We start from the raw sequence: 144,179 nt of genomic DNA, 5'->3' as shown, positions 1-144,179 counted from the left end.
ATATATCACGTCTAGTATTATTATGATAAATTATATTTGTCCCTTTGTACATTTCATTAAACTTAATCTGGAGATTTCCGTCACGCCCATGTGGCGAGAAATTCTAAACAACCCGTGATACGAACAACAGTTTAGTTACGTAAAGATTAGTATTAAAATAAATCTTCCATCCCGAATATTTTAAATCTAAAAATCCCATCCAGGTCGAACAAAAAAGTAAGATAATAGGAGCTTGTGGAGAATAGTAGTCTATTTGAATAACTAAACAAATTTTTTGTAAAAATCTTAATTTATAGCCATAAATTAAGGTGGTCGATTGATTTGGCTAACAAAATATCTAGATTCCATTTAGTTTCTAAACTCGATCTGAACTAAATGCAACTGATCACTTTTACCAGTCCATTAATCTATAGTATTTATATAATATTAACCTATGGTGGTTAATGTGATAATAAGGGTAGCTGTGTCGACTTTTGGGTGCATATCGCCTTTGATCATTTGCCCGATCGAGGTAAATATGATTTGAAACGAGGCTATAGCCATGATGGAGGAAAGTATAACTAATCCTATAGGCTCAAGTCTGGTCCTTCCTATACAAAAATGTGCATTTAAAAAAATACTAATTAGTTAATTTTATCATTTAAAAAATCTTTCATATTATTTAGTTATCGACATTCCACAATGTTATCTTAGCTTTAAATAAAAATGATTTTGATTGGGCCTGATACAATCTGAGCTTAATCTTAAGATGGCTGGCTAATTTTAGCTTTTCTTATTTTTTTTCATTTACTGTGAATTGCTATTCCAATCAATCCTATTCACTTAATCTAAATTAAACTTTCGTGCTTTAAATAAATGATATAGCCAACTCAAAGTATTTCCACTTCTTTTTACAATATAAATTTACCCTGAGGGTAATGATATATGTTAGGCTTTCGACTGGCCCGGTTACTATACCATATGATAATCCCGGACACCAAATCTACGCAAGAATCTACCAGGCTGGAAATAATGGCCAGGGAACCAGATAAGGCGGCAGCTACTGATTTTATTATCATCAAGCACTATTGTGTATAAATATTTTAAAAAATTAAAACAAACTTACTAAATAATGATGAGAAATAATTGGCGAAACACGATTTTTTAATTTGTAAAATATTGATAGCTGGATTGAGGAAATCAAAAACAAATTCTAAAAATCATTTAAGACATTAGTCCCAGAGCATTCTAGCAAGAGAAATTGAAAAACCGAAACTTCTTGAAAAGATCAGTCTGGCCTATTATAAATTTTAACCAGACTGACTTATCACTTCAGCCTAAAAATATTTTTCCAATTCAAATTCAATGGCCAGATTTTCAGCCACTTCGATTTTCAGATAAATATATCCATAACTTTAAAATATAGAAATTAATTTAAATAAGCAAAAAATTAAAACAAATTTAAGCAAACTCTAGAAATATCGAATTTTTTAAGAACGATTCAATTATTGGCCTTTATATCTTTAAAGATAATGTGTTAGAATGTTCTGGTATATGTTTCAAACTATGTAAATAAAAAAATAGGATATAGAAATGTTTGAAATATGATTGAAGGAAAAATGGTGGGTATCCATGCCAATAACGTTCATCTAACCAAGTTAATGAAGAAAGTGACTTTAGCTAAACATTGATCATGAGATTCTTCATTAGGCTTTTTGACGATATCTTCCAGATTTTCGTTTTTAAATCTTATGTGATCTTCAAATTCCTTTATCAAGTGATCCTGCTTTTTGTAGAAAGATCTTTTTTGGTTAAAAAAAGAAAGAAAGATGATGAGTCTAATTTTAAACAAGATTATGAGATAATATATTTCATTTCATTTATATAAAATTTTCTAAGGAATATTAAAAAAAAATACTTATATTATTATAAAAAGTAACAAATGAAGAAATGACTAAATCAATTTGTTTCCAACCACCATTTAAAAATTAGAATTAAAAGTAATGATAAATTCATTGTAAATATCTACATATTATATGTATCTAAAAATTTGATTACATAGAATTGGAATTGATTCTATTTGCTCTTCTCTTAATTAATACTTGAACTAAATATATTTATAATAAAAGGTGGTTCTTATTAGCCTTTTCTTCTAATACCTAATTAATTAAAATGCCATATTTCTATTCTATTCAAATTTTAAATCCTTTCCAGAGAATTATTAAAAAACAGGATAACTTATGACTTAGCTCAGTTTCAAAATGCCCCTCTCTTAAAAAACTAACAAAACATATTTAATTGACAGAAATTATGTGTTTCATATTGTGTGAGAAAATAAATAAATAAAAATTGAAAGGTGGTTGATTTAATTTTAACCCTAATATCAGGAACTAATAAAAATCAAGGAAAAAAATTTATTTTACTATTCCTCACAAAATACTAGCGTTGTAAAATGGTTTATTTTGAGCCAATTTTTTAAAACGGCTAACTCAATATTTTAGGGTTAATGATGCTCACTACCATGTGAATGTATGGAAATATTCTAAATACCAACCTAATTTGCTAACTGACCAAAATTTATTAAAATGTAATAAGGCCCTTATTATTTAATATATTATTATGAAATCACATGGTCGATTCCGGCCTCCTATATATCATCCCCCCAAGGATGGAACCACCAAGTTAGATCAAGAAAAAAAACATGACCATTCCCAGGATTCGAACCCGTGACCATGGGATCAGTAAGCGAAGCTCTAGCCTACTAGGCCATAAAGGCTCTCCGAAAATCACAATTTTTCAAATATATATTATAAATATATTTGGTAGTGCCTATCCAAATGAAAAATAAACAAAATTCAAATTTGATAGGTAGTACCTTACGGTAGTAAGCATCATTAACCATATTTTAGCCAGAAAAATATTGCCTAAGCCTCAAGATTTCGTTAATATATGTCTAGACCTTTGTTCCTTCTATGAGCAAAATCTTCAGGCTTGCGTAGTATTTTTCTGGATAAAATATTGAGTAAGCCATTTTTAAAAATCAGCTCAAAACGAGCCGTTTAACAATACTACAAAATACTAAACAAATTCTAAAAAAATTTATCAAGAAAATATTAATTAACTGCTTTTTCTGCTAATCATTTTATTTGAAGAACAGTTTATAATAGCCCTGGTAAATTATTTAATATATACCTGACATTTTTTGGTAAACTTTTGTCCTTTTGCACTTGAGGTCCACTTTTTTTTGATAAAAAGTTGCTTAGATCAAAGGTATTTCCTAAATATTAGATATTACTTTAATAATATTAATCAATATGGATAAATGTACTCTTAATGCTTAAACAGTTAAATATAAAAGTTTTTTATTATTAAGATAATTATAAAATTTAAATATAATAAATTTACTAATTTTAGAATTATTAGCTTTAAATATATCTATAGATTAAATTTAACCTTTGGGTTTTTTAACTAGGACATTTTGAGTAGACAAATCTAGGGATGTACTTGATGAGACATGATTTAGAAAACCATTACGATTCTCCTTATTATATGCCCATTCAGCTGATAAAAAATTCATTACATATTCCCATAATAAATTAAACTTTTATCAATGTCTAAAAAATGATCAGTTGGACGAATTTCTTCAATACATATTTCTGAATTAGTTGGGGAGAATTCTTTAGATTTGGTATATTTTGAATTCATTCCTATAGAGCAAAAAGGATAACATAAATAAATTGAGTTGATAAATTAAATACTTATGCTTTATTTAATGGTTATAACAATCATTCTGAACGTGAACAACCCCTGCGTGCACACTTCAAAGATCATATAAAATGAATGAATTAATATTATTTACTCGTTTTAAATTTTGCAATGTAATAATTTTTAAAAATTTTCTGAATATGAATAATATTTTTTAAAAAAGGAGTTATAAATATATTTTTATTTATGTAATATTACATTTCGTTTATAATAAAATATGAATTTTAATTCATTAAAAAATTTTAATAAGGATGAATGGGGTGTGTATATTAGAGATCTATAAAGCTCGGCCCATCCGAACTCGGTCCAAGGGGCGGGACGGCAAGTTCTCTAAATATATTAAAACTGGCTGATCATACATAATAATAACGGGTTGGGCCGAGCAAATCATACATAAAAAAAATTTCGGGCTGGGGAAGGCAATTAGATAAAAAAAAATTTGAACAGGAACATCAGGGCTTTCGTAATATTTTTATACGCATTTTCTAGTTACAAAGAATATCTTTATAATGATAAAAATGCCAAATAAATAAATATTCAATTTAAATAGATTAGGTCAAATGATCTTTCGAAATAAATTGTAAATTGTATAATGTCAACAATTAGAATTAGTGCAATGTCATTAACAAAAAAATAAAAACAATTTAAAATTTGAATGTCATTACCAAAATAACATAAAAAAATATATTTTATTCCATATTTATGTACTAAAAATAATTTGTATAATTTTTCCTTATTTTATATAAAATCAGGCCGGGATGACCATTATGGCAAGCCCAACATTTTTTGATATATTTATTTGAATTTCAAGCAAATGCTATAATATTTAAAAAGAATATTACAACATGCTTATTTATGTGTATTCTAAGAGCTGTTTAATTAAAATATGTATAACATTTCGAGTTAGTGAAAGGGCTTGAAATACTGGGAACAGTCTCTGAAGGATCCTCTAAACTTAAGATTGAGGGTGTTGAATAACTCGATATTAATTTTATTAAACCACAAAAATAATTTAAAATAGATTTGCGTAAAACACAATTAATTACACCTTAAATATTTAAAATGAATATTAATTTAATTAAATCGTAAAAATAATAGACTTTTATAAAGCGAGATTAATTAATTATAAAAAATTTTTACAAATTAAAAGTTTTGGACTCGATAAACATAAAAATTATTATAACTTCTGAAATCACTTTTTCTTACATTCATTCCTAAATTTTAAATAGTCCAATATACTAATAAATATATCAAATTCATCTTAATGCTAAGGTTATCTTTAATCTAATTCTGCCTAACATAATCTATTAAATTGCTTAACTTCTCTCTTTATTTTTAAAATATTTAATCATAAATGAATAATACATAGTCCAAATATACTAAATAATTTATATAATTATGTCAAATTCTATCACCCCTTTTCCCTCAATTAGCCTAGACCCATATTTTCATTTAAACAATTACCTGTAGTCTTTAGTTATTTTGATCCACATCTTTTGTCAACTATGTCTAAAACTGATTTAAAGAAAGAAAATTATACATATAAAAGATTTTTAATTTAAAATAAGGCCAAAAAATTAGTGGGTGCAAATTATTTAAAAATTGGATGCTTTATAAAGAGGTACTAAACCATTTTAAAATTTTGTGCTAAATTTGAAAAAGTGGATGTTTTAACACCCAAAGTGTTATGAATTATTATTTATGGAATTGATGTCATTTATCGATTTTTAGACTTGTTATTATTTTTATTTCTTTTATCGATTTTTTTGAATTGTTACAATTTTTGAGCGATTCTTGGAGTTGTATTTATTTTTATCTTTCCTTTAATACGTTGATAGATATTTTCGAAGAATTATTTTAATTTTTACATTTTAGAAATAAAGATGAAAAAATAATAAAAGTGATACGTTAGAGAAAATGAAAATTAGAAAAAATAAAATTGAAAAATATAATAAATTTAACATTGGCGAAATCTAACACAAAGCACCTAGCTAGTAGGCCACTGTTATTAGCATTTTTTGCCTTCATTAATTTTACACTATTCACTTTTTTAGATATAGTCTTTTTAAATCCCTTATCATTTTCCTAAATTCTATTTCTATATTTTTATAAATTTCATCTTCGAAGAAAATAATGACTAACATTAACTATTGAATTTTGGCCTGCCCGCCCAGGCCCACCCATCTAAGTAGGAGGGCAAATCATTTTTTGAGAACGTAAGTACGGGCGGGCGGGTTGAAATTTTTTTAACTATTCGGGTTAATAAATATATACAATGGACGGGTAGATTAAAAAAAATTTAAATCATAAATATTAATAAAAAAAATTGTTTTGATTTAAAATTAGGTTTCATAAAATTTTCTTAAAATAAATAAACTATTTTGTATATTAAGAACTCATTTGGTGGAAATGACAAGAAAAAGATTAGCCAAAGCTATCAAGATTAGCAGGAAAAATATTGGCAAATTTTGCAATTAGTGCTTCTTCTGAACGAGGATTTAACTAACTATCGGGTTAATAAATTTATAAAATGGACGGGCAGGTTAAAAAAATTTTCAAATCATTTAAGTAAATTTTTATAAAAAATTGTTTCTTGGATTTAAAATTAGATATCATAAAAACTATTTTCTTGAAATAATTAACCTTTTTTTGTATATTTAGAACTACTTTGGTGGATATGACAAGAAATATTTGCCAAAGCTATCAAAATTAGCAAGAAAAATAATGGCAAATCTTGCAACTAGTGCTTGCTTCCTGAAAGAGGATTTAGCAAACTATGGGCCGGTAAGTAAGCGGGTTATTAAATTTATACGATGAACGGGCAGGTTTCAAATCATTTAGGTAATTATTAATAAAAAATTGTTTTTTGGATTTAAAATAATATATCATAAAACCTTTTTTTAAGATAAATAAACATTTTTGTATATTTAAAACTATGGTGGAAATTGCAAGAAAGAGTTTTGCCAAAGCTATCAAGATTAGCAAAAATAAATATTTGCAAATCCTGCAACTAATGCTTCTTCTGAACGAGGATTTAGCATTGCTGAAAGGTTTTTACAAAGAAGAACGTGTTTGAATCTAGAGATCTCGATTCATGATATTTTTACATTATAATTACATATAATATCAATTTAATATTTATATTTATTTCATAAATATTTTATCTGATCAAATAAATTATAGATAATTTAAGTTAAATATTTTTATGCTTAATATATTAATTTCCTAAATTATAAATTTTTTTAGAGATGTAATGATAAAGTATTTTTTATTAGATGCTTAAAAAATTAAAAGAATGGCCTATATTAAATTAATAATAATGGGCTTGGATTAAAAATTCTTTATGTGGGAGGGTAAAAATTTTTAGTAGACTAATGGGCTAGCTTGTTATTTTTTTTTAAACATTGGGTGGGCAGTTTTTGGTCCCAAAACACGCCAAATGCAAACCTCTATTAAATTATATCAGCTATCATTCAAATAAAGAAACCAATGAACAGTTTTTGAAAATACATGATGGTTAAAAGATTAAGAAAACTAATTTATTAAAATTAAAATGAAGATTACATTGTGTTACTATATTATACAGAATTTCCACTTTAATATTATTTTAGTATATTAATTTGAATGTTATTATATAAAATAAAATAAGTTAATTATACAGAATTTCCACTTTAATATTTTTTTTTAGAATATAAATTTGAATGTTATTATATAAAATAAAATAAGTTAAGTATAAAATTTTATGTCATTCGAATATTATAAATTATTTTAATCAAAGACCTGCAGAGGGGCACGGGATTTTTTTTCAAAAAATTATTTTCGGCCTGGCCCGGGCTATTTTTAAAAAAATAATTTCAGGGCCGGCCCGGATTTCTATATATTTTATTTATTATTAATTTTTATAGCTAATAATGGCGATTTCAAATATTTGTTTTAAAATATAAGGCCCTACCCGACCCGGATATTTTTTTTAAAAAAAAATTGGGCTCTGCCCGGGTATATTTAAAAAAAATTAAAATACGGCCCAGCCTCTGTACCCGGGCCAGGCTGGGCTTAGGGCCGGGCCTGCAGGTCTCTGATTTTAATTAATATTATAATTTATTGTAATTAATTTTATATTATATTTTTATAACTATAATAATTTTTTATAATTGTTATTTAAATTTTTAATTAATATTAAATATTAATCTTTAACATATATAACAACAGTAAAAAAAAACAATAAATAAAATTAAACAAAATTAAATTTTTTAAAATAAAAATACCATCACCATACAGATACAATTTTTCCCACATCTAACAACTAATTTTCTTTCCATTCACTATTTTATTTATTTAGATAAGTTTTTGTTACATATATTTATAACTTTGACAACTAAAGTAATTTGGTTTTATTTCTTTATTATTATTTTGGCTATTTATGTTAACCTAAAAAATTTGGTTTTCTTTGTCTCTTTATTATTTTGGTTAACGGACATTTATTTGGAGAGACTTACGATTATTTCTCTCAAACAATTTTATCCGACTCAGTAAAAATTAAAACATTGATGAGCAATTTATCTGATGACCTTTACGATAAAATTAAGTCATTATTTACTAAGGAAGATATCAAAGATGATAAAATTATTATTAAAAAATTAAAATTTTTATTACCCAGTCAAGATGTTTGGATGACTGGGAAGTTTAACCTTGCTTCATAAGGTGTTAAGGAATCTTTTTGGGATTGGTTTTTTAGACTGTCTAAGTAAGTAGACAATGTAATTTTATTAATGATGATCGCATAAAAGAAAAAATGATTGAAATAGGAAGAAAATTAGATAGTATTAACATTAAATCAGAAAGTGACAATGTTAAATCTGTTTTTAGTAGGGATAAAAAGTTTAATAAAAATAATGACAATAATAGAAATAATGATAAGAATTTAGATATCCAAAGTACTTCTAATAGGAATGAGATTAATAGTAACTTTAATAGACCTAATTATTATTCAAGGCAAAATTTTGACAGTAGGAATAGAAATTATGGTGATAACAATTTTAGTAATGTTAACGACAACAGGAATAGGAATTTTATTAATGTTAGAAACAATAACAAATATAATAATAATAACTATAGAAATAATCAGTATAATGATAGTAACTATCAAAATTACAATTATCGGTATAACAATGGCAACAGAAACTTCCATAATAATAATTATCAATCTTATAACAACAACTATGGTAGGAACAACGCCTGGTTTAATTATAATCAGAGGAGACAGATTCAATGTGACGATCAAAATCCTAATAATTACTGATCTCATAACAACAATTCAAATAATTATAAAGTAACAACAGTCTACGATAGCAATAATTGTAATATGAACATTAAAGAAGTTGGGGAAAATAAGGTTGGCACTGACAAAGACAATAATGAGAATGATTTCAATGTCAACAACCTGACTGAAAATACAGACAAAGGTGATGACAGTGCTTTTATGACTACTTTTAAATTAAATATTGTTACTACAACTATGCAGGTTGACACTGGATCAAAGTATACCATCATACCTCATGATATGGCTAAAAAAATTGGCATAAGAGAAATGTAGAAATACAGTTCGCGGCTTACAGCCTACGACGGAAACTTGATTAAAATCAAGGGACAACTCAAGTTAAAGTAAGTTATGAAGGTATCACTAAATATTTACTAGCAGTAGTCGTAGAGTCGAGAAAGAACACGTTATTAGGAAGAATCTGAATCAATGCCTTTAAAAATATTTTAAATAAAGTCAGGAAATGTCACACCAATTATGAAGACGAAATCAATAAAGTTATTAAAGATTGTGAATCCAAATTGACTAGGGAACCAATTATCAAAGTAAATGTAAAATTACATTTAAGATGTGACGCCAAACCTAAATTAATACCACCAAGACGTATACCGTATTCAAAGATTGATCTTGTGGGCGAAGAACTGAAGGGATGGATACACGAAAAAATTATTGAGCCTGTAAATGATGTGCGATAAGCGAGTCCTATAACCGCCGTATCCAAAGATGATGGGAGCTTCAAGCTTTGCGCAGATTTTAAAGACACTATAAACCCAGTTCTCGAAGACTTTAGATACCCACTTCCACGTATAAATAATCTTATAGCTAAACTTTCAGAAGAAAAATAATTTACCAAAATCGATTTCAAAAATGCTTTTCTAGAAGTTCCAATCGATAAAAATTTTTTTGACTATATCCACACATAAGGGATACTACCAATTTACCAGACTTCCTTTTGGGTTGAAAACTTCATCTGCTATATTCCAACGAATCATGGATCAGATTTCCGGTGATATGAAAGATATTATATTTTATATTGATAACTTATTAATAACTGGAAATAACGATGAAGCACATTTAAACAACATCAAAAAGGTGTTTGAGAGAATATTATTGTACGGGTTAGTACCTAACTTGGCTAAAAGTTTATTTTTTAAAAACAAAGTGAGGTTCCTGGGTCATGATATTGACGCCAAGGGGATTCATGCTAACCATGATAAAATTGAAGCAATAATTAACATGCCAGAGTCAAAATCTGCTGCTGAGTTGTCAACATTTCTGGGAATGGCTGGTTATTATAGAAAATTTTTAAATAACCGCTTATATTGCTGATCCGTTGTACAAAATGGTCAACAAGGAAAGATGGGAATGGAACTTATAACATTCCAGAAGTTTTAGTGATATAAAGAAGTTGATTAGTCTCCAGCCAGCACTGACGTATTTTAATCTGGAATTACCTATTGGGATTGAGACTGATGCATCCAAATCTGGATTAGGGCTGTATTATTTCACACAGAGAAAGAGGGCAAAGAAAAACCCGAAGTTTTTGCGTCTAGAAACTTAGCAAAATCCGAAATAAATTACACCAATATTGAGCGTGAGGCTCTTGCCATAATGTTCGCAATTAAAAGATTTCAAGAATATTTGGTTGGGATCAGAGTTGTTAAACGCTACTTTTAAAAGTAACGCGCTACCGCTATTTGTTAAAAATGTAGCGTGCTACAGCTATCGCTATTTGTCAAAAAAAGTAGCTCGCTATTAGCTACTATTTTTTAAAAATCAACGTTTATAAATATTAAAATATAGTTAGTTTTGATTATAAAAAAATTTATGTAATAAAAATAAATATTTATGGTAATTTGTTGCATTTTAATAATAAAATTATTTCAATATTATCATCCCCAAGTCTAGAGCGACAATCAGAAAGTATAAGTTTTGCCTTATTAAATAATCTCTCGACATTAGCATTTGAGGGTAAGGGCGTATTTAATCTTATATACATATTTTTAATATAAGATAGATTATTAATAATTTAATTTGCAAGTACATCGTATGTCTGGCATCCTATTATCATTTTGAGGGCTAATACCACAGATCTTGTTTTTAAAGTTCAAGGGTCTAGCCAATGGCCTGTGATTCCCAAATAAGCTCAAAAATATTTAATCAGATCAATTTATAAATATAAATAAGTTTTTACCTTCTGTTATGTGTTCAACTATCTCCCGTGGTACATATATCTGATATCTCTGATAACTCTACTATTAGAGCATCTTTCATCATTTTAAAGTTATCTGCAATTTTATTAATTAATGTCTGGCGGCATAAAATTGTTGTACCAGGGGATAGAGTTTTAATCATCATGGTAAATAATGGATTATCAACTAAGGACATTGGCTGAACTCTATAAATGATAAAATCAACAATAACTTTATCAGCCAATTTCTGAGAAATATTGTAATTTGCATTATTAATTAATTTGGTTTGGATTGAATTAGTCTTTTTTGATGTAGAGTCGCCTATACCAAAATTATTAAATGTTTCTCCATTTCCTTAAAACTCATGAACAGTCTTATAAAATAAATATTATTAGAATGTAAAAATGACAATTTACCTTTAAGTGTTTCTTGAGGTTATAGCTACTGGATTGATTTGAGAAAATATTTTTTTTTACATTTTAAACAAATAAATTTGAAACCAGTTTTGGTTATATATTTATTTAAAAAAATTTTCAAATCTAGGGGATGGGAAATTTGTATTATAGCTATTAAAAACATTTTCTTGCCTGGTATCTTCCATTTCATTAATATCATTGTCTGAATCAATTTCAACGATTTGAATATCCATAGGCGATGACATTTTAAATTATTAACACGTGATTTAGGTTTATAATACAAATGAAAATATAAATTACAAATTGAAATTATATTTTAATTTCAAAATTAAATAATAAATCATAAAAATTATAATTAATTATGATATTATATTTAAATTTTCATGTTTACACTTACCTTCATTATATTTTTTATAGCGAAGTAGCGGCTACTTAGCTACCCTCAAAAAAGGTAGTGCTAAAAAATTAAATTATTACAAAAAAGGTAGCCGCTATTATCTATAGCTACCAAAAAGGTTAGCGCGCTACTTTAACAACTCTGGTTGGGACTAAATTTATTATCATCACTGACCATAAACCACTAATCAACATTTTCACCAAGGGACTCAAGGACAATAATACCATGTCCTTAAGGAAGTGGAATATCATTTTGGGGGGTTACGACTTCAACATAAAGTATAAAGCAGGTAAATACAATGTTATTCCTAACTGCCTTTCAAGATTACCACAAGAAATTAGTGATAATGTTATTGAAAATATTGATTTTGTTGCATACCACGACTCTCCTAAGAAGGACTTACGGAAGTGTGGACAAAAATATTAAAACTAATGATAAAAATATTGTAACAGCGATTCCTAGACCGATACGAAGTAGACAAAACCTGTTTATCTAAAAGATTATATAACTTAAAATATTAAAATATGTAAAAATAAATTAAATAATAAAACACGAAAAATTAAATTAAATACTAAAACACGAAAAAAAAAACAAAAAATGGGTAAACGCAAAATAAAAATAAAAACGCTAAGAATATCATATAAAAAAAATAAAAACGCTAAAAATATTATCTAACAATCTTGTTGATTTATCATCCTTTTATTATTCTACATCCAAATTTGATCAATTCTCTGATTGTTCATATATTCCAACATCCTATTTGATAATAATAAAGATAATAACAATTTTGAAAAATTGATAAAAATCACGATTTATAACTTACGATAAAAATATCAAGCTTACGATTTAAACAAGCCAACGTTTAAGACGACTTATGCAACAACTTGACAATCAAAATGATAAATCATTTGGATGACAAGCTTTCTATGACAGCTCAGATGGATTATGGGTAGGTTTTTCAGAAGAAGGGGAATGTTAATCGTGATTGACTTTTTAAATTTGTTTAACTTAAACTGCTTTTATTTTAAACATGTAAGCCTTTAACCATGTATTTCGTTTAAATTGTTTTATTATAATACATATATATATATACCTTATTTTATATTTATTTTTAGTATCATTTTTAGTTTTAGATATATTTATAATAAATAAAATATTTTTTCTTGTCCATACAACACCACAGTTATTGATATATAACACCTATATAGCATGTTACAACAATAAATCAATTTACATATTAATTTAATAATTTATATAAAAAAATCAATTTAACAATTTATATTAAAAAAAATCAATATAATAATTTATATAAACACAATTTAAAGGTTAGTATTAATCAGGTCATATCAACAATGACTTAATAATGTCTCTATAAGAAAACGTTTAATGGAAGAAGAGAATAAAATTTTCGAAAATGAGTTAATTTGATATTACTATATTTGATACAATTGATTTTAATATTTTGGCCTTACAGGCCACCATATTTAACAGTTTTAATTAGAATATAGTAAATAAAAAAACGAATTTTATTCAATCCTTTAAATATAATAGATAGTCTATAAATTCAAAATGAATGTTACTTGTCCATTTTAAATTTACCTGTCAATTCTTACTCTTGTAATTATAAGTTACACCGGTTTTTCATGAAAAATTTGCAATGTTTTTGGTTTATGTGTTTAATTTTAAGAGGTATTGCTGTATTTAGCCAAAATTTTTATAAATCTTTTTTAAATCAGGTTTAAATCAAAGCTTAAATCCAAAAATTACAAAAGTAAGTAGCAAGACTTTATTGCACAAGGGAAATGTAGCTCGGCTTGATTGTTTTGTACAATATTTAGGCGATTATACGGTATTTTTTATTAAATAGCTAAATTATTGATACCTTATTAGGTATCATGGATAAAAATAGCTGATTCTAATGGCCAAAAAGATTTTCCAAATGTACTAACATCTGGTGGTACAAGAGTAACCCAGGATACACGAATTACTATTAGAAGTGAAACTAATCAGCAATATACATTAGAAGTACGAGATATAAATGATGAGGATTCAGGGGTTTATCAATGCCAGATATCTACAGATCCATTAATATATAAAGATGTAGAACTTACTGTTTTATGTAATTATATTTGACTTAAAAACTTAATATTGCCTTTAGAAAATTGATGTTTAAAACTTATTTTAATTTTTGATTTTTTTAGACCCACCAAAAATAGTATATACCCCTTCTGACATATATTCACAAGAAGGAAGCACTGTAAAATTAAGCTGCAATGCAACTGGTTCACCAAAACCAAAGATATATTGGATGCGTCTTGACAATGACATCTTACCTATGGGGGGTCTAAAGTAAATATTTAAATTTCATTAATTTATAATTATTATATGATTTTTGTTTGAATAAAAATTTATGCATAAACATTATACAATTCATACATCTTCAAATTGAATATGATAATATAATAGTCATAAAAAAATAATATTTAAATTATTTATATATTTTTTCTGCATTATTGTTAATGGCTTGATTACTTTAATTTATTTTATTTCCACTAATTAAATTTATTTAAATCACAATTTAAATATTAAAGATTTTTCACTTGACATTTTTGAGTTAGGAGTGGATTTTAATTGATTTATTTCCACTAAATATACAAATTAAAACTAATAAAAATTTTAATTATTGGCCATGTTACTGTCAATTTTGTGCTATTTTAATTTTTGTTAAATTAGCACAAGCTATGGTATTATATTTTATAATCACCCATTGTTCACCTTTTTTAAATTTTATGAAAAAATATTAGTGTTGTTAAACGGCTCGTTTTGAGCCGATTTTTAAAAATATCTAACTCAATACTTCATCCAAAAAAATATTACACAAGCCTGAACATTTTGCTCATAGAAGGAACAAAGGTCTATACATATATTATCGAAATCTTGAGGCTTAGGCAATATTTTTCTGCCTAAAATATTGAGTTAGCCGTTTTTAAAAATCGGCTCAAAACGAGCCGTTTAATAACACTAAAAAATATGTATAAAAAAAAATTATTTAAATATTGGCATAATTTTTTTTTCAGCTAAATTATTATTTAAAAGAATAAATTAGAATTAAATAAAGATTTTATGTCTATATTAGATAATTTGATGATTTATAGTAGTTACCCATGTTTTAAGAAATTCTTCTAAATAATTAAAAAAAATGGAGCATTTTGAACAAAGGAATAATTCTTAAAGTATTTATTCTGCAACCTTAATTTTATCAAATAAATTTTAGAAAAAAATTTTTAAGTCCCTTTTTTAGGCTATCATTTGGAAATAGTATTATAAATTGCCTCTCAATTTTTACTTACAATTTCGTATATTGAATCTAAAATATAAAATCTTTTTTCCCAGAAACAAATTTGCAAGTGGAACACTCTAATTCTAGATATACACTAATTTATATTCTCAATTTTGTAATTTATTTTATAAAGAATATTCGTCAGATGAAAATGATCAGTATTAATTTTTTTAAAATAAATAAAGAAAATTAAGGGTAAGTTTACACTTTTACCCTAATTCGAATATTTTAATCTCGATATCCACCACCTCAAAATAAATCGTATGAAGGTAAAAATATAAATTCAGATTAAATTTTGATAAAGTTTATTTGAAGTGAAGATGATTTAATAAGTTTTTTTTTCAAAAATCAATTCTTCCGATTAATTGTTATTTATTAAATATAATACAACCCTCCCATCCTCTGTGCCAGTTGAACGTGTGTTTAGCGTAGCGAAAGCTATGTTGAGGTTAATCTGATCAAAATTTTGAAAATCAATTGTCAAAAATAAATTAAAAAAATTATTACAAAAGAAACCTATAATATATTATTTTTATATATTTCGTATTTTTTAAGTGACGAGTCCTTTTTTTTACAAGGTAATGAGTAATGACAATTGTTATTTTTTTTTTCTAAAACGAGTAACACGTTTCTTTTTTGAAGTAATGTTTACAGCACTAGTAAAATCTAATATAATAAATGCATGTTCTAATAAAACTTTGCTTCAAGATTCTGGAGTTATTTTTTTTCAAAAAATTTGAATAATGTAAGAAAATAGTAATTTAATCTTTTTATTATTAAAAAATAATTATGATTTTTGACAACCTTATTTCCTGATTACTAAATCAGCAAGGTTATTATTAGAATAGCATTGTCAAAATTTTCAATTTGAACCTCTGTTGGGTCATTTCATTTAGATAAAATTTGATTTTGATAGGACCCCTTAGGATTTGGGCGAGATCTTATACAAACTAAGGTACACATAGCCAGGATTATTTACATATTTTTGGAGACTACCAAGGGTCAAAATTTTAATGATCTATTTTTACACTATTCAATTGTTCCTCAATTAAAGATTTAACTCAAAAACTACAGAATAATGTTTCAAATATATTATTTTTAAATGTGGAGGTCCTTAAGCCCCTTTAAACTCTTAAAAGACTTATAAAAAATAACTAAGGTCAACTAAGACTAATCCACATTTGTATAACAAAAATTTGAATACCAAGTTTTCGCTTTCAGAGTAATTTATCTAATATATTTAAAATATTAATCGAGAATCTACAACCTGTATTTAGAAATTTTTTTTAATTTTACAAAAAAATTGAGATTGTTTGAATTTTTTGGGAAATATTTGTACCAAAAATTAAACTGCCGAAATATGTGTTGTATTTGTATTTTAGTGTTTTTTTTATCGATTTTATTATAAAAAGTGAAAACTTAGTATTCCAATTTTCTTGTAAGTTTTTAGATCTCGATGACACTCATTTTTTTTCTAAGTAAACTTTAAAATGGGGTTAAATAGACCGCCACATTAAAAAAAAAGGTAAATAAAAATATATGGATTTTGTTTTGATTTTAGAATTGTTATTATCTATAATTCGTAGTTTTTTTTAGTAAATCTTTAATTGAAGGAAAATCCATGAGCTTAAAAATAGGCCATTTTTCATATTTTGACCCCTGGTAACATCAAAAATATAACAGCTAGGGTGTTAAATAAAATTTAAACACTCCTTAAGTCACGTGTACCTTAATTTGTTATATAAAAGTTCACCAAATTCCAAGGGGTCATGCAAATACCATATTTTTATTTTACTTTATTATTGATATTTGGAAGCTACTTTAAAGAATCTTCCTTTTAATAGTTAAATGACATGTAGGGGATCTGGAAGCTCTTCCAGTTACTCTGCTCAAAAATATCATAAGAAACATAATATCTTAACCCTGCATTCACAGTTAACACGAATTTGCGGCGATAGGCATATTTGCCTATTTTGCCCACATAACCACAAATTCGCGTTAAACTGGGAATGCAAGATAACTCAATGGAGCTGGAATCTATATCTTACTTTTTCAAAATAAAAAAAATATTTCATGAATTCATTTTCGGCATGAACGTTGCCCACTATAATAAAAAATAGGATGAAACAGTTAAAATCTCGATTTCTTTTCTCTAACTCCGGATCACAAAATTAATATTTAAAGAAATAAATTATCGGATTTTACATCTATAATTATATATATTTTTTTAAGAGTATAAAAGTATATTATATTTATTTTCAAATTGTAATAAATACAAGATTTTTCTGTGGCTGAAAGAAGGTTTCCTGGTCCAAACTTTTTCTTTTTAAAGTATTTCGGGGTATTGTAAATGGAAATTTATATGATATAACAAATTATTACTTAATGGATTTTTGTAATTAAGGGATATTTGGTTGTTTTGTTGATATCCTTTGATCTGATTCTTTGACATTATTTTTAGAGAGGCATGTTTTATCGTGTATTGATCATTTTCTGCTAATTGAATGAATTATATCTTAATGCGATCTCACCTTGCCACTTGACAGTAGATAGTGGGCGACTTATGATAGCCTTAGAGACTTTTCTACAAACTAGAAACATAAAGAAATGCTTAATATCGGTACTTTATAATTTATAGAATTTATCAGATACATGCAGAGGTACAAATTAAAAAAAATTATTTTCAAGCTCCCCGAATTTTTTGTTTTTGATGATTTTTAATGTTCAACCCAAGTTATTTTCAATATAATTTTGGATATAATTTTGCAAATTATATCATAGGGAAATTCAAAATAGTAGCAGTAAATGAATATTAAACAGAACGTTATAAGATATTCCAACCTTTTTTTCGCTGATTTTAATATAATTTTTAAAGAAAATTGGTCTGGGCCTGATTAATTTTTACTTGTTCATAATTTCTTTGAAAAAAATTGAGGCAAATTTATGTCCTTTTCCTTCATTTTAAAAAATAATACGGTTCGGGCCAGACAACTTTCTAACAAAATATTTTACGAACTGGGGCAATGAATATTTTCAAAAATCTTAGCTAACTCGAGCCGCATCAACTTCTAAGTTGATTACTCCCTTTATTTCTTATATTTACATATTAGTTTATCGCAAGTAAATTAAAAAACCAATTTTATCAGATATTTAGGTTATGAAATGATTCTAAATAACATGCAAAGGAGTGACAGAGGTGCTTATATATGCGTCGCCGAGAGTCCTATTGGCACTCATCGAAGGGTCGTGTCTGTGTTCATGGAATGTAAGTGTTTTCACTTTTGTAATCATAAAATTTGAAGTGTTTTTTTTGTAAATAAAAAAATAACTTATAATCCTTTTATAACATTTCGCAAGTGAGGAGAACGTAAAAAGGTGAAAACCATCTTTAACGCTTTTATTTTGTAATATCTAAATTACAGATATACACAGACCTCAGATTGTCCCGTAGGCGGGCTGTGTTGATCTTTACACTAAATACATTTAGTTTTAGATATGAGTAAATCCAATTCTAGAGTCAAATTGTTCATAAATTAAGTTTTACACTTTGAATTCTCGTGCTCTGCTTATATATTTAAGTCATAATTGCCGTTTTTCCTTGCAAGACTGAGGTCGTGGGGGAGGGGCATCGTATTACAAATTTTTGAAAATAGCTTATTTAAATATTATCACTTTTTTGCCACTTATTTCTTATTTGTTTTAAAAAGTTGCTCCCAAAATAATAACCGAAAAACGCAATCTTTTGGTAGCGCAAGATTTGAATTCAAAGGCGGAACTAGAATGCGTTGTGGAAGGCACTCCTAAAGCCAACGTTCACTGGACTTACCAAGGAATGGAAGTATAAATTCATAATAATCCCATTTTTAGCTAATAAATTTGGTGAGTATTATTTCAAATTTATAAATAAAGTACCACGAGGTCACATCTAGTTTGAGACATATTTTAATCAATTTGAATTTCAACCTCTTCACTAAATTTTATTTTTTCCTTCTTTATTTTTGGAATCCTCTATTAGATCCATGGAGACTATTATAAAACAGCTTTGCTGGAAGAAGGTTATGATACAGTTATCAGCGATTTAACTATAAAAAACGTTAAAAAAGGCGATTTAGGTGATTACACCTGTGTGGCCGTCAATAATTTTGGCAGGGATGAAAAAACCTTTCGTCTTTTTGGTATAAATCTTTTTGATTTTTTTAAAGTGAGGTTAAGTTAAATTTAATCAATCGTATAAACCAATAATTTTCATGGGGGAGGGGGTGATTATATATTATAATTTTTTTTTATTTAGAACTATAAATAAATTGTATACCTTTTAATATCTTATTTCAATTTTCAAATATGAAAGTAATGTTTATTTCTAAGGTAATGTAATATTCGTTGATTTTTAATAACCTTTCCTAGTCAACAATTGATATAAAATATCGTTCTCACTGCAAGACCTCGTACACAGCTTTTTTTAAAAAAATGTTCAGGATAAACAAATAACATTTCTAATAAATTATTATAACGTTTTACTTAATCTTATGAGTTATAATATTTTTTCCATAAAATATTTTATTATTAAAATGTGGACATTTTTGGATATCCTACTAAGTACCCTTTTTAATCTTTTATGTGATTATTTTCTGCAAAATTATTACTTACAAAGGACGTGCAGTGAGAACTACGGTATATTATATAATAAATTAAATGATATATTATTTGATAATATATATATTATATTTATTTTGTAAAAATAATTAGATGCCGTTAAAGGGAATTCCGGTATCACCAACCACGAATCTCTAAATTATCAATATGTCTTTATTTTATCAATTTTCATTATCTACCAAACGTTATTATACTCAAATTTTTGACAATCTTAATCTTAACCTATATTTATTTATCGCATTTACCATTAAATTATTTATTATTTTTTAAATGACATCATGTGATATTTTTTGCATATTTTTTTTTAATTAAGAGAAAATGTATTTCTATATACTTTTTTAAAAATTTTTTTTTTATAAACCAAAACATTTCCGTCCATTTTTGGGTAAAATTATTTATATATAAATAATATTTTAAAATATTTTTTGATGGAATCTGACTAATTTTATATAATGATGTAATTATGAAGATGAAACAAATATTCGTAAATTGTAAAATTAAATACACGAATCATTGTATACATATTTATTATAATAAAATATTTTTGGTCTGAATTTATAGGAAATTATTAGTGTTGTTTTATTGAAGGGAATGTAAAGGGCTAAATGTAACTAGTTACTTTTAAAAATATTCATATATATTATAAATATATTCAAATAATAAATTTATTTTTAATATGTTATTTTATAATAAATTAATAATAGATTAAACTTATTAATTTAAAATTTTGTTTAAAATATCTGATTCTGTATGCTGGCCTTTTATTTATATAGTAGCCAATCTAATTGTCAAAGAAGGAACTCCGAGGATTGGCAATGTAGTATAATTATTCCAGTATACAAGGGAAAAGGGATCCTTTAGATTGCGGGTCTTATAAACTCTTGGAACTTGCAAAGAAAGTATTGGGTGTTATAGAAGCAAATAAGGGAACAAAATTAATGAAATAATGCAGTTTGGTTTTAAACATGGGAAAAGCACAATAAATGCAAATTTTATGGTAAGACAAATTCAGAAGTATTTTGCAAATGAAAGAAACTATATTATGTGTTTAAACTATTCGTAAATTAAGAAAATCCCTCCAAAAAAAGATACAAAAAAAATAAATAAAAATAACCAAAAGTAATTATGGCTCACAAATAATAACCTTACCGAGTCTCCTAAGTACCACAATGACTATATAATAAATTAATGAATGTAAAGAAATATCATTGTAAAATCCGCGTCAACAAAACTTCAGATTATAATACCTCCGCTTTTACAAGCGACCAAACAGACTGATTGTTTCGTTGATTGCAACATTTATTAACTCCCGGTATCTAATGCGTTTCTCGCATAGAAGTTGTTTCCAGTAGACACTACCGTTGTTTATTCCAAAATTTCCATAATCCTATTTCTTATTTCGTCTTCTTCTAAGACTTAATTTGGCTGCCTGTATTTTACTTTACCATGGGATTCGCGGCCAGATAAAATTCCCAAAACTAATTAACTCTCAAGTATTCAATCCGTTACATTTCAGGATAATATTTATTAAATATAACATTTTTTTTAAGAAACTAGAACCCTATCTTTAAAAACTCGATCAATTTATATAACTCATAAAGATTTAAATATTACATCACCCGAAAAGCACGAAGAAATTAATATAAATATTCTTATATTTTTTTTATTCCCTTTTTTTATATTAAATTTAAATAAGACACCTAAAATTTTTTTTTACATAAGATATCTTTGGAACTTAATATTGCTTTCCCCACTCATTTAATTAAACGAAAAACTAAAATCATTAACAATTATGGTATGAATTTAAATACTTTTCTTTTATTTGATTTTAGGAAAAAACACCTTTTTATTTTCTGTATAAAAAATGCACACTTTCGCTTATTTTTTTGTAACTCTTAATTTTTTTAATTTATCCAATATATAAGGCTTATTTTTTTTAATTTATCCAATATATTCCCTGACCAGAATTCGCAGCACATTCACCCATACCTCACCGATATGTCCTTTATTTACTATTTATTTTACTACACTTACCAAAAAAAAATCCCGATTATTAATTAAAAAAATTTGACAAACAAAAAAATATCACTTCCTTCAAAATTAACCTCCCTCCAACATTATACCAATTCCATAAAATTATTTAATACATTTTCCAATAACCCATACTCTCACAATCACTAGCTATCAAAAATATCTACAAAACACATTACCACTACCAAAATACAACACCCCCCCCCCCCTCTTCCCCCCTACTAAGAATTACTCTATACACCATTTTATTTTAACCACAATTTCGCAAAAACCTCTCTTTTATTACCAATAATAACCAAACCTTTGTAGCTATAAGCTCAACAACTCGAGGTTGTCCTCAAGGCCAAGAAGCATATTGTTAACCCCGTTAAATCTTAAACACCAAAAGTGAAGGGTTTCTCAGCCACTTAAGACCATGTACCAGAGCCTACATAAATAGACAAGTAACTCAAAGCGATGAGGATTGAAGTAAGCAACTCAAATGCTATATATTGTCACCTTATTACTCTTTAAAAGCTAAGAGGATAATAGCGATGAAGCATACTGTTCATATTGAAATATTAACATATTTATAGAAATAACTAAAATTTTTAAATTAACACTCATCATAATAAGGGTATATCTCTGATTCACACCTCATAAGATAGGTTGATTTCTGATTTATTTATTATCAAATAGGGGGATTTTTCAGACTAATCCATTATTAAATTAAGCAAAAAACTGTGATTCGCCCTCATTTTGACGGGCTATCAACTAGTAAAAAATATATTTTTAAATTAAATATTTTATGGGTGTTAAAAATTTAAAAACGCAACCTTTTATGCAGCATATGACCTAAGAAAATTTAATATCTAAAATTATTTATAGGAAGCAATTTGGTTGACGAATATCGTGAATTATGACACTCTTTGGTAAATAATTAATTAAAAGATTACCTTGCTATTTATTTGTATTAAAATGTTGTTACATTCTTTATATAATAAAATTATAATTTCCAATATGCTTTAATTTTAATATTAGTTTCTAAAATATTAAGCGACATCTACATATAAAATATTTTATTATTTTTATTAAAACGTCTTTTATTTTGGACATATAGTGAATATTATGAAATATATTTGATAATAATAGCAATTATTATTTGAATATTTCGCTCAGAATAAAAACTGAAAAATTCAGAACAGTATTCCTTAATGGCTCAGAATTAAATACTTGAATCTAAACTAATTTTTTTCTTTTGGAGATGATTTTGCTAAGTAAAAATTTTGACATTCTAAGAATTTTTTATATGCTGGATTTCTTAGAAAATGTACTAATTTAGAAATTTTTTTTATTTTGATTTTTTTTTATATTTAAGTTAAATGGTTTTTTATGTAAAGTTAAATGGCTTTTGAAAATACGTGATAAAACCGTTTTCGCCCTCTGGTTGTGGATACAACAGGGCTACGCTAGGCATTCCTCAAAAATCCATCAAACTGGATAGTTAATTGGGGGGGGGGATGAGGAGCTCTTCACACGTTTGTGGGCAGGCCGCACGTACTGTACGCACAACGGTCCGAGAACGGTTGTTTAAACGTCTTATATGCTAATAACAAAAAGAATTGGGCAAAACAAAAGCCTATACCCGAGAATTGTAAAAATAATTTAATGACTTTAAGGGTGGGTGGTGGCTTATTTTAAGTTTAACATCTTTGATGTAAGCCTTAATGATTACCATAAATATTGAGCATATGTTCATATCAATTGAATTTCGAATTATACTCATAAAAAAATAATACAAAATCAACTAATCGCTTATATTTGAATTTTTTTAATACTAAAATATGTCATTTCTCTAGGTCCTCAGGTCTAGATCAACACAGGAAGGGAGGAGGGTGATAATACAACTTCTAAAAAGTTGCTTGTCACAAATGAAACCTAATAAAATGTTTTTTTTTTGGGAGGGGGTGTAGATTTTAAAAAGTTATATAAACAAATGTATCTAACATATCGATTGAAAGTTTGCAAAAAGATATTACATTGTTACTCCATATTTTCTGGATAATTCTAGGTAGGGGTGAAAAATTTATCTTCACATGGTTATTAAAATAAAATAATTTTTTGACTGTTTTATTAATCATCTACATGACTATAAATTATGATAAAATAAGACTATTACAAATTATCTTGTAACGGATCTTAACTGAAATAAAATGCATATATCTTTTGATTGTATCATCATTCTTAATCTACAAATCTAAGTTAAGTGGGTCGGGTTATGAAAACCTATTCTTAAAAACGACTCAATATCTTCATTGCAGATAGATCTGGTCAATTCTAACAAACTCAAATAAATCCATAAAAAGAAATTCAATTAGCTTGACAAAACTGGACCACTCAGAGCCAATAACTACGCGATACCAACTCAAAACCAAGTACCAAAGTCAAGATAGCAACCCAAAATTCAGAAAATTTGTTTAAATAAAATATTAATCAAAGCTACTCAGTATTTAAATGTTTGGCACTATATACAAATCAGGCTCTGATGACTTATAAACATTAATTCAACATTGGCTTTCCATTAATCTGTTTTTAAAAAAAAAATTTATTTAAATATTTTATTTCCTCGAATTCCCTTAGATAAACTATTATAAATTTGAGCGGCTTAGAATTATGACCGAGTTCACTATATTTATGAAAATTTTTAAACACCTTATAATTCTTTCCTTAAATAATTCAGAGGAATCAATAATTTTTCTTTTTCCTAATTCTTGATTAATATTTCCCCAAGATTTTTATAAATATATAATTTAATTTAAAAAAAATACAATGATTACAAATAGTAATTACATTCAATCTATTTAATATAAAATTTACAGATTTAAAAAAATAAATAATATATTCAACTCCAAATTATCAGACTTTATAAATATTATTATATAAAAATTGGACACAAATTAAAAAAGATTCTAGGTTTAAAAAAAATTTTGGACATATTAGATAAATTAAGAATAATATACACATTTATAAACTGAATCTTTCAAAAAAAAATATCATACTTTATAACAAATAATTTAAAGATTATTTTCACTTTAAAAAAAAATATAATAGGAATTGGAAGATTAAATATTTTTTGTTAGAATGAACATTTTGTATTTTGATTATATAAAATAGAAACTAAAAATTTAAAGGCTAAAAAGCAGGAAATTATAAAAGGATCTAAACTGTAAAATGTTAAAAAAATTTTTTTTAATTTTTCTTATAAAATCTTTATGTGATTATTTTTTAAATAAAAATAGAATCCATATAAAAATAAATTTACAAAAGCTGACTCGAAAATAAATTATGAGGTAAATTTTAGCGAATACGCGAAATAAATATTGCCGCGTTAACTTCCCCAAAATTGATAAAACATTCTTGTAATAATAAATATGACTATGATTTCGTTTTTTTGACTTAGTAAATAAATAGGCGTCGGCTCAGAGCGGCAAGTGACCACAGAGTGATGCGGTAAATTGTGCTTTACTCTATTTAATTTGAACTGTGCGTCGTCGGGGGTTGTTGTCAAACAATATTGATAATTATTCTTATTATCAAGAATATTTTTATTTTAAAATAAAATGTTTCATTATATATATTGAAATATATTGCAATTTATATTTAATTTCAAATAAAAAGATGGAAAGAAGGCCATGCATCATTTTGTGTATTAAATAATTGGTATAAAATATTCACAAGTAGAGACAGAGTGTCGAACCAGTAGTTTTAAAGGTTCAGTTCCATAATTATAAAATTATAAGGGTTTAGTTACACTTCGGTGATGTATGAAATAAATTTGTATTAGTTAGATTCGGTCTCGAAATATATATATCGTATTTTTAGAGTTCGTTAAGGCTATTATAAGTTTTGATTATTCATAAAATAATGCATAATATACTTTATTAATTGACCCATATAAGCAACATTTTGCATAACAAAATTAGAAGCCATACCGTATAATGTTCCGGCCCATCAATACTTGTATATGAATAGGAAATAATTATGGCTTGCAAGAATTTTACCACCGTTTAGAGCCTAATCTTCATTTATAAACCTTTTCTCCCTTTCCTCCCTAGATATGAAATCAAAAACTTCCTATAAGTTATCCTAAATATGCCCATTTCTCCGAATTTAATTGGGAGATATTTTAAATAACGACCAAACAAGAGCTTGAGATTTCCCCGTTTCAGTTTGATATTTTTGACATTCTTCATTTCACCCTGTCTTTAATTCGAAAAGATTATTAGTAAGATTGTGAAGGGAAGATATAGTCAATTTGAAACTGCCTATGGAGGAAAAAAGCATGCCTTTCATTTCTTTTACAGCCTATGGCAAGAAGAGACTTTCTTAACCCTATTTCTTCACTGAAAACACATGCATTTCTTAAATATTTGTGACAAAATTACAAGCATGAATGGCTAGATGCTGTTTTGAGTTTTAATCTTGATCTTGCTATATCAAGATAAATAATTGAGGGTGACAATAAGATATAGATTATATTGCGACATATGTCTACCTCATAAATGCAAAGGGTGTGGGAAAAAGAACAACCCTAAAGATAGGGGCGGTTTATCTACCACAGATCAATTAATTTGATAATCTCGAATAAATCAGGTTTGGCTAACTATGTAAATTAACTTGAACCCATTCACTTACCCCTCTCTGATGGCAAAAGACCAGATGGCCTTACTCTTTAGTTTATAGTGAAGTATCTCATTTGGATTTCATATATGTTTCCCAGTTCCCCTTCAATCCAAACATTAACCCGATTATAAGAGTTGAAAGGTAGAAAATCATAAAGTATCATGCCCTTTCAGAGTATCATTATGCCCCAATAATATTTCTACCAATAGGTCCTTTGGTCCTCTATGCTATAATTATTTTAAAATTATAGGTGAAAAATTTCTTTAGATTCAAATGGGGATCTTTTAAAATCTTACAATCAACCAAATAGCCGTGCCCCGAATAAACTATATAAGTTTCTTAGGAACTCAATGACGGCTTTCTTATCATTTATGATATTATTTTTTTTAATATCCTTATTTTTTTTAAATATGGAAATTTTATTAAATTATTTTTAATATATATTTTTTTAAAATAAATATTTTAGAAAAACTGCTATGAACTTATTTAAATTATTTAGATAGTATTTGTAACGACTTGATTCTCTCTTTTTAAAATATCTTTATAATGGTTCGGTTACGGAAAAAAATTTATACCGGTTTATTTTGATTTCGCAGTTATATTTTACATCCTGTGTAAAAAAGGGATTTAGTGATTCCCCAGAGAATTTATTTTAAAATATAATTATTTATATAGAAAGGCTATAAATAATCTTTCTCAAGTTAAATTTAAGAATTGTTAGCATTTCATTTGCACAACATCGGTAAAGTGGTGGCTTGTCTCATTTCCAAATTTTTACCAGTGCAATTTTTTATTTTAAACGGAATATTATGTTATGTCTTTACATTGCATAAGGTCGTAGCGAAACAAGGTGGACATATCAAACCACCCCTATGGTTATAACCATCTGAATATATTGTGAAGGATATGTTTTGACCCTGATAAATGCATTCGAACGTATAATTGAGTACTTGGATGTACAAGGCTGTTGAGTTGCAGAAAATCTTTATTTTAAAAAGGTGATTTTAATTTGTAAACTATTTTATAAATACATTAATGCCTTGTAAAAAAAAGTAGGTAAATAAATAAGCATAACTTTAAATTAACTTCTGTTCTTCCTTCCTTCCTGCTTCCTTTCTATTTCTATATCAATAATGCAAATAATTTTTTTAAAAAAAATAGATTTTACTTTATAACATCCACTTCCATAATGATACCAAGATATAATTTTATTGCAATCAGATTTTAACCATCTGCGACTGTGGAATACACAGGTAGAATCTTGCCCGTAATACTCTAAGGCAAAATTTTCCTTTTTAGCTTAAACAACAAAATAAATCATGTAATAAAGACTATCTTTATTTTATTTATAGTAAATCTTAAAATTGCAAATTTTGGATTATATAACAGTTAGAAGTTTTGAGGACAACTTTTCCATAATTTAATGGGAACGTCTCGGTATTATTGAAGTAAATCATTATTTGCCCCCAATTTTGATAAAATATTTTATATAAATTGAATTAGATAATATAGAAACCATTAAAAAGGTTACAATTTTCTTCTTATCTAGGGGAAATGATCTAAGAAAACTTTTGACAATTAGGGCTCAAGCCAAAAATTTTTTATAACTAAAAATTAAAAAAAAATATATTTAATATTTAATAAAATAGAAAAAGGCGCCATTTTAAAATTTATTATCCTTCCTTCATCTTCTTATATAATTCAATAGATTGGACTTACGAGGCATATTTTCGTCGTGTTGGCATTCGAATGCCTTAGATTGTTTATCGACTTTAAAGATAAATTCTTGAATGAAAGGGCAGTAATCGGCTAATAAAACCGAACCCCCGTAATGTGCTAAAGCGTTGGAATCTCCGTTATGTTCAAGACCGGGGATGTTTATAAAATTCTAGGTGGGGGGGCAAGGATTAAATAATAATAAAAATACAAGCAGATGAAATGGGTAACTTCAGCTGATTAAGTGTAAAGTAGGCCTAATTCAAAAAAGAATACGAATCGAATTATAAATTATTCATATTTGTTTAGTTTAAATAAATCGAATAATTTGCTATTCGCATTGGTGAAAATTAATTCGTATAATTATGAAATAGTAATTCTCTCTTAAAGAAAGATTTCTTAATTCGTTTTGAAGAAAAGAATAACTAATTATTAAATTCGTAATCGTTTCTGAATAGGTCTAGTTTAAAGGCAAGAGATTATTCATCATTTTAAAAAATATGAAAAAAATTGATAATTATTAAAGATTTTATCAGTTCATTAAATTACGATGCACCGGATTTGTAAGAGCAGATACATCGGCGATACTTTAAAATAACCATTTCCTATTTTCAATAAAAAACATTGACAAATTCAAATGTCATAAAGTTAAAAAAATTCTAAAATTAAATAATGACTAAAATAATTTCAAGTCAAGAGCTAGTATGGGGTTGAATCTAAAACGAAAAGAATAAAGGTAATAAAATTTGAATATGTAGTAGAGGGTGACCGGGATTACAGGGCAGATATTTTGCTCTTTTGTGATAAAATTTTATTTTATAAGATTACACTAATTGTATCATTAGATAACCTCATTATTATATTACAAAATTTAAAAGAAAAAATAGGCTTCCTACCTTTTATACTGTGGGCGCTACTTCTACTAAGTAAAAGTCTTAATTTTTACTATTCACCAAAGACTGGGTAAGATGGCAAGCCCTTTGGGATAAGATACAATATAAATAACCCATAAAATTTTTTTTTATTGTTTATAAATAATGCGTAATTAAAACAAAAAAAAATAATTAATATTAACATTGAATATGCTTCGCACTTTTAAACTGAGAAACCATATTTTACCACCCTCTGCCTACACCTCTTCCATAAAAATAATTTGGCTAGTAAAGCAGTCCATGCCTATGATTTTAACTTAAAATAAAATAAGAACTTGATATTCTAATGAGAGAGGATTATCGTATATGACTAGGTTGCAAACGGCCATGGATTTTCTATCAGCACTGCATTCTGTTATTAAAGGATGGGATTTGATTCGGACGCAATAAGGACTGGGATCGGATTGGCTAAAAAATAAAGTAAATAATACATTTAAAAATTAACGACTTATTTATAAAAGATAAAATTTTTGCAATATTTTTATTTGCAAAAAGAGAGGTAGCGATGACCTATCAGTATAGGATTTTGGCCTTAAGCTCTTAAACATAGGCGCACATATGATGTTTTTGGGGGTGGGACGGGGGAATACTCATGGGTGGTTTTTATTTCACCTTAAATTTTATTGGATATTTTTTCGATCTTCTTTGAATTTAGCCATTGAGTTGAAAGGAGAAATTTTTTTATTAGCTATTTATAAAAAAAGCAGGGTAATTTGCTAAGGGGGAGGGAAACTATTTAGTGTAAAAGAAAAAAAAGAAAGAGAGTATAATATCAAGATAATGAATACATTTAATGAACATCAAATATAAAAAAGAGGGAAAAAATTATCATATAATTATTCATTTATTCGAGAATATAAATTAAACCAACCTCAATAAACGATGTTGAATCCAAGAAAAACAACTTTTTTCGATAAAATCGCATCCCAAATTTTTCCCCCATGCCAAATCTTCCGCCATACTGTAATTCACTAGATACCAGCTGTTAAAAAAAATAATTTTTAAAAAATATATTTATATCAAAAAATTATCAATTTCTGTTCAATCGGACTATTTAATTATTTAAATGCCAAAAATAATGCGAGACCCAGAGGAGGACGGGTTTGATTTACCAGGTTTACCAGAGGCCTATAGGCCCGGCCCTAAGCCCATACACACGGGCCGGGCTGTAATTTAATTTTTTAATATACCGGACTGGGCAAAAAAAAATTTTTTAAAAAAAATACCAAGGCCGGGCAGAATATTTTAAATCGCCATTATTATCTATAAAAATTAAAATCTTTAAAAAAAATTTTTTTAATAAAAAATCCCGGACGAGTTATGCAAATGGTACCTCAGCAGTGATCATAATATAATGAATTTAAAAGTATATGGCAAAAAAGGAATTCTTTCTTCCTTTTTCTTATTTTCATAAGATTAATCTTGAAATCATTGAAGAAGAAAGTATATATGAAAAATTGAACCCCGTATCTTCCATCAAAGCTAAAGTAATTCGTGAAAATACTGTATCTTGCGTGTGAGTACCGGTCATAGCTTCATTCTATATTAGGTTGTTTTTAAAATTGATTTTGTTAGATATGATTTAATGTAAAGTCGCAATACTGCCGTGAAGCTGTCATTATGTATGTTTAATTTTTGAAACATTTACGATTAGGATGATTATTTCCTCTCAGAAAATGGATTTTAAAGCTAAATAAGCTTAAGTTGCAAATTAGGTCGGGGTAACCCACTTTCTCCAACATAAATATGAGTTGCTGTAAAGACTTTAGGTGTAATTAATTTTAAATATTTCCCGATGCTTCCCTAATATACGTAAAAATCAAATTATTTTTTAAAAAAAAACAAGTTTTCTTAAAAATTTTTAATTAGAAAATGAGAGAATTACTAACTTCGAGTATTCGTTTTTCCCAGTGTGTCATAGCTGTGCCGTAATTACCTTGATTTTCTAATTCCACACCTTTAAGAGTAGAACAATTGAAATGAGAACGAGCTTCTCTCTACTTGATTTAACAGATGAAGGGGAGGGGGAGGGGGTGTTATTGATAAAACTTGATTATAATGAAGTTTTTTTTATTAGAATAATTTTATAATATTAGTGTTAAACACTGAATATTAATTTCAAGCTTTTTCCATTCTAATTCAGTTTTTTGCAAATTTTAGATAAAATTTTATTTTTTTTACTAATTTTGAAAAATATTTGAAAGAAATAAGCCCCCTTAGGTCGCAAAAGCCATTTACTCATAGGATAATGTCTCTAACAAAAATGGATACACTGTAAAAGGTCAGAATAGTCCCCAAACATAAAGGAAAAGCAAACTAATATTAGTGAAATAAAATAAACAGATAATGGCAATATTTCAATTTTAAGTATATTACCAAAACATTAGGCGTGATCATCATGTTAAACACACGAGATATATTACCACTAGCTACCTGCCAATCATTTCTGATGACAGGTCGAATAATCTTATCGCTCCATTTATATAGATTCATCCTTTGCGATAAATAAAAAAATTTAATTTTCCTTTTTTTTAAAAAAATAAATAATATTAATTGATGTTTTATATGAATAAATTGTATTATCAATCAAAATTCTAAAAAAAAAATGTTTAATATAATAAGACTTGTTGTCATAGACGGGGTCACCGTTGGCCAATCGAGGTGACAAAGGTCTTCCATCTTGGTCCCTATAAAACGCGTAAAGACTTACGCTGAAGCCCTTTTCCCCAAATATAAAATAATATACATAATTTTAATATCATCATATCAATATTATTTATAATAGAAATATTAAATCAACTTTTCTCAACTATTAATGAGATAAGAAATCATATTTCGCTATTAAGATTACGATAAAATTCGTAACACAATTGTCTTTTATACCCCACAGAGCTACCGATGCAAAATACCCTCCAAAGGTTGCCCTCGACGAATCATTTTAGGGATGTAAATTCTTCTACAAAAAAAAATGACCGAGTTCAGGTTCGGGAAAATTTTAAAAAGGTTCGGGTTCAGAGTACGGGTTCACATTGTTGTTTTAAACTCCCAATCTTCTCTATAAACGATTTTTTAAAAGATGGTATAAATATACTTTTTAATTTATTGCTACGATATGTAAAAAAATTATTACCGGGTTTCTATAGATTTAATGCACTTAATAAAAAAAATAAATTATAAATTGAAATATTTTTTTTTTTTATAAGATTGGGAAATACATTAACCATAAATAAAATTTTGGAAATATTAATTTTAAAAAAAATCACCACACCGAATAGCCTAATTGCGTTAAAAATTTAGATAAAAGAATCCTTAAGAAGAGGTCGAGTTTAACCTCTCTTCGTCCATTATAGAGATCACTGTTATTTCTTATAGGAAAGGGTGAAACGTTACATCCGATAAAAATAACGGGTTAGTGGTCGGGTTATAAAATATAATAAAATGGGTTTTGCCTAAACCTTCAAAAATGTTTTAACTCCTACGCATCACAAACTTAGTAGAACTAAGTGTAAATAACCACATAAAATCTAAAAATTACAACGAATGAACAGTATTTAATAGCTATGAATTGTTTTTCTAAGCAAATATTATTGATCTATCTGTGTGCGATTTTTTAAAAAAATCGGAATCCCCTTTAATCAAATCAGAACTGATGGGAGAACGCATATTTTGCAATAGAGGCTGATAGACATTTCGTTGGGTAGATGACCCCGTCAAATAGCAATCGATATGCAAAAATATTTAAAAAATGACCAGTGTTTCCATCACAACAAATTCATAATATAACCTTTTGCAATTATTCAACGACAAATTAAATTTTCTTATTTTATATGAATATGTTGGAATTCGATAAAACTAAATCTCTAGAAGGAAGAGCGTATAATATAATATAAATAAAATACCAAAGCGTGTAAAAATTCGTGTTTTATGGTTGGCAAGAATACGGATATGACGTGACTGGGCGTACCGGATCCTAAGAGATCGGGACAGAGGTTAATGTAACCGGCGATTGGCCTAAATTGTTTTTCATTCAAATAGATATTTTTATTAGTTTATTTTGTTTAATTTTGATTTTTATTTTAAAAAATAAATAAATTATCTTTCCATTTATTATAAATCAAATTAAATTAAACAGCTTAAACGGACATTTTAAAATTATTTTAGATGTAATTATTAAATGATTATTTTTTAAAAAAGCTATTCAAAAATCTAATTAAATTTTTTTATTGTTTATTTGCATAAATTTCTGGAATCGAAAATCTTTGTGTTTTTCATTTTAACTAATAACGAAATAAAAATTTATTTATTTTATCGAAAAGAAGTGGGGAGGGGGGCTACTAAGAAGCACTCTAAGATAATTTATAATTTTTGTCCTAACCCTAACCCTAAATATTTTAAATATATATATTTTTTATAACTAACCGATCCATTGAGTCTTCCAGCTGGCAATGAGCGGCATAGGCAAACGTATTCCCATCCCTACATCTATCGGTTTGCCCGGAGGAAACGTATAAAACGAAATCGGTATTAGAAAGGCCTTTGCCTTGGTTAGGGCCCGAGGGGATACAATGGTTGTTCGAGAACAGTAACGTTTGTTTACAGCGCTTGTTTTTTCAAGAAATTTTAATGCAAATTTATTCATAATATTAAACGTATTTTTGCTTTTTGTATAATAGGTTATATAAAGTAATCGACAAAAAATAAAAACATGAACGGGGAAAAATTAATTCGCTCATTAAGATGATCAAAATTTTACAATTTTTTTTTAAAAATCCTATATATTTCTGGCGCTAGTAGAATAATCGAAAAACAAAAAGTGCAGTTTAAAGAAGAATTATTTTTTGTTTCAAATTTTCGAAGGCTATTTAGATAAATTTAATAATTTTTAAAAGTTTTAACTCTCACTTGCAAATGATCTTTAGGTATATAAACTTCGCCGCACCTGGAACGCTTAAGACAACCAAACAAACAACATCTTACGCCATTTTTAGTAACGATTTCTTTAGCACGACAGGTTCTTGATTGGTAAAATAAAGAAACATGCTAAAATATATCTGTACTATTCTTTTCTTTCTTTTTAGAATTATTATAAAAATAGTATTAAATTTTTTTTTTGCTTTTTACGGGGAGAGTCTAAGAACGGGTACTGAATTTCTGACCATCAGAGTCTTTTGCCAATAATCGACGGCCAGAGGAAAAACCGCCTTCAAAATATGTAGCAATAATATAATAAATATATAATTATATACTCTACAAAATTATATTGTATTATTTTATAAAATACACAAGAATTTAAGAATTTGACAAATCCTTATTATTTAAATTTATACCTGGTGTGGTAAAATTACAACTATGTTTCGGGTTGCGAGTTGTGAAGATTTGCAAAACTACTTGGAATTTACATATATTTTTTTTTATTAGTATCGTAATTGTGTGTTTTTTTTTGAAAAGAAGAAGGAAATAATAATGCGAATTATCAATTAATGTTATTAACAAAAATATATTTAATATGTAATGAAATGTGACTTGAGTTTTCAATAAAACCCTAAAATAAAATTGTTACAAGTCTTTTCTTTCCTTTCTCTCATTCTTTCTTTTCTTGTAAAACATTAAAAATTACAAAAAAAAGAGTCATTAAAAAGCCCTTTAGAGCCATAACCAGAAATTTTTACGAGAAAAAGGGAGAGAGAGCCCTGCATTCACAGTTAGCGCGAATTCGGAGCGAAGAATACAAAATATCATACAAATAGAATAATTTTACATTTATTCTTGACACGGCGCTAATTGGCAAAGCAAGGGAAGGAGGATTACATTTTTAAAAAAAATACCCTTAATTTAATTTAAAGTACTAGTTAAATATATATAAATAACTTAAAATGTTTTTTAAAACTACAAAAATATTTTCATATTATGATAAAGGTTCATTGTACATAACCTTCTTCTCAGGGTTGACTCATTAAAATGTTAAAAATATTCTTACCTGATGGGTGATAACCACTTTGTCCCCATCATATCTACATCACCCTGCTCATTTGGGCAAGCCGCTTTGAAACTTTTCAAAACGGTTTCCAAATCAATAAGGAAAAAAAAACACATATCCCTCCATTGCTATCACAATAATTCGTTCCAATTATTTAATGTTTAAAAATTCTTACCGAATTATATACTTAGCATTTCCTTTTTAATATTTTTTTTTAATTTTATATATTTGTTCTTTTATATATAAAAATATTTTTCATGTTCTTTTACAACATAGATTTGTATGTAAATTATTAATATATATGTTAGCGTCAATATGTTTTTTTCCGAAAATTTGAAATTTTTCAACTTTAAATCATTTTGTGAGCGCGTTTTTAAATATTTTAAAATCTGACCGGAAATATATACTGTCATGTTTGGAATACCTACCCTATTAATTTCAGATAATTTTTCCATGAACTTTTAAACTTAATATAATTTATATTAAATTTTCCATATAAATTATAAATGACTCAAGGGTTAGCAGCAAAATTGTCTACAATTCATAAGATATGTATTCCAAACATGATAGAATATATTTCCGGTAAAATACGATTTTTAAATTTAATAAAACGTGCTCAAAAAAATGATTTAAAGTTGTAAAAATAACACATTGCCGGAACATTGACGATAACATATATATATAAATTATTTAATAAAAAAAGATTCAACTTATTTTGATTTTTTTAAAAAAAAATTTTAGATCTCCAAAAAAAACTTTTAATTGCTTCAATAAAAAATATTTGATAAGCTTATTTTTTTTATATTAAAATGAAAAATATTTATAAAAATATGGCCAAAACATTTAAAAAAAAATTTTTTTGAATAAATTTAAAAAGTGCTTTAATTCTTTTTTAAAGCTTTTAGGCTAAGTTCAAAATCTTTTTTAAAAAAAATTGGAATTGTTTTAAGACTTTTGAAAAAACGAAACCTGTCCAAATTCTCCATCTTTTGAAATTATTGGACTTAAAAAGTAAAAATAAAAAAAAACACTTTCTTAAAAAATTCTATAGTATTTTTATTATCAAAAAATATGGTCCATAAATGACACATTGTCATTTATCAGGGGCGAAAGGAGTCCTTTAGGAATTATTATTTTTTTATTAGCTTAAATTATATTTAGCGGACAAATTTGCCTTGGGTCACCAATGTCTCTAAAATGAATCAGGGCTATGTGAAGGTATTAATAGAAGGTTTCTAAGAAAAATAATAATTGGTGAATCAAATATTTTTCTTCAAAATTTTAATTTTAACATTTACTAGGGAATAAGGCTTCGTTTATAATAAACGCGTATTGCTTAGACGATGCGACACGCATGACTGAATATCCTTTTAAAATCAAGTAAATTATAGGTGCAATGAATTACATCGTTATAGGTTAAAAAATATACCGCTTGCTATAGAAAAATACCTTACGTAATATAATACCATAATTATTTTTATTTAAGTGTTCATTCTTTATTTGGAGATTTATTGTAGTATTTATATAAAAATTGACATTTATCTTTTACATTGACTCAAAGTCATTAATTTATGAATGGTTATCAGGTAACATTAAAATGGTAACAATAATAGTTTAATTTTAATGGGACTGAAAATCGATATGTATAAAAAAAAAAAAATTTCGCAGCCTTAATCTACTAAAATAAGCGATCGGGTCAAGAAAAGAAAAACAGGCTAATTTGGTTTTCGAAAAAAATTAAAACCCCCGTCCCAAAAACGAAATTTGGGAAAATCAATAATTAAAAGTAAATTGAATTTAAGAGAGGATCTTTCTTTAGATACGCCTAAATCAAGAAAATTATCTTTTTGACCTTATATAACGAAACGACCCAATAACATAGATGACTATCCTATACATAAAATTCAATCATTAAATATACATATAATGAAGTTCGTCATTGAAAGGCATTTGGGCAATATTTCTTTTCAATAGTGTCTACTACAATCAGACTTCAAAGATAAGAGTTAAAAGGAATAATTAACTGAATGAAATTTTTTAATTGTGTGAAATTTATTTAAAATTAATCAAGTATCTGAAGCAAGCAGTAGAATTAAATGTTAATATTGGTTAGGTCTAATTAATGGTTTGGGAATTATGGGTTACGGTAAAAATGTTCTTTAATTAAATATAGCCATTTTTTTTTTACTAATAACCTATCAATATGAATAAGCGAATAAATTTTTTTGATAAATCAGCTGTTGATATGGCAATTTACTTGAGTTGAACCATAATCGACTTCAAAGATCGGCAGTCTATAGGTTAATATTAATGTCATTGCCTAAATCTAGCCAATTTCTATTTTTTATCGGTAGGCAGAATATATTATAACCATTAAACATATTGGAATCCTGTATAACCTTGCATTCATAGTGAGCACGAATTTGCGGCTAAGTATACAAAAATGGAAAAATATTATATTTATATCGTATTTTGTATACTTGGCCGCGAATTCGCGCTAACTGTGAAAGCACGGTAAGCATAGGCATGGATTTTCATTAGAGAAGCCGCCAATAGAGTTAAACCCTTCTCGGTAGGCAGAATTACAGTGTCAATTTCTATATGTATTTTCTCATCTTTTTGTTGAGGGTGATTTTTTTTCCTTCATCCATTTTATCGGATAGTTTTGGGCGTCAAACCTTTGAAGATTGTCAGATTACTTTAATTTAAACAACGAAAAGTTTTTTTTGAGAAAAAGGCAACGTTAAACGCTTATGCTTAATCTGTAATCACTATAATTATATTCATTCTCTTTTTTTAAAAAAAATATATCGTTTATAAATCACATATTAAATTATTTTTTTCGTAAGTAGTGGGTGGTGCGGGGCTTTTAGTAACTTTAAAATGATAATTACGAAAAGTAGCAAATTTCTTGGCTAATTGAATGGAGTTCCTCTAACAAATGATTTTCATTCTGGAATGAGTATGGCGTTACCGGATTTTATTATAAATGAAATCTGGAACATCGTATATTCAGCAATCACTCGGGTAATTTATCAATAGATTAAACCAAATTTAAATAACTTAATATATATTTTTTAGACGCATTCTTCTATTTTCTTTCATTCTTTCTTTAAAAATGAGGTCTGTAGTTAAAAAAAAAATCGCTCATTGCTGGTTGAAACAACTTTTTGGACTTCTTCATTCGGCCACATCTCCTATCATTTACATATTTTCTTAATTGTGATATTCAAACCAAGGTATAATGAAAGAAGAATGAGGAAATATATAATTTACATTTTTACCAGGCCTACGGTCAGGGCCCTAATTTTATTTGATGATGTTTCGGCTCACCAGACGCTGCAGGATTTTAATAAACATTAAACAACACGCATGCGTATGTTTCAATGTCAAATTCATAAAATTTGTGGTTTTATAGGAAATAAAGACATTTTTCCATAATAATATATATTATATGCATTCAATGTCAGGGTTAAAAAAACGAAATAAAAGTAATTTGTTTTTTAAAAAATTTTTTTATTATATTTTTACCTTCACAATATTTGATTTCTCCTCGGGGAGGCTTTTATTTTATTTTTTTTTTAAATAAATTTTTTTAATAAAAAATTAAGACAAAATAATATACGATTTTGTAATTCGAATACTAATTATTCTTAGTGCTAAAACTTGCAATTCTTAACGATTCTTGATATCCTCCTAATTATTTCTAGCGAATATTTTTATTTAAAGTTTAATCTTTTTTCTCTCTTTCCTTTTTTCCTTTCTTTCTATAAAAAAAGAGGTAACTATATTTTAAAATATTTGTTGACCCCCGACCATTTTATCCAGATTTACCTAGATTACTAAACCGTAAGCAAAATATTCGACACTGATTTATTTCACAAAAAAATGAAAAAAAAAGAAAGTTTGCGTAATAGAGATAAAAACGATAAAAAAAATAATTGTCAAACAAATATAACAAACTTTAAAAAAACATTAAAAAATGATACCTGACTTAAAATAAATTGCCATAGTGCAAAAATCTTCAATTTGCCCATATGGTTGGCTGAGTATTATAGTGTTCTACATCCACTTTTTTTAAAAATTTTTCTAAGAGATCATCACGTCAAAATAATGCGAATAAAGAATTATTCTAAATTATATCTTAATATATTTTTATTTATTGTTGATATTGAAAGACTATAGTAAAGAATAAGTGATTCTATCGAAACATTTTGCAAATAGGTGGATATAGAACAATATAATACTCAGCCGATGATATGTATATATATATTTTTTAAAGAAATAGAGATAAAAAAATATCTTATTTATGGTACTTGGATACGGTTGAGTCGTAATGTATTTTTATACGTATGTTGTTGGCTTTGAGACTCCTTTTATGTTGGTTAGGATTGGGGTTACTGACTTTGTACATTACCTTGAACGAATATTATTAAAATTTTATATTACTGAGAGGGTTAAGAGTTACGCAATATACGATATATATAAAAAGAAGAGTTGATAAGATCTGGTATTTCTAACCCCGGGAACTAAGCTGAAATAAGTAGGTGATGGCTTAGAAAATTTTAGGCTATGGGTAGACTCTTGAAAACTTTTTTACGATAGGCTGGTGGGTTTAAAACATCGGGCGTCCTTTAAAAAAAGGGGCGACGTAACATATTCCTCAAATTACTACTGTGAAGAGTGATACACTTCCATATTCTCTATCATTTTGATGCACTTTCCTCCTCCTTAGTTATTTGGATTATTGGGGTTCAAAATATTACATATTTTACAAGCGTAACAAGTTATTCCTGTGGTAGAGACAGCTGTCATAGTAAATTTTGATGCACCTTTCTCATTTATCTTGATTATTGTTATAACCTATACAGGGGACATTCTATTTTTCCAATCCTGTGCAGGGCTCTAAGCCCTCCTTTCTAAAAAAAGGGTTCTGGTTTGGGTTCAGCGAAACCGGTTCGGGTTCAGGGTTGGGTCTTCAGAAATTTTTTAATTTACATATGTTTTTAATCTTTAAAATAAAATAAACTATGATTATTTAAATATTAAATATTAGTGATTAATGCTGTTCAAAATTTATATAATTTAAAAAAATAAAATGAAAATAAAGAAAAAAATAAAATAAATGAAAAATTTAATAATTCTTGAACCCTGAACCTATAAAAAAGGTTCGTGGTTCAGAGTTTTGTTTCAATAAAATATCAGGGTTCGAAGGGTGTTCAGGGTTTTCAGCCATGCTCCTGCCTTCAAAACATTAAAAATATATTTAAAATAAAATAACCAAAAATAAATACAAAACAAATCAAGCCAACATAATAAATTTCATAAACATGGGTGATGGTAAAAAAATTTTTAAATTAATAGATGGGTGGGCGAGTTAATATTTTTGAAAAACTGGGCGGATAGGATCGTGGGTTAAAACCCGTCCATTGCGGACCTCAAATAAATATATTTTTTTAGATCGCTCATATTATAATATATCTTGATCTTACAAAATTTCAGGATCAGACTCCTTTCCACAAAATCAAAATCGATTAAGTAAAACCCGAGCAGACCAAGTCCTGAAAAAAAATTGACAGTAACTTCATTATATCTTAAATTGATATGCTAGTTGTTTTACATAAACAATAATTATTGCACGAGGGCTATCAAACTTTTTTAGAGGGGAAGAAAAGAAAAAAACAACTAAACTAATAAACTTTGTCAAAAAATCGATAATAAAGAGACTACCAGCATGTTAATAATATTTTATTTTTTCTAAAATTTATGATTGACAAAATGGTCCCTAAATTATGTAAAATATAACCAAATAAGGGGATAGACATTTATGAAAAAAAAATGCTTTTTCAAAAAAAAAATAAATTTGTTTTTCGTTTTTTCCTTCCAGAAATGGCGTTTTCATTTTTTTTTTGGTTAACCAAGATTAGAAATCAGATTTTTTTTAGTCTTAAGTAGAATAGTCAATGAATTAAGTAAATAATGATAAATTATATGGTAGATAAAATGTATTCTGAGTTTTAAAATCACATTTAAGAAATATCTATATACACTAACGTTATTATTATACATAAATGTATGCTCATTAGAAAAGTTTATAATTCGAGATATAGATAAATCAAATAATAATTTTTAGAATAAATTATATAAAAATCCTTAAATTTTGGAAATCTGTTAAATTATAATTCAATTATTACTTTATACTCCAATTTTTCATCTTCAATATAATATAAAATCATTTTTAAGCTTTCATATTAACATTAATTCTTAACATTATTTCAACCACAATTTTTTTTAATTAGGGCACCAAGAGGAGGAGTGGGAATTTTTCTAATTAAATAATTGATATATATTATGCTTACTCTCAAAATTAATAATTGACAGTCCCACCATAAAATCTTGTAAGTAGTGTTGTTAAAGTAAATATTTACAGGCAACTTACATTTTTTTGCAAAAAATAGCTATAATTAGTTACATATAAAAAAAATGTAGATAGATACTTTAAAAAAAAAGTATTAGATTTTAGAATGTAAGTACAGCTTAGAAAATGTTTAGTTTAGGGAAGTTTATTTTTGGAGAAAAAAATGAGCACAACTTTTTGGGTCATTCCATGTCAAATCAATCACTTTTCGGCCGACCCCTTTCGATTTCGATAAAAATTCGTAGGCTGGTTATATATGTTCCCATTAGATTATAAACAAAATTTTAGCGCATTAGAAAATATATTAGCGGAGATATTCGGGGTTAAAGGTCCAAAAAACGTCTTTTTTTGCTGTTTACTGATGTTAAATAATTAGTTTTTAATTTAAAACTAAATATGATCAAATATTGAATCTAATATCAATAGCCAAGTTAATAATTGATGATTATGGCGAAAACATCAAAATTAATTTTAGATAAAATATGGGTCATCTTATGGTCAGTTTAAAACTTGAAATTAATATTTCGAAATGTATATGATCTCCGATTTTTAATTTTTTTAAGAATTATTATCCGTTTACTATTTTTTTAGTAATTTCTTCGACAATTAGTATGGCTGGGTATTTATTTAAAAAAATATTGCGATTATTATACTTTAAAAAAAATAGATGGCGCTATATATAATAGTTTTAATATGTTAAAATTTATTTTTTTTATTGATTAAAAATATTTTAATGTATATATATCATACTAAATCGATTACAATGTGCATTATATATATTATTTGTAATTCAGATCATAAATTTTTAAAATCTTCACAAATTATTTAATATAAATCTTTGCTGATTCTTTCTCGCCTTTAACAGATACAAAATCTTTTATTCCAGGCATGAGTCGGCTTATTTCATCAGAACTATAATTTTGTTATTTTTATTGCTTAAAAAATTTTTCAAAATCTTTGAAATTTTCTTTATCTCTGGTTATTTTAATAATGTAAGATAATGACAATTTCATAACATTCTTGGTCTTGATGGGTATGACTTAGTTGGGGGGGGGATTGGGGGTAGGCCTGGTAATTAATGTCATTTTCGATTTTTCCTTTAATAATTTCCCTGCACTCCTTTAATCCTGCTTTTTTATTCGTGTGCTAGTCCGATTTTTTAATTATTTTAATTTACATTTGAAATATTAAAAAAATTATTAAAATTTTTTATTTGCGAATATCTCAGGGGAATAAGGCTTACAAAGTTATATAATCGAATTTTATGATATATTATACATTAAAATATTTTTAATCAATAAAAAATATGAATTTTAACATATTAAAACTATTATATATAGCGCCATCTATTTTTTTAAAAGTATAAAAATCGCAATATTTTTTTAAATAAATATCCAGCCATGCTAATTGTTAAAGAAATTATTAAAAAAATAGTAAACAGATAATATTTCTTATAAAAATTAAAAATCGGAGATCATATACATTTCAAAATATTAATTTCAAGTTTTCAACTGACCATAAGATGACCCATATTTTAAAAAAAATTATTTTTGATGTTTTCGCCATAATTATCAATTATTAACTTAGCTATTGATACTAGATTCAATATTTGATCATATTTAGTTTTAAATTAAAAACTAATTATTTAACATCAGTAAAAAGGAAAAAAAGGCGTTTTTTAGACCTTTAACCCCGATTATCTCCGCTAATATAGTTGCTAATGCGCTAAAATTTTGTTAATAATCTAATGGAAACATATATAACCAGTCTACAACTTTTTATCAAAATTGAAAGGGGTCGGCCAAAAATCTTGATTTTTTTGCTCATTTGACATGGAATGACCCTTTTATAGTATTAAAAAACTTGGTTTAACAAATTTCTAAAAAGCGGGTAAATAAAGAATTTTGCCAAGCTAATATTGGAGAGTGCAAAATTTTTCTAACATTTTTTTGGCTAAATTTTGAGATTTAGATTACATTTTTATTGCTAAAATCTTAATTTAGTCATTATTAAAAATACATGGTTAAATTTAACACTATTCTAATTTTTAGACACAAATTTAAAATAGTTTATCATTAATAAAATCGAATAATAATTTATTAAGCCTAAATGTTCATGAAAAATAAATATTATATTGTGTTATTTATATATATTTTTTGATATATATAAGTATTATATTATGACATTCTTTTCAGTGGGGCTGCATATTTTATTTGAAATGTATATAAATTCCTTAAAGTAAAATTTCACAAATTTATTTTGTGCAATAAAATGTTTATATAGAAAAAATCTACAAAGTAACTAATGTAACTATTACTTTTGAAATTCCACTATAGCTGATTAATTTTTATATTTATTAATTACAATTAATTTTAATATAAAATTTTTTAAAAAATTTCCTTGGAGGGTGTGCTTTTCAAATCCCCCACCCCTTCCCCTATAGTATAGTCTAGTCTTGTTAAATAGCTTAAGTTGAAATGATTTTTTAAAACAGCTAAATCAATATTTCAGCCAGATTAATTAAAGCAAACCTGAAGATTTTGCACATAGATCTCACAAAGTTTTGAACATATCTTAGGAAAATCTCGAGACTTAGATAAAATTTTGATGGCTAAAATATTGAGTCAGTCATTTTTAAAATTCAACTCAAATTGAGAATTTTAAAAGCACTACTAGAGCCATTTTTAAAAAAATAATAGGTTAGTTATTTAAAAAAAATATATAATGATCTCAGTCATATTTATGTATTATCTAAAAATGCATAATCAAAAATAATTAATATAGAAACAATAAATCTAGCAAAATCATTTTCAATACTTCATCTTTGTTTGGAGGTTTGTAAGAACATTGTATATTTTGAGCATTATTGAGGGCCACTATTTGAAGAATCATGATAATAAATAAAATTGACATTAATGTGAAACGTAATGATAGCACATTTCCCTATTTATAAAACTACATTTGAACGTTCAAAAATTTAAATATTATCATATGGAAAAATGAATGTATAGAAATTATGTGTTTTACATATTGGTAAGTGCTAAACGTTAGTAAAAATAATTATGATAGTACAAAATGATAAACTTCCCTCTTTTTTACAAAAGCTTGATTATTTTAAAAAATTGTATAAAGAGAGATAGAAATGGCATAGCTAGAAGGGATTTAAGGAGCATATCTACACCTTACATATATAATATGATAGGTAAAAATGTTGTATTTAAAGCCAGATTTTTGAAAACGGCTCGATTAAGATACTCAAAATAATGTTATTAAAGCTTTAAGATTTGGAAAATAGAAATCTAAACCTTTGTGGTACCTCTGTGCAAAATCTCCTTAATTACCTTATAATTATTATTTTGGCTAAAATAATCGGCTTTTTTTTAAATCAACCGTCCCATATTTTACAATAAAATAGAAAGTTGATTTTAGATGCAATATGTTTTTTTATATGTTTAGTTTTTAATTATAATTGGTTAGTACTTCTCTAAATATTTTCCAATTTTAAAAATTTTACCATTTTGCTAATAATAACTTTGTTATTTTGCTAAACGTTGAAACATCCTAGTGTCACAACGACATGGTAGTCATTGTGCATCAAAACCTAAATATAAAAATAGAAAACAAATATATATATATAAAAGGAAATTAATAATAATTAGGAATTACGAAATCATAAAATCAACTTTAATTCTTTATTCAAAATTATAATAGTAAACATCATAAAAAAATAAAATAAAATAAAATTAAAAAATTAAAAGTAAATTTTAGTTAAAATAATAATCCCCATTTTCGCCTCATAATTTCTCCATTATATATCCTTTTTATTTAATCAATATTTACATAGTCTCCCTAGCGAATAATAACCAGTTCTACATCCCACTTGTTAAAACTGTTAAAGTATGAAAAAATCTACAAATCTCACGCGTTTTTTTCTCATTTACATAGACGGGGATATTTTAATAAAACATTATTTTTGTTTACAATTTGCATAATGCATTTTTTTTGTAAAGTAAAACTGCAACACCTAGTAGTTATACATTGCGTATTGTCCTGGGCCTTTGAATTAGGGTTTTCTAAATTCTACCAAATTTTATACTTGGGTCTGTGATAATATGAAATTCATATCAAATGTAAATAGAATTCGATTTAAAGTTAATAGGATTTTTCCTATTTTATTTCTATATTTCTATTTAAACCAAAAGAATAAATAATATCTATAAAGATCGTTAAAACATAATAATCCAAATTATTTTGACTCTGTGGAAATTAAAATATTTGATAAAATTGATTCATTTCGGTAAAATAAAATAACAAAAAAGATAAACATTTGTTATTCCTTCCTCGATCGTATCAAAGTTTGGTTCGTTTTATATTATATCATGGTGGCTTAGAGTTACTTATATTCAATAAATCATAATACCATTTTATCAATACATTTCAAATATATGTACTAAATTTTATTGTCTTATTCAACTTTTTATCAGTATAATAGTTTTTATCTAAATCATCTATAAATTTTTTAAGTTACGAGATAGAAAATTGAAGAAAGAAGGACGTCCTTGGAAAAAAGTAAAAATATTATTTTATCTCCTTTTATTTCTCTTTTTCATAAGGTATATAAAACATTTTTACAAATTAAAATTAGAATATAATATTAAAAAGGTTAAGTTATAAAATAAAAGTATTACTAAAATAAAAATATAATTTGAATAAACAGAATTAAATAAATGTGCGATTTGAATAAACAGAATTAAATGAATGTGCGTAACATAAATTAAAACATATTACTATTCGATAACCAAAATATATAATATTTTAATTTATTAATTCCTATAATATAACATTCTCCCTCTTCTAAAAAAGCCTTCCCATAAGTTTATCTAATCAGACATAGAAAGTTTGTTGTCCAAATGGTTTATCGTCTTGGTTGTCAATGTTGCATAAGTCACATCTTAATCGTTGGCTTGTCCAAATCTTTGGTTTGTCTAAATCGTAAGCTTGATATCCTTATTGTAAGTTGTCTCCATAAATCATGATTTTGTCATATAGCTGGCTTGGTAGTACTCAGTTGTTATTATTATCATTTTTCAAAATTGTTATTATCATCAGTAAGTTGCGAATAATGAGAAATAATAATTCATCAAGTTGGATATAAAAATAAGTGAAGAATGATAAATCAATAAGATTGTTATATAATATTTTTAGCTTTTTAATTTTTCACGTTTTAGTGTCAAATTTATTTTTTCGCGTTTTAGTGTTTAATTAATTTTTTGCGTTTTAGTATTTAAATTTATTTATATTTATAATATTTTCAATCCTGAGGTTAAAATATGCAAATAAAATATTATTCACATTTATACTCTTTAAAAAAAAATTTTAAATTTCACACCCTAGTTTTAATTCAATAAGTGTTTTTTTTTAAATAATAATTCTTCATAAGATAATTATTAGAAAATGATCTTCTCATCACATCTTTAAATATTTTTCTAAAATGATGATGTTTAGTTTTTACATAACTTCTTTTATTTGTCTTCTAGGCTTTAAATTTCAAAATCTTTTTATCACATTAAGTATTACTTATAAGAGTTATATTAATTTTATAATTTTTTAAATCAATCATGATTTTTATCTTTTAAAACCTTTAATTCATATGTTTCAATTACATTTTTAAGACTTAAAATTAAAGTTTTATCTTCTTGTTTAGGATTTTTAATGGTTTAACTTTGTAATATAATTATATCTAAGAATTCATCTTTAAGTAATTCAGTTAATTTCCACAATTGGTCATCAAAATATGAAAAATATCAATAGGCATTTCACTAAGAAGTTTAACTGATAATTCCTTATTAAGTAATTATTTTTTAATTGTATCTAAGAATTCATCTTTAGGTAATTCAGTTAATTTACACAATTGGTCATAATTCAAGAAATCAAAAATATCAATAAGCATTTCACTAAGAATTTCATTAAGTAAATAATTTTTTAAGGCTTTTTATCATCTTTAGGTAATTCAATTAATTTACACAATTGGTCATAATTCAAGAAATCAAAAATATCAATAGCCATTTCACTAAGAAATTCATTAAGCAAATATTTTTTTAGATTGATTGACATTTAAATTATTTTTTTAAGTTAATTTCTTGGCATAGAATTTTAATTTATAATAACTTTTCTTCTTACGTGGATTTAGAATTATATGTAAATCATCAATGGTTTCACTATATAGAATTCATAACCTAACGTCCAACTTCCATATTGGTTCTTTCTAGGTTGTTATATTAGATTAGGTGTTGGTCATCATATTGCAGATCACCACCCAGAGCCAGGACACCATGAAGAAGGAAGCTTTTGGCGTGAAAGAACGTGCAAGGAAATTTTCTTGGTTCTTGGTCATCTCATTAGGTTAGGTAGTAATCTTATTCAAGTCCACCACCTACCGGGGCACCATGAAGAAAGAAGAAGAACGTCGTTGGAGAAAAAGTAAATATATTATATTATCTCCTTTTATTTCTCTTTTTCATAAGTTATATATAACATTTTTACAAATTAAAATTAGAATATAATATTAAAAATGTTAAGTTATAAAATAAAAGTATAACTAAAATAAAAATATAATTTGAATAAACAGAATTAAATGAATGTGCGTTACATAAATTAAAACATATTACTATTCAATAACCAAAATATATAATATTTTAATTAATTAATTCCTATAATATAACAAAAATAAAAACTAAATTGTTTAAGTTACGTGATAAAGTGTCGAATAAAATAATATTGAATAAATAGATTTCATTTAAATTCAACGCGTCATATAAAATGATATATATTTAATAACATTTTAATATAAAATAGACTTTACTGCATTTAAATTAATTTTTGAAAAATAAAAATTCGATATTATATAACGACTACTGATATTAGATTCGAAACACAAATTAGCTAATCAAGTATTACATATTGGCATTCTCCGATATTTAAAGCCTCTCATTTTTTTTCTTATTTTGCCAACAAAGTGGTTTTCTCTAGACTATCTACTAAACGGGGTTAATCAATAAAATTTACTAAATACATCGATTATTAATTTAAATTTTAAAGTTAATGCTTCCATAAATTTTGCTCAAGTACCAAATAATGATCAAGTTTCAAAATATGATTTTATTTTCGGTTTTGGCAAAGTACCAAAACCTTTTTATTTTGCTTATAACCACTAACGGTTAATTCAGTCGATATTCGGTTTGATGATCAATTAATGGGCTACATGGTGGTATAGGTTTTGTTAATTGATTCTCATCTCGTTTCACCAGCTTTAAAATTCACACTTTCCTAATTTTGCTGATAACTCATTTTCGGTTAATTTTTTTTTACTTTTATTTAAATATGAAGGACAATTAAGACACAAAGTATTTGACCAAATTGTGAAATAATTATATTCATTTTTTAAGTAAAAATTTCTTATTTGCTTATAACAGTCAATACTGGTATGGTTTGAAGATCAGTTAATGTATAAACAATGGTGTTAATTTCAGAATTTGATCCTCACATTTATATCACAAGGATGTGACTAATCCTCAGGCTGCGTTGAGGGAGAAGGCAAGATTTGGGAAAAGAATATTACTTAACACATATTACTAGTATAAAGAGTTTGTAAATAATCTTTGCATAATGTTGATAAACTTTCTTCATTGATTGTGCCGATTATATCAATAAATAAGACAATCATTATTTTTACCTTATTTACTTTTCTTAGTGACTACTCTACACTTATTTTTGTTTTATTTTCTAGGACACAAATAAAATTAATGATATGGCAATCTTTCCCCTTTTATAAGGTAAATACAAATAAATAATAATCAAGATGATAATATTGATATATAATGCTTTAAATAATATAACAAGACTCACCATGAGTCTTATATTCATTATAACTAAATTCTCATGCCATTATTACAAAACAAAATTATTGTGGATAAACAAAAATATAATAAAGATTAAAAAAATAACCACTTATGACAATATATTTATTTTTAAATTGGCCCTCCAAGTGAAAATTCTTAGCCTTTAGATCAAACAACGATTATCTTTGTTTAAATTATGATGTCAAACTTAATTTTAAAAAACTATTCAAGAAAAATCATCTTTATTTCTTTTTAAATTTTCCAAGTTAACAATACCAATAAATTGGTCACATTAGGCACTTGAAATATAACTATTTAAATATCATTAATATATATAAAATGAGACATCAGCTGTTTTCGTCAAAATCTGGTAATTTAAATTCAGCTGGAAGTTTAGAATTCAGATCAGCCATAATTTGAGTAATATGAGTTATATCGGAACGAATTTTGACAAAGGTCGAAAGATCGAAAATGGAGGAATCATTAAAAAAGGTTTCGCAGAGTCCATCTAAAGTCTTATTTTTAGTGGTAAGTGCGGTAGTTAAAACAGATAATGAGTCGTTTAAGTTAATTATCTTAGGATTTAATTGGGCTTGAGCTTGCATTACAGGAGACACGATTTGGTTAAGGTGAGATTGTATACTATCACATAAGTCATCAACCTTTGAAGTTATATGAAAGTATAATAAATGTATTAATTAGACTGATATAAAAAATGATTATATTTTAGTATAAATTAAATAAACCAGAGTAATTTTTTATCAATTATTACTTTTGACTAGTATTTGTTGTAGGCCTATTTAAAAATGAATAGAATATTCGATTCATAATAATTTGAATTGAATAGAAACGAAATATAGTAAAATAATCAAATAATTCGATAATTTGTTTTTTAAATAATAAATTTTATTATTTTTAATTACTTAATTTTTATGAAACGTTTAATAATATTATCCACCTTTTTTTAAAAAATTTTTAAATAAATTTTAGGTAAAAATTAATATTTGGGACTATAATAAAGATATAAATTAAAAATATAATTCTTTTTTTTTAAAAAAAATATATATTTTGTGATAAATAATTACCTAAAAATCTCACATAATTATGGATAATAACTCTGTAACTTGTTTTTAATGAGTAATTCAGCCAAAAATTATGAAATGAAGAATCGTAGATTCAATATAACTATCCACAAATCGCCATAGTTACTTTAATCTATATAAAATTTTAATTTTCAATAATGTTGTTATAATTTGAAATTTTGTTTACATGGATTATACAAATATTTGTAATTTTACATTCATGTAAAATTATATTTTCAAGACTCATTATGAGTCACACTTTCTTTTGCATAAAGATTATTTTATTGATGTTATTTTTATTTCATATATTAAGTTTAATTATGTGTGATTGTATTGACATTGTCAAGTTATAAATTTACATAATTATTCTTCTTTCCTAAATAAAAAATCTTAAAGATATCTTTAGTGATTCTTAGATTTCATATGGGAAAAATGATTAAACTCAATATATTTTAGGTGGTACATTACTAATTTCTTTCTCCTTCATGTCATGGAGAGAGTACATTAAGAGACCAAGATCTAGGTTCCAATAAATATATAAGACCAATTAGATGTTTGAGCATAATTTATATTCTCAATGAATTTTAAAATTGGCAAAGGATTTCATATACTCATTTATTTTTCCTATTAATTTGAATTATGGTAAAGGTAAAACTGTTTTTCCAATTGAAATGATGCATTTAAATTGGCAACTTTAAATTCTAACTGAAACCTTCACTTCATAATTACTCAAGTCATGTTAAATTTTAGAATTGTATAGATCTCTTAATTAATTTTGTCCTGCAAATTATGTATAAAGAAAGTACTTGCAAATCAGGCTATACCAGAATGATTTATACGGGAAAAATGTTTACAGAGAGCTGGCTCATAATGTCATAAATATTTTTAACAAAGGGCTCCCATATATTGCAAAATCATCTTACTAAATTGTTTGCTCGGATAGGTCATAACTTTTTAATAACAAACTCAAAAATTGAAATTTTTTTAATAAATGGATTTACTCCAACACATCTCTATCCAAATCCCAAGAAAGTTAAGAGAATCATGATTGATTTGACATGCAATTATTTTTAACCTAAATATAAATTAATTATAAGGGTAACTTGTTGAAGCTTTATAAATACAATGCCATTTTGAATGAAATTTTTTATAAATGCTCATATGCTCTTAACCCCTAAGAACATTTGCTATAAAAAAGCATAGCATTCATGGGGCAAATATGAGCCAAATTTTAAACTACTATACGGGTAATTCCATGACAAATCGACTAGCGATTCAGCCGACCTCAAAATTAAATGGAACTTGGCATATTAGTTATTTATGTTGTAAATGTTAATAAAATCAATTTAGAGTCTAGCTCAACCAGATCCAAAGATATACGCCTTCAAAGTCGAAAATAGCGAAGTGCGTGATTTCATTAAATCTTGTTATTTTAAAAAATATTTAAGATAGAGTTACAAATTATATATCATTTTATAGCCCTTGAAATTTTACGTTGGAAAATATAAAAAAAAATTAAAAAATTTCTAATTTCAGGTAAAAATAAAAAATTAACATTGTTAGGAAGGGATTTTTATTGGGTGTTAACATTCACTAAAAATGTTTATTACCTTTATATTAAACGATTTAATAAAAAATCGCGATAGCCATTTTGTTTTTTTTAATTTTATTTTTTATTATTTTTATAAATAAAAACATGCAATATAAATGGCGTTATATTAAAATTATTTTATAATATATAATTTTTAATAAAAATATGAATAGTATTGTGATTAAAATAAAAAAATCAATTGAGTATAACCAAGAATAATGTCCTGGGGCGATATGTAAGCAGACAGCCCTTACATATGATTTTATTAGGACGCTATATTGTAAAATAAACATATTTTAAAATTATATACACAAACAATATAAAAATAAATACCTCTTGTTATATCTTATCCCATTTTGTGCTTATTAATAGAATTTCTTCAGACGATAATTTGTAGGCACGTCCTGTCACTGTAATAGAAGCTACTACTGTTATTATTTGATTAATGGGTAACCATATCTTTTCCGCATTTGTGGGGTAAAAGAAGGATGGTGATGGTCCAAGGGGTAAAAAGGAAATATATATCTCCTCCGTAATTTCCCTCTTTTTTAGTACTGTGGCTAACCGCCAAAAATCGTCATAAACACATGTTACGAATCCTTTAATATCGGCAAAAGACAAATTATCGGCATTTGAGATATTGTTAATTTGAAAGTCCTCTGCATATAAATAAATTTTTGATTTAAGTTTACTTAAACTCAAAGAAAATACAGCATGTATTTCCCGAGTTCCTGGAATGGGACGAGCTAAATTGAATCTTTCTCGTAGTTTTTGTAAATTGTATTGTTCGTTGGTTATATATGTAAAATTTACTGATGACATGTTTTGTTTTGCAAATTGATATAAATCAACTGGCGTTTTAATGTGTCCAGAACTGATGTGCTGAAGGCTTGAACGTGCTGCTAATCTTTTTAATGTTCCGCCAAGGCCGTCACATGGACTTTTTATATGGGGTGACACAGATTTATAAAAAAATTTCTGTTTTTATATTGTGCAGCTGATCCGTCAGAGCAGTAATATATTTTGTTTGACTTTTTGCTGAATTGATTGGTCAAAAATTTTATCATTTTAGTCTGGTATAAATGTTTGCAATAACATTATGTTAAAGTGACTCTGATATTACCATATAATTAAGGTTTTCTTTATTCCCCTTATTATTATATGCTATCAAAGGATGGATAGTGGCTTGATTATTCAGTAGAATCCTTGAACAGTGTCTTGGATTATAAATGCATAATTTTCAAAGAAATCACACATTATCATAAATTCATTTGGTTGTAAAAAATGTTTAAAATTTGAAATATATGATGATTGATTGGTAGAGATGATAGGAATAAAAAAATAAAATAAACTGATAAAATCGTTATTTTCAAATAATAACGATAGTATATCCACAACAATGAAAGGATATATCTACAAATTATGGTCGTAGGAATTTCTATTAGTAAGCGTAAAATTTTAATAGTTTGAATATAAAATTTTAAAATATGTTTATTTTACAATATAGCGTCAATAAAATAATATCTGTATGGGCTGCCTGCTTACATATCGCCCCAGGACATCATTCTTGGTTATACTCAATTGATTTTTTAATTTTAATCACAATAATATTTATATTTTTTATTAAAAATTATATATTATAAAATAATAATATAACGTCATCTATATTACATTTTTTTATTTGTAAAAATTAAAATAAAATTAAAAAAACAAAAATGGCTATTGAGATTTTTTATTAAATCGTTTAATATAAAGGTAATAAACATTTTTAGTGAATATTAACACCCCCAAAAAATCCCTTCCTAATAATGTTAATTTTTTATTTTTACTGGAAATAAGATAAAATTTTTTATTTTATATTTTCCAACGTAAAATAAGGGCTATAAAATGATATATAATTTGTCACTCTATCTTAAATATTTTTTAAAATAACAAGATTTAATGAGATCACACACTTCACGATCAGGGTTGCCATGTCAAAATTTTCAAATTGTGGGAGAAATTAGGTATTTTGTGGGAGTAATATAAAAATTGTGGGAGAAATATGAAAATTGCTAACGCTTATTATTTTTTATAAATATAAAATTGAATCTATTTTCCAAAATAAAATTGAATCTATTTTCCAAAATAAAATTGAATCTATTTTCCAAAATAAAATAGGTAATTATTTTTCAAAATAAAATAGCCAACTATTTTTCAAAATAAAATAGCCAACTATTTTTCAAAATAAAATATCCAACTCTTTTTCAAAATAAAATAGGTAACTATTTTCCAAAATAAAATACGCAACTATTTTTCAAAATAAGTAATTATAGTATGACACAAAATTTCTTAAATACTATCTTTATTATTAAAATAACATATTGATTTATTATAATATATTAATTTTGTTTAAAAATAATAACCAACGATCTTTTTTAAATAAAAAAGAATGTAAACAAAATAAAATTTTATAAAAAAATTGTAATTTTACAATGTAAAAAAATATATTTTAAATAAGATTTTATAAAAAAACAAACAATTTTAAATTTAAAATGTAAAAAATAATTATAATCAGTGCGGGGAAGTTGTTCTACAGTATTTAGTTAATACAATGGGGGAAGGGAATATGATATTTTGAGGCATCAAAAATCTTCAAAGCATAAATCAGTACAGGGCAGTCTATCAACATCTATTGCAAAACAAAAATACTCTTCAAAAATAAGAAATAACACAGATGCAACTACAGTTGCGGAAATGGTAAATATGTATCATGCAGTACAACATTCAGAGAGCTACTTAACGAGGCATCAAAAATCTTCAAAGCATAAATCAGTACAGGGCAGTCTATCAATATCTATTGCAAAACAAAAATATTCTTCAAAAATAAGAAATAATACAGATGCAACTACAGTTGCGGAAATGGTAAATACCTATCATGCAGTACAACATTCAGAGAGCTACTTAACATCACAATGTTGGTAGAATCTTTCCCCATAATATTTAACGACTAATATAAATGAAAAGTATACTTTGTAGAACACAAATGAGCAAGCTATCATCAATGTTTTAGGATATAAATCCAAAAGGTCAATTCGAATTTGTGCTGACCCAAGGATCCTTCGCTCTAATAACGTATAAAAGGATATTCCCACTAATAAGGATCCTTGGGTCAGCACAAATTGGAAAAGGAAATCTAAAGACCAAAATAGGTTTATCAAAATCTTAACTTTTGAGCATAATATCTGCCACAATAGACCCTTAAAGGAGGGGGATGCCAGCGTTGCCCTTCCCGCCCCATTCTTCTCTTCTTCTCACCCCCCACCCACCCCTATTTATGTTCACTTCGTTCATTTCATTCGTTTCACTTTATCTATCTTTAATTTTTGGAAGGTAATTAATAATTCCTCTATCTGCTGAAACTTAATCTTGACGATTTGAAATGTGCAAACATATGCAATTCTAACATAGGCATCTAATAAGGAGATATCAAAACATTTCCCTTGATCCTCCCCTATTTCAACAAAATTAATGTCATTTCAATAAAACTATTAAAAAATTTTTCCCCAGATATGAAATATCTAAAGACATAGCTAACCATATATAATGGTAAATATGGCAGATTTGGCATTACCAATGAATTGCATGGCAGCTTTCTGATCTGATAATTCCTCAGTGAATTTGGCAAAAACCAGAGTGTATTTACAGAATTGAGTCAGCATAATGTTGGTTGACAGGTTCCTCCTAATACGCGCCATGGTAGAATTTTAAAATTTTACAAACCTTTAAAAAATAAATAGATTATAAAAGCTGTCCTAATATTTTGAAAAAAATTTTCAAAAATAAATGGCAGAAGTATATTTAGGAATTTTACATATAAGATATCTACTATATGCTGTTAATATGCAGTTGCAATCAGAAGAATATAATTTAATAAAGGTTCACTGAATTATGCTGCAGAAATACCAAAAGAATATTATTACAATTATCGGATAATTATTAATAAGATTTAATATGCTGTCATGTTTGAGGAGATTGTAATGCTTCTTTATTTTTATGATTTGCCAAAATATTCAAAATATTAATTTTACAATGTAAAAAATAATTTTATTTGATTTTATGCAAATGTATAAATAAGATTTTATAAAATATAGAAAGTCAAATAGTTATAGTTAATTATATTTTATTTGAGATTTAAATAATGGAACTAAACGTTTACCATCGTTATTAAGATATTTGTAAAATTCCTGGCATGACATTTTATAATTTTGTTTAACCATTAACTAGGCCTCTAATGTTGTTAAAGCTCTCTCCTTTCTCCATGCAGTCCTCATCAGGCTAAAAATGTGCTCCGATGAGGCATTAGAATGAGGTAAGGAGAAAACATACTCGCAAATTTTTTTGGTTTCTGTTCCAAGGTCATAATATTTATACACTTGTAAATAGAGTTATTAAAATCAAATCTTGATTGTAAATATTCCAAAATTGTCTTAATAAAAATATTTGCTTCATTTAAAAATACGTTAATTATAGTAATATTTGAACATTTTAATATGATATTTTTAGCAATAGCGCCATAAAATTTATTATCTATTTTTAACTGTAGAGATGAACAGAGCTGTAGCATGATTTTGTGAATCTTTATCAATAAAGAATCTTCTGATTGCAACTGAATATTAACTACATGAAGTAGATTTCCTACATGTGAAACTAATCCCAAATATGCTTCTGACATTTAATCCTCAAAAAAAATTTTCAACATTTTAGGACAGCTTTTAAAATCTTTATTTAAGAAGTATTTCTTTAAGGGTTTGTAAAATTTTAAAATTCTCTCAATGGCAGGTATTAATGATAACCACCTGATAGGTACATATCGCAACAACTCACACCATTCCAAATCAGACCACTCTACCAATTCGTTTAATTCAGTGACTCTTTTAGTTGATGAACTAAATTCGTTAAAACATTTCATCACAATTACTTCGACATCTACAGAGAGTACATTCATTGCCTTCTTGCAAGAATTATGCAGTATATGGCATATACAGCCAATTGGTATTAATTCATTATTGGCCTCAATTCGGTAAATACACTTTGATTTTTGCCAAAATTAACAGAGCTATTGTTGAATAATATATCAATTATATTTATAATATTTTGCTTGACATATACTTTATGGAATAGTATAAAAGTAAGTAGTGAAAAATATTATTTAATCAATATTATTCATCCACTAACTTTATTTAAAAGAATTAGAGATTAAAATAATATCCACTTCTAAAAGTTCTATTCTTCTAACACAAAAATTTTGAAAATGTCGAGTGGAGCACTGCAATTCTAGATAACGATATAAAATATATTAAGTAATTTAAAATATATTTATAATAATTATACATACTGTTCTAACTTCTATTCTTTCTAACACAAAAATTTTGAAAATGTCGAGTGGCGAATTGGAGAATTTTATAAAAAATATATTTTAGAGCGGAAAAATAAAATAAAAGAACTAGACATATTTTTCGAATAAATATTTAAAATTTATTTTAAAAATATAATAATAATCAAATACTGTCTCTCAAAATTATTATTTATATATTAAAAACATTAAAATGCTAAAAAAAAATTGTGGGAGCTTTTTGTGGGAGATTTCTAATTGTAGGAGTTTTGTGGGAGTGAGATGTATGTGGGTAAACTAAAAAATTGTGGGAGACTCCCACTGATGGGGGGAGACATGGCAACCCTGTTCACGATTTTCGACTTTGAAGGTATATTACTTTGGATCTGGTGGAGCTAGCACTCCAAAATTTTGATTTTATTAACATTTACAACATAAATAACTAAGTTTCATTCATTTTTGAGATGGTTGGCCTAAAATCTCGTTTTTTTGGTTGATTTGATGTGGAATCACCCATATATCACTTCATTATTTTATTTTGTAGAATTTGATATAATAATAATTTGATAAGAATTAGTCAAAAAAAATATTCTTAATATTATTTTATTTAGCATAATAAATAATAATTTCTACCAAAATTTTTATTTATATTCAAATAATAGAATTTAAAAATAATTCAATTTAAATATTTTTAAATAATTAAATTACCCTGTTTGTAAGATTTTTGGTGGTTAATGCAATTTTTTCATTGCTGACTTTTTTATCATTAGAATAGTTCAAGAATGATTTCAAAATAGGATAGTTTAATGAAATTTGAGATAATCTTTGAATGTATTCATCATTATCAATAGATTTTTCTTTCACTCCAAGTGAAACAATTGTTATTTTTTCTGGAAGTGAAAGCATTTGAGATTCATTTTTGATATCTTTTATATGAGGAAAATTTATGGATTTACTATATGTTATGAGCTTTGAATTAGGAACCACAGGCCCACATAGCATTTTTGAGTCTATAAAGTATATATTTATATGTCTATTAAATAGATGTTACCATTCCCAATCGGCTTTCCAGCAAAATATGAATAATATGGCATTTCACCACTAAGCGGACTTATATTACCACTTGATATGGAATCCTGTCTGCTTTCTTGATTTATTTTTTTACCAAATCTAGTCATATCTGGCAATGTACTATGGTCTATACCCATTAAATAGAACAATTAAATAAAATATGAATATTAGAAAATTGAATTGAAGGCTAAACTAGATAAATTAATTTATTCGAAAATAAAATGACGGGAAATCACCTGCCGTACAAAATTCATAATGGACATATATCAAAATTAAATTAGCTGATAAAAATTCTTTCTTCTAGTCTTCTTTTTCTATGTAATTTTATTTAAAACTATTATTTTCATCTGTCGTAATTGAATAAAAATATTGTATTATATTTTTAGATTTTGAAAAGTTTGTTTTTAGTTAAGTAATGATGATTTTTATCTAATTTTATTTTAAAAGCGTTGATTATATATTTTTAGATTTAAGTAAAATTGTTTTTAGTAAGTCATGATGATTTTTTTTAAATTTTATTTTAATCGCGTTAACATCTTATTCTTAGATTTATAAAAGTTGATTATCGTAAAGTCATTATGATGAGATAATTTATAATTTCTAAAAATGTATTTTTATCTTGTAATTTAAATTTGAGGCATGAGTAGGTGATTTATAATTGTAAAAGAAGATATTTTTAGATAAGGGAAGCGTAATTGTAATTTTTTAGACAGTTGATTTTTTCCCTTATAAAATTGTAATATTTTTTAATTAATATTTTGATTCGTGGAAATATTATTAATAAAATTGTTGTTAAAAAATTCGTGGAAATATCATTAATAAAGTTGTTGAGTATATATCATAGTATATAAATTGTATCTCAGAGTAAACGGACAACGTGATATCATCGACTATGTATTATTATTGCTGGCAAACTTGGCCGGCAGATTTAGTATATCAATTATAAGTATAATATCTTTTATTTTACACTGAATCTCAATCTTATTATAATTTTACAAAATAATTTAGTTGCATAATGATATATCAATTCATATTGATATTATTTCATTGATGTGAAACCCATAAAATGGGGTTACCGCTAACTCCTACTATGTATGTACACTTTTAACGCATGAATCGTCAAACTAGTAGTATATTCACATCATTGCGAAATATATTTAAAAAATTACTATCATCATTTTGAAAAATTTACTTTTGTTGTATTTTAATATATTCAAAGACAGATGCGTGGCATTCCATTTCATATAGGTTGGTAAAATTCTATTTCAAATGCTTATATTCTTTTTTAAATTTTAGAAAAAATTTTAAATTAATTTTTATATTTCTTCCTTCTGTAATAATATTTTTTCCTACGAAAGTTTGAAGCATATTTTCCTACATTTTTTTTAAAATCTTAGGCCTTATTTATAGTAACTGCGATGTTTTTAAGCGGTGTGGTATTTAACGCTATCAAAATCTCAGCTGATTTTTCACACCGATAACAATATTTGAAATATACGTCGCAACATATATTCTTTTAAATTTTATCATAGCATTTTTATGGCTAAGCTTTATATTTATAAATTATACCCATTATTTACCTCATTGCTTGAACAAATCGCGTTTACTATAAATAAGGCGTTAAAACTTATATTTTATCAACCAAAAACCTAAAAGTAATATAATTAAGTATTAAATAATATAGAACCCAAACACGATATCAAAAGTCATAATAACTGCTTATTCATCTTCACAATCTGTTGCATAATGATTGCAAATAAAGTTATTGTGTAAAATTATTTATAAGATTTCTTATGCCGCAAGAAAAAAACTGTAAAACATGCCTGACATTAGCAAAATTTTTGGATTTAGAGGAGCCTATTTTGATCTTGGATTAATATTAGAATGGCCTTAACTAGATATTTCTACTGAAGCTGATACATTATTATATTCAATATGACAGCGATGTTATCTTCGCATTGGAATATATATTAATAAATTATATGATTACACACCATTTTATGCAATATTTCAAAAAATGATATAGATTAGACTAGGTTAATGGAATATTATTATATTACATCTTCAAAAAGAGAGATAATATCAACCTAGAATTTTTCAAGATTTATGTGATTATTGAGACGAAATGAGATTGGCAAGCTTTGACTTACACCTAGGCAAACAAATTGTTTCAATATTAACATGTATTATTTAGCAATCCGTCTTAAGATATATTAATACTTGATATTGAAATGAAATATTTAATTCAATTTTAGAATTTAAATCTTGGTATGAAATATTTATTAATGTTTAATCCTCCAAGAAACGCGAACAAGAATGTCATATTTTTGCATACTTTAAACTATACTTTTATTTTTTTCCAAATATATTAAAATCTTTGTATATTTTGGCAACTAAACAGAGGCCTCTCTTTATAATTTCAGAAGGTTCAAAAAAGAGTTTTTATTTATTTTCAAAATTACCATTTTTTAGCGAACATTATCCTAAATTTCCTTTTTTTAGTGGTATAAAAAAAAACTCAAAATTTTAAAGGGGCTTTTAAAATGAAAAGGCATTTTATTTATTATGGAAAATAAAAACCTATCTCAGAAGTACCATCTGAAAATCAATTGAATGGACAAGCTTTACTTAATATACATATACAAAAATTTAATTCTGATTTACAAATCAAATTATTGGAATCTCAAAGAAGATTAAATTTCCATTTGTGAATGATATTTTGATTAACTTTTTTTAAAATCATCATCATATGTGTAATTTTATATTTTATTGATATTTACAAACGGGATTAAAGAGCTAAAAGATTTTTTAACAATATTTTATTCGCTCTTAAATATTTTGTATTTTTCAATATTTTATTATTTGAGTTCGAAGTTGTCATTTTTTAAAATATTGGTTCCAACATATTTTGCATGCTGTTAAATTTTTATTGTTCCAAAAAAATCCCTTTAATATTAAAAAAAATGTAGATAATTTCTGACTACGCACCTACTCCATGTGTTCTCATAATTTAGTAGCGGTAACTTAAAAAAGTAGTCAAATTGACTTATACATCTTTGGAAAATGTGATATCAAAATAAGATAGACTGGATTGGTTACTATGAAATTGAAAACGATTATAATAGCTGATTTTTTATCCTCAGCCGCTAAAATATTGACCAATTGTTTAGAAATTAATAAACACTACGTGCGCTTTTACAAGTAAAAATAGAAATATTCAAGCGTCAATCGTATACAAATTATAGTGTCTCTGGAAAGTATCCCGTTTTTCAATTTATTTATATAATTTAAAACCAATTATTTTTTGAATGTTAAAATTTTATTAAAATGTAAAAATGTTATTAAATATTTAGAGATGCCTATATATATTTTGATTTATTCTTATATTTTTGGGATTTTTTAAATAGTTTTTGAGATGATTTTATAGAAATATTAAGAAAAAATTAAGGAGGGGATCTAAACAATTTTAAGGAAATAAAAACAAAATTTCATCTAGATATCATTAAAACTTTACCCAATAATAAATACTCTTAATAATGGGGGGGGGGGAAAGGGGGTATTTTCAAACTACCTTTATTTTGCTCAACTGGATGTTTATTATATTATTAGGCCTATCATTTTCAAGGCTTACTAATATTAGCAAGACTTTTTTGTTCCATGTGATTTTGCTAATTTTTAATTCTGCGGAGGGTAAAAAGCTTTTAGGATGCAAGAGTTACACTGGCATTAAGTTTTTTTGCAATGAAATGTCAAAATTTTAAACATTTTACAAAATAATTTATATTTTTCTTGTGACCTTTATTAATATTTAAATATAATTTTTTGCCATCTGAAATTTATGTGCTTGTAACTCCATAATGATAAATTATTGGTAAAATTATAGTCTTCCCCATAAAAATGTTTCTGAATCAAATCTAACATTATTTTATATATTATATATGGATTCCTTAAAGATCTGTGGTGTTCTCCCTAGAAATCATTTAAGGATCGTCATATTGAATAAATAAATAAATTATACAATTTTCTTTGGAATTTCTCGTATTAATGATGTTTTTTTATAATAACATAATTATTTAAATTATCTACCTTCAGGCACTAAAATATACTAATACTAGCATAGCACTGCTTCTATGTTTAAGGTATAAATTTCAGAAATTAGTGTTCCCAAAAATTATAATTTTTATTTTGCCTTTAACCTGGATTATTTTTTTTTTGGGGGGGGGGGGAATTCTGCGTTCAGGCATGATGCAAATTATTGCAATTTTATTTTTCCGTTAATAACTTCTCTTTCTACAAAGCGGATTGGAAAAATATAGTAATTAAATATGAAGACAAGACCGTGTCCTGAGTCGACTTTTTTGTTGGAATATTTAGTATCGACTAAATCGACTAAACACTCTAAAAAGTAAAAAAAGATTATTTTATAAAAACGAAAAAAAATATAATCAAATAAACAAAAAAGATGAAAAAAGAAAATTTTGAAAAGAAACGAGAATAAATACTAAAAATAACAAACCAAAATATGGTGTCCTCATATTTAGTCTAGGCTAAAAAGTAATCAAGTATCAAAATTGAATCGAACCAGGACACCGCTTAAACATTGACAAAGGTTTTCAGAATTAGTATTTAAGTCAATTTTGAAACCTAAAGTCGATCAAAATTTTCTTCTTTCTATATATATATATATATAGATAAATAAATAAATACCCTAATAGCATTTACCATAAGCGCTACCTAACCAAAAGAGATCTAGGGGGATGTCTCCCATTTAAAAATCCTGGCTACGCTATTATAAATAATGTTTATAAAGAGTCATGAATAGACCTTTAAGACGCCAATATGGAATGGCAGCTACTAAATACTGGCCCTTAAGGTTCCAATTTATTATTTATATCAATCTTGTTTTTCGCTATAATAAAGTTATTATGATTCACATTCAATTGGTGAAAGTACGGGTGTTTTGATGCAACCCAAAAAATCTGGCCTGAAGAACTGCACTCATGTAGATAATAATACCAAATTTAGTTTTGGGTTCATAACAAACAATGTACACACACATATATATATAAAAAAAAGGTCTTGCTGTTAGCTTTTAAAAACATAAAGGCACCAAATAAAGGATATATACTAAATATCAAAACACTAAACTGAAATCGTAGCATGAGGCCGCCTGCCTAAATCGTGTACTAGAAAACGGTTTAGTATTCGAACCTAGCGAGACTATCGTTGGTTAATAAATAAATTTCTTCATGTGTCGCATATTTACGTTGAATATATAATGGAGAATATGCCATTAATCCATTTAGAATCAACCGATTTATTTGATTCTACATATAAATAAAATGAGACCTAATTTGATGATCTATAGCAGCAACATCTATTTTGATCATATGATAATATGATGTTCATGTTATGTTGGTAGTAGTGCTTTTAACCATTCATAACCAATATTATAATTTGTATTTTGTAATTATAGGGTAAATTATTTAAAAAAAAACAAACAATTAAAATAAAATAACAATATGTTTTTTCATTTTTGCACAACTCTCAAAAAATAAATGACAATCAAATATATAATATATAACAAAACAGATTTAATACATTAAAAATTGGATATTTTAATTTTCGTTTTTTCTTTATATATATATATTCTCCTTTTACTAAATTCCTTTAAAATATATTTCAATATAAATTATATTTTTATAAATTTACCTTAATTCATTGGTTGTCCTCGATAACCAATCTCCAAAAATTGATATATGGAATAGCCGATGTTGGATCAGTACAGAGGAAGAATTGATCATATGGAAATTATTTGTAATATTAGGTATTGAATTTGAATTAGATAAAACAGGATCATGAATTTGTATTACTAGATAAAATTTGGCGTATATTAAACATTTGAAAAAAATATTAAACTCTATTTTATAAAAAAAATTAAGTTATTTAAAAATTGTAAATGCAAAAAAATTACCGTATGTATATTTTATAAAATAAATTAAATTATATAAAAATTGTAAATGCAAAAAAATTACCGTATGTATTTTTTAAATCTGTTTTGTTATATATTATATATTTGATTGTCATTTATTTTTTGAGGGTTGTGCAAAAATAAAAAAACATATTGTTATTTTATTTTAATTGTTTGTTTTTTTAAAATAATTTACCCTATAAATTCTAAAAAGAGATTCGTTGAAAGTATGATTATTTTAAAATTTTTTTAACTGAAGGTTCAAATTAAAAATTGAAAGGTTTATTAAGCAGCTTTTGACAAGGCTAAGAACTTTTATGCAGTTAAGGTAGAATTTGAAATGTTATCTTTAGGGGGTGAATAAAGGAAGACATTATAAAATTGTTAAACTAAAAGTATCACCAAAAATGAATAAGATTTAAGGAATATAAATCATTACCTACATTTTAGGTGATAAAAGACTTATTCCACGGGTGTGGGTGGTTATTACGATTGACCCCCCCCTCCCCAACGAGGGGGGGAGATGTGCTCGAAACAACTGCTTACAAAATTTAAAGGGTTTAAAATTTTATTTCATTTTTTGTTTTACCATACTCATCCATAACCAAAAGATTTCTTGTCTTGTAAAATTATTTTTCGAATTTCAAAATATACCTAAGAATATTAACCAAAAAAAATACAAATACTTAATTAATAATTGCACATGGCATAATATAAGAGATGATAAATGGACAAACCATATTAGAAAAAGACATGGTGGGCAAGATTTTAACGATATAAAGAAAAGCTTTGAAATAGTATTTTATGTTTTCCCTAATTTATCAATTTCATATAAATATTTATTAACATTCCTACTATCTCATGTATTGCCGAAAGGGTGTCAAAAAATAATTAACTGTTTTTTGTAGGGGGGGGCTAATTTTCAGAGGGGAGGGGGTATTCAGCTCAGATCGCTCAGAAAGTGTAGGGGCAAGATCGATCGTCAATTGAATAAAATTGGAGTGGTTTGCCTTTGGATTTTCTATTTTTCTAATTTTGATTATGCTATGAGGGGGTAGTTGGTTAAGAAGGGGGTGGGGATAACGGATAAAACATCATTTTTTAGGGGATGTAGAAGTCCCTGATTGGGAGACATCACTGTTAAAATTTAGTCACCATACTTTATTAGATATAAATATTAACCAATAAAAATGTTAAAGGATAAATATAATATATAGCATAAATTATAAGGATATATTATTAAAATTTAGACTAACTGAATAAAAATATTAATAATTTTACGCAGTAAACGAAAATACATTGTAATATGGAATGTGGGGTAAAATAAATAAAATGCCATACACTAGAAAAATATGCAAAATGATTATTAGCTAAATATGTTGTAGTTGTGTTGTGTGCTTAAAAAATGCAAAATTTAATCTATAAAATTGCGATTAGTATAGCATGAAGGGCGAAAATAGAAAATAAGAATATCCTCTGATTTTTAAATTAAATTTTCATTTTTTTTTATAATAAAAAAAGATCTAAACAAATTAACTATAAAATTATTCTATCCTAATTTAGGAATCCTTATTGTATAATAGAGCATGAACATTTAGAGGAGGGCTCAAGACGCTAGAAAAATTTACTTACCATAAATCTTCTTAAATCGTGAATTTAAACGGAGATATAACTTGTAACTCATACATCATTGTGGATTTTAAAGTGTTGCCGAAATTATTTTAAAAAAAATATTAATGCTATTAAATATACTTGGATATAACATAATGAATAATAATAAATTTTATATTTATAAAATACAAAAAATTTAAAAAAAAAACAAAAGTGGTTTATTTCTTGCTAATTTAAATTTTATTAACAACATTTTTTAAATAATGGGTATTACCTTTTCTTTTGAAAATATAATGCACTTGCCCCCTCATGGTTAATTTAAACAGCTGATTCATTTATTTTTATCATTTCATTTGAAAAAAGAATTTTTTTTTATATCTTCATGAGAATTTTGAATTTATCCGAAACAAATCTAATCGACAGATTTCAGCGTTATAAACCTTGAAGCTATAAATGCGGTCAATATTGTCATGAGTGTAACAACGAAAGCTGTCATGTAAAAAGTCTCTTCATCAAAGATATCTGTATAAATTAAAATTTTGACTGGTTATAATGGCTATAATTTGAAAATTTACCACAAAATATTACTTTCTAAGTATTAATCCGGAACTTTCTGGAACCAAAAAGTATAATTTAGAAGATGGGAACAATTTTATAAATTATCTAAAATACATTTCGGAGGTTCAAGAAAATGTTCCGTTATTGCAGAATATTTAAGGATTCTCATAAAAAACTTATCAACCTTTATAAAGTGACCATTAAAGTTTTCCAAATTCCATTTATTCTCATCGGTAGGTAGAGACGGAGGGGGGGGGGTGTCACTCACGAGGGCATACCTTTCCAAAAGTCAGTCTCCATTTTATATTTTAGTCATCAGCGTGCCTTCAGTGTAAGTTGAATAATCAGGGCTCTGTAAACCTCTTTGAAGCAGAGATCTTTATGGGCCTTAATTTTTTGATTAAGCCCGGCACAGCTGTAGTGAAAATATTTTAGGCCCAAGTTGGCCCATTAATATTATAAAAATCCTAAGCCCGGTCCAAGCCCATATCCAAAAATTTAATTGCATTTTAATGAAAATATGAACAATATTTAAGTGTATTTAGTCAATCATTTTGTTTACAATATACTTAAGTTTATTATTGGAAGAAAAAAATTTGCAATATTTTTTTAAGTTAGCAACTTTTTTAAATAATCTAAATTTAAATAAAAATATTTAGGCCCAAGCTCATTAAAAAATTTCCAAAACCCATGGCTGGACCAGACCTAGAAAATATAATACTGTGGGTGCGGGCCGGCTCAGCCCATGAAGATATCTGCCCTGAAGGCTACTCCCCTGACCATCAGCAAGGAAAGTATCATCTGCATCTATAAATTTTATCTCTAAAATCATATAAAATCTAGAACACAAGAGCATGGTTTGATTTGTATCAAACAAATACAATATATTTTTTAAAATTAATGAAAACAAATTTCAAATAAAATTAAAGGCTATCTATCAACAATGCTAAAAATCAAGATTTGATGAAATAATTTGCAATTTTTATATTATTTCATAATTGTTTTTATAAATTTAAAATAATTAAGTGTTTCAAATTTAAGGCTATGTCCAAAATCTGTTTAAAAAATTCGAAAAGTTTCAAAACTTTTGCATATTTAAAATTTTGAAGAAATCCTATGTTAATTTTGGAAATTTATAAAATTTTATTTTTATTTTAATAATAAAATAACATACTTATTTATTTCCATTAAAGTTTCGAAAGTTTGAGAATTTATTTTTCTGATATTTTGGACATAACTTTAAAAAAAATGAGAATGACTAAAAAAGCAAAAAATGCTTGCTTGGGACTAAATCAGGCTTAGTAACAACTAGTAGCACCAACTAGAGTGTTGTTAAAAGGCTAATTAAGAAAAATGGATAGCCCAATATTTTAGCCAAAAAAATATTACGCAAGTCTGGAAATTTTGCTCAAAGATGGCATGAAAGGTTTGGACATCTACTAACCAAATCTCGAGGCTTGCGTAATATTATTTGGCTAATATCTTAATTTAAAATCGAAAAAATTGAGCCGTTTGACAATACTTATCACCAACCAATGTTTATTTGTTATTCCTATCATCCTAAACAATTATGTTGCCTAAAATCATTTTAATCTTGATTTTGTTTGGTGGAGAGATGATTAAATATTAATTTGAATAATATTATAAGAACTTTTATATATCGATAAATGTATATCACCGAGGAAGACCGTTAAATTTTTTCTAGGCGGGGGTGGGGGGGGGTTGTATGTTTTGGAGTGAGGGAGTGAGTTTGTTTCCAGCCAATTTTCTGTAATTTAGAGACGCTGATGATAACTAAATAGTAGAAGTCACTCTTTTTGATCGATTTTGCTCTTGACGCTAACAATGACGAATTTAAATCGAAAAAAATCGAGATTTAGGCTTGAGTGCCTCGTTTTTTATTATGTTTGATCCATTTATTAACACTTTATATTTCTTAGACTGATGATTCATTCAGTACACGTCAATATGGCAATGACATATTATCTTTTGACGTCGTATCTTATTTAACAACTAAGGAATATTAAAATGTTAGTATTTATTATTCTAATTATTATTTATAGTATTTTGGATTGAAAAGAAGCTGGCGGTAGGTGATAAGCATTGTCTAAACGGATCGATTGAGATAATAACGGCTAAGCCAATATTTAAGCCAAATAAATAATAATTACTTAAGCCTGAGTAATTATTGTTTATAGATGGTGTATATCTTCACGAAATTTCGAGGCTTGCGAAATTGATTTTGACTATTAATCTTACGCTCTAAAATTGCGTTTTAATCAATGACCTTGTTAATCTAAGTATCATATAGGGGGTAAAATGGATAAAAACATAAAGCTATACGTTTATGGAGGACTAAGATATGCTTAAAAATAAATTTTAATTTAAAAAACATATTTCTTAAAGCGATTGTGAATTCTTATAACAATCAAGCAACACCCTACCTAACTGAGATGTTCAAGGAAGAAAATTCATTATCCTCTCCGTGTTATGTATAGGGGGGTGGGGGACAACCCCCCCCCCCTTTCCCCCTAAAGCCAAAAAATTCAGATGCCGGATATATTTTTCAAAAATATTATTGTTTATATTAATTATATTTGTTAACATTTATTCCTATCTCATATTAATATTTAATTACATTTATTTATCTCATTCATCTTCTAAATTATTTTATCAATTAATATCGATTTCACGTTTTCCGGCGTGATATTTACTTATTATTATCAAATTTTTAGTGGTGTACTATTTATCTACCATTTTCATTTCTAGTCAAATAATAATTATTTCTGAAACTCCTTGTCCAACAGGGAGAAAAAATTGCAAACTTGTCCAACGAGATAGAGTCTTCGCCATCAAGCAGTAACAGCTTTTAAGGAGTTAAAAGAGCCGATTATTTGCTATTACTGAAATATCACAATAGCCTGTAAGAAATATTTCTTCAGGAGCAAGAAAATTATTGGATTCAATGCTTATTTCAATTTTTTTTTCTCATTATTTAGTTATACAACTATATGTAATACTTTTCAAAAACATGACATTGGCTTGATTAAGAAGATGAGAATAGCGGAGAGCATTTTATTAGAACTCAAGGAAATTAGGGCTAATGTTGATGAAAAATTTTGTATTTTATATGTTATTGTTGAGTCAAAAAGCAGAGCTATACGTGTTTATTTGTCTCCTTCGACTTGCAGCAAGTCAAGCTCATCGTTAAAACATTAATATAGAATCAGTAGAAGAGTATTATAAAACAAATGTCCCCTCTCTTTGATACATTTATAAACCAAATAAATGAATGGTTTTTAATTCATCATGCAGCACTTACCAATCTGCAGATATTACTTCAAGCCTTACCGACATTCGTTAGATTTTTCATGAAGATATTAAAGTATCTTATGATGCCTTATTAGCTGAATAACTATGTTTATAAAATTAACTATGGTTGATATATAATCCCAAAAAATGCTATGGTAGCTTTGCATTTCAAACACATTTAAATTATATTCCCAATGTATTAAAAGGATTTATATATATTAGCAACTCTTCCCATTAGTAAACTAATGAGTGAACATTCTTTTTTTGAAGAAGAATAAGCCTGCAGAGGTACCATTTGTAGGGCACGGCCCGGATTTTTTTAAAAATATTTTGCCCGGTTCGGGTTTTTTTAAAAAAAATATCAGGCCCGCCCCGGCTTTTTTTAAAATTAATTTTTCAGGTCCGGCCCGGATTTTTTAAAAATAAATTATATTTCTTTTTGATATATATAGCGAATAATAACGATTTCAAATATAGGCTGTTTTAAAATATAAAACCCGGCCCGGATATTTTTTAAAATAATTTTCAGGCCCCGCCCGGGTGTTTTTTTTAAAAAAAATTTCGGGCCCGGTCCGGGTATATTTTAAAAATTAGAAAAACATACCAAGAAGTATAACTTCTGAAATTAGATTGAAAGGTTTGGATCTTTTGAATAATCATGGGCATTTGACGACAAGCAAGGATGAGATAATTGAAAAATTAAATCCCAACGAAGATTGGATTTTATTTTACATTGTAAATATATAACATATGGTTATATTCACTTTATATTTTATAATTCACATTTATTATAGTTTTTCTATACCGCCAGTTATATCTGTTTAATATTTTTTAATTCACATTTATTTTATAGTTTTTTATATGACGGTTTATACCTATAATTTTTTTATAATTCAAATTAATTTAAAATTGTGTATTACCCGTTACTGGTTAACGGTGCATATATGCACCACCTCCTATATACCTTATTTTAACATAGTAGTTTTTATTTTAAAAAATAATAAAAAAGATTTTTATATAGTTCAGACATTGTACTTCAAAACTGGAAAAGAAAAATATGAAAAAATATTTTTTTATGTCCCTAAGAAACCCTCAAACTTTGCGAATTTATGAGGTCTAAAATGCAAAATTTTCTAAGTGATCTCACAAGCATATTATAAAATTATTTCGATGAAAACTAGTGTGTATATATTCTTTATAGATATATCAATATTTATCAATCATTTTTGAATTTTTAAATAATTAAAATTTTAATAGATAACCACATAAAGTTGACTGGTGCATATATGCACCGTTAACCATCTAGCAGTATAAATTATTTAAAAAAATTCAAACAAATGAAATTTAACATAATGAATTATAATTTTTTATATTATACTTAAAACCACTACCGCCACTAAGGGTGGTGGGAGGAGGGGTGGGTGGCTCGAGCCCCCTAAGAATTTTTTTAAAAAAATTTTATACCCAAAAAAGACCTTTTGAAAATAATTTAAAAAATTTTTTTAGCCCCCTGAGATTAAATCGAATAATATATTGTTCCTATTATAATTTTTTATCCCGATCAAATTATATGAAATTATTAGGTTCATAAATATTCAAAAGTTTAAAATTATTTTTAGCCTCTTCCTTTCTGAAGATTTTATTTTATTTATATAAAATATTATGCACCTGTTTTGTCAATTCAATCAAAATTATCAAAATAATAGATGACTAATAAAAAAATCAAGATTCTACGAAAATAATTTGTCTAGATATTTAATTTTTAATAAATTTTTTTAATGAAACGTTTTCTAACAATTGAACAAGCGCTTGCTCAACTTTTTGAAGAGGAACCAATTGAAGAAAGAGATATGGTTATAATTCCGCCAAACCCCTCTGCAGTTAGTGATGAAGAAGATTTCGATGAAAATGACTTAACAAATGTTGGAGTTTTGCCTTCAGATACAGCTGGAGAATTGGAGATTCATAATTCAGTTGATGACGACCTTCCAGAACCATATTCTACAAGAAGCTATTCTCGAATTTCTCACAATTTAAAATGGAGAAAAACGGATGCAATATATTCTTCAAGCCCTTTCAATGGAGAAAAGGAAGGTGTAATAAAACTTGAAAATGATTTACATGGTAAAAGTCCATCAGATATATTTTCTTTAATTTTCGACGAAGACTTATATTCCCTAATTGTAGAACAAAGTAATATTTATGCTAAACAAATGAATAGACCTAACATATGCATAACCATCCAAGATATTCAGAGATTTATTGGAATTCTATTATTTACTGGATATCATTCTCTCCCACAAGAAAGAATGTACTGGTCTAATGACAGCGATATTTCTATTCCAATAATCCGGGATACAATGACCCAATTACAATTTCGAAATTTGAAATATAATATCCATTTGGCAGACAATACTAAAATAGATATACATGATAGATTTTATAAATTTAGGCCTTACATTAATATATTGAATAATAAATTTCAGCAATTTGGAATTTTCAAACATCATTTATCAATAGATGAACAGATGATACCATATCGAGGAAGACATTCTTGCAAAATGTTCATAAAAGGAAAACCAATTAGATTTGGATACAAGTCTTGGATATTGGCTTCTTCCGACGGTTACGTATTCTCATTTGATATAAATCAAGGAAAAAGCGAAAATAAATATGAATATGGATTAGGTGGAAATGTAATCATAAAATTATTAAAGGCATTGCAAAAACCAAATTATCATAAAATATATTTTGATAATTTCTTTACATCATTTAAACTCTTGTCATACTTAAAACAAATGGGATATTTTGCAACTGGAACTGTCGAGAGTTTTCTAGTAGGATAAAACATTGCTCAATTGAATCTATCAAAGGTTATAGTGATTAATGCTCGAGGATATTATGATTATAGGTCTGAAAAAATCAGCCGAAAAATATTTAGTCCGTTGAAATAGATAATTCGGTGGTGACCTGGTGCATCGATATGCCACACGTTAACTCTTTAAGAGGTTACAAATGTATCAAGATATTCTATAGAAATACTATACGATCTAAAAACAACAAATATCTTTATTCTTTTTTGGTAACTGCTTATAACAAACACATGAGTGAAGTTGATCTATGTGATAATCTAATATCTACATATAGAATAATCCTAAGAAGACACTTAATATGGAGTGCGATTGGACAATGTTCGACACATATATCATTGATGTAGCGTATGGTAATATCTGCATCTTCGTCTTTGACCATCTAGAATTTTGGATAAATCGAGATGACCAGATGAGTTTGCTAGCATTTTCAGACTGTAATGCAAATTGGCTGGCGTGACCTGTACTTCGAATGTTTTTCAATTTTTACTAGCGTTCGAAGTGCAGGTCACGTTAGTCAACTTCTGCGTCTACAATGCAAGCAAACTCTTCTTGTCATCTCGATTTACGACATTTCCAGATTTATCCATGAATTTACCAAATGCTACATCAATACAAATTGGTGCAGATATTGGCCATACGCACTCAAGATATTTGTGTCAAACATCTTATATTTTATTCTATATGTAAGATATTTCAAGGATTATCACAATAGATCAACATCCACCCATGTGTTTGTTATAAGCAGTTACCATATTTGGCTGAGGATATTTGTTATTTTTAGATCTTAGAGTATTTTCTTAGAATACCTTGAAACATTAGTAAACGCATAATGAGATAGTGTGTGCATGTCGATGCAACGGTCACCACCGAATTATCTATTCCAACGAACTATAAATATTTCGGTTAATTTTTCAAACCTATAATCATAATATCCTCTTTGCATTTTTTGCTACAACCTTTGATAGATTCAACTGGGCAATGCTCTATTCTATTAGAATCACCTCGACAGTTCCAGTTGCAAAATATCCCATTTGTTTTAAGTATGACAAGAGTTTAAATGATGTAAAGAAATTATCAAAATATATTTTATGATAATTTGGTTTTTGCAATGCCTTTAATAATTTTATGATTACATTTCCACCTAATCCATATTCATATTTATTTTCGCTTTTTCCTTGATTTATATCAAATGAGAATACGTAACCGTCGGAAGAAGCCAATATCCAAGACTTGTATCCAAATCTAATTGGTTTTCCTTTTATGAACATTTTGCAAGAATGTCTTCCTCGATATGGTATCATCTGTTCATCTATTGATAAATGATGTTTGAAAATTCCAAATTGCTGAAATTTATTATTCAATATATTAATGTAAGGCCTAAATTTATAAAATCTATCATGTATATCTATTTTAGTATTGTCTGCCAAGTGGATATTATATTTCAAATTTCGAAATTGTAATTGGGTCATTGTATCCCGGATTATTGGAATAGAAATATCGCTGTCATTAGACCAGTACATTCTTTCTTGTGGGAGAGAATGATATCCAGTAAATAATAGAATTCCAATAAATCTCTGAATATCTTGGATGGTTATGCATATGTTAGGTCTATTCATTTGTTTAGCATAAATATTACTTTGTTCTACAATTAGGGAATATAAGTCTTCGTCGAAAATTAAAGAAAATATATCTGATGGACTTTTACCATGTAAATCATTTTCAAGTTTTATTACACCTTCCTTTTCTCCATTGAAAGGGCTTGAAGAATATATTGCATCCGTTTTTCTCCATTTTAAATTGTGAGAAATTCGAGAATAGCTTCTTGTAGAATATGGTTCTGGAAGGTCGTCATCAACTGAATTATGAATCTCCAATTCTCCAGCTGTATCTGAAGGCAAAACTCCAACATTTGTTAAGTCATTTTCATCGAAATCTTCTTCATCACTAACTGCAGAGGGGTTTGGCGGAATTATAACCATATCTCTTTCTTCAATTGGTTCCTCTTCAAAAAGTTGAGCAAGCGCTTGTTCAATTGTTAGAAAACGTTTCATTAAAAAAATTTATTAAAAATTAAATATCTAGACAAATTATTTTCGTAGAATCTTGATTTTTTTATTAGTCATCTATTATTTTGATAATTTTGATTGAATTGACAAAACAGGTGCATAATATTTTATATAAATAAAATAAAATCTTCAGAAAGGAAGAGGCTAAAAATAATTTTAAACTTTTGAATATTTATGAACCTAATAATTTCATACAATTTGATCGGGATAAAAAATTATAATAGGAACAATATATTATTCGATTTAATCTCAGGGGAAAAAAATTTTTTTAAATTATTTTCAAAAGGTCTTTTTTGGGTATAAAATTTTTTTTAAAAATTCTTAAGGGGCTCGAGCCACCCACCCCTCCCCTTCCCACCCTTAGTGACGGTAGTGGTTTTAAGTATAATATAAAAAATTATAATTCATTATGTTAAATTTCATTTGTTTGAATTTTTTTAAATAATATATACTGCTAGATGGTTAACGGTGCATATATGCACCAGTCAACTTTATGTGTTTACCTACTAAAATATTAATTATTTAAAAATTCAAAAATGATTGATAAATATTGATATATCTATAAAGAATATATACACACTAGTTTTCATCGAAATAATTTTATAATATGCTCGTGAGATCACTTAGAAAATTTTGCATTTTAGACCTCATAAATTCGCAAAGTTTGAGGGTTTCTTAGGGACATAAAAAAATATTTTTTCATATTTTTCTTTTCCAGTTTTGAAGTACAATGTCTGAACTATATAAAAATATTTTTTATTATTTTTTAAAATAAAAACTACTATGTTAAAATAAGGTATATAGGAGGTGGTGCATATATGCACCGTTAACCAGTAACGGGTTAAATAGTTATTTATTTTGATATTTTTAAAAAACAATATTTCTTAAAAAAAGTTATGACTAATTAGAAAATATAATTTTTATTCCATTTTTTAATTAATAAACCCGTGAACGAAGGGACTTTTGAGTACAGCGATTGGAGAATTCGTAACTGTCTTTCATATTTGACATTCTGAGAAGAGCGCTTGCTTGAGAGATATCTGCGATTTGGATTAGTTAAATTGTCATTTGATCTGTGAACGGAATCTTTCCCGCGTGGATTCACATTGTGATTTATAAATGGATTATTGTGACATTCTATCGGCGAGAATAATAAAGATAACAAGGAATAAAAAATTACAGGGCATATGAAAAATATATGCATAGCTGGTTATTTTATGATTTTCCTTCCTTTTTTCTTTCTTTTTTTTTTTAGAAAAATTTAAAAAGTCAAAAAATATTTATTTTCATTCTTATTATATTTTAGTAATAATTAATATATTGGAAAATAAATTTAAAATTCAATCGAATTCCTATAAAATTTGTTTAGGAAAAATGGAAATTTTAATAGTATTAGTGGTGTAATCGTAAAAATTAAATACAATTTTACTAGCTAAAAAATCGATTTATATTTTATTAAAAAAAAACAATGAAAAATAAAATCGATAACAATATTATAAATTTACCGATAAATAAATAAGACATGTGCTTATGTTGCTAAAAAAATATATTCGCTAGTATAGCCATTTTACATTATAATTTGTAATTTTTTATAATATATATTTTTTTAAATTTTACAAACACCCTTTTTACATAAAATAATATATATAAGATACATAAATACTATTTTAATTTAATAAAGCTCATTTAATTACAAATTTTACTCATAATTAATTTTAAGCCATCATTATTTTATTCTATTATTGTTGAAGACCGTTGCAGCTCAACATACATCTGTCTAGTGTGTCCAGGTTCCATGGGAAAGATTACGTCCGCGCAGACATGTTTAGGGTCTGCTGGTCTATAAGAAATCATAACAGCGTTTTCCTTGCTTCGTCTACTCTTTCAATTTACGAAAAGTGAGTGATAATGAATTATTGGTATTCGATTCTTTTGAACGAATCGAATCATCTACTATTTCAATAAATTACCATTCATATTCGATTTGTATAATTACTATTGATCAATTATTCCTTTCGTTTAAAAAAAATCGAATACGAATTATTCGTCATTCACCCTTGTAAATTCAGCGACGAAATTGCGGAGTTCGGAGTCCGGCAAAATGTTTTTAGCGGCCTGAGATGCATGGGCCCAACAATGTTCGATAATGTAATATGATCATTTAACTACAGATATAAGTAAATATAACTATTTTATAAAAAATATTTTTCTCTCTAATATGCGCATCGGGTTTAAATATTTGATTATTTGTCACAATAAGTTAATAATATTTTATATTGATTCTTCTAAAATGCCTTCCTTCCTTCCTTCCTTCCTTCCTTCCTTCCTTCCTTCCTTCCTTCCTTCCTTCCTTCCTTCCTTCCTTCCTTCCTTCCTTCCTTCCTTCCTTCCTTCCTTCCTTCCTTCCTTCCTTCCTTCCTTCCTTCCTTCCTTCCTTCCTTCCTTCCTTCCTTCCTTCCTTTTTTACTTTCTTTCTTTTTTTCTTTTTTTCTTTCTACCGGCAGAAAGCTAACCGTTTTTTACGAAAAAGCTGGTATATCAAATAGTTTTTTTGAATAATTTTGAAAGCTTTCACGATTTCTGTGCCTGATGATATTTTATTCACTTAACACGATAGGACTGTAGTAATTTTGTTGGTTTGCGTCTTATGACTGCTCTACCCCTCTCTTCCAGTTACTGAAATCTAAATTGGATTTGGTGAACAAAGAAGCTGATATAAGTTTTTTAATTATTTATCTATAAGGAATATGAAATACATATTAATATTTATTCCGGTATCTTCAAGCCGGGTTAAAATTTATCTAATGGCCTGTTCATCCCATAAAATAAAAATATTCAATTTCTGAGAGCAGTGTTTAAAATAAAAGGATCTTGAAAGTGATGAAATATATTTTAAAGTTAAATGTCGAAAACTTATAATTAAACAAATTTATATAATTTCTTTCATAAAAATATGGGACTCTATAAAAATTACTTTATGAATCGGGCGGGTCGGATAGTTCCAAAAATTTCTAGGAAGAAACCGGACCGCGATCTGATCTCTAACAAAACAAAATTATTAATTGTCAATGCGCCATTGTGAGGGTGCAGTTCGGCTAATATATGCAACATGATGAAATACTCACGCATCTAAGAATTTTCCAGAAGTTTAGCAACCAGCATTACTGCTTTAAACTTATTCTTTGCATGCCATACCAACCTTTAGTCTTTCAATTATAACGTTAAATACTATACGATAAATATGCTAGAATTCATCCGGTGAAATTTAATTATTTATACTGGCATAAAAGTGATAAAAAAATTTAGCGCCCACATTCTTTTTGAACTTCCCAAGTTTATTTTAAAAATTAGATGCATTTAAAGTTGTTGCAAAATAATTTATTAGCACAACAAAATATATGCACCTTACTATCCAAATGAAACTTGCCATTTTTTAATTTTTCTAAAGAAAGATAATGGAAAAATTAATTATTTCTGAGAAAATGCTATTATTATAACTAGTTATTTTTCCAAAAGTTTTTACAACACCAGTTGGTTATTTCTATGACACTGATTTTATTTTTTAAAAAAGGGTTTAAATTTGTTAACAGCGTCATTACAAATAAATAAAATGCATAGTGACTGGCTGTATTAATTGAGGATCAAATTCTGGAAGTCATGCATATATCTAGAGTCTCATTCGTGCCTAATTGATCTTTCCAACTAGGATAGAGACGAAAATAACTGTTAATGTGTTATATGGAATATTATTCAGGTCACGATGCACAAATTCTAAAACTTACGAAGATTTTATCCAGTTGATCCGACGAAATCAGCCATTACTGAATTATGAGGAAAATATAAATAAAACCAGAATTGTGGAAGAATAAATGCAAGCATTTAATCATTACTTTCCTAAATACCGAATATCGATAGCAGTGTTATAATTTAAAAGTGTGAAGTTGGTGGTGATGTACCTATTATGAAACTAATGTGCCTAATTGATCTTCAATCCTGATACCGACGGAATCAAATCAACCGTTAATGTGTTATGAGAAAGATATTAGAAATGGTTAGTTATACTTATATGAAATTTGGACTTCGTTATTAAATAATGAAGTTCTAACCTTACCTAAAACCAAGTCAAAAATTTCAAAAAATAAAATTGCATACTTTATCGAAAAAAAAGAAATACAAGCTTTTTCTAATGTAAAAGCAAATCACATGTCCAAAATACAATTCTAGATTTTAACATATGATTTTATTAAAACTTCTGAAAGTTTCAAAAATTTTGCGAATTTTAATAATTGATTTTGAACATACACTAACACAAAAAATTATTTTAAATGATTTTTATTTGAAATATAGTTTAGTTAACCATGATATCACGGCATTTTCAAAGTATTTTAAAAAAAAATTATAACCTTTAATTTTATGTTTAAAAAGAGGAATACAAAGTTAAGTTTTGAAGACGTTTAGTAATATCAGTTACTTATAAGTATCCCGCTGGCAAAATCAAGCAGTTACTGTACGTTGCATAGATACTTGAAACTAAGTAAGGCCCGATATAGGCTAAAATTGAATAAATAAAATTGCCTAGTTTCATCTAAACTGGTGTGGTTCCTTTAAACTCCATAAATTAGGATCGTTTTCTTATCCAAAATCCTGACTCCAACGCTAACAATCGTTTTATTTTCTCACCATTAAATAGGTTAAAAGAGGGTATTTTTTGATATAAAAGGTTATTATTAACATCGGATTGTTAAATTTTTAGGAAGTATCTCAGTTAAGCCTTTTTTGAAATTAAAGGTAAAACAATTTTATATTTATAAAATATTCCAATGTTGCCAAATACCACTACTTCTATTTTTTTAGAGTATGACTCTAATTTTTACTATAAAGTAGCGTCTACTTTGTATGCTATTTATAAAAGAAATTTACATAATTACTAATTTTATACTTTATAAATACACAGAAGTATTTTTTAAAAATAAAAAAAAATTTCTATATATTTTCAACTATTATTTTATTCTAATATAATTTATTATTAAACTTATCAAAAAAGTAGAAAAGTAAGCTAAATTTAGTTATCAAAATTTTTTTTTTTTGTAATTTCTTAATTTTATTAAATTTCTTTTTACATAAAACCTAATTAAAAAAATTATAATTTATAATTATATAATTAAAAATAAAATTCTATAATTGAGTCCCCAAAAAGGAACCATAATTGTGTCTAAAAATTTCTATTTGAATTTTTTGTCGAATTCTAGGTCATTTGTAAAAAGTCGTATTTTATTACCCAGATTTTTTAAAAACATAAATGTTGAAGGCGAAAAATTCCAGTTAGTAGAGGTCGCTACTGGAGTGAAGTTTTCAGAATTTTTGTATTTGTTTGTCTTTTTAATTTCTGCCTGTTATTAAATTGAAATTTATGTTTGAAGGGAATGATGAGACACATGTGTAATCCCATATAAGTGATTTAACGAGGGCCCATGGTATGGTTGCCATACCATCAGGTTTTAAACCATCTACTTGAGATAAATTTGATGGTTCAAGATTGTTTGGAATGTGTGCAGCTGTTAGGCTTTTTATTATATGGGTTACAGCTGAGTGGCGTTGATGTCGCCCTTGACTAAAAATTCAATTTAAGCCATGTCTACCCTTTGAATCAACGGGTGATTTGCATTTGATGCAGGCATGAGGCTGTACTATATCGCACCTAGACGTATACCAATGGTTACTCTCGATTGTTCATCTGATAAGAGATTACCAAGGTTACTACTTGGGAGTGATTCTAACCATTCATGACCACCAAGTCTGTCAGATAATTGAAGGAGTTGAATGCAATCTAAAGGTGGATTGACTGATATATCTGTTTGGTATTTCGAGATAGGTGTGAAAAATTTTTTGTGTGATGATTGATGGTAATACGGTGTTAATGGGTGTGTTTGCCTTCAATTTGTCAATAGCGTCGTCTAATAAACGATCGGTAGGACATATGAAGCCAGAAATCATAGAATTGTTAGATAATCTAGATGATACGAATGTTGATATAAAAGATTGAGTGGAAAAAAAATCTAAACCGTCTAGTTTAGAAGGTAGCTGAGCAAGGGACCAATTAAATGAGTTTAAAATTTTTTCTAGAAATATTTTAAATTTATCCTGAATTATAGATATGAATTCGTTGTTTTTGAAAAAAGATGATGATCGGAAAATGTGCAAAATTTTTGGGTATGTACAGGCATTTGCGTATTAAAAATAAAGATTGATGTGCTGGTAGGAGACTTAGTATGTGCTCCATGCTGTAGAAGCTTTTAAAAATCTTATGGAGGAAATCTTCTGACTTGGTCGCATTAGCTAATGGGGACCTAAGTAAGGTTAAGCTATCAGGAGGAATGATTTTGTAGCCTTCCAACTTTTGTGGCTTATTGTTTAAGAAACATAATTCTGTTTTATTTATGTTGAGTACCAGGCCGATAGCTTGGGAATTGATTTCCACGTGTTTTAAGGCGCTTAGTAGATTAGCTGAAAAAATAAAAATTTAAAAAAAAGAAATCCAAATAGAGACTACCCCCCCCCCCCCCCCTCATATTTTAACGACTTTGCGCTTCCCCATTGTAGAAGTGTATGAAGCAAATTACATCATAGCGCTTTTATAAAAAGATTTTGAATTTAAGATTATTCGTATATAACTCTCATCTCTAAATTTATGAATGCTTTGATTTTAAGTGTAATCTCAAGACTTCGCTTAAATTATCACAGAATTAGAAAATAAGGAGATATAGAATTTAATTAATTCCTCTAAAAATATATTATATACAATATTTATTGATGAATACTATCAACCATAATTATACATTTATCACATTGAATCTAGGTTCAACAAATCATTTGACCAAAATATAATTTAATTAAAGAATCTGTATATTTCAAATTTTTACAAATCACAATCTAATATGATATCTCGATCAAGTAACTATATTCAAAATATATTGACCAAAAAAGCCAATTATTCAAATAATATTTCGAAAAATTAATAGTTTTTTTTATATTCCTATCCAAGGATTATTGCAAAAACAATTCTTCATTCCAAAGTAATTTATTCCATCCCAATTTGAGCTCCCTTCCTTTCCTTGTTTTAGACTTCCTTTTGCACTATAACAATCGAATTCTTCATCTTCATTATCGATCTTTTCATTTTTGTCATGATTTCGGTCTATATTTGAAAGTGATTTTTCTTGCGCGACTTTTCTCGCCAAAATTTCAAAAGGAATTGTTGTGACGCATGCGCAAGACATGCATCGTCTTTCGTTAAAATGATCAGAATCGTTAGCATCTACATATTCTTCACATTGTTGGTCAATAATTGAGAAAATTTCTTTGATATATAAAATATTTTAAATATTATAATTATCTATGTAAGTAATAGTTTATAAAAGCATTCAAATTTTTAAATTATTTTTATGAAGAGAATTATCAAGGCTCTTTATACTATTACTATTTGTTTGATTTCCAAAATTGCAGACATTGTTAATAATAAATAAACTTAGTGATAACAGTTTTTTGATTGGTAAACTCGTTGCAAATGGTATATTTATTGTTTTAGCAAATTTTAATAAAAAGTTTAATGTTTTCTTATGAGTGCGATATATTTATTATCAAAAGTAGTGTTGTTAAACGGCTCATTTTGAGCCGATAAAAACGGCCAACTCAATATTTTATTAGGAATATTATGCAAGCCTTAAGATTTTGCTCATAGGTGGCACAAAGGTATGAACATCTATTAAAGTTGAGGCTTAGACAACATTTTTCTGGCTAAAATATTGAGCTAGCCGTTTTTTAAAATCGGCTTAAATCGAGCTTTAACATCACTAATCAAAAGCTTTAAATTTTTTTAGGGTTTGGCTAATATAAATTAATTTGAATAAAATCGCTTTTTAAATCATCTTGATTTTTAAAAAAAATCAGTGATTAAAAACAATAATTTTGAATATTATATTTATTCTTAGATTATTCCAAAATTTAATCTTTTTTAAAAAAAATTTTTTTTACTAGATTTATTTTAATTTTTGACACATTATATAAAAATTTCCACAATTTGAATTTATCAATATCTAAATTTAACAAAACAAAAGCCAAATTAATATAACCCGCAATGATTAAAACCTTCGTTCATGTACGTTTGCCCATATCAATAATTAATATCAAATTTTTCCTTTTTTTTTTAAAAAAAAAAATAATATTTTGTATGGACTTTACCGTTTGCAAAATATTTTCTCTTAGAAATAGAAGAGGAATCCCTTCGCGTGGCTAGGGAGTTCGAGATGGGAAGCGATAGAAAACTGTAGGAATCGTTGTTGGTATCTGAAAAGGCCCAATTAGGAGTGTATTCTTTGTAGAAACGCTTTAACTCGTCTGCAATTTTTATTTAAAAAAAAATGCTAATTTTTAAGCATTTGAAAATTTTGTTTATTTCAAATGCGAATTGTTTCAAAAGAGAAATAGAAAAAATATGAGCAGTAAATAAATATTAAAACTTCTCACATCATATGATATTTCTAAATTTATACTAATTTAATATATTGATTAAGGCCCGGTCCGAAAAATTTTTGGGAAATATTAAAAAACCTCTCACTCAGTCATTACTTTTATAATAAGGTCCCAATTTTTGAAAGATACCGGAAATGAATTTATCGTCGAGAGCAAACGCAAAAGTATGCGAAGGAACGTTAGGCGACAAATTATCATCGATCGCTTTATTCGTCAGGTAAGCATTGTGCTCGCTAATTTTAATCTCCGCCATAACTCGGTTTAACTCAAGTAGGAGATTATGTAGCCTGACGATTTGAACGTTTGGTATCTAATAAGGAAAAAATATATTATTTTATGTCCAGAAACGGATCTAACAAAGAGTTACAATTTTTTTTTAAAGTTTGGGGGAAATCTTTGATCTAAAAAAATTAAAACTTTTAATTTTTGTTAATCGTACTGAGCTATGATTGATTAATATTGATTTTATAATAAGTTTTAATTTCAATGTGAATTGTTTCACATTAATTAATAATGGACATTTTTTAAAAATCTGAAATAATAATGTTTCAAATTTTTTTTAAATATCTGCATTCAAAATTTGATTCATTTTTCAGGAACTAGAACTTGGAACCGTGAACAAATCTAGGACCAGAACTCATTCAAAAATTTTCAAGAACCAGTTCTAACAAAAGTGCAAGTTTTCAGTTATATATATTTTTTTTATTAAAATGTTTTGTGATACATTACAGAGGGTTATTTATTGATTACTTTAGGCAGTGACATAAATATCAAAAATATAATTAACAAACTTTAGTAACTTACACAAAAAATAAGCTATTTTTAATGCAATAATAAAATAGTGACTTAGATAATTTTTTTCGATTTTAAGAAAGTTTTTTTAAAGTTAGAAAGATTATATAAATTTAATAAATTTTAACTAAGTTTATAAAGTTGTGAAATTTTTACGAAAAAAGGAGTAATTAATTTACATTTTTCAAATTATAATAAGAAATGGGAAGTATGAAAGTAATTTGGTAGGAATTATAAACCAAATTTTCAAAACTTTAAAAAAATTTTAAATGGAAGATTTTGTATATGTTTCATAATTTTATAAAGTTATGGTATTGAGGCATTTTAAAAATATATTTAGATCATAGTCTTAACAGAGTTTGGAAACCGGAAACCCCAAACCTGGAATTTAAGAACAGGAAATAGTTATTTTTAGTCCAGGTTCCAAACTTTGATTAAGATACAACTGGTACAATAAACTTCGGATCTTGATGATATTATTTGGACACGTATAATAAAAATATACGGTTAAAGTCAAGGACGTTTCGCTGAGCAATTTTATTATGAGAGATAAGGCGCAACAGGTGGTTATAATAGTTTGCGTGTTTATGTTGCCGAACGAAGAATGATTAGGATTAAATAAGGAGGCAAATGGATCTCTCGAATCTCCTATTTCTCCCATTTTAGCGAAAATGTCTATGAGTCGGGAATAATTATCTTGTGTATAGCAATCGACGAAATTTAGGATATTCTTTTGTTGATTTTATTTTTAATATCATTAATGATACATAAAAGTGATAAATAGATCCATTTCCGCCCCTCAAATTTTCATCTTTACTTTTCTCTATCTTCCTTTCTTTCGATTTTTAATAAATATTTTCCATTTGCGCTCACTCGTTTTAATTGGGTTTTTTTAAATAACCTTTTTTTCCTTTTCCTTAATCAATCCTTCATTCATAAAGTTATCTCGCAAGCCTAATACGGCGAAGGGCAATAAAATTCGCGACGAAACATCGAAAACTCTCGAAATCGTTTTTGATAAAATCCCCAGAAAGCGACTGGAAATGTGGTGGCGAGTAGACGAAATATCACTTAAATGGGGAGTGCCATGTTGTACGAAATCTTGATAAAAATATATTATTTTGTATAAAGGAATGAAGATAAAATAAAATTATTAATGAGATGCAGAGGAATCCATTTACAGACGTAACTCGAAATTCAATTTCCGTGGTTTTATATTCTCGGACCAAAAATAGAGGGGTCCTTATAAAATACCTTTATATAACATTTGCGTGTATTGTAGAACAATTATAGTTATATTCTCTCCGTCTCAACGAGTTTTACATTTTGAGATGATTGATGTTAAAAGTATAAATTCGCACAAATGGAAGGAAATCATTAACAATTTAATGTAGACATATAGTAAACTGTTTTTAGAAACCCGTAATTCGAAACAATGGTTACCAAAAGAGATCGAAAATTCGAAATTCTAATATATAAGTATATCGCATTTATTGTTAGAGGGGACTATAATACCTAATCGACATTATTATATTTTTAATTACGTCATCCTATCAAAAAAATTGGAAAATAAAATATGGTCCCTTATAAAATTTTTATTATTATTAATGCTGTTAAAAGGTTAATATGGTATATATATTATCTCCACTTTGTCACAGTTTTAGTTGATCTGGAACCTTCGACATCAATTATCTCAAAAGGTAGTTTACAAAATGTAACCAAAAACTCCAATGAAGGGTTAAAAAATTGAAGCAGTAAATTAAAAATATCCTTCTCCTAGTGATCATTGATATAAATTTATGTAGATGTATGTATGAATGAGTCAGTAATCGATTCTCTTATAAACCACGACTAAATGTTTTGAATAACACGACCAAATTAGTCGACTAAAATGACTAATTTGGTCGTTCAGAGTAGTCAATTTTTCGACCAAATCGATTTGAGTGGTGTGTTAGTGGACTAAATTTAGTCGTTTAACAACACTATACATGAATATGAAAAGGAAAAAAATAAAATTTCAACATTGATGGTATGATATTAATTCTACGTGCCCAAGTTCGAAAAGTCAAGTTAATGAGGTGGTATTGGGTAACTATAAAGAACGAATTTTTAATTTGTCAGGTCAAAGGCCATAGTCAAATTACTCGCATCGATTTAAGAATAAAAAAATTTTAACCTAAAATAGTTGAATATGAAATACATTTGTAGGTTTGACTAAGGCCCAAGCATAAAATATCTTTCATTTCAAGTAATTGCAGAACATCTTTGCATTTGGAAGAGAGAAGGGAAGAATAGTGTTTTAAGGAGTTATCTTTAGGACCAATTGCATAGCAGGTCTTGTTGTCACGAATATGGTTGCCGAGGAAACTGGTTAGAATTATATAAAGGAGATAATATAAAATTTAGCCAAATATATATGATATTTAGCAATTATATTTATTAGTTAAAAATCGATTGATAATATCAATAAAAATACTTAACTATTAAAAATGGCATTATTTACTTTAATCAATACTTAACCAATTTAATGAATAAAATTGAAATATGGAAGATACTAGTGCACATCGTTTCTAACAACAATTTTTTTAAAAAAATAGGATTAAAGGTCTGCAATAGGGGTGGGGGGTTTAAGCCATAAACCTATATTAATATAAAATGCTCAACGCCCATTTGTATAATGTTAAAAAAAACAATTCATTTGGCGGTCATTTGCAATAAGGCAAATGAGGGATTTTTCCATTAGCATAATCCTTGGCTAATAATTTTTTTTCAACAAATAAAACATATTTTCCTGTCTTTTTTATAAACTTTTTTGTTTTCATGAATTATATGCGGTTATTTTTAATTTTTCTTTATTTTGTAATTTATCTTTTCTACTAAAAAAAAATCAAAATTTTTTTTATATGAATTTTTAATTTATATCATTTTTTATTATAAAATATATATTCATATTCTATTTTAAATGGCTATTTTTGTTACATAAAAAAAATGTTCTATCTTGGATAAGAAAGAAAGATTGTTACCTAATTTTCTTTTATATTATTATTATCATAAAAATTGTTTAATATATATTTAATTTTTACATTTATTTATATATGAATTTTAAAACAATAGTTAATTATTTTTATATTATATATTACTAAAAAATTTTATAATTGCAAAAGTATAAATTTTTTTTTAATATATACATGAAATATTTAACCATAATATAATTATAAACATAGACTTATTAAAATAGAGGTTGTTTCTTTGCAAATGGCGATTATTTTAAAAAGGTTTTTTTTAATCCTTGAGGTCTATATTAACTAATATGTGGTCTTAGCAAACAAGCCCGTCCACTCATTATTAAAATCCACCCACCGCTCATTAATTTAAAAATTTTGTTCAACCCGCCCGCCCAATGTTTAAAAATTATATTAACGGCTGACTTGACTCTTTATTTAATTATTTTAATGTATTTTTAATTAAACTTATATGCAATATTAAGAAATAAAAAAATAATAATTTTTAATAGTAATATGTTCTTAAAAAAATTTCCTTACCTGTTCGCCACCCGTCCAGTGAATGGGCGAGGTCAGACCTCTAATCCAAATCCCCTTATAAATCTTTCTTGCTATATCATATTTCATAACTTTGGCTAACATGTATATTATATCGAACGCGCGCGTTTAATTTTCAAAGATTTAATTTTTTCGTAACAGTATTCAGGAATGTATAAGGGTATCTACGCCTAAGAATTTCAGATAACAGGCGTGAACTTTTAAAAATGCTACCAATTTATATTAATTTTAATATGGATCAAAGATATCGAAAAGATTCGCACTAAATATGTTTGAAAATTTGCAGAGTCGGAACTCTGTACAGACTAGAATAAGATTTAGATTAAAATCAAATCTTTCAGCAAATAAAATTAAAAAATATGGATCCTAAAAATGATAACCTGGGACTGGGGCCAATTAAGCACAGCTAAAAATTTTAAACCCGCCCCCTACTTCCAATAAATGCACTGCAAAATGTTGTCCTATATATAAGACAAGTAGTAATATACTATCATATTAAATGAGATGTGAACTTGTTCAAATTAAAGATGAGTCTTATCAGCCTATATCGCAGGGCATTTTGAACGATCGGGGATTGGTGGTTAACAAAACCTTGCGCTAATGCCAATATAAATTTCCATACATATTCGTAAACACCCAAACTTTGACTATGTTCGGTATCTAAAATAGAGTGAAATACGTCATCGGGACCTAACTTGTCGAGTAGCGTCATTTCAAGCAAGCATTGGATGACCTGGAATCCTTTTTTCGTGGAATTGGGGATTTTATAAAAAAATATTTATTAGAAAGAAAGAAAGATTTCTCTATTTTTCTGTATGTTTATATAATATAATTTTACTATTACCAGCGACTTAGAGAGGTACCAATTGGATGGCCCGGAATTGGCCCGGCTAAAGTTTTATATTTTTCGGCCCATCACGGGTATAAATTTTTATAATGACCCAGCCGATATATTCAGGCCGTGCATGCAGATCTATGAATATTACACAAATCCATGAGATTATTAAGTCATAATTTGATAGTATATACTATATAATTTCATTTAATAAGTGTAAATAATTTTAGTAAAATATTAATATATCGTTTTGTAAAAATTCTAAGTAATTGTGAAACTAATAATATTATTCTAAAATATACTCTGATAGTGATTCTTCAATTGTAATCACTATTGAATGATAAAATCTTATTCAAAATCTATTTCCTTACTAAGTTCTCAAATTAACTCTTGAGAACATTCGTGTCATACCTTCTTTAAAACACGTTATTACTTTAAAATGATCTAGTTTCGAATCTTTAAATAGGCTAAACAACGGGTACTCAAAATTAGTTCATTTTTGATTGGTGCTTATGGAGATATTAAGCACCAATTTTAATCAACCCCTCAAAAAAGATGTTGAAATGTTACAATTTCAGTATTTAAATGGGACTATAAATCGTTTGAGATAATAAACTTTCACTCCTCCATAGCCACATTATCAGTCAAAATTATATGAAAACCAAAGTACGTATCACCTTAGGTGTATAAGAATATAAAAACTTGTTTTTAAAAAATCTTAAAACGAAATAATATAAAAGGCATTATATTATAGCTTTCAACTATACATTGACAGAAACGTTTAATATGCATGTGTTATTCAAATATAATTTCTCATTTCATACTTTAAATTGCAAGTCTTTTGAAGACATTTCAAATATATTCAAATGAAAACGTGATGGTGCAAGCAAAGTGCTGCCAAATACTTCCAAACTATGCATGCTAAAAAAATAATAAATATTAATGATGGAGTGAATTATTTATAACGATTGACATGTAGACGGGATTGAATTCGATGACATAATTCTATTCATTTTATTGATAAAAAATTGTTAATTAAAAAATTTTTTTACTGGATATTTTGGAATTTCCTCATACATATACAAAAGAAAATATGTTATATCATCTCATAATATTATAATTAGAGGCTTTTGAAATTTATAATAAAATAGTAGGCATTACACATGATAATGATCCATTCCATATATATTGGTTGAAGCAAATTTACTAATAGACTATTTTGAAAAACGTATTAAAAAATACAATTAATCATAGATATATTACTCACACCAATTTAATTAAAATTAGGTTTTGGACTCATTTTTTCCAGGTCTAGAGGGAAATAAATGTATTATGTCAAAACATAAATATTCATAAAAACCTAAAACAACGCAAGAATATGATATTAAATAAGTGGTGGTATATTAGAATACAGGTGGGTTATACCATGTTAGAACAGCAAATATTTTATATTTACTATCAACAAGGAATAACATAAATAACAATTTATTTATACATGCTAGAGTCAATATCAAGCCAGAAAGTGTATACTGGTAATAAAGATTCCTATATCAACATTTCAAGAATCGAAGTTCCTAGTTTAAATTGTAACCTTTTCATACTCATTTTATAAAAAAATACTCTAGAAATAGAAAGTGAATCATCAACTACTATAGGTAAGCTTCCATTATTATTTTGAGAATTATTCCAATAAGTAAGTCAGTTCTCAATTCAGTCCCTCGTTTGATGAAAATCAATATTCAATGATGTCGGTTAGTATTTTAAATTAGGACATTGATTTATTTTTATGAATGCATTATGATTTTCGAAATCTAGTGGTAGAGGAAATTACTTGGCAGGTTATAACAATGAGTTTTTGAATTGGTGTCAACTATGCTAACCAGATATCTGCAAATGAAAAAATTTTCAGGCGTAGCCCGGTTATACATGGTCTGACCCTCTTTTTTTAAAATACAAGACCTAACCCGAAATATATGTGAACATGAAAATAAACCACTATTTATAATATTAAGGAAATGGTTAAATTAAAAACAGCACATTTTATGGATTATCCCTTCTATCCATATTAAAATTCCAATAAATCCATCCTAGTAATTTTTAACTTGGCCCAAAAAAAATTCAGACGCTTACCGGCTCGGCCCGTTAACCAGATACCGGGCATTGCAGACCTCTAATGCTAACCGTTATAGCATGATACCATGCCTTAGTTATTCTTATAACATCAAAAGACACTAGGAAACCTTGCATTTCATTTCATTTGATATGATTACTTAAACTTTCTGCAATATCTGGAAATGATTTAATACGTTATTGACAAATAACCTAAATAGGTAGCAACATTGTTATAATAATCATTTTTAATCGTATAATGGGGTGTAACAGTTGAATATTTTAATATTCCATTTTTTTATTCCTAATATAGTTGGGTAATTACTATATTTTTGGCCATTATCATTTTGACCTCGGGGTTTTTCATAAAAAGATAGCAGCTCAGCTCAAAATTAAAACACCTTATTCTTAACGGATTTTTCCCGGCAGGCACCTGAAGATTGACCCGAATTAGCCGACATTAAGCCACTACCCAACTATATTTCCTATAAATATAAAATATGCACTATAATTTGCAAACTTGAAGCCTTTTGCAAATCTAAGATATCCCGAATTAAAATGGTGTCTGATCGCAAGGTGCCATGAGGTATAAATGAGAGAGCTGTGTATGGAGCAGATAAAACAATCAAAGATTTATGAGGACTTAAGCATAATCCAATGTTGTGATTGTCAGTTTTGATTTCATCCAAAGTGTTCGTAGTAATATCGATTGAATTTTCATTTAAATCCAATTTTAACTTTTTATATTCATTAACTCCATTTCCTTTTATATTAAGTAATAATCAAAAATATTATTTAAAAAGAATGATTAATTTCGTATGCAAATTTTAAAAAAAGAGTCTTATAAGACTGTGTTTAAAATATCAAAAAAATTAAAATCATAAATTTAGGAAACTATGAAAATAAATAAATAAGCTATTTTAAATATAAAAATTAAAACAAGTTCAAAACATAATTATAGAACATGTTAAAATTTCAAAAATTTAACATACGGATTTCATTAAAATTTCAAAATTCGCGAAATTTCAAATTTTTAAAAAAGATTTTGGACATAGCTTAAAAGCAAAAAAAAAGTATTAAAAAACAACAAATCTAGTACACTATCTATTCTATAACAAATAAATATGCAACACCTGAATTTGTGCAAAATAATTCTTGAGATTTGATCACAGTAAAACTGACACCATTTTTCTTGTTAGGACCCCCGGCGGAGCTAGAATTTACTTCCAAAGAATTTTTAGAAGAGGCAAAGTAGGTTAGATTACTATTGGTATTATTATTCAAATTAATATCGCTGGATCCTGACAAACACTTCCATTCTAGTACTCTGAGCTCGTAATCTGCCTTAACCGAACTATTCAAAAGCGTGTTCACTTCTTCACATTCATTGTTAGTTGAAATATTAGTCCTTGTAGAATTTTTTTCCGATTTGACAACGCAAATTAAAACTGTTATGTTCAGTGAAATTTCCCTGGCTTTATCCGTATCGGTAACGCGAGTGGATATGACTAAAAGGGGAGAAGCCAATTTTATATTATCCATTTCCGGTTTGTATATGCTTAGTAATTCCCATGACTTTTTTTTAAAAAAAAAATGAAACAAAAAGCATGTTATCAGTATTATAAATAAGGGTTTATATTGTAACAATAAACAATTTTTTTTTGTAATTAACCGATATTTTTCGCGGGTTTAACTTTTTGTCTGTTGGAAATCCTTTGTGCACGTTCCTTAGGCTATCGGAGCATTTCCAAATCTCTATCACGCTATTATCTAACCCAAAGAGATAAGAAACATAATTCTTTCTTTTTTTAAAAGAAGAAAAAAATACCAAGAATTTAATATCTCTCTCATATAAATTTTGCTTTTATCTATTCTTTCTATATAGTTGCAGTTATATTAAGGGTCGAATTACGGCCGATGATTGCCATATTTTTTTCCGATATTTAGCACGATTATATTGTTTCTTTTGTTTTATTTATAAATGTTTATGTTGTTTTTTTTGGCCATTGTTACAGACGCAAGGTGTCGGTAATTAGTCAATTGCTAAAAAAATATTTTGAACCCCATTGTGTATATCCTTTTTTTTAAATATATGTTAAATAGAAATCAAGAAGATGAAGGATTTACCAACATGGCGTTCCATTACAATAATTTTTTTTAGTCTGGTGTTCCTTGTTTTTTTTTTAAATTATAAATTATCTTTTGTTATTTATTGTCATGTTAAAATCGGATGCTTTATTATTATAACTGATTTTACATTAATAAGATTATGAAATATTTTTATTAAGTTTGAAATATTATATAATAAATTTGTTTTATTAAATGAATGATTGCAAATTATAATTTATGAATGACTACCATATATGTTAGTGGCAACGTGTTATTTTTTTACATCTTTAGATAATATTTTGAGCGCGTTTTTTTTTAAATTTAATGATCCGATATTACTGAAAATGTATTCTAGCATGATTAGAACACCTACCTTAAGAATTTCAGACAATTTTGCCATTAACCTTTGAATTTAATATCATTAATATTGGTTTTTGCATAGATTTTTTATAGAAATTATAAATGACTCAAAGGTTAACGATAAAATTGTCTACAATTCATAAGATAAGTATTCCAAACATGCTGAAATACATTTCCGGTAAAATCAAATTTTAAATTTAAAAAACGCATTGAAAAAATGATTTAAAGTTGTAAAAGCACGTTGGCGCTAATATATATATATATATCGAAATCGTATATTCATTAAACTTTATTAACTAATTACATTTTTATTACCTAAAATCAACTCTAAGTCACCTAGTGTTGTTAACTGGCTCGTTTTGAGCCGATTTTTAAAAACGGCTAACTCAGTGTTTTATCCAGAAAAATAATATGCAAGCCTGATCATAGAAGGAGCAAAGGTCTATACATATAGTATCAAAATTTCGAGGCTTAGTCAATATTTTTATGGCGAAAATATTGAGTTAGCCGTTTTTAAAAATCGGCTCAAAACGAGCCGTTTAACAACATTAGTCACCATATGACTTTGATAATTTTATTTACCTATATATTCTTACGTTCTTTTTAGTTTTAGAAATTTATTTGAAGATCATCGTAAATTCTGATTTTGCATAATAATTTGTAGATAAAGTGAAAAGGAACAGCCATTTTAAAATAAATTCTAATTGTTTTTAAAAACAAATGAGATTAATATAAAAACTAAAAGAAGATATTAAACAATAAATATCAGAATCCTAAATTTCGGATCATTTAAATATAGGATCAGATCGGTAAAAATAATAGTGGATCGGCGCAGCCCGAATTCTTTCTTTCTTCTCTTTCCCTTTTTCGATCGTTTCTTCTTATTTTTTTATAAGTTTTACTTTGTGAATTGGCTAGGACCATGATGTAATCAGACTTGATTCGCTCGTTTTGCAAAAATATTAGGCGACTTTTAAAATCTGTAGATTTCAGGGAAAAGGATATAATACATTATTTATTAGTGTTTTGCTGTAAGCTGCATTTATAGTAAGCGCGATCTGCTCAAGCGATGCGAAATTAATTTCTAGCGATATCGAAGCTAATTCGGCGGTGCTATATTTTTTTGAATATATATATGTAAACAGCTGTCGAGATTTAACCATTTCGTTTTGTATTGGAGCTTGTTTTTGTAAATCATACAGCTTTTACTATGAATCTTTTGGGCAAATATCGTTTATTATAAATGCAGGGTTAAATATGACCGAATAAGGCGGTATCGAAATGCGAAAAATATTGTAGAAATTTTATAGATTTCTGAGAGCAAAACCCAAATGTACAAGTAAAATTTTCTTTTTTTTAATCTTTCTATTTTTATTTCTTCCTTTCTTTCTTTGAATTCATGAATGATAAATTAACACAACATTTGTGTGTGATAAATGATTTATTATTATGATAATTAATCAAATAAAATTAGTGTGAAAAAAAAATAAAACTTTTAGCATTATTAGTTGACTTTGCGGCATTGAGAGAATGTAGGAACGGGAAAAATCCATTGATCCTTTTGACCTTATGATCCCAATTATCTATAATAAATAGTGTTGTATAATAACGTGTTACGAAAGTAAAGAAATAAAAAAAGGTGGTTTGGACCTCGTTCCACTTACTCTTCTAGCTTTATTTAAACAACTTTATGATCCCAAGCTTCATACCCCCACCCACCGACTATTTATTGGATGACGCAACAAACAGATAGGTGGGTAAAATTTTTTAGACTAATATTCAGGAGGATGAGCAGACATAGAATTTTAGATTAATGGGTGGGCAAACATATATTTTTTAAAACTATGGATGGGTTGGATAAGCAGGTTAAATTTTTTAAAACATTGTGTGGGCAGGCTATTGCTAAAAACCCACCCATTGCAGACCTCTAGTCATTAAGTTTAAAAACAAGTAACGAATGGCGTTCCTTTTCTTCAAAAAAAGTTACAACATTAGTAATGGCATTACTTTCATCAAAGTTAGTTTATAGCAAAGGTTTGTTATTATTATATATTAATAAACAAAGAAAATTCAAATTTACTAAATTTTTTGGAAATCCGTATGTCATAAAATATAACAGGTGAATTGATGTGTTTGGATGACAATGCTACTCTAAATGATCCATCTACATATAAAATAAAATCAAAGATAATTTAAATTACTAATACAATATTTAAAGGCTCTAAACAATTATTTTAAAAAGATTATTATTTTTTATTCTTATGAAAATCCTGTTATATTATCACAGCGTGTGTGAGCAAACCTTGGTTAAAAGATATATCTGCTATATCATAAGAATTTTGGTAATCTTTGAAAATTATTTTAAACAAAGTATAATATTGTTGGGTTGTTTGGGAATTGCTTGCATTGTTGTAGGTTACTTGAATTATCTTTTCATTGTCCTCTTCTTGATGGCAATCATTAGTAGCAAAATTTTTAGATAAATTTGATTCATTTATTGATGGTTCAATTATACAAATATTTATCTGCAAAAATGTATTTAATCATATATATATGAGAACTAGTTTCAAATTAATGTTACAGATCTTCAGGGACGCACTGGCCAGTAAGCCTGGTGGGAAAATGTCCCGAGGGATCTCGAGATTTTAAATATTTAAGGGCCTTTAGGAAAGAATTTTGGGGCCTTGGAAGAAAATAGATATTTTTTTTAAAAAAAGTTGAAATCTAAATGTGTATTTATACTAAATAATATTTAAATATTATAATTTAAACATTTATTAAATATTAAAATTTTCTGATGGAATTATAAGCACTATAAGCCAGGAGCGGACTGGTCATAAGACCAACTGAGCATTTTGCTCATGAGGCCGCGAGAAAATGTCTATTTTTGAGGCCGATCATTAAAAAAATTGAAAAAAAAGAGGCCGACCAGAAAAAAGTAATATATTACTTCATTTTATCAAATAAGTTATGACTTTCTTATTATATTCATAAATTAAAAGTGATCATATTTATTCTTTTAGCATTTAGAATATTATATCAATACATTTCTTGAGGATTTACCATTTAGATGCTATTATATGGGGGTTTTTTCATTTTCTAATAAAAAGCGTCGTTTAAATGAAGGTCAAGTTTTGATTAATTTATATTTTTACATATTATTTTATAGTTTATTAATAGAAATGGCTCAATTACCTTTAAAATAATGAATGAAAGAATCTAGAGATTGGCAATAATATCCACGTAATAAAACAAATATCTGAGAATCTAAATCATGGGAATTTCCAATTAGGAATTTATTATAAAAAAAGGGAGATAGGGAGCAAACAATTTAGTTTCCAAATATATAGTACATAGCTAAAGGCAAAAACCTACCTTATCAATAGCTAAATCGCTGATTGAAGTACAAATTTAAAACGTTAATCTGCTTTGATTTTTTTGAAATAATGGGGCGGCTCTCATTATATCTTTAAACTAAAAATTAGAAGATTGATCAGCTTGGAAAATGAACGAAGATGACAAATCCTCTGTATCTTTTATGACATTCACCTCCATTCAAATTAATACCATAAAAATGGCTACAAATTTTGAAATTCTGATCTAAAGCTGCCAGATAACGTCTGGATATAAAATGAAATTTTAAAAACTAGAATAAACAAGGAGGATGTACGATGAAAGATGAACGTCCGAAGTCGAGTAATCTTCATATTTTTAAAGCAATTGATCAAATTATAAATCCCGAAAGTTGATTTATAAAGAGCTTATACCTAATGTGCAATATTTGTATCCAAAAAATTATGATAAAATAAATATCTAAGGTACTTCTAAAAATTGTTGAAAAAAGTTTCACAATTAGAAAATGTATTCAGTGACAAATAACGACAGGAATTGTCTACATTTGCCCGTATTTACAAAGATTTAAAAGTGTGATTGTGTGGATTTAATAAACGTTGAAATAATACAAGATATTAATAAATCCAACCAAGTGTAATCAATTCTTAATGTGTCTATGAGATTATTTGATACCATAATATACACATGGGCATGTTACTTAATAGAGGTCGATGATTACCATTATGAAATATAATGGCTAGGTTATCATCGTCACTTAAAAAAAAGGTAATTGTTATGTTACCTTTATTTAGAACATGTAACAGTTACAAATAAGCTTTTAGTTACATGATTAAAAATAAGAAAAAAGGAAAATAAAAAAAATGCAATAAAAATTTTTATTGATTCATTTTTTTGTAGTCTAAAATAAAAAGCAGTATAATATGAAACCAAAACTAATTTAATAAAAATCAAAGATTATCATTTTAAAATATTGAATAAATGACCAATTTTCAAATAAAACATCATTTTCATCTCCTGTTTGGTCCTTTAATCAAATTTACAAATCAAGAGCTATATGGAATGGGTAAATATGTATTGCAATAAATAAATATTAAAATTATTGGATATTTATGATCATTAATTTCAACTGATGGATCGAGAAATAAGATTCTTTCAATTTATCTTTGCAGACTACAACTGAGGAAATAAAAAAAACATTTTATTGGTTTTATCTTGTAAATTAATATAATGTATGAAATAAAAAAAGTGATAATCTTTATATGGAACTTTAAATAATGTGTTTTTACAATCTATCATACAAATTCGTTTTACTCAAAATACTATCATCGTCTTCCCATGCTAAAACTTTTTATGATTGACATTGTTTAAGAAAATAAAAAACAATTAAATCCCACAAAAAAAAGAAATCCTATTGCAGTTGTATTAGATTCCCTTGTTTTTTGTTGCCAATACAATCAGACATTCCATTTTAACATTTAATATATTTTTATAAAAAAAATAATTGTAAATAAATGTTTTAAAAGTAAGGAGAAATAAACTTTACTTTAAGTTAACAATCTAATATAAGGGCTATGGAAGTTCTTTATATTTTTAAAATTGGAGATATGTTATGTAACATAACACTATTTATAACTTTTTGCCCAACCTGCACTAATCTATTTTTTACAGCATATTAGTAAATTGCTAAATTTAAAATTATATAATTATGCTTAGGGAAAATATGGGATGTTATTTAATTGGAGGCAATGTTATTGATGCCTGAAAGAGATTATAATATTCATTTATTTAAACTCTATTTAGGAAATTATATTTGCAATATCCCTGATTTTATATGAACAATAATGCTTATTCTCGATGCAATATGATGTAATGTATAATTTAAATTTTATAGTGCAATATGTAATAATTTTATATGTGCAATTCATATTATTCTATATGTATATTGTGATAAGTATGTTTTTATGTGCAATTGGCATGATTTAATATAACAATTCTTAAAAAATATGTGATATCCTTTGTTTTTAACTTATTTTGATATGTTTTTGTCAAAATATAAAAGAAAAAGTGAAAACATATAAAATATGAATACGCTATTAAAGGTGTACTGGCTGAAGGCTGGGTAAAAGAAAACCAAATTTGCCCATGAGGTCATAGCTTTGCTAGTCTGCCCCTGCTGATCTTTAATTAAACTATAGTTTATTTACTGTTCCATTGGATGTTATAAAAATAAATCCATCGATATAGGTATCATAAAAATCAATAGTAGGGGCATAATCATAAGATACAAACTTTTGATCATATTTACTTATTCCATAATTAGCTGTATCACAAATAATCTAAATTTCTAATAATAAATGCCAAAATTAAATCTATTATAACTTTCTGATGAGTAAAATTAAACCATTTAGTAAATATACAGGAAGTTGGTTCATATTTATGTAAATCTTGATGAAGATCTGGATTGATATTAGAATATGGTAAACTCTCCTTTAAAATATGAGTGCAACACCAATCATTTAGAATATAATTTGGATGTCTAGGTTGCCATATTGATAATTTAAATATATTATCTGAAGGCACACCTATATATGTCTCTAAAATCAATAATTTATAACCATCATTGTTCCATTCTAAACTTATAATATCATTCTCAAAAGATGCTATTCTACAATAAAATGTTTTATACCGAAACAAAAAGGAAAATACTTATGTATAAATTGATAATTTTGTATAAGTGTTATGCAAACATATGCTTTGAATTTTTTATTCTGGTTCTTATTAAGTTTATAAAATGCAACTATATTACGATTTGATATAGCAACATATTGATGCATTTAAAAAAAAATTTCAGTGTTACTAAACTGAGAATTGACTGGTAAACTGAGAATTGACAGGGAAAATTTATTTTTATTTTTTATCTATCAATTATATTTTAAAAATATAGATAATATGTTTTTTTATAAATCAAATTTATCCAAAATAAAATTATCTAAATAAATAAAATAGCATATGGAAGAAAGAATAGTCCATAAATAGAAAAGATATATTATTATAAAAATTAACACCCATAATAATTTTTTTAATCATAAAAAAATTTCCGTTAGATGACGTAATAGATTAAAAATTTAGTTTTTAATTAAAAATAATATAAATTATAGGTACATACGCTCTAGATTAATTTATTTGGTACAAACTTATATGAACATAAAATAAAAAAATTTGAAGTTACATCATTATTTTTGGATTTATGATGTAAATTCTCCTCAGTTTAGCCATTTTTTTTTTAGATTTTTGGGATTTAAAAATTTTTTTTTTGACTCATTTTGTGTAAACTAACTTATATAAAAATAAAATGAAAAAAAATTAAGTTTACATCATATTTTATAAGTCGAGTCATTTTTTTAAAGATTTTTTGAGGTAAAAATACTTAATTTTTTTTACTTATTTTGCGAAAACTAGCTTATATAAGCGAAAATGAAAAAAATATTAAGTATCCATCCTTATTTTTGGAGTTATGATTGTCCATTCTCAGTTAAGTCATTTTTTAGAATATTTTAGGACGTAAAATTTTTTTTATTTTTTTGACTGATTTGTAAAATAACTTATATAAATATAAGACGAAAAAAATTTGAAGTTTCCATCATATTATCATATCTTTATTTAATATTTATTTAATTGAAATAACAGATTCAATAACAATTATAAATTATTGCATTTATTTTATAGGTCAAAAAAATTATATATTTTTTAAAATTCAAAAATCTAAAAAAAAAATGACTAAACTGAGAATAGAACTCTTTTTCGTTTTATATTTATATAAGTTAGTTTACACAAAATGAGTCAAAAAAATAAAATATTTTTAATTGAGCATCCCTCAGTTGGTCAAAATGCTTGTTTTTTACAATACCCACAGGGTCAACATCATAGCATTTTCCATTGAACCACCGTCCCATGCCATCCCGCAGTCCTATCGTTTTTTACCCAAACCTTTTCCTTATCCTCAAACTCTTAGGGCTCAACATTCCTATCTTTATAATATTTTTGTTTCCATAATGCATTTTCCATCCTTCTCTAGTGGATAGTCTGTTAATCTAACGTCATCCTGAGCCGCTTTTTTAATATCATTTCGGTAAGGGATTTAGCGATAGTTGAATTTAAAGCATTTCTGCGAGTAATTAAAACAATCGCTAAATTTAACTAGTCCGGAGTCTCACATCTTCTTCCAGCATAGAAACGTGCCTTTATCGTACGTATATAGTCGATTTGGGGGCTATAAGGGGCCGATCTAAACTGTTATGTTGTTTTTAAAAGGAAATGTTTTGAATTTAAATCCAGTAAACTGAATACTTATCTGAAACAATGTAGCGAGTTAACCCAAATCAAGCAAAATAATTACACAGATTATTCATTACACTCGCCTAATTAATATGTGTTAAAATTACGACTTCGACCCATGGTGAAGGCGTCTACCAAATTAAATAATACTTTGTAAATATGGGGCCTGTCGAATCTATCTGTATTTGTTCCCAAGGTCGGGTAAAAATGTTCAAAATGTTTCCGATCATCCTTTTTGGCAACTCTTGACGCAACGAAACCTTTAACATCACAATCAAGATTTGCCCAAAAAACATATAATCACCATAATAATTACATCTCCACTATCGTATGTTCTTGATGAATAATATTAAAACCACCTTTTTAGATTATCAGGGAATCCTATCATTATAAAATAATAATAAAGAAAGATTATCTTTAATTAAAATAATTGAATTATTAAATTATCAATATACCAATAATTTTATCAATTAGCGAACAAATAGAATGTAAATTTAACCATACAAAAAACGAGTGTAATTTCTTTGCATTTGACAGTGTTTTATAAATTTTTTTCAATATTCCGAATTCGTCATATGACCCAAATAAGTAACTAAATTTTCTCCAATTTTAATATCGGTCGTCGTTGTCAGTCCAGCCTTATCAAATCTTCTTAATACTTATATTCAGGGTTGGCATGTCGGTCAATTGACCGGAGGAGTATTTGACTGGTCAAATACGGTCAAATACTCTAAAATATTAATGGCGAATAAATATTTTGATATAATTAACTAGTATGCATTAAAAGCATGTTTATCAATCTTATTATTTTTTTATTAAAATATAAATATGTAATTTTTCTAAATATAGTAATATTTTTAGTTATTTTTTTGCCTAATCATTGCCGTTTCTCGCCTTCTTTATTTTTTTCAATTCATTTTTCTTAAAAAAAAATAAAAATACCCGATTTATTATAATCATAATATAATTTTTTCATTCTTATTTTTTAATAAATTTAAATTTTATTTAATATTTAGCCGAGTATAAATTATATTAATTCTCATTTGTTTTACTTACACTTGCTATATTTGGTTTTTAAAATTAATTTTCATTTTAATTGTTCTGGTCAGATTTACGGAATATTATTCAATTCTGGTAAAAAGTTTATTATATTATATTTATAATATTAAGAAATTATTGGAATAATTGGTCGATAATTATAAAATAGTTAAGATTGATTAACTTTACAATAATCAAAATCATTTTTTGTTAAATTTTAATATATTAGGGATTATGGTCAAACCAAAGCATCATGTTTGGAAACATTTTCAAGAAGTACGCGATGGTAAATCAGTTAAAGCGGTGTGCAAGTTTTGCAAGATGTCCTATATCACCCACGTTGATAGAATGGTCAAACATTTATTAAGCAACTGTACTATGTGCCCTGTTATAATTAAGGAAAAATTTTATTCAAATTCCAAAATATCAACCTCTACAAAAAATATCACAAATGTAATTTGTAATACTTCGTTTCATAGATAGAATTAATCCCAAAGAAAAAAATGAGCTGGATCAATTGTTTGCAAAGGCTGTATATGCGAGCAATTTACCTTTCCACATCACTGAAAATCCCTACATCCAAGAATTTTTTAAAAAAATACGTCCTATTTACACATTACCCAGGAGAAGGCAGCTGGCTGGATATCTTCTAGACAAAGCGTCAGGTGATATGGAGGTGAGAGTTGCAGATATAATAGATAAAGCTCCTTACTTATCAATTGTATCAGATGGCTGGAGCAACATTAGAAACGAGAGTATTATTAATTTTATGGTGATGACGCCTGTTCCAGTGTTCTACAAATTTCTAAATACTGAGGAAAATCGCCATACGGCAGATTATATTGCCCAGCAATTTAAAAATGTAATTCATGAATTGAATCCGGTAAAAGTATATTCTTTAGTTACTGATAATGCCGCTAACATGAAACAGCCTGGAGAATTCTAAAATCTGAATCTATTTATAATCATATACAATGTTATGGTTGTGCAGCGCATACATTCAGTTATTCTTTCACGATTTTGAACGATTGGACGCCTTCAGTGACCATATTTCAATAATTAAAAAAATTGTTAAATTTTTCAAGAATAAACACATACCAGCTGCAGTATTTTCCCGTAATAAGAATCTTCATGGCATACCATCTACATTAAGTACAATTAGCCAAACAAGATGGGCATCGTCAATAAAATGTATGGAGCAAATTAAAATATGCAAGAAAGCTCTAAAAGCATCAGTTGTTGAAGAAGCTGTTTGTGATAATTGTCCCATAGAAATTACCAATAATATATTAAACGAAGAATTTTGGACGAAAAATTTAAAATTTTTAGCTATACTCCAACCTTTAGCTACCTCATTGTTGAAAGTGCAAGGGGATAAATGTACTTTGGCCCAAGTAAAAAACGAGATGCTTAATTTGGAAAAACACATAATACAATCATGCCATGATTCTATATTTTTTTCTCCATCTCAAGAAAAAAAAATTAAGGTTATGTTTGAAAAGAGAAAAACTGATATAAATACATGTGCTCACAATGCTGCTTATTTATTGGACCCCCAATATCAAGGGGAGCATCTTACTAATACTGAATTTGATGAAGCATGTAATATAATACAAGAATTGGGTATTTTACAAGGTGGTGATAATCAAAATATTTTGAGTAATATAGTAAATTTCAGAAGCAAAAGCGGTATATTTAATAGCCATAATATGTGGAAAGTTGTAACTTCCATAGGAAACAATCAAATTTCGGCCTCAAGTTGGTGGAATGCATTTTGCCCACCTTGCCCATTAAGAGAAGTCGCTAATATTTTACTAACATTTCCTAGTTCGACTTCTTCTTCTGAAAGAAATTGGTCGGTTTGGGGCAATATTCACACGAAAAACAGAAATAGATTAAAGGCTTCTACAGCAGGAAAATTAGTAAGAGTGTATCATAAATTAAGATTGATTAAAAATATTAAAGAAAATAATGATATTGAATATGAATCGGAACAAGACTCTGCCACGGAGGGTGAAACATTGACTATAGAATGAATTAAAAAATATTATGATATTTATTATTATACATAGATTTATTATAATTTTATATAAATGCAAAATAAAGTTAATATTGGTGTAAAAAACATTTATTTGAATTTGACCGTATTTGACCATATTTGACCGGTCAAATATCGGTCAATTGACCGAATTGTATTTGACCGGTCAAATGCACAACCCTGCTTATATTAGCTCCATGATCAAATTATTCTCGCCTGCAATTATTAATTCGTCTAAAAATACGTTAATCATAGGAATTCCCTTTAATAGGTTTTGCACAAAGCGTTGAATTGTTATCGGAACGATAGTCAACCCAAAAGGGATTCTTAGATATTGGTAATAACCAACATAAGGCAAAATTGCTAATAGGTCCTTAGCTACATTCTGAACTAACTCTGAATTGTAAAAACGCATCTCTCAAATCTATCATAGAAAATTATTCACCTCCCGCGATACTTGTCAGGTCGAAGAAGTTTATAGTAAATTGTTATCTATCCCTAAATATTTGATTGTTAAAAGGAATAAAAGCTTATATGCAAGACACCGGATTTCTTTAAGATTAACCCATTCGATTGGATTGGAGTTCTTGTTGGTTCTACCTATTCCATATCGCTTTCATCTAAAAGTCTGTCCAACTCAGCTTCAACTATTCGACATGGAACTCCTCTTGCTGGTAAAGCTATCGGTAATACCTTCGGTGCGGATAACTTTATTGGATTTTTTAAAAACGTGAGCAAATTTTGATGCAATAGTATTTAAATTGGTAACATTCATATTTATATTATTTATCTGAACTTCTTTTGAAAGCTTTATAATGAATTCTCTAAGAAATGGCATTCAATAAGGATATTCTCTCCTTTAACTACCCAAATAGATATAATTTTAGAAATGTTTTTTACTTCGACTTTTACTGTACATTTACCCAACACTTCGATTTTGATATTGTTATACCCCCCTAGTTTATACGCGGACGATAGTGATGGTTTGCCAATACTTCGTATATCATACTGAACGCAACACCGGTATCGAATTCCATTGTAAACCTCAAACCATTTATCTTCGCATCAATGGTAGTTTTATTAGGAAATGATAGCCAGGTGTCCGTGGTGAAATCATCTGTTTTGAATGATTCCTTGCCGCGTCCAAAGCATATGACTTTCTTTGTGTGAAGTTAGGTTTAAAACTAGATTTATAATTATTAGGAGATAATTATAATGATTTTATTTGTTGGCATTGTAACTATTATTATTATTGAATTTATTACCTTTGTTATAACTATTAATCCTAAAATACGTGTTTTAGAACCTTGAGTCGGCTTATGATTAATAATTTCCTTTTAACTTCTACCTTGGTTTCCTTTTCCAAGGAAGAAAGCCGCGATCTCTAAACTCACAGTATTTTCAAAAGTGATATTGCCTTCAGTATATTTTGACTGAAGCTCTTTATCCAACTCAGGCAGCCCTACACCTAAGATAAATATATCTTTAAGGTTCATCAACAGGCGATTTAAAATTACATTGCAAGCAAATACTTTTTAATTTGATCGAAAAAAATCTACTATAATTTTTCCTCTTTTTAAGGAATGAAAATTTTTTAGATGTAGGAAAACATTATATATCCTTGAATATTTTCTTCAAACTATCAACTAACCATTTAATTTAACACGTCTCTTTAAGCTTAAAATATATTTTATTTTAACAAAATGAAAAGGACCAAATATAATTTAACTTTAACAATAATGTGATTATATATTCATCAAAATACCAGTAGCATCAGTAGAAGGGGGCGGCTCGAGCCCTCTAAAAAAATTTGAAAAGTCCTCTCAAATTTTGAATTTTTTAAAATACTACTAAAAAAAAAGATAAGTTCGCTAAAAAAAAATAATTGTGAAAATAATTTTAAAAAAATTTAATTGAGTCCCATGAGATTGTAAAGGCTAGTAACGCTCCAGGGAAGTACATTCAGGCACTTACCATCTAATTTAGTAAATTGTATCCTAAAACAAAATACAATTTATTGCAAGTTAATACATAACAATTAGATATCTAGACATTTAAAGGTTGTAGTTAATGTGACGCAACGGTCCAGTTTAAAGTCTAATCGAAGATGGATAGATACTTTGAGCTCATTATCGCTAAGTAAAAAAAAACTTAAATAACTATTTGGAAGGGCATCAAGAATTTGTGGTCATTTTTGTAGGTTTAGGAGACTTTAAATAGTTGAAGATCAGATACATTGGACATTGAGGACAGTTTTCAAGGTTTCTATTTGAATAGTTCCATGTATTAATAATCAGTATCTTTGCCAAATTTCAAAAATATTTTGCGTCTATATAAGTTGACCTTTCTGCAGTACTTTTGTATAAAGTATTTTTCCCCACTTTTAGAAAATTAATATAAAGATCATATAATATTTTAAATTTTTATATATTGCTTTTGAGTGAATATAATAAAGCATGGGTTTTTATTATTTAAATTAAAACATTGTGAAATGCTGAGATTTAAAGGGATTAGTTTTATAAATAGTAGAAACATTATCCAATTTTTTTAATACAATAAATTTCCAAGAATATGAGAATATTTAGTAGAAAATATGGAAATAAGGAAAAATAAAGAAAATGAACATTATAATTCTTCTAGTTTAATGGGGACGTATACTTATATTAATATAAACTGCTCAACGCCCAATTCTATTATGTTATAAACATAATTCATATAGTAGCCATTTGCAAAATAGCAACTTTTATTTTAATGAGTATCTGTTTATAATGATTTTAACCAGGAACATGGAACAAGGGCATTTTTAAGTTCTCGTTCCATTCCATTCCGGTCAAAATATTGTTCCGGTTCTGTTCCACCTGGAACGTTCCTATAAAAATATCTAAATATATTTTTAAGTCTATAAATTTTTTTTAAAATCTTTATTTAATCATTAAATGAATCAATGATTACATCGAAGCAATAATTATTTTCTAAATGATTTATCATTTATAATAATTACATCTTTTTAATTATGATACTCCCTTCATAAATTTAAAAAAGAATATCTTAAATTTTTTACTAATACTAACTATCAACTTGTGAATATAAAAGAATTATTTTTTACAATGATGCATTATTGTAGTATATTGTTGACATGAATATGAGCCTTTTTAAATTACATTTAAAAGTATAGCAGAAAGTTTTGTTTGGAAAATAATGTCTATGATTTTATGCAATATTTAGATTTGGTCGGTAATTAACAATATCATTTATTATAAATAGGTCTATAATAAAGGTATTAGTTTTTACAGTAATAAATAACCCCCCAATAAATTTATACTCCCACTTAGAAACGCCTACCCCAAACTGCCTCAAAAAAATTGGATACAAATTGTTCTTGCCCCCCCCCCCTTACCCCTCTTATGTAGACAATATTTCCAGGAAAGTGTTGAACATTCTTTTTCAACACTCAAATTTTTATTAACACTACATAAAATTAATAATGTAAAAATATCGCCACCGAAGGCAGCGGGAAATTTTTAGATGGGTAGACATAGATTTTGAGGGGGGAGGGTTTGGATTCAGTGATAATCCTTTCATAGACGCTGCTTGGCTACATGGAGTTGCTAATACGATTTTGCCAATTCATACAGAATAGGATTTTCTATTTTATTGGATTCCCAGTATTCTAGCAACTAGTTTTGCTATGTTTTAAATTTTTTCCTTGCATTTTAGAAACATTTCTAATTCATCAGATTTTTTCACAAGATTTAGCCGAATTTCTTATTATACATTTAAAATTTTATTTAAGAAAAAATTAATTTTATAGAAAATAAACAGTGTAATAAATTTGATAAAAATATTTTCCATCTTTTTAATTTTTTTAAATTTACTTTACTAATTGTTATTACTTTGGTAGTATTATACAGTTTAGCATGATTAATGATTTATTATTATTATAAACAAAAAAATATGAAAAGAAAATAAAATAAAATAATGTACTTAATATATGTGGTGGTATTGTAATATGAAATCTATGGGGATTCGGAATCTCTGTTATAAATCCTTTAGCGAAGACGATTTGGAAAAATTTCAAAGATCTAACCGGAAATTTATTCTAGCATGTGTATAGTATATTATATACCTTAAAAATCATTATATATATATATATTAAGTTATATAATCTTTTAAATAAACAGGTTTTTGTTTCATTCGTATTGGTTTAGAAATTAGGATTAGTTTATCTTTATTTATGATATTTTTCTCCTTAAAAGAATTTTTAGAGTAAGTATCATGATTTTTTTCTTAACTGGTCTAAATGTCTTCTTATAATACCTTTATCTGTCTTAACTTAGAACATCATGTCACTTTCTTTGTGGTGATCATGCCTTTGCCCCATTTATCACTCTTTGTATTTTATACCAAACATAATCTCCTATACTCAAGGTTCTATTATGTGATAGTGTTATGTTATCTCTATCATCTTTTTCCTAAAGGTTTCATTCCATTTAATTCTAATGTCACGATTGAACATTCTTTTGGTATCATTTTGTGTGTTTCTATAATTGAATATTGTCAAGTGCAGTATCTAAGTCAATCTTTATATTTCTTTTCATATGGTCTTAAACGTTTTCACCACCTGGCTCTGCTGGTGGTATGCAGACGCAAGTACATATTTGATACCATAATCATTGCAAAATTTCTCATAATGATTACTTGTGAAGTTATTACCATTATCTGTAATAACTATAGTTTACCAAATAGCGAGATGGCTTTAAAAATTTCTTTTGATGTAATTTCAGTTGTAATATTTTTGATAGGAACAATAATAGGGCACCATGCTAAAATGGTGGTGGAAAGTAAATTTAACTGTATTATTTCTAAAAAATATATCTTTTTGACTATAAAATATCATCGGTATATATACAAAATTTAATATAATATATTTGAATAACATAAATTCCAAAATAAAATATAAAATTCAACAATTATTATAGGGAATAGGGTTTCGTTCGAATCAAGATGCTTATAATTTTTTTAAAAATGATCTAGGTTTCCAATTAACAATAAAGCTCTTTTAAGTATGTGTACGAATGCAGAAAAGAAAATTATTTTCTACATTCATATTTGAATTTTAAACAATATTATTTATTTTTTATATAATATCTTTTGGAAAAATGTATTATTTTGCAATTTATACTAATATGCGAATTAAATAATATATAAAAGAATTTCATAAATATATGAAATATTTAACGTTCATGCACGATTATATCTTTTGATGAGAATAGGAAAAATTTCTAACTCAAAAAAAATAAAAAAAAACACACAAAAACTAATTTTTTTATATTTCATAATATAATACAAATATTAACTAAACTTTTACGAGAACCTAGCAAATTATGGATGATATTGATATATATCATGAATTAAAATTTTACAATTACAATCAAAAATCTAATAAATAAAAATATTATAGGTATAAATTAAAATATAGTTCATATGTTGTATATAAGTTTGACCTGGGAGCGGGGGTAAAAAATAAATGTTACACATATATTTGTTCGTAAAATTTTTTTTTTGAGTATCGCATTGCTCATAATGGGCATGTCTTGATCTGTTAATATGGGTTCAGGATTTTTAAGCTCTATTTAATGGAAATTTTGATCACATGAACTTAATCGAAAAAATCAATTCCTAAAATTATTATCCTTTGGAAATAAAATTGCTCGTAACATTACCCAAAAACCGTTTGAAAAAAAGTTATGTATGGAAATTACCGTATTTATTATTGCCTAAGCTCTTTCCTGATTTAAATATGGAAGATTATAATCTTCAAGAATAGTGCTAGACATGATCGATTAGGTAATTAAGAGGCAAATTTGGAGGATTAAGATGTTAATTTAAAATATATATTTTTTTAAAAAATTCATAAAATTTATGAACATAAAACAATTTTTATCCTGATAGTGTTCTGACTTTGTTTAAAAATTTAGTAATTTATTGATTTCTTCAAAACAAAGAACAGGAACTAGTTCGAACCAAGGCTTGTTTATTTATTTAAAAAAAAATATAGCCCAAATTTTGTCATGTTCAGAACTCCGCTTTGAAATTTTTTCATTTTATTTAAATCTTTAAAAATAATGAATTAAGATTTACGATTACAAATACAAAAATTTAACAAATAAAAATATTATAATATAAAAAATATCGCCTTTTCATCTTTCATTTGCCAAATCTTTGTATTCAGGAAAGCTTCAAAATAAATATAAAGATATATTAGAAGAATTAAAATCATACTAAAATTTTACTAATTGGGGGGGAGGGGGGGTTAAATTCTTGTATAAAGTTTAAAAAAAATATTATTCAGACTAATTATATATTACAATACAGTCTAAACTCAATCACAACAAAGTATATTAATATTTATTCCAATAGATCTAATCCCAATAACTCAGGCACATGCATTGTTTAAGGGATTCAGAACTATCCTATTTTTATGGGCATAAAATCGACCGCTTTGAAGGTCATCTCACTGGCAACTTAGTTTGTTGCGATGAATAGTTCCTAGCCATCGACAAAGTGGGATATATGGTGACGTTCTCCGCCCACCAATCCAAAATATGTGTCGATCTTGGCACAGGAGGCTCCTTAAGATATTCCACGATCTCATCTCTCATAGAGTCTGTTTTATCAATAGCATCTCTGAAAATAAATATTAAAATACAAGTATAATTATATTTCTAAATATTTATATTTACTTTCACAGTTTATCATGCATAGTAACTGAACAATGCCATCAGTAAATTCATATACCGTTGATTGTTATGATAGCCAGGCATAAGTACTGTGTATTAGTTTAAATTCTTCATCATATTTATGTTTTAATATAGAATTGGGCATATATTTTAGTTTTGTCTTGGGATCAGCAAACAAGATATGTAGTTCGTAAGGGTACCAATTATCATAGGCTTTACATTTACTCAGTATTTATCTTCGTTAACATGTGAATCAAATGTTTCATCTAAAAAATATCCCTCGAAGTGACGAATAAACCCGCTGCCCCAATAATATTTTCTTATTAAACTTCCAAGTTTTGAAAAATTTCAATTTCCTTTAAATATTTAGCCTCATTGGCATTAAATATAAAATTCATCTTTTGGAAGACATTCTTCCCCTAAACGTTTAATAGCGTGTAAATTCTTTAAAATAAAATATATTATAAAAATAACATTTAAGATTATGCTCAAATTACTTTATTTATTGTAGATAATAAGACACTTACAATTCCACCTAGTGGCTACGTCGAGTGGTAATCTATTGCCACCAGAGATATTCATGTATTTTTGCATAAACTTTGGCGACAGGTTAAGTGTTTTCACTAATTTGTGTATTTTTTCTAATCTTGGATCAAAAATAATTAGCTCTTCTTTGACGATTATATAACATGAGCTAGGCATTTATCACTATAGAAGGGCATATTGTATTTTTCCATATAATGATTGGTCATTATATCTGCTGCACTTATGATAATTTTAGCAATATCATGAGTAACCGCCATTTGAATCTCTAATGTTTCAAGAGATTTTAATAAATAATTGGTTATATCTTGTCCACTGTGCGGGTGAGTCAGTTCTATTAAATCAAGAAGTTAATTTTTTGTTTACCACTTATTAGTTATATAATAGTAATGAACAATAAGACTAAGAGTCAATTACTGTTAAAATATCCGTGGAAAGAGAAATTTTTCTAGGTACCTTTTTTAATTTTGAGATATTTATAATTTAGATGTTTCATAAATTGAATGCAGGTATTTTGTAGCTGTTTGTCTTGTCCTTATTTTTTCATTCTTAAATATAAAGGAAAAAATATCCTTGAATTCAATAGTCAAATTTGTTAAACGGTAGATTATTTTTAATCACATATCGTATGATTTTATCTAAATGCTTATTTTCCTCGGGTAGTAGTTTTCTTATACCCGATAAATGTTTAGGCATTACTTCTTTAGTTTGACAAATCGATCGTTGGTGGGATATTTTAATATGATTTTTCAGGTTGGCTAAAAAATATTAAAAATAGATTTTAGATATATTATACTTGTAGCCGTATGGAGACTAGAATTTATCACAACGTACACATTTACGCTGAGATTTATTAGGTGTGGTGGAACATATTCTTTATATTGAAACTGTTATTAGCTATTATTTGAGTAAAAGAGCAATTAGTTATTGATGAAGTAAAGGAGTTTTGATATTCAATTTATTCTCTTGGCTATTCATAAGATCATCAATGTATATAAGATCCGCCTATAATAAATAGTATGAATATATTCTTATTCCTCAGCATTAAGTATCATGATTACCTCGGAATCTATATTCGTCTCATGAAATTATCCATATCCAGAGCAAAATCATCTTGATTATCATTAGAAAAATCAAAATTCTTCTTTTTTATAAAATTATAATTTGTTTTTTTTTGTAAATTTGTAAAAAAGGTGTTTTAACAAAAAATTAAAATATATGTTTTTTTAAATTATATTTTTCTTTCATTCAAATAAAATAATTTTATAATTAATGTAGGAATTTTTTTTTTATTTTGATTTAAAAACGATTAAACTTTACAATAAAAGATGTAAGCTATATAAAAAAAAAATATATATTATTTATTTTTAAAAAAGGTATTAAAATAAAGTAATGTATTAAAAAATGAACATGAGGAGGTACCTAGGTTATGGCACCGTGGATTGATAAGACCTACAAATTTCCATTGAAATTCGTTGAATTAGGTTAAAACTTTCCTAAGGACTATTACCCTAATTAAGCGCATATTTTGGCCGAGTCAAGCTGAATTCCCCTGCTCCATGGAATATTCAAATAAAATAATTTTATTTTAATCTCTAATAAATTCTTATTCTTAATTTTTTTAACGCCTGCTGACACCTAAGGAAGAAGGTGGGGGGAATAATTTTAAGTTAACTTTGGATTACATATAAATCAATGCATTTATTTATTTAATTATTTTTTTTTATAGTTATATAATAATGGCATAAAGAAAAATATTTTATTATATACAAAAATTGAATTATTAATATGGAATATACAAAAGTAAATATATAATGCGAGAAAAAATATATGATGCATAGTCAAAAATAATTATAATTTATTTTTATGTCCAGACGTTTTTTTCAAAATTTAAATTAATTTTCTTTTTCGGGGCGGGTTTAAGATTTCTAAACCCGAATTCGGGTCCAGAACCCTAATTTGGCAGTCTGAAAGATATTTTCCTCTTAATATTATACAAATTAAAAATAAAATGTTAAGATCTCGACCTGGCCATATAGGGGGGGGGGGAAAGGGGATTATCTCCCCACCTTCAGAAATTCATCACTTTTTGTGAATATCATTTAAAGCTAATAAAAAATATCCCCCCTAGTCCTCCCCCCACTAACTGATCCCCCCCCAACGTATGTATATATCTTAAACAATAATTATAATTTGAAAGAAAGAATGTAAAAGTTGAGATTTATTTATAAAACTATTCATCATAATTTATACATTTTTGGAAAAAAGCATTTATTTAAAAAAAGTGAATCAAAAATGCTTTTTAATAAATGGAATATAAGCCAAAGATAAGTCTTAAGACAAAAGTGAAATGTATTATAATTATTAATAATAGATCCATAAAATTACTAAATAATATAATATATCAAATATAATTTTTTATAAAGTGAGTAATTTTAATTTATTTATCTTATAAAAATAAAATATAATTATAAAACTATTGATAAAATTAAATCATAAATTAAATAAAAAAAATTAAAGCACAATACAAACATTGGAATATTTTATGTCGTAGATTTACAGTATATCTAATTTTATCAATTATCATATGACAATCAAGTAATTTTTACCAATATAGCGAATTATATATTTTATAGAAAACTATAAAATATTGATAAGGACATTAGAAAATATCTTTTAAAGACATTGTGGGATAAATAATATGAAGTTTATTTTTATATTCCATTTTATTTAAAATAATTAGATGGCGTTAAATATTTAAATGCAAATTGTTGCTATATTTATAATCAAGAGAAATGATTAGTAAAATTTGTTTAAATATTAACTGTAATATATTCTCTAACTGGTAAATATGTCTGTAAAAGTGGAATTTTACCTAGTACTTTATAACTAATTCTATATAATAGAGGAATATCAACTATATGTCTACTTACTTTTTATAAATAAATTTCTTATACTTGTTTGGAATAAATCATTACCATGCTTTTATATTAATGTATATACAAGTAATTTATTATATTTTATATAAACTAATAAAAATATATTTCATATTTGTTCCAGGCTTATTAACCTCCTATCTTGTAAAAATATTTTATGACTATATATAGACTAAGGTAACCCGGTCGAAGGGCGGGCAAAAGTGGGCCGAAGGCCCATCCCAATGGGGTTTGGGAGTGAAGCCACCAGTAATTTTTTAATTCACCCCCCCCCCCCCCCCCTATTAGGAAAATCCTGGCTACGCCTATGCCTGGCCATTTAGAGCTATGCTCAAAATTTTTTTCACCATCAAATATATGAGTAATCATATTTATTTTATTCCCCCCAGGTCTTATTTATATACACCATGTTAAAGAAGAACTATAATTATTTGATACCCATCCATCCATCATCATATCAATATTTGATACTGATTAAATTATTCCTGACCTAGCTTCGCCAACTGAGAAGTGAAGCCTGGTTTGCTATCTATACAATAGATATAATTAGCTATCGATTGTACGTCATCATATATTTATATACTTTACTAAGGTAAAGAAAAAACAAATTCGGGGTTCGTGCTCAGCTAGTTTAGTCTATTTTTAGACCCAAGCCTCGGATCTGGGTTTTACACAACCAACCAATAAATATCACTTATATAAGTAATCGAATATCCTAAAATTTAAGTTAACCTATTTAGTTCACGACTCTAGTTTAAAACTCGAGTCGCGACTTGAGTTCACGACTCTAGTTTAAAACTCGAGTCGCGACTTGAGTTCACGACTCAAGTTCAGAACTCGAGTCGTAAAAATGAATCGACTCAAAACTCAAGTTTTGAATAGATTTATTGCGACTTCGATTGGTAGTCAGGAGAATTCGACTATTTAACAAGTTAAAATCGTTATAAGGTTGCTCTATTCAAATGGCGATTATGTTGTCCTTTTTAATCGCTGAGCAGTTTATGTTAATATAAATGTATGAAAATTTATATTGCTTACCAGAAGATATCATAAATTATAATCGAATAATTAGCACGATTAATTGCTTTATCATTTTCTATTACGACAAAGACATGTACAATTGAAGGAAGTTTTTGCACAACGAAAAGAGAATAAGTATTTTCTGTCAACAATTCGTGATAAATGGCTTATTAACATTCTTAAGTATCCATCGTAAACGAATCATAGAATGGGTAAATTTTGTTCAGAAACTATTTCTATATTTTCCCAAGTGTCAATAATTTGCAACTAGCATTAGCGTAAATTTATTACATTTTAGCCTTTAATTATATTTCATTTGTAGGATGGCAAGGATTCAAAATATTTGCAAGTTTTATCCATAGTTTTAGATAGAAATCATTAAGTTATATTATTTTATAGAGGCAAAAAATTTGAAACTACGATCATTAAATCACGCTAAATGATAGAATAACATGTAAAATGACCAAAAATGGGCAAATGAACTAAAATTCTGAACTATGCAAAAAATTGTTAACAATCTATGCAAAAAATTGTTAATACTCGCGAATTAAGACAAAATATGCAAAAAGCACTACAAAATTTACCTATGCAAAATTTATTAAGAAACTACGTAAATTACAAATAATGCAAAAACACGAAATGATATATAAACGTATGCAAAGTAACGCGAATATCTAAAAATTGTGCAAAATATGTAAAAACACTCAAAATGATGCAATTAGAGGTATATAAAATAATATCAAATGACTATAACAGGAACGCAAGCTTAAAACACGCAAATTATAGGCAAACTAACTAAATCAATGTAATTGTGAATTATTTTAAAGCATAAAATTCCCTTGTTATTTTACATTATTGAAAAAATATTTTTCTTAGAAAATTTATACCGGGCACCCCTAACTATTGTAGAAAATGACATAGAAATAAGTAGTGATAAAACTATTTGAACACATTTATACTTTTATTAAATACAATTATAAATAGTAAAATACATTATAATAATAAATACTATGAAATTCACAAAAGGCTATTCTTTCAGTCATAATTTTTTTTTATAACTTCCTCCTCTGTGAAATCCAATTTTTAATAATATAACACATTTCGAAATAAAATATATTGCTATATTAGGTTATACTCTATATTTTAATTTGTGAATACCTTTAGTAGGCCTTGAATTTTAGCAATAAGAATAAAAATCTATTAAATTATTTTAGAAAATAATGATATAGGTAAAAAAAAAATTATTTAACCTCTTTATTCGATTTAATAATTCAAAATTGTAGTATTCTATTCAAAAAATTTCCTAATTATTTGTTTGTTAAAAAATCATTTTGATTAATTTTAAATTATTCATGTAAGTAAATATCAAAAAGTGTTCGAACTAATTTTTCAATGTTATATAATTTCATAGAGGGAAAGATCTTATTTGATAACCGACTTCCATAGTATACTTATATAGTTAAACCTCGTTACAATTAATCCCCAATTCAAATTTAGTTAGTTATAGTAAACGTTAACTTACCCGATATGGTTCACTTTATTAACATAACGAATATTCTTTTAAATTCTATTACAAATTTGTAATGTATAATTTAATTAAAAATTATTTCAAGTTATATATTTTGTTGCTAAATCATTAAAAAAAATAAGTTAACTATATAGAAACGTTATGAGATAGAGTTAACAAAATTTATTTAGAATAAGATTATCTATAGCTAATTTTACATCAGATAGGCTCTAATTTTTTGGTCTTTCAAATTATGACAAAAGTTTCTATTTCTTCCTTCATCGATTGCTCTGCTAAAATCTGAATATATATGTTACACATATTAGTATTTATGAGAATATGGGCCCAAAGATTTAATAAATGTTGCGGGATTATTTTAATTTATGAATAAGTGAACGATCGAATTTGTCGACTCAACTGTATACCTAAACATGGGTCATTAAGCTCCACAAACCTAACCTAAATATATATTTTTTAAATAGTTTTCTCTTTAAACTGTGTCCTAAATGAAAAAAATATAAATAAATAAATTTATTAATTTTGAAGAAAAAAATAACAAGCTATTTTTAATGTGCCTTTAATATTTTTTTTAAATATATTTTTTATAGATATGATATGATATGTATAATTAAAATTTTATCTAATCTCCATTTTTAATATTGAATTTAAAAATAAAGATTCAAAAAAATAAATTTATAAATTTGTTCAATTAAATATAAAATATAATTTTTATGCTTGTAAATTAGTATAATAGTTATAATTACTCAAATAAAGAAACAATTGAAATTAGTATCAGTTGATATATAAAATTGAACGTAGATTAGGCTTAGTATTGGTTTTAATAATAGTGTATTTTTTCAATTTTTTTTAATAAAGATTGTTATATTAAAATTAATTAATTTAATTAAATATTTATTTAACAAAATTAGTCTTTAACATCCTAAAATTTAACCTAAAAACATACGAAACTTTATCGAAATACACAAAATGAGTTTTTTCTAGAAAATAAACGTAGCCAATACATATTTTTGTGAAGTTCAAAACTTTAAAATAGGATTTTATATAAGTTTCAAATTTTGTGTAGGTTTTATTTAATACTTGACCATATAATAGAATATAAATTACATTGACGGTTTACGTAACTATTATATAACATTTTTTGCCTTTATGAATTTAACCTTTCCCAATTTGTATCCATCACAGAAGCATGGATATTTAAAATTATCTTAACTATCACTAATATTATTTTATTTTGAATTATTTAAAAATGTAAGTTACAAATAATAAAATAATGAAGACAGAAAATATTCAATATTGTGTTAGGGATAATTCATATATGTAAGCCAGCATCAACTTGGTACCGTTCATGAAATGCTGCTCGCTTAATTTCTCGTTTTGCGAATGAGCTCCATCGTCAGTTGTACCGATAGGCAGCAGTATTACGTTTGTTGGGGAAGGAATAGCTTGAGATAGGTAAACAACTGCGGGTATCGTTCCCCCTTCCCTTGTGTAATCTGGTTCTAACCCATAGACTCGTTTTACTGCCTTCTCGGCTGCTATAAATACGGGATTATTCTGTGGGTTAGGATTATACCATGCTAGAACTCCTTCGTGAAGAGACTTCAACGTCATTGTATTGGCGTTCTCCTTGCCCAGGGTCCAATCAGCGTGCAACTCTTCTAGATAAGAGCGAACCAATTCTTTTACTCGTTCGGGGTCCTGATCTGGAACTAGTCTAATGCTAAACTTGCTGAGAATTCTATGAGGTATGACAGATTTAACATCCCCTTTTTGGGATATAGAACCCTCTATACCGTGTACAGAAAGGGAAGGCCATCTCCATTTCTTGGCTAGTACCTCGTTTTTGGAAGCTACGAAATAAGCACCCGGAGTTTCGTCGTTAAATTGAATGGAAGAATATGAAGCATTTTCTGGTTCTTCCAAAGGCAACACGTCATCATATATTTCTGGGATCAATATTTTGCCATCCTTATCAACCATGGAAGCTAATAAATAAACGCTTTCTCGTAGTGGTTCGTCGATGGGACCCCCATGGACTCCCGAATGCAAGTCTTGCTTGAAAGGTCCGTTAATTTCTAGCGAGAAATAAACCATACCTCTTAAGCCATAAGTCAGGCACGGCTTATAATTTGTCAAACAATAATTGTCAGTTACGACTAAATAATCTATATCGTTAAAAAATGTTGCCTCATTACTCAATATTTCTCTTAATCCTGGAGAACCAATCTCTTCGCCCGTCTCTAAGAAAATTTTTATGTTTAGCGGTGGGAAACAATCATTTCCTAGCTCTTCTTTTAGCACAGATAAGGCGTTTAACCAAGCTACTACGGGTCCTTTGTCATCTGTAGTGCCTCTGCCCTTCAAAAATCCATTTTTCCTTTCCATTACAAACGGATCTGACTGTTCCCATCCCTCGGATTGTTTAGCAGCCACTACGTCAACATGTGCATAAATCAATAGAGTTTTGGATTTATTAAGTACTTGTTTGTTGATATTTTGCGCTTTAGCCAGATGCCCTAATAAGAAGGGATATTTCAAACTGGTTGAAGAGTTCGATTTGTTAGATAAAGTTGGAGATTTTATTTGCCAAAAAAAACCCAGATTATTTAAAATATCGCCAGTCCACTTTAACATATTAACCAGATCTTCCTGATGTTCAGATTGGGATGATACACTAGGGATAGCTACGGCATGAGCTAGTCGTTCAACAAAAACATCTTTGCGATAATCTATGGCTTTAAAAAGCGTTTCTAAATGAGTTTCTTCTAAATATTTGCAATTTTTAACGTTACCTTTATTTGTAGAATCATGAGAGTAGCTAAGTGTGTTTGAATATAATAAAAGGCATGTCCAAAATACGGTAATCATATCTATTATTTTTTTTATAAGATTAATAAAAAGTAATATAAAAAATAATGGTTTAAAATTGATATGCTACATATTTATATTTAATTAATTTTTTAAGAAAATTATACTACTTGACATTGCCAGGATAATATAATATAAATGATAAGATAAATATAAATATGAGTGAAGAAAATCTATTAAATCCCAAAATTATAATAAAAAAATAATATTAAAAAAAATTAAAAAAATTGAATTTCGATCACGGGAGCTTGACCTTATCTTATATTGGTCGTAAAATCGATATATAAAAAAAAACATAAATATTAAAACAATTAAAATTTTTTTACAGAAATTTATTTATATTAATGATGAAAGAATTTCATCATATTCAATCAATGAATACGCTGCCTTAAAAATATTTTCTTTTTAGTATTTAAATGTTCTAATTATAAAAAAGGCGAATCAAATAAATTAATTGCATTATTCAAAATATATTGCAATTTTTGAAATCGGTTATGAGATATTATTCCTTATTCATACGAATATACTATAAATAGAATAATTCCTTATTCGTATGAACTATTCGATTCGACTTTTCGAAAGTATTAAATTTGCCAATTTATAAATCGAAAATATGGGGTTATAAATGATTATTGTAGAGATTAAAAAAGTTCTAGAAGGGACAGACTGGAATAATTATAAATATTTATGAATAATTTGTTATATAATATTAACATTTCGAAGATGATTGGCTTTCCGTCAGAGGAACTTAAGTCACAATCGCGCTCATTTAGATTTTGGACTATTTTTTGTATGATTTAGATAAAATTATGTAACAATATTAAGGATTATCTAAGATGAAAAATAAAGAATTATAAAGGCAACATTCTTAACAGATAATATATAATAAGAAGTTTGTGTTATAGATATTTAAAGATGATAATTTATGAATTTTATTGTAAACAGAGAAGTTACTTATAAACTTAAAAACCAACTTAATCTAACAGAATTTAATTGAGACTATAAGAAGTTTTAGAATTTAGAATTATTATAAATTATTAAATAATTGATCACTAGAGATAATTGCGACAAATAAAAAGGAATATAAATTTTGGATCAAACAATTTCAAGATGTGTAAAAAACTTTAAGTGAAAATATATGGAGATTGAGATAAAAGACTGAAACGAATATCAATATAGTTAAAAGACACTATAATGTAAAATATTCGGAGATTGAGATCGTAGACAAAAGCAAATATACAATTATTGAGAAATTTTATTTAATAATATTTAATAAAATATTAAGTTGTTGATTAACCAAATACTTCAGAAAGAGAATGGATAAGCAGGGATCAAATTAGATATAAAATTTTTTATCATTAAAATTTGAAGCCAATTACGCTAATCTGATAAAAGCAGAAAGAAATCAAGCAAAAAGATTGAAATACCGAAGAAAAAATGATAAAGGCTATTTTAAATTGTTTTAATGAGGTTTTAGATGTAAGAATATATAAAACTAAGAGAATCAATTACCATAGAGTTTGTAAACAGAATGAAGAAATAATTTATTTTTTTGAATAATGCGGATATTGATATGAAATTTCTAACTAGGAAAAAAAATTGTTTGATATTTAATTAAGATAAGAGAAGTCAGTCACAAGAGTGTAAAATTGAAAGAAAAAAAAGTATGAGAATTTAAAAGGTTCTTAAAAAAGAAGAATTTGAAGGTAAAAAGTGATAAATTAGAAATGTATTTCAGTTGTTTTTTAAAAACATATGTTCGAAGATTATAATGATTATAGAAAGTGTTTTTCAAGAACATGTGCGTGAAAGTTAAAAAGTTGTTTTTTAAAAAAGTGTGCGAGATTTATGAGAATCATAATTTTGTTGTTTCTTAACAACGCGTGAAATTGATGATAAACATAATTTAGATGTTTTTTGTAACAACGTGTGCCTGCAAAGGTCATGATAATCATAATTTAGTTGTTTTTCAACAAGTAAAGTAGAGTGCGCGAAAAAGAAGAATAAAAGAGAAAGGTGAGCGCGTAAAGGTCAAGAGAAGAAATAGGTATTTGATTTTTTCTTTAAAGATTCATTAAGTGGGATGAAATAAATGCGAAATGACACAAAAAGAAAATAAAAAGATATTTTGGTATAAATTTAAAAGTAAGAGAATTTTAGATTCAAGATAATCAAGAGAATTTTCGATTTATAGCATTAGATATGATTGACAAAAGATGATTATCAATATAAAGGCTAATGGAAAGATATGGGTCTAGGTTAAATGAGGTTAAAGGGATGGTAGAATTTGACATAATTATATAATTTATTGGGTATATTTTGACTATGTATGATATTAAGATTTAATTTAAGAAAAAAAAAATATTTCAAAAATTAAGAGAGAATTTAGGGAATTTAATAGATTAATTGAGGCAGAATTAGATTAGATGCGATGATCTTAGACATGAAGACGACTTTATTAGCTTATTAGACCATGTATTTTAAATTTAAGAATGAATATAGGAAAAGGTGATAAAATATTTCAAATGATATGTAGGGTTTAATAAAGTATTAGGTAGAAATTGAGGAAACGACTTAGATATTAGGACTAAGATGAAGTTAGGATACGAACAATAGAATAGATATATCAGCAAAAGAAAACTGTAGTATTATAAGGTATGAAAGTCTAAAGTAGTTATCGGTATAAGAATTCGTGAAAACAATCGTTAATCACTGACCAGTTATCGTCAATCATTTACAGAGATAAAGCTCAAATATTTACAAGAGAAAATTAAATCTGATAAGCTTGATAAATTTCTAAGAATTTCATAATGGTAGTAGTAGAATTAATCTTCAATAAAGTTGTAATAAATTAAAAGGGATCATTAGAAATAAGAACTGAAACTAGGATAATTTATTATAAGAATTTCATGCGGTTAATAGAAACAAAGTTGAAAGAGACTAGAATTATTCGATAATCGTTTATCAATTACAAGTTATAGTTTAGCTGTTATAAAACGCTAATCATTATAGAGATTGTTAGAAAGTACAAACTAGAATAATTTATCAAGAGAATTTCAGGCGTAGAAGAAACAAAGGTAAAAAAGAAAGACTAGAATCAATCGATAATAGTTTACTAACAATTGTGAATCGTTGAAAAGCAAGAGTTAATGGGATACAATTTATTGTCAATCGTTTAAAGAGAGCTAATAGTTTACCAGGGGTTGCCAATCATCGGAAGATAGGAAAAATGTCAAGAATTTCAAGATGTTATTAAAAGAAATAAAATTTGTAAAGGCAATAGAGTTACAAGCAGTCGTTAGTAGTTTAGAATATTAGACAAGGGATAGCTTGTTAGAATTTAGAACATAAAGATTAACTCAAGATGTTATTAACTCATCGAATAAGGAATAAAGAAGATTAGCCTTGGTGGAGTAGATCGTGAAAAGTTGTTGTGATATTTAAATTAATATTTTTCCTTATGCAAATTAGAAGAGTTATTACGATATTACATGTAATGTTTGTTAATTACATATTTTAGACCATATAAATGAGAATATTTCGAAGATGCTAATTTAAAAAAATTTTATTTTTTTTAAGATTTGAGATTTTGATTTTGTACTCGCCACATTTTATTTTTTGGAAATAATTATTTTTTATTTTTCTTTATTATTTTAATTATCATTTTATAATTTTTATTTTGTTTATACCCTTTATTTTATGGATTATAATTATGATTATTAGATGAATAAATTTTATTAAAAAGGATTATATTATTAGGCTGCATTCAAAGTGGAGACGGATCCGTTTTATACATCCGTTCAGTCAAAAGTCAATCTCATTAAAAATGATATATATGTTCTTAATGCGTCCGTTCCGATACCTTCCGTCTTAAAAACGGATCAGGCAAATTTTGAAGTCAAAACATTTTGACTTTTTGATCCGGCAAATTTTATAGAGAGTTATACCGTTACTAATATTTTTTTAAAAATAATTAATATATATCATTTTTAATGAGATTGATTTTGACGGAACGGATGTAAAAAAAGAATCTGTCTCCACTTTGAATGCAGCCTCATTAACTTAATTATTTATATATACATTTTTATTCTTTACAATGTTTACTCCATCGTGCTTTTTACAATAATAATGTATAATAAGAATCGAAAATAACAAATATTTGGAAATGACCAAGGAATCCTAATTCCTGTTCTATCATATGCTGTTTAAAAAAATTCTCCCTTAATTTGCATGGATCCACTTAATTAAAAGAACTTTATGGTTAATTGGGAACAAAAATAATTTGAAAAATAATAATCATTTTGATACAAAGCCACATCCTATTCTATATAAGAGTGATCAGGAATAAAAATAATAAAAATAAAAGTCAGAAATGTTAACATTATTCCTGTAAATTTTTCGGCCCCCAAACCTAGCCCCCAGAAAAAATCTTTGCAAAAATGTAAAAAATAATTAATTATATTTTTACTCATATTATATATAATTCAGATTTAACTTAAATTTCATTATATAAAGATTGGTAAAGGTTTAAGAATATTTCAGAGTGCAATTATTGGTAAAAAAAATATATATATATAAATAAATGCTTATACATCTAGAAAAGATACATCCTTATTTATGCAAAAAAAAACTTTACATACATGAATAGAATATATATATATTCATCATATTACGTTATAAATTAAACTGCTATTTTTGTTTTATATAAAAAATATACAAATCAAATTTTTTATCATTAAAATATGAATTTTTAAAAAATAATTAATAATTTTTATATTATATCGAAAAATGTTATATCTTGCAATTTATATTTATATGCGACTTAAATAAAAAAAAATTCATAAAATAAAATTATTATAAACGTAGATTTATAAAAAAAGGTTACTTTGCAAATGGCTGCCAACTGGGGGTTGAACAGTCTATATTATTAATACAAGTCTATGATTGTAATATAAATACAAGAATTTTTTTAAACGATTGTTTTATAATTAAAGCATAATCCTTTTTATAATTTAACGTATATTTTGGGTAATTGTTAATCTAGTTTAACCCTTCGTTACAGAGGTGAAGAGAAATTCCGAGAGAGACTAGCTGAGGTCCCCTCACCCAATTTATAAACTCCCTAACTATATATTAAATTTCCAATGTACCAGCAAAAGAAACTGCTTGATACATCCGTTCCCCTGTGATAGTTTCGAGTATTTTCGTCAATTTTGGTCAAAATAAGGACATCATTATTATTCAAATTTTTATGGAAGTATATAATTTCAAGTAATATATGTAAAAAATAATCTTAATTTACAACTATTGAATGAACCAATCAGAAAAATGGACGAATTACAAATGACTTTACGGTTAGTTAGGCAAATCATTCCCCTTGGTGTATCATCTTAATAGTATCTTTGATTTATCACGGCAACGATTATCCTCCGTCCCGTCCTCAAAATGAATATGATTTAGTTTCTAACTTTTCAACATACTTAATTTATATTGATATTATGGTATCATCGAGTCAATGATATTTTGGCCGATGGTGTTTGTTAAAACATTGTGTTCTTTGGGAAGAACATCTATATCGCCCTTTAGTTTTAAAAGATCCAAAAAGCAAAAAATCTTCGACGGAGTTAATCCATCAGTATTACATTAATTATTAAAGTAAAGATGTGCAACCAATATAAAAATTTAAATTCATAATAATTAAATGTTAACGAAATTGTGGTGTCTTATAGAATTAACAAATCTTTTTTTATTATTATTTAATTTTTATATAAACTATTTAAATTTGTTCTTATCTTACAGGTTGAAATAAAAAATCAAGATTTAAAAAAGATTATAAATTTATTCTATTAGAGATACTATCAATCATATATAAAATATAATTTTTATGCTTGTAAATTACTATAATAGTTATCCTCACTTAAATAAAGAAACAATTGAAAGAGAAAAAAAATTAGTATCAGTTGATATAAGATTGAACGTAGATTTGGCTTAGTATTAGTTTTAGTGTATAATTTTATTTTATTAAAGAATTTTTAAAATAAATTAATTTTTATTTATTTAGCAAAATTAGTCCATAACATCTTAAAATTCAATCTAAAAACATTCGAAACTTAATCAAAATTTGTTCCGATCTACCTATAAAAAATTATCAAAAAATCACAAGAGATTATTTATTAATAAAATCCAAATAGATTTCAATCAATTGAAAGATATTTATTATATTATATTTTAATTTATAAATTTAAATAATAAATTAATATTAATAAAAAATTTAAAAACAAAAAATATTAAAAAAATATATATGAGGTAACTTGGCATGGTGGTACACGAATTCTAGATTATTTTTATTATTATATTCTTTTTATTAAAATAGCAAATAAATAAATTTTGGCTCAAATCAAGAGTCGACTTTTACGACTAAAAACTCGACTCGAGTCACTGTTAAGCCGATCATAAGCCTTTTTTTAAAATAAAATTAACGAGCCAAAACATATTTTTATGTACATTTCAAAACATTAACTAGAATTTTCTAAAAGTTCAAATTTGTGATACAAGTTATGGCCATAGATTTAATTATCAATTACATTAATGGTTGATGTAACTATTATATATCGAGATGAATTTTATATACTATCACTAATATTATTTTATTTTGAAATATTTAAAAATCTAAGTTGCAAGGTATAAAATAATGAGGACATAAGAAAATATTTAATATTGTGTGAGGGATAATTCATATATGTATGCCAGCATCAACTTGGTACCGTTCATAAAATGTTGCTCGCTTATTTTTTCGTTTTGCGAATGAGCCCCATCGTCAGCTGTGCCGATGGGCAGCAGTATTACATTTGTTGGAGAAGGAACAGCTTGAGATAGGTAAACAACTGCGGGTATCGTTCCCCCTTCCCTTGTGTAATCTGGTTTTAACCCGTAAACTCTTTTTACTGCCTTCTCGGCTATTATAAAAACGGGATTATTCTGTGGGTTAGGATTATACCATGCTTGAATTCCTTCGTGAAGAGATTCCAACGTCATTGTATTGGTATCCTCTTTGCCCATAGTCCAATTAGCGTGCAACTCTTCTAGATAAGTGCGAACCAGTGCTTTTACTCGTTCGGGGTCCTGATCTGGAACTAGTCTAATACTAAACTTACTAAGAATTCTATGAGGTATGACGGTTTTGACATCACCCTTTTGAGATACGGAACCCTCTACACCGTGTATAGAAAGGGAGGGCCACCTCCATTTCTTGGCTAGCACCTCGTTTTTAGAAGCTACGTAATAAGCACCCGGATTCTTATCATTAAATTGAATAGAAGAATATGAAGCGTTTTCTGGTTCTTCCAAAGGCAACACGTCATCATATATTTCTGGGATCAATATTTTGCCATCCTTATCAACCAAGGAAGCTAATAAATAAACGCTTTCCTGTAGTGGTTCGTCGACCGGACCTCCATAGATTCCTGAATGCAAGTCTTGATTGAAAGGTCCTTTAATTTCGAGCGAAAAATAGACCATACCCCTCAAGCCATAAGTCAGGCATGGCTTATGATTTGTCAACCAAGAATTATCGGTCACGACTAAATAATCTATATCGTTAAAAAAAGTTGCCTCATTACTCAATATTTTTCTCAATCCAGGAGAACCAATCTCTTCGCCCGTCTCTAAGAAAATTTTTATGTTTAGCGGTGGGAAACAATCATTTCCTAGCTCTTCTTTTAGAACAGATAATGCATTTAACCAAGCGACTACGGGTCCTTTGTCATCTGTAGTGCCTCTGCCCTTCAAAAATCCATTTTTCCTTTCCAATACAAACGGATCTGACTGTTCCCATCCATCGGAGTATTTAGCAGCCACTACGTCAACATGACCATAAATCAAAAGTGTTTTGGATTTATTAAGCGTTTGCTCGCGAATTTTTTGCGCTATAGGCAAATGCCCGAATAAGAAGGGATATTTTAAACTACTTCTATATTTCGAATTGTTAGATAAAGTTGGGATTTTTATTTGCCAGGAAAACCCTAGATTTTTTAAAATATCACCAGCCCACTCCAACATATAAAGCAGGTCTCCTTGGCTCTCCGATTGGGATGATACACTAGGAATATCTACGGCCTGAGCTAGTCGTTCAATAAAAAAATCTTTGCGATAATCTATGGCTTTGAAAAAGTTTTCTAAATGAGTTTCGTCCAAATATTTGCAATTTTTAGCGCTATCTTTATCTATGGGTTCATGAGAAGAATAACTAAGCTTAGTCAAAAATAATAAAAGCCATATCCAAAATGTGATAATCATATCTAATTTTATTAGGTTGATTTAAAAAAAGAATATCATATATTTAAATTAAATTTATTTTTTAAGAAAATTTTTATAAAATTAAAAATATTCATCTCTTTAAAAATTTTTACTAAATTTAACCTTTTAGAGTTCTGATTTTTTTTCTTCAAATTATAAATCAAATGTTAAAAACAAGATATATTAAATGGTTAAAAAAATTATAGGTTCAATTAACAAATTAAATATTTTATATAGTAAATAGTTCACACTATTAAATAATTGGTGCGCCTTTAGCAGTTTTAATAACAGACTGAATATATCAAATATTAAACAAATGATGCAAGAAAAATTATAGAAATATATAGGGCTGGCACGTCGGTCAAATACTCTAAAACATCTAATGAAAAGAAATTAAAGATATGTTTGAAAAAATATATAAAACAATCAATATACATGTCTCACAATGGTGCTTATTTATTGGATCTCGAATATCAAGAGGAGCATCTTATTGTGAATTTGATGAGGGGTATGTGATATAATCAATGACATATATAATGCCTAGACTGACGATTCATTCATTAAAATGCATTTTTAAGCGTCGTTAAAAGCAAATCAGCTGGACCTGCCATTTTGGTAACACATATAGTAATTATTCTCATGTTATAAACTACTATTAAATTGATAAGTTGCTTACTTATTATCTCAATGATCCGGTAATTCTTTAATAAAGTTTGCATCAGATATAGGAATAAATTAGGCTCTCGTCTAAAATTTTAATAATGATTAGTGTAACCAAGATGGCGTCTCCTGCTGATTTGCATTGATGTACAATTTTAATGAATGAATCGTCAGTCTAGGTATTATATATGTCATTGGATATAATACAAAAAATAGACATTTTATAAGGACGATAATCAAAATATTTTAAGCGATACCATAAATTAAAAAAGCGGCATATTTAATAGTAAATTATGCGGGAAGCAGTAACTGCCAAAAGAAGCAATCAGATTTCAGTTTTTTTCTATTAGGAAAAGTGATTAATATCTTAACAATTCCTAGTACTACTTTTTCTACAGAAATAAATTGATCGGGTTGAAATTCATACAAAAAACAGAAGTCGACTGAAAACCTCGACAACAGAAAAATTGGTAAGTGTCTTTCATTACATAAGATTGATTATTGATTAAAAAATATTAAAGAAAATGATAATATTGTACAAGAATAAGAACAGGTTTAACCATGGAGAGCGAAACATTTTTTTACATAGATTCATTTTACCTCTATGAAAATATCAAGTTAACCCTTTATAGCATAGGTTAAAAAAAATGACACGAAAGTATAGGTGGGGTTACCTCGGGTTTCCAAATTAGATATGCTATATCCTAGAATTAAATTTATTTATAGCTTTCATATTTTAAATATATATTAAAAATAATTATTACGAAAACTAAATCACATAAACGTTTTATTATCATTTTTTTGGCTTATATTCTGAATTAAAAAGCATAAAAAAATAATTAAATTTTTTTAAAAATACTCCATAATTGAGAAGAATGGGAGATTATATTAATATAACTAGCAGAGAATACGTCAAGAATGGTGAGAAATAAGAAATTTTCCCTTTATTTGATGATAGATGAATCAGAAATTGGCCTCTCTTATGAGGTGTTAATCAGAAATTTACGTTCATTTTGATAGTTGATTTAAAAATTTGTTGTCTTTATTTATTCTCCCGTCTTTAGATTTTAATCAAAGGGTAATAATATTCTGCATAATGTGGGTAGTCAAATGAGTTTACGTAACCGTCACCATCGATCTTAAACAAAATTATACTTCTTCTATCCTTACCCTTTACTTCTCCTTAATTAATCTACTATTTCTCATCTTCCTTTTCTCCCCTAAAACCCGGTCTCTATAACTAAATACTAAATTTCCGACGTACCAGCAAAAGAAACTGCTCGATACATTAGCCGTTACCACGGTAGAGTCTCCTTTTATCGCATTTTCGTAACTTCGGTCAAAATAGCGACGTCGTTATAAATACGAATTTTTATGGAAGATATATTAGATAATTTCAAGTAATATTTTAACCATATGTAAGATATGATCTTAATTTACAATAATTAAATGGACTGATCAGAAAAGTGGACGAATTGATGATCAACTAACTTTACGATTAGTTAGGCAAATCGTTCCTCTTGGTGTATTATCTTAATAGTATCTTTGTTTGATCACGATGACGGATACCCTCCGTCCCTCTCCAAACAAGATACGATTTAATTTATTTCCTAACTTTTCAACTATTATTATACAAAATGTAAATTTGAAATAAAGTTTAACCAGTGAATTTATTTTACAATTCGAATCTGTAATATTCTTCAAAAAAATAAGCCTAGCTTTTGTCTAGAATATTCTCAAACATTATATAAATTGAATAAAAAATTTTTTAATTATATATTAATTGCAGTGCACATATAAATAAAAAAAAATTAAGTTATTATAAACTTATCAAATATAAAATATCATAAAAGAAATTTATTAAATACTACAATTATAACGTTAATTTAAATTTTATTTGGGAGTTTGATAATCATTAAGGATTTTAATGATTGAAACCAGAGGTTAATTAATTTAATAAGATTAGGATGCGTTATTTCTTAAATGGGTTTTATTAGGAATCAACTCTTTTTTTATAAACAGGGTTCAGATTGGGATTTGGGTTCAGTTCCAGAAGAATAAGGACTAGGACTTATAAAATTTAGTTTAAATAACAGACATATTTTTTAAAAAAAATGAATATTATCATATTTAGAATTCATAATAAAATTATTTTTGATTATAATTAATTATATAATACAATTTAAAAAATATTATATTTTGTATTTTACAGTAAAATATCAGGGTTCCAAGGGTGCTAGTTCAGATTTTGAGTTAACAGCCCTGTTTTCAACCATCTTATATAAGAAAAAGTTCTCTCATTCGTACAAACATGCAAGTATATAAAACAATTTCAAAACAAAAAATATTTGGAAATTGTTCCAAAATTTCTTTAAACATATTGAGTGCATCAATAGCGTGCTTGCTTAGGCAAAATTTTTATATACATTAAATATTTTAACACAATTAAAATTTGCTAATTAAATAGAACTCACTATTAATATAAGAAGAATAAAATATAGCTAAATATTTAATTTTATCTTTAGTGGCAACAGAGAGTATGGGAGGCAGTGTTGTTTAAAGGCCAATTCGGGTCGAATAACCAAAACAATATTGCACATAGCTGGCAGAAATGCTTACATCTATTTTCCAAAACTCGATTCTTACATAATATTATTTTCGACCCAAATCGGGCTTTTTAACACTAATGGAAGGCTCTTGGGTAAAATTCGAAGATTATTTAAAACATCTTTTTTATTAATCTAAAAAGCGTATACTTTTATTTTGGCTAAAAAGGAGTCCAAAAAATGGTTGAAGATAGATATTTTGTAATATTCTTCTCAGGATCGACTCGGAGTTAATAGGAATAAACCGCTAAATCTTTATAAATATCTGAACCATAACCGTAACTGAATAAATATAATTATTTTTTGAAGGAGTAAAAAAGAACCTTTATAAATAAGGTTAAGCCGGTTTCAATTAATTAGTTTTTATTTTATTAAATATTTCTCTATTTTTTATTTTCTAATTTTTTTTGTTAGATATTGATAAGTAATAAAAGAGAAGGGATTTTTTTTTATCGCTGAGAGTTTTTGATATCACAAGGTAAATTTTAATTTTATTTATTTTTTAAAAAATTATTATCTAAAATTTAAAAAAAAAAGGCTAGGGGGGTAATTTAGTTCAAAATGATATTTATAAATATGCAAAATTTTGCCTCGGTTATACGCCTGAATATGTGTATAGAAAGTTCAAATTTATTTTAAAAATATTCATATTTATGAAATTAAATTAACAGTTAATACTTAAATGTATATAAACTAGAGATTTGCAAATCAAATTCGTGTCGGCTGGGTTTATATTTTTAAATATAATATTCAATTTTGTGAAATAAATTGATATATATTTTTTTAAATAAATTAAGAAATAGCGCGCTAAATGTTTTTATTTGTAAAATATTACTTTGAATTAAAAATATTGAATTTTTTAAAATTTGTTCAGGATCAGGTTGGGCAAATATTTTCTAAAAATATTAGGGCCGGGCGGGACTTTATGTTAGGCCAGATACAAATGGATAATATAAGCTGTAAGATTTAATTAATTTTTTACTTTCATAGTTTATATTGTAACAACTTTTAAATTGAAATAAATCTATAAAAACGTATTGTGGCATGTATACTTTGATATTATAAAATATGTTAGTTTATTACATTATAATTATAAAAAAAAATCAGAAAAGGCAATTTCCAGCTCAATTTTTTAAATATATTTTTTAAACAAATGATTATATTTGATTAAATTAATTTTTAAAAATATAAACGAGTTGATTTTAAATAGTGGCAAGTTTACATTGCCAAAAAAACTAATTTAATCAAATATAATCATTTGTTTAAACATCGTTTATATTTTGTTAGTTAACGATTAAATGGCGTATGGAAGAGACTGGGAGAAATTTTTTTAAAAAACTATTTTATTATGCAAAAAAATTAATTCGACAAATTATTGTCCTTTTGGAAAGAAATCAAAAAGTCAGCTGAAAACTTGCTTAGAAAATGGCTTTTAAAAAAAGTTCTGACTGGAAATGACCCAGAAGTTTCGTTTACAATTAAATTCACCTTTATATTATATTAATAGAGATTTTATGACTCATTTAGGTGCGTCAACTTTAATTTAATCAAATATGAATAGTATAATAATTGATTAAATTTTAATAAAACATAATATATAATATACAGTCAAACCTGTCTAACTTAAGCACAGGTGGAACCAAGATTTTTGCTCAACTGGGGCAATTGCCTAATTTATCAAGACTTTTTAATTTAACAAAAAAACAACATCTGTCATATTCTTAGTTTGGCAAAAAATTGAGATTATGATCAACATTTCCAAATAATTTATTTTATTTTAATTATGTCATCAAGATCATGAATAAAATTATGTATGTAATTAATGTATATTTAGCGTCAATGTGTTATTTTTTTCAACTATAAATCATTTTTTGAGTGCGTTTTTTTAAATTTAAGAATCGGATGTATTTCAGCATGTTTAGAATACCTATCTTATGAATTGTAGATAATTTTGCCGGTAACCTTTTAGTCATTTACAATTTATATAAAAAATCTATGGAAGAACTAATATAAATTATATTAAGTTTAAAAATTCATAGCGAATTTGTCTGAGATTTATAGATATTCTAAACATGATAGAATAAATTTCCGGTAAAATCAAATTCTTAAATTTAAAAAAACGTGCTCAAAAAATAATTTAAAGTTGAAAAAATAACACATTGGCCGGAAAAAACACATTGACTTTGTGGTAACATCATAAACTTATACAAAATAAGAATGTACAAAATTATTATAAATTGTATACAAATTTTCAATATTTTTTTCTTAGTTATTTTTTATGTTTTTCTTCATACTAGAGGACGAATATTTTATGAACTTGAGTTCACGACTTGAGTTCACAACTTGGGTCGACTTGAGTTCACGACTCGAGTCGACTTGAGCTCACGACTCGAGTCGACTTAAGTTCACGACTCGAGTTCACGACTTGAGTTTGAGTTAGTCGACATATTCGACTAACGACTCGAGACTCTGAGTCGGATGAACTCGACTTTTTAACAACACTAATTATATACATATATTTTTTTTATATTATATCCTTATTTGTTTTTTAATATATATATTTTTAATTTTAATAATGTGTAAGTATATATAAATGTTCAATTTATAATTTTTGTAAAAAGTTTTTAATATCAATAAATATTTATTCATATTATAAATAAAAAATTTATGAAATAAAATAAAATGTGATCTTGGTACAATATGTTTTATTTGTATGGCGTTTGATGTTTTCTTTGGATTTAAGAATATTGTGAACAGTTCCTTTTAGAAATATTAAATCATTTAGCAAATACCTTTTGCCTATGATGGTTTGGAAATTTAATAACTTAAATTTTTTGTTTGGAAATTTAATAACTTAAATTTTTTTTAATTAACGATAACTCGTTATAGTTGTTTTCTTTATTAATTTTATTATTTTACATGAATAGTATTAAAAAGATGATAAAATTTTATAATGTAAATGAATGATAACAACAAAAAAATAATAATTAATGCCTATTTTATAAAGGCCTTACGTAAATGAACAAAATATAAAAATTTGCCCACTTTTTAAAGTAGACATTTTTACAATTTATCAAGGTATTTCCTATTAGAAAATTTTGGTCAAATTAAGGGAGTTTTCCAAATTATCAAGCGCCAAAATTGGCAGGCTTGATTGTATTTAATATTTAAAAAGAAAATTTTTTTGTCTCTCTAAAATTTAAAATTTTCTTACCAAATTTAATCTTTGGATTCCTGAATATATTTTTCGAATTATATAAAAAAAAATGTTACAATATTTCGATTATTAAATGTTTTATTTTAAAAACTAAAATATTTAATATGATAAATAGTCCATATCATTAAATAATTGATTATCATTGTTTTTTTTAAAAAATATTATTTATTTTTTGTATGATGGCAATTTTTCTGATAAATTTATAGGTGGCTTGCGGATGATAAGATAGTACATTATCGAAAAAATTTATATTTTTGCAGTTAATTGCCTCGATTCACCTGTTTCGTTTACATCGATAATTATAATTAACGGCTGACATAACATCAATCTTCTCTTGCAATAATCAAATTAGTACTCTACGCATGCGTTACTACGGCACAATCCATAAATCATAAAAAGCCCGAAAAATAGTAATTCGATCTGAATCTATGATTCTTTTTCAAGCGGGTAGGATTCGGATATATGCAAGCATAAATTAGCATATATACCTTTATTTTATTATATATATAAGTTTTAAAATATAATTTTAACTTTTTTAAATTGAAATTCGATGGATTTGAAAAATAAAGTGAATTCAATTTTTTTTTCTTTCTTTCTTAAAAATTATAATAAACGCATTATTTTTATTTTTTTACCGTTGAAACCGTTTAAATGGCAAACGTTGGGGAAAATAATTAATTTTTTTCGTATTTGACCAGTATTTTGCATTTATGCGATTTTAAAATTTACTCATGATTTATATAAATTTTTTTTAAAGTTTAACTTGTAATATCATTGGAGTGCGCAGCAGGGGTGGGGCAGGGAGACAAATCCCCCCCCCCCCCCAAGCCAAAAAATGCAGATGCCGGATAAATTTTTCAAAAATATTATTGTTTATATTAAGTTGTATTTTATAATATTTAATCCATTCTCTTTCATTTTAAGTATATATTTAATTACATTTATTTATCACATTCATTTATTAAGTTATTTTATCAATTAATTTCGATTTCAAGTTTTTCTTGGCGTAATATTTGTCTATTTTCTAGTCAAATAATAGTTATGGACATAAGAAATTTTGATGATGATGAAAATCCTAGTCATCTTACAAAAAAGAAAAAGTACAAATAATTTTATAATATTTCATTTCATAATTAGCATAGAAGTAAGACATAAGCTTCTTAAAAAGGTAATAAAGATACCTAAGATTAATATTTTATTTAATAATAGATTTATATTCCACCCCTCAAATTTCACACAACCTTTATGTGCTAATTAAAAGTTAAAATTTCAAAACAGCTATTTTACTAGATGGTTGTGGCTAGAATTCTCTATCCGAGACAATGGAGCTTATTGCAAGTTATGAGTCCTGTTAGTTAAGTCAACAAGTACAAAGATGCTGGATAAATCTTTGACAATAAAACAAATTTATCATAAAGGCAGTGAACCCATTATTTCTTCAAATTAATTGTGGGGATATGATTCCCATTTTATCACATATTGACAAAAATAGGATTAAAATAGCAAAAGAAAATAGAAATCAAGCTAACTATTGAGGCTATACTATATTGTGGATTGCAGGGCCCAGAATTACATGGTCATTTGGATTCAGGAAGCTTGAATTTCAATAATAATTATAATGAAGGTAATTTTCGTGGTCTTGTAAAATTTCAAGCATTAGGAGATTCTGTAAACAGAATTATTTCTGAAACTCCTTGTCCAACAAGGAGAAAGACATTGCAAAAAGCTTGTCCAACGAGATGGAGTCTTTGGCATCAAAACAGCTTTTATAGAGTTAGAAGAGTTGATTATTATGCTCTTACTGTAAAATCACACCTGAAGGAGATATATCCTCAGAAGCAAGCATATCATTGGTTTCAATACTTACTTTTTTTTTCTCATTAGAATATATATTATACAACTATTTTATGTATTTTTAAAAACATAACATTGACTTGATTGAAACGACGAGAATAGAGGAGAGCATTTTATTAGAACTCAGGGAAATTAGGGCTAATGTTGTTGAAAAATTTCATATTTTATATGTTATTTTAGTCAAAAGCAGAGCTATATGAGATAAACATTTGCTCCCTCGACTTGCAGCGAGGCAAGCTCATCGTCCTACATTAATATAGGGTCAGTAGAAGAGTATTATAAAATAAATGTCTTTATCCCTCTCTTAGATACATTTATAACCCAAATAGAACGGGTTTTAATTCATCAGGCAGCACTTAGCAGTCTTTTTCAGATGGTAATAGAAAAAAAAATATTTATCAGATTATTTTTCATGAAGATGTTAAAGTACCTTATGATGCCTTATTAGCTGAATGCCAACTATAGTATATAAAATATTAACTATGGTTGATATAGTCCCAAAAAATGCTATGGATGCTTTGCATCATTTTAAACATATTTAAGATTATTTTCCCAATGTATAATAAATTATATATATTAGCAACACTTCACATTAGTACTGCAACTAATGAGAGAACATTCCCTTCTTTAAGAAGAATAAAAACATACCTAAGGAGTACAACTTCTGATAATATATTGAATGGTTTGGCCCTTTTGAATATTCATAGGCATTTGACGCTAAGCACATGAGATAATTGAACAATAAACCCAATCTCAATGAAAATTGGATTTTACATATAAATTTATAATATGCTTCTTAATTATTTTATGTGCGAATTAATATTATAATTATATTTTTTTATGAATATTACATACAAAATATTTTTATTCCTAAGAAACTTGTGTAATAATTTATATTTCCAACATTTAAATTTTTATACTTTATATATAAATTTCAAAGGCTCAAATTTAAATTTCTATTTTGGGTCATTTATTTTATAGTGATTTCTGATTTATAAGCTTGTTATATTTACTTAACATTTTATAATTCACATTTATATTATAGTTTTTCATATGCCGCTGGTTATATCCGTTTAAAATTTTTTTAATCATTTAATTTACAGTTTTCTATATGCCGGTTTATATATTTATTTTTAATTCTGTATTAGAAATAGTTATTAGTCCTAAAAAAATTTATGCTTGATATTTTTAAATAACAATGATTTTATTTTAAAAAATTTTAACCCCCCTCCCCCCCCCCCCCCCAACACCAAATTTCTGCGTACGCGCATGTGTAATATATATTCATATATACATAATTTTCACCTTTTAAGAAAAACTCTTGTACTTTATTTTCATTATTCTCATTTTTTTTCTTTCTTTTTTAATTTAAAAATGTATAATTAGGAAGTTTGATTATATTAAATCTATCAATTAGAAATTAGCCGATATTATTTAACATTATACGAATATAATAGGGACATCTTAGCATTTATCTGATATCTCACACTTGCCCAGTGACCCCTACAACGGAGAGGGTCCGAAGCAACTGCTTCTAAAAATTTGAGGGGGGGGGGGATTTTTTTAAAATTTTTTAATTTAAAATTTTGAGTGGGGGTATTTTTTTATTTTTTATTTAAAATTTTTTATTTTAATATTTAATAAATAAATATATTAAAATAACAATTTAAAAAAAAAATATATATTCCCTATACTTTTCTGCTTAGCCATCCATAATATGATGAAAGATCTCAAATCTGATTTTGATCTAGACCTTAATTTATGGTACCTAGACGATGGCACTCTCTGCGGTAACCAACACCAAATAAGCAAAGCCCTCTTCCACCTCGAAAGAGAATGCCCCAAAATAGGCCTAAAATTAAACAAAACCAAAACAGAAATCTGCATACTCAACCCCGAGATTCCCCTAGACTCATTTAAAGATTACAATATTATCGAAATCGAAGATATCCAACTCTTGGGCTCCCCACTACTAAATAATAAAATCTCGGAAAAAACTATCGATAAAACCTTCTTCGAGTTGCAAAACTTGGAAAAGTTCATCAATCATATCCCATCGCACCAACTTTTTTATCTATTAAAAAAGTGCCTATATTTACCTAAAATCTCACACCTCTTCCACTCATCCTCCTCATTCACCTCCTCAGAATTTTTCATCAAGCATAATATTCGCTTAAAGACCTTAATTGAAAGGATCCTTAACCTTCCGTTATCAGACTTTAATTAGCACCTTGCTCAATTACCCGCTAAACTAGGCGGTATCGACCTGATCCCCTTCGAATTACTCTCCCTATCTCTTTTTATCTCTAATCGCCTTTCGCTCAATTCCGCGATCTCATCTTTTATAACCCCCAATGACGATCTCTTAACAGTAGCAATCGAAAAATGGAATCTACTAACCCCAGACGGTCAAACATTCCCAACCGAAATTTCTAATAAATCAATCTTGGAACCCCTTATAAAGAAACTTCAAAATAGTCTTAACCCCTCCGATATCAGCGATATTCAACTTCTTCAATTAAACGATAAATATGGCGGATATGAATGGCTCGAGGCTCTTCCAAGCCTAACCCATGATAATCTCTTAACCAATGACCAACTGAGAGTTACCATAGGATTTAGACTAGGATGCTCGCTAACACATTCACACACTTGCCACCTTTGCAACCTACCCGTACAACCAAATGCAAGACACGGCCTAAACTGCTCCCGTAGCCAAGGTCGCCACCTTCGGCATAAAGCAATAAATAAAATCATCCATAATGCTCTCAATAAAGCTAAAATTCCTAACATTCTATAACTAACAAACCTCTCTCTACAAGATGGTCTCAGACCTGACGGTGTAACCTGCATCCCATGGTCCAATGGGAAATCCCTAATTTGGGACGCTACCTGTGTCTCTTCCTTTCCCTCATCAATTAATTCAAATCCTCTTACTAATGGCGAAAATAAAAAAATCAATAAATACTCAATATTAAATAATTTTATTTTTCAACCCCTAGTCATCTCAACTAATGGCAATTTCTCCCAATCAACATATTCATTTTTTAGAATTACGCGAGTCAATCTTCCTAAAACAAAAAATACAATTATAAATTTTTAAACATAATTATACATGTTTTTTAGGTACATTTTTACTATAAGCTCTTTTTAGAGCCATCGATATTCCCATAATTTATATTTTAAAAATAAATTATTTATAAATTTAATTTTTTTTATTGTTTTGCTACATCCATCCATAACCAATTGATTTCTGGTTTATGTATGTAATAATAAGACACCCCCCCCCCCCTATTTAATTTAATTAGTATTGAAGGAGATTTTGGTCGATGTCGAGTAAATTAGGTTGTTATCCGAGATTTCTTGTCATAAATTATTTTTCCAATTTTAAAATATGCCCAAAAATATTAACCAAAAAATATAAATGTGTTAGAAAAAAATAAAATATCTGACTCTTTTAATTATCATGAAATTTAATATGATATTATTGTGCATGAATCTTTACAGGCACATAAGATGGCGGATTATGGAAGGCTTTCACACAATAAAAATTCCATATTACAATTTATAATACCCCAGAAAGAATGTGTGGATAACCGTTCTATCATAATAATAATAAGATGTCTAGGTTATTTAATATCTCGTAACCAAGCCTTCTGGAGGAACAGGCAACAATAAGGCAATATGATGGGCCTTATAAAACTCATTGCAGATTCTGAACCTTTCCTGGGAGAAAACAAAATAAGGGATTAAAAACGAAATTATATTCAAATCTATTATCATATAATAACATAAATATTCTCATTGAAACCATTATGGTTATAAAAAAAATTCAAAATGAGATTGAATTTAATAGGTGCTTTTCAATCATAGTTCATGGCATATATATGATGTTTCGAAATCAGAAGCAAAGCTTTGATAGTAATATATGAAAATAGTGAGACCCCTAAGCCCATTGAAAGACTGACTGATAGACATACATTGTATGCGAAATACAACTGGTCTCGATATTAAAAAGATTATAATATCCAAACTTGGCTCCATAAATTTACCTCTTGAATTCCTAGTTGGGCAAAGCTATGATGGCGTCTCAAACATGAGTGGAAGAATCAATGGAGTGCAGGCTTTGATTAGAGCGGAGGCGCCAAAGGCAGCTTTTATTTGGTCATCGATTAAATTTAATCATTGTTCAATTATGTCAATCAATAAATGAATTACGAAATGTTTTAGGAATATTAGACGAGATTATATATATTTTAATGGTGTTAAAAGATATATGGACAAAATCGCTACGATTTCTACGCATTAAGAATACCACTCAGTAATATTATTTTATTTGTTTAGATAGAAGCTGGCTATCGTCTTATAAAGCTATTGTAAATTTTTCCTACTTTATGATACCTTGAGGGCAGCTTTAACAAATTTAAAGGATTCTGAAGATACTGTCACTTCCACTATGGCTAGCTATAGTCTTTAGAATAGAAAAATTTTATTTTATTTTTTCACTTTGTGTTTTGGATAAAATATTGTTGATAACAAGTTTTGCTTGTACAAAATTTCAAACCATTTCGAAGGATCTAGGGTTTTCAATAAATCAAATTTAATTGGCAAAAGATTGCCTGATTAATTTGACAAGTATAATTTAAATTGTCTTTAATTATTTTTTAATCCTAATAGATAATAACACTGAATTTTTGGATTGTTTTTCAAAAGCACAAGATTTTATGAAGGAGAGAAATCTAATTTTATCATTGAAATTTTTTTTAGTTAAACAACTTCATGGGCCGGGTATGGGTCTAATATTCTATTTTCTAGCGGGCCTCGGCCGGGCCTGGATTAAAAAAAAATTTTCTTGATGGGCTTGGGCTGGGTTTGGGGCTAAAATTATTAAATTTAAATTTAGATTATTTAAAACAGTTGCTAATTTAAAGAAATATTGCCTTTTTTCTTCTAATAATAATAAATTTAAGTATTGTAAACAAAATGATTGCCTAAACATATTTAAATATTGTTTATTTTTATTAAATAAAAAAAATTAAACTTTTGGATATGGGCTTGGGCCGGATTTGGGAAATTTTTTTGAAACTTATCATGGGCCGGGCTTGGGAATTTTATTTAACATTAGATATGAGTCGGACCGGGCTTGGTCCTAAAAAAAATTTTACTACGGGGTTAGGCCAGGCTTGGTCAAAAAATTAAGGCCCATGAAGGTCTCTGCAATAAATAATAATATAATTATATCGTTTTCTCTTGCCCCAATTTATCTAAATTTTAACATTTTATTTATATTATATATTAAAAATTGTTGCAATAAAAATTATTTTTAAAATTTATGGGTGTCAAAAAATCATTGACCATTTTTTCGAGAGGGGGGGGGACTTTTTAGGGTGGTATTCTGCTTCCATCCCTCAGAGAGTGTATGGGCCACTGCACTTGCCGATTGACGTTTATACGATAATATTAAAAACATTAAGAGCAATACAATAGGGTGCATTTTGATTGCATATAACATTCATATTCAAGATGTTTCAACTGTTTATATAGCAGTGGTCTGTAAGGTCTTGCCCGGCCCGTTAAGAATTTAGGAAAAATTTTCTAAGCCCGACCTGCTAAATTTTTTGCCCCCAGCCCGATCCGAAGTTTAAAAATAATTTGCCCATAGCCCGGCTCGGCTCCAAATTTTCTAAATCTACCCGAGACATGGCCTATAATCTACGAAAAGTCAGCTCCTTCCGGATCGTTAAAAATATTAGAAGTAAGCCACGTTCCGAATTTTATTATACGTTTTTTCCTGCAATCAGATTTTAATATCCATTCTATACTGTTATGTTCTACCTACCCCCCCCCCCACCCCCTTTGTCCCGTACAACTTATTTCTTTTTTTTCTACTTGTTTCTTTTGTTTTCCCATCTTCCTTTATTTTGTTATGAAATTGATATATTATACCTTATTTTTATATTGCATTTGAAACTGGTTCTTACCAGTTTCATGAATGATTGTATCGCGATTAAATAACAACTTTTTTTTCCCCCTTTTTGTTTTAAAAATTATAATGGTTGAAAACAAAACACCTTTTGATTCATTAATTATTTTCGTGGTTTTTGTAAATTGATATTTTTTTGTAATTTTACTTTGTTGAATAAACTTTGAAAATATTATTTTAACTACGTTGTCCAAGTGATTCCATGACTAAATCGATAAAACCCGGCCCCCCGATCACGGACTGTATTTTTCCCATTCAGACTGGGGGACCCATCGGTCTAAATACTACATATACTATAATCTATATCTAATTTTTTTTATCAATGCCAATTAAGGTTCTTCTATCACTTCTGGGTGTCTAAATACTTCTTTAACAACCGTTTTATCATTGTGTTTTATATCTCTGTACTGTATTCTGCACTGTATTTGTTATTGGATCATATCATAAATATCTTATTTAATATCTTGTTAAATAACTATATTATTTATAGATTTGGTATTTTAGATAAACAGATCTTAAATCACACATAAATAAGCATATCGTAATATTTTTCCAAATAGTGTAAATAAAATATTACCTTGAAATTCAAAAAAAATATATCAAAAAATGCCAGGGCTCCCATATATGTTTTATGAAATAGACATTCTGGCCTATAATTTTATATAAATTAAGGAATAAAATTGTGTGAAATAATAATTATATTTTTATTGCTTGAATATAATTAAATTTAAAATATTAATTATATATATATTAATTAATAGCTGATATTTTTTAAATTTTGCCGTTTATTACCATAACTAGCTGACGGTGTTGAAGGGTAATTATTTAGTTTGTGTGTATGGTACTAAATATATTTTATTAATAAATTTTATAAAAATATTAAAATTTAGGAGAAAAAGAGGGAAAATTGTTGCACACAGTGAGCATTAAGAGTATTAGAAATATCAAAATTTAAATTTGAGATGGAAATCATATTGGATAAAATTTAAAATAGAGATGCTTAAAGATTTTTGAATTTTAAATATGGGTTAGACATTGGCCTGAAATTTTTTTTTGCAGACATAGCTAGGCCTGATCAAAAAACCAAGGCTCATGCAACTTTCATATTCTGATTGAATTTTTAAATGAATTATGACTTTACATATTTTATTTCAGTTCTTAACTACCAAAATTATTGTGGTCTTTGGCGGGCTTGAGAAGATTTTCTCAACATGATTATGAGCATGAACCTGTTGGGAATTTTTTTATATTAGATATTGCATAATATTTATATGGGTCTCAGGTAAAAGCTAATTTAAATATATTTTTACTCAAAATGAGTATTCACTATTAGTCCTAATGAGTTGGTCTTGGTCTGAATAGGATTGAGCGGGATTAAAAAGAATAAAAAATGAATATGGATTTTAGAAATTTACCTATCTCCAGGCTTGAGAAAAAAATTTCAAAATTATTACGCGTTGGCCAGATTTGAGAAAAAGTTTTTAAAATTATTATGGGTGGGGCTGGGCTTGGATAATATTTTTATGAATTTTATTGGACTGGGCTTAGGGAAAATTTTTCAAAATTTTATCAGCTTGGACGTTTGGGAATTCCATTATCAAGTATGGATCAGACATTGACCTAAAACAAATTTTTTTTTCAGGCCTGGGGACCTGGCCTGAAGAGGGG

General features: G+C 26.8%; 10 protein-coding genes across 13 annotated transcripts in view; 4 read left to right on the top strand and 6 right to left on the bottom strand.

The window, feature by feature from the left end:
* Positions 1–3,774, bottom strand: part of LOC135929557 (uncharacterized) — a 10,852-nt gene extending 7,078 nt beyond the window's left edge. The window contains exons 1-7 of the mRNA XM_065466196.1: positions 3,738–3,774; positions 3,582–3,686; positions 3,433–3,540; positions 3,172–3,256; positions 1,634–1,781; positions 908–1,064; positions 432–590 (exon numbers count right to left, since the gene is read on the bottom strand). Of these exons, the coding sequence (XP_065322268.1) occupies positions 432–590; positions 908–1,064; positions 1,634–1,781; positions 3,172–3,256; positions 3,433–3,540; positions 3,582–3,684 (760 nt within the window). The 5' untranslated portion in view covers positions 3,685–3,686; positions 3,738–3,774. The remainder of the gene's footprint in view (positions 1–431; positions 591–907; positions 1,065–1,633; positions 1,782–3,171; positions 3,257–3,432; positions 3,541–3,581; positions 3,687–3,737) is intronic.
* Positions 3,775–8,536: 4,762 nt separating this feature from the next.
* Positions 8,537–9,043, top strand: LOC135930253 (TBC1 domain family member 5 homolog A-like). Its single transcript, XM_065467034.1, has one exon. The coding sequence runs from the start codon at positions 8,537–8,539 to the stop codon at positions 9,041–9,043; it is 507 nt and encodes a 168-aa protein (XP_065323106.1).
* A 4,656-nt stretch (positions 9,044–13,699) lies between these two features.
* Positions 13,700–20,464, top strand: LOC135929795 (lachesin-like). The gene is made up of 8 exons (XM_065466516.1): positions 13,700–13,755; positions 13,803–13,915; positions 13,957–14,185; positions 14,268–14,415; positions 18,553–18,671; positions 19,114–19,244; positions 19,422–19,581; positions 20,153–20,464. Exons 1-8 carry the CDS (start codon positions 13,710–13,712, stop codon positions 20,263–20,265), a joined length of 1,059 nt encoding a protein of 352 aa, XP_065322588.1. The 5' UTR covers positions 13,700–13,709; the 3' UTR covers positions 20,266–20,464.
* Positions 20,465–25,351: 4,887 nt separating this feature from the next.
* On the bottom strand, positions 25,352–44,777 carry LOC135929484 (leishmanolysin-like peptidase). 2 transcript variants are annotated; one of them, XM_065466088.1, is made up of 17 exons: positions 44,613–44,777; positions 39,694–39,794; positions 38,909–38,939; positions 34,522–34,601; positions 34,303–34,414; positions 33,820–34,001; positions 33,300–33,411; positions 32,025–32,119; positions 31,777–31,894; positions 31,290–31,397; positions 30,864–30,940; positions 30,272–30,382; positions 29,676–29,808; positions 28,472–28,640; positions 27,921–28,051; positions 27,577–27,735; positions 25,352–25,655 (listed from the first exon to the last, which is right to left on the bottom strand). In XM_065466088.1, the coding sequence occupies exons 1-17, from the start codon at positions 44,706–44,708 to the stop codon at positions 25,458–25,460; spliced, it is 2,013 nt and encodes a 670-aa protein (XP_065322160.1). In that variant the 5' UTR covers positions 44,709–44,777; the 3' UTR covers positions 25,352–25,457. The 2 variants fall into 2 exon arrangements, with proteins under 2 accessions (XP_065322160.1, XP_065322161.1); XM_065466089.1 differs by lacking the exons at positions 25,352–25,655; positions 27,577–27,735; positions 27,921–28,051; positions 28,472–28,640 and adding an exon at positions 28,955–29,073.
* A 5,223-nt stretch (positions 44,778–50,000) lies between these two features.
* On the bottom strand, positions 50,001–59,003 carry LOC135929988 (uncharacterized). The gene is made up of 3 exons (XM_065466747.1): positions 58,792–59,003; positions 58,449–58,750; positions 50,001–50,355 (listed from the first exon to the last, which is right to left on the bottom strand). Exons 1-3 carry the CDS (start codon positions 58,946–58,948, stop codon positions 50,041–50,043), a joined length of 774 nt encoding a protein of 257 aa, XP_065322819.1. The 5' UTR covers positions 58,949–59,003; the 3' UTR covers positions 50,001–50,040.
* A 13,038-nt stretch (positions 59,004–72,041) lies between these two features.
* Positions 72,042–73,109, top strand: LOC135930252 (piggyBac transposable element-derived protein 3-like). Its single transcript, XM_065467033.1, has one exon. It carries the CDS (start codon positions 72,042–72,044, stop codon positions 73,107–73,109), a length of 1,068 nt encoding a protein of 355 aa, XP_065323105.1.
* Positions 73,110–82,149: 9,040 nt separating this feature from the next.
* On the bottom strand, positions 82,150–99,359 carry LOC135929500 (uncharacterized). Its single transcript, XM_065466108.1, has 16 exons — positions 99,230–99,359; positions 99,055–99,186; positions 95,799–96,021; positions 95,577–95,660; positions 94,990–95,079; positions 94,399–94,476; positions 92,700–92,797; positions 92,161–92,602; positions 91,548–91,790; positions 88,596–88,824; positions 86,700–86,890; positions 85,425–85,624; positions 85,029–85,253; positions 83,828–84,041; positions 83,441–83,596; positions 82,150–82,559 (listed from the first exon to the last, which is right to left on the bottom strand). Exons 6-16 carry the CDS (start codon positions 94,418–94,420, stop codon positions 82,228–82,230), a joined length of 2,352 nt encoding a protein of 783 aa, XP_065322180.1. The 5' UTR covers positions 94,421–94,476; positions 94,990–95,079; positions 95,577–95,660; positions 95,799–96,021; positions 99,055–99,186; positions 99,230–99,359; the 3' UTR covers positions 82,150–82,227.
* Positions 99,360–103,197: 3,838 nt separating this feature from the next.
* Positions 103,198–104,259, top strand: LOC135930251 (uncharacterized). Its single transcript, XM_065467032.1, has one exon. The coding sequence runs from the start codon at positions 103,198–103,200 to the stop codon at positions 104,257–104,259; it is 1,062 nt and encodes a 353-aa protein (XP_065323104.1).
* Positions 104,260–118,147: 13,888 nt separating this feature from the next.
* LOC135929316 (cytosolic non-specific dipeptidase-like) lies at positions 118,148–134,743 on the bottom strand. Of its 3 annotated transcripts, XM_065465849.1 has the most exons (3): positions 134,672–134,688; positions 119,821–119,898; positions 118,148–119,778 (listed from the first exon to the last, which is right to left on the bottom strand). In XM_065465849.1, exons 2-3 carry the CDS (start codon positions 119,894–119,896, stop codon positions 118,316–118,318), a joined length of 1,539 nt encoding a protein of 512 aa, XP_065321921.1. In that variant the 5' UTR covers positions 119,897–119,898; positions 134,672–134,688; the 3' UTR covers positions 118,148–118,315. The 3 variants fall into 3 exon arrangements, with proteins under 3 accessions (XP_065321921.1, XP_065321919.1, XP_065321920.1); XM_065465847.1 differs by having other exon boundaries at positions 118,148–119,898; positions 134,672–134,743; XM_065465848.1 differs by lacking the exon at positions 134,672–134,688 and adding an exon at positions 131,608–131,623 and having other exon boundaries at positions 118,148–119,898.
* LOC135930250 (cytosolic non-specific dipeptidase-like) lies at positions 126,579–128,191 on the bottom strand. Its single transcript, XM_065467031.1, has one exon. The coding sequence runs from the start codon at positions 128,189–128,191 to the stop codon at positions 126,608–126,610; it is 1,584 nt and encodes a 527-aa protein (XP_065323103.1). The 3' UTR covers positions 126,579–126,607.
* Positions 134,744–144,179: the final 9,436 nt, after the last annotated feature.

Source organism: Gordionus sp. m RMFG-2023, chromosome 5, assembly GCF_954871325.1.
Source record: "Gordionus sp. m RMFG-2023 chromosome 5, tfGorSpeb1-WG-v2, whole genome shotgun sequence".
NCBI classification, from domain to species: domain Eukaryota; kingdom Metazoa; phylum Nematomorpha; class Gordioida; order Chordodea; family Parachordodidae; genus Gordionus; species Gordionus sp. m RMFG-2023.
The sequence above is the reverse complement of the archived record's forward strand: the minus strand, read 5'-3'. Positions and strand labels throughout refer to the sequence as shown.

Excerpts from the sequence above, each read along its gene's own strand:
- LOC135929484 (XM_065466088.1), bottom strand. The coding sequence starts at position 44,708 with ATGTCAATTTTATTTATTATCATGATTCTTCAAATAGTGGCCCTCAAT. Across the intron at positions 33,412-33,819 it reads CTGGAAGACTCAATGGATCG|GCCAATCGCCGGTTACATTA; the intron begins GTTAGTTATAAA and ends AAAACAATTTAG. Across the intron at positions 30,941-31,289 it reads GGGAAAAACGAATACTCGAA|AATGAAGCTATGACCGGTAC; the intron begins GTTAGTAATTCT and ends AACCTAATATAG.
- LOC135930252 (XM_065467033.1), top strand. The coding sequence starts at position 72,042 with ATGAAACGTTTTCTAACAATTGAACAAGCGCTTGCTCAACTTTTTGAA.
- LOC135929795 (XM_065466516.1), top strand. The coding sequence starts at position 13,710 with ATGAAAAATTTGCAATGTTTTTGGTTTATGTGTTTAATTTTAAGAG. Across the intron at positions 18,672-19,113 it reads CGTGTCTGTGTTCATGGAAT|TTGCTCCCAAAATAATAACC; the intron begins GTAAGTGTTTTC and ends TGTTTTAAAAAG. Across the intron at positions 19,582-20,152 it reads AAAAACCTTTCGTCTTTTTG|ATGCCGTTAAAGGGAATTCC; the intron begins GTATAAATCTTT and ends AAAAATAATTAG.
- LOC135930250 (XM_065467031.1), bottom strand. The coding sequence starts at position 128,191 with ATGATTATCACATTTTGGATATGGCTTTTATTATTTTTGACTAAGCTT.
- LOC135929500 (XM_065466108.1), bottom strand. The coding sequence starts at position 94,420 with ATGGTCCTAGCCAATTCACAAA. Across the intron at positions 84,042-85,028 it reads AAACGTCCTTGACTTTAACC|ATACCAAACGTTCAAATCGT; the intron begins GTATATTTTTAT and ends TTTCCTTATTAG. Across the intron at positions 83,597-83,827 it reads ATTGGGACCTTATTATAAAA|ACGAGTTAAAGCGTTTCTAC; the intron begins GTAATGACTGAG and ends TAAAAATTGCAG.
- LOC135929316 (XM_065465847.1), bottom strand. The coding sequence starts at position 119,896 with ATGATTACCGTATTTTGGACATGCCTTTTATTATATTCAAACACACTT.
- LOC135930253 (XM_065467034.1), top strand. The coding sequence starts at position 8,537 with ATGATTGAAATAGGAAGAAAATTAGATAGTATTAACATTAAATCAGAA.
- LOC135930251 (XM_065467032.1), top strand. The coding sequence starts at position 103,198 with ATGTTATGGTTGTGCAGCGCATACATTCAGTTATTCTTTCACGATTTT.
- LOC135929988 (XM_065466747.1), bottom strand. The coding sequence starts at position 58,948 with ATGGGTATAGACCATAGTACATTGCCAGATATGACTAGATTTGGTAAA. Across the intron at positions 58,751-58,791 it reads TGGAAAGCCGATTGGGAATG|ACTCAAAAATGCTATGTGGG; the intron begins GTAACATCTATT and ends TATACTTTATAG. Across the intron at positions 50,356-58,448 it reads CCAAAAATCTTACAAACAGG|GTTGATGACTTATGTGATAG; the intron begins GTAATTTAATTA and ends ATAACTTCAAAG.